The sequence below is a fragment of the Macadamia integrifolia genome, chromosome 8 (genome assembly GCF_013358625.1).
Source record: "Macadamia integrifolia cultivar HAES 741 chromosome 8, SCU_Mint_v3, whole genome shotgun sequence".
Taxonomy (NCBI): Eukaryota; Viridiplantae; Streptophyta; class Magnoliopsida; order Proteales; family Proteaceae; genus Macadamia; species Macadamia integrifolia.
Window position 1 is genome coordinate 29,991,567 of NC_056564.1, and position 144,179 is coordinate 30,135,745.

General features: G+C 40.5%; 1 protein-coding gene, 1 long non-coding RNA gene and 3 pseudogenes across 2 annotated transcripts; 2 read left to right on the plus strand and 3 right to left on the minus strand.

Annotated features, from left to right (window-relative positions):
- The first annotated feature begins 34,891 nt into the window (after positions 1–34,891).
- Positions 34,892–35,766, plus strand: LOC122086871 (annotated as a pseudogene).
- A 2,252-nt stretch (positions 35,767–38,018) lies between these two features.
- LOC122086439 lies at positions 38,019–38,682 on the plus strand. Its single transcript, XR_006142417.1, has 3 exons — positions 38,019–38,240; positions 38,415–38,515; positions 38,606–38,682. It is a non-coding gene; the product is annotated as an uncharacterized LOC122086439 (long non-coding RNA).
- A 21,682-nt stretch (positions 38,683–60,364) lies between these two features.
- On the minus strand, positions 60,365–111,618 carry LOC122087247 (chaperone protein dnaJ C76, chloroplastic). The gene is made up of 9 exons (XM_042656308.1): positions 111,306–111,618; positions 102,996–103,124; positions 102,777–102,906; positions 102,409–102,529; positions 101,325–101,406; positions 75,695–75,748; positions 66,793–66,831; positions 64,535–64,634; positions 60,365–60,775 (listed from the first exon to the last, which is right to left on the minus strand). Exons 1-9 carry the CDS (start codon positions 111,528–111,530, stop codon positions 60,648–60,650), a joined length of 1,008 nt encoding a protein of 335 aa, XP_042512242.1. The 5' UTR covers positions 111,531–111,618; the 3' UTR covers positions 60,365–60,647.
- Positions 111,619–139,881: 28,263 nt separating this feature from the next.
- On the minus strand, positions 139,882–141,981 carry LOC122087618 (annotated as a pseudogene).
- Positions 141,982–143,296: 1,315 nt separating this feature from the next.
- The window catches only part of LOC122086874, a 1,698-nt pseudogene continuing 815 nt past the window's right edge, over positions 143,297–144,179 (minus strand).

The window sequence follows — 144,179 nt, forward strand, 5'->3', positions numbered from 1 at the left end:
TGCGGTTGACTTCCTCGAGTTAAGGGAGGTCGGTACGTCGAGGGCTGACTGGAGGGCAAGGCTGGTCTGACCCGATAGTCTTTTGCATAGTGCCCATATGAATGGCAGTTAAAACAACGAATCTGAGATGTCAGAACTGGGGCAGGGCCCCTCTGCACTTGACCCGTTGCAGATGGAGGTCGGGGTGGCCTTCGAACTATAGGTGCCGCACTAGTGTTCGGGCGAAAAGAGGTGGGGCCCGAACCACCAGCTGGTCTAGGAGGGTAGCCAGATGGCCTATAGGGTTGCCTATGCATAGGCCCAGAACTATACGATCCACGGTATGCTTTGGAGGAGCTTCCCATATCCAGAAATGGGTTTGTTCTCTTCCACAATCCAGGGGTGAGGGACTGTTCTCCCTTTTGCTTATCCTCCATGGTCTTGGCCTTCTGCACAATCTGGCCATAGTCAGTCAAATCCAAGACCTCAAGTACAGACCTAATAGATGCTTTTAGGCCTTTTAGAAATCTCGCAGCCTTCTCCTCAGCTGTCCGCATATACCTTGGGGCAAAATGGAACAAGCTCTCAAATTGCTGTTGGTACTCAAGGATAGTCTTACCTCCTTGAGTTAAAGCCATAAACTCCGTCTCCTTGCGGTTTCTGAAGCTGCATGGGTAATGATTGTCCAAGAACAACTCCTTGAACTATTCCCAGGTGGGTTCTGGATGGGCAGCCAATAATATGGGCTTAGAAGCTTGCCACCAGGAGTTGGCCTCCTTCTTGAGTTGCAACCCCGCAAAAATGAGTTTCTGTGCATCTGTGCACTCAATCACCTCTCCAGTTCTTGGATCCACTGGTCTGGTTCCAGAGGATCACTCCCCACCTTATAGAATACAGGTGGTAAGTTCCTCTTGAATGACTCTACTACCTTTGACGTATTATTCGCCACCAGGTAATTGGGAGCATAAACCGGGTAGTAATGGTATGGAGGGGGTACCCCATACGGAGGAATGCCAAATGGTGGTTTTGGAGGTGTACCTCCCACTTGTGGCCCTATACCAGACCCTACAGGCGTGTCCTATGGAGTAAGTATTCGGGGAGGTTGACCCGATTGAGAAAAGTCCAATTGTTGCTGAATAGCAGTCATAAATGCTTGCTATTGCTGAAGCATTTGTTGCTGGAAAGCCTGTTGTGACTGTTGAATTATGGTAGCAACATCTCCTGGAGTAATAACCGGTGGAGGGTCCTGGAGTGTAGTCATAGGTGGGTCCCCATGTGCCCCACCCTGACCAAGGGTCTCTGGAGGTGGTGGAGGTGAGGTTTTCCCCACAGAGTGGGACCTCTTGGGATTCGGTGGTCGACCGACCGGATGAGGACCACGTGAGGTACCTCGGGCATTGCTACCGGATCTAGTACGTACCATCGTATCCCTGTACCTGGAACATATCATACATCACATTGGTTAAACACCGTAGCATTGATTTCGGCACACAAGTATATGCCATCACATAGGGTATTGTAGTGTATGATAGTCTGCAACTAACCGTAACTTAATTCCAAGATACAAGACTGGTGCTCCGACAAGTATGTCAATGGTCACACTTGACCATTACATGCAATTAAAAGAATAATAACAACAATCATAAAAATTATGTTAATAATATTAAATAAATTAAAAATTTTCCATTTTTTTCCAAGTTTTCCTCAATCGGTGGGTTGCACCAGCTGGCAGGTTGGCCCGCCGGTCCAAATCCTCAACCGGCGGGTGACACCGACGGGCGGGGTGGCCCACCGGTCCTACCCAAGTGATAAATCGTGAACAAGGCACTTAAGCCCTATTCCTCCTTTCTCCTTCCATTCTCCTCTCTCTCTCTCTCTCTTCCTCGGGCGATCTTGGAGGTCTTTGTGACGCTTCCACTCGCGATTCCACTCAACAACCCGGCACTTTTTGAGAAGATTAATCTCCTCCACTCCCAAGTAAGTTCCTTCCTCATTTTCTTCTCAAAACTTGAAATTTGGGGTAGAACTCATGAGTTGTCTTAAATCTCACTTCCTTTCCATGTTTCTTTCCATAGAATAGGGATTTCATATGAATGCGATGCTCTCTAAGTGATTTATTTTTTAGTTTCTAGGATTTACTTCTCCATTTTGAGAAAAACCCCCCACCGTGCCCTAGTTTTCTCAAAATTGTGGATTTCTTCATTTCTTGCTCTTTTTTCCCAATTAATGATTCAATTGCGATGCATTATGCTTGGTTTGTACTTAACATGCTGTAGAAATCATGGAAAGTCCCTTATGCTTGAAATCCCCATGTCTTCCCATGAAAATCCATCTTTTGTGTTGGGTTTTCTTTGCTTTTCTTTACATCCTTGGTATTTGTGGACCTCAATAGCATATTAGCGTATGTTTTTGCATGTTCATGATCTCACTACAACGGCATTTCCGTCTTAGACCTGTAGCTTCAAGCTTTACTCCATTGTGAATGAACTTGCGCATTGAAAATTTGAATCCTCTTTATCATTCTTTACTTGCCATGTTACATATGCCCCTTTCTGTCACATTGCTGTTTTTCCATGATTCTGTTTTGTCACTTACCGTGCATCTGGTCCATAGACTCCCTATCATTCCTCGCTTGTCGCATTTTCTATTTTGCGAGAAATTGAGTTTTGGGGCTTCCTCTTATTGCTCACCCATCTTTCTATTCGTTTTGTTATTCCCCTTTTTTTTTTCCTTACTCACCTTGCTTTTCTCTTTTCTTTCCAGGATGTCATCTCGCAAAGGCAAGGAGCCCGCATCCTCTAGCACTCGACGTAAGACCACCGCTTCTAAGCGGAAGAGTGCGGGAACTAGCTCTCTAACCCCCTACACAAGGAGACCCAGGCCTATCCGGTTTGATCCTTCTGACTACGATGAGGAGCTCTTCCACAGTTCAAAGGCGGCAGCCAACTGGCCGGCCTTCCTGAAGAGGTCGGTGATGATGGAGAAGACCGTGGTAGTCGACGACTTCCACAAGGTTCGGCTTCAGGAGAGGTTTACAGCACTGGGCTGGCAGTCCATCCTCTAGGTAGACCGTCCGTGCTACGAGCAGCTGGTTCGTAGGTTCTACTATAACCTGGAGGTTTCCTATCAGTACGGGGAGTACACTATAGTCAGCTTGGTGAAGGGGGTGGACATCTAGCTGACCGTGGACACCTTGGCCAGCATTCTGGGCATCTCTGCAGCCGGGCACCATTACTACAGTCCTCCCAGAAGTAAGCCCCTGGGACCATTCATGAGTTTGGAGACGCCGGACTACATTTACGAGACCATCTGTGGTAGTAGTGCCCGTCCGGAGTCCGAGACATCCATTTTCCCGGAGGTTCGAGTATTTGCCCGACTGGTCCAGTTCAACTTGCTCCCCAGAGGAAGTCATCGAAACTAGGTGGGCTTCATGGTGGCTTTCATAGCTTACTGCATATATACGGCCTTAGAGGGAGGTGTCGAGCACTTGTGCTTGCCATACATCATCCTCAAGACGATGGAGCACCACACTTCTCACCCCGAGGATGGAGGATTCCCATATGGCAGGATCCCCACTAGGATCTTCGAGTTCTTCGGGGTGGACCTGAGTGGCGAGGAGGGGAAGACTCTGGCTAACAAGTTCGACAGAGGTAACCACTTGAGGATGGGTCTCCACACCCTTATGGACACACCTCAGAGAGCAGGAGCTCAGAGAGGTAGGGATAGGAGAGCTGCACCTATGAAGGATGTTCCCATGGAGGAGGAGTCTAGTGAGGAGGATGAGGACTATGTTCCTCAGGAAGAGGAGGATGACTTGGTGGATGAGGACATCCCTGAGGAGGTGCCTCAGGAGTCGAGAGGTACCAATCCTAGCTTCACCAAAGTTGCAGTCTCCCGACATAGAGCCCCACCACCTGAGCATGGTGCATATGATTTTATGGGCATGATGTCCTCCATGAGGGCTTTGAAGGTGGCCAAGATCAGCTGCTAAGAAGGCTGGATGAGAGTGCTTCCAGGGAGGAACGCATCCTGGAGAGGCAGGCTACTTTGGAGGATTCCTTCCTCAGACTGGGCCAGGACTTGGACACCATGGCCAACGCCATCTCAGCAGATTTTGGCCGACTTCAGAGGGAGGTACGGCTGGTGAACTCGAGGTTTGACTACTACGACCATCTCCTCGACGTCAACTCTAGACCTCCGGCGAACGTAGTAATCATAAACGACGACGACGATGATCAGTGAGGACTTAGCTTGTAATATCCCGCTTCTTAATCCCAGTCTGATTTCGCGATTGAACCGGTTTAACCATGCAGGAACTGAGCCAGAGGATATTAGAGCGGGCTCCTTATGGGCTATGATGGCACGGGTGACCTTAAACACCGGCTGGCCTGACAAATCCGAGCCAGTGCCAGAAGAGACGGGAGTGCCCAAACCGTGTACGTGCACCTACCATAAGGCTATTTACGGATAAAACAGGTATTATATCCGTATTTTAAGGTATATACGTATGCTACATCGTATGCCTGGGGTGGGGTTCGAGCCGAGGTCCGAACCCGGTCAAAATCCCAAGTTTTGGCTCTCAGGCGGGTATAACAGGTGGGTACACCCACCCACCTGAGTGACCCATCCATCACTATTCACTTAATTAGGAATAGTATATAAGGCTTTATGATTTCTTTTCTTTCCATTTATTACCCTCGTACGTTTGGTGAGAAAAGTAAAGAGGAGAGAGAAAAAGAAAGGGAAGAAGAAAGGAAGAGGAAGAAAGGAAGGATTTCAGTGGCGCCGAAGCTAGATCTTGCCATTCCGGTGCCGGGAGAGTAATCTTCGACTCTAGATCTACAGTTGGAGGTAAGAAAAGTTGGGTTTTATGAACATTCACCATACCCAAGCTTTAAACCCTTGATTCGAGTATGGTTTCTTGAGATCTTGTAAATACCCTTTGAAATGATGAATCTAAGGTTTAATAGATGATTTATGTGTTGATCTTGAAGGATTTGAAGAGATATTGACAAGGTAGAAGAAGCATTGTGAGTTGGAAGTGATTTGAAGGGTTTGAAGTCATTTTTGGGCAAAGAAGGTAAAGATGGTTTCCCTCACTTGAATCTAACCTAGATCTAGGTTAGAACCATCCTATAGGACTTCAAAGGTGTGAAGAATGGGTGGGGGAAAGTCCCATTTGATTCCCCAAAGAATGGAGAAAATGGGGAAGAAACAAGGTTTTTCAGCCAAAACCGGTGGGTACAACCGGCGGGTACCTACCCGCCTGAGAGGTACCCACCTGTCTTACCCACCTGTTTGGCCCCGAAGGTGATCCGTAGGTCCGATCGAGCCCAAATCGGACGTGTGACCTTCTTTCGACGTTCTAAACACGATTTTGACATCGGATTTCATTAATTTCGATTCTAAAATGGTGAAGTACTAACCCCTCTCAATTTTGTTAGGTTCACCAAACCCTACCCGATTCGCTTCGGATCTCACCCGTACCGAACGGGAGTCCTTGTACGCAACAAGTAAGTGGAGAGAGGACGTTTGGCCTTGTTTCAAGGCATTTGTTTGGCATTCATATAACTATATCTAATCTAGTCATGTCATCATGAATATGCTATATAGCTTAGTCATCCCACTCCTTGATGTGCATATATGCTATGTTTATTTTCAATTGCAAATTAAATGAGATGTTATATGTTGAATGCGGGCATCATGGAGCATAATGCATTGATAGACTAGATGCCGTGGTCGGCTTGGAAACGAATGCATTGGTGGCCCGTGGTATGGGACACGGAGGCACTATGCAGTCGTACTGTCATATAGGAGCATGCGGTATTAGGATTTTCACCATCCCGTGCTACGACCCTTCCCAACAGGGGTTAAGGTGTTGGGTTGCCATTTGGGTGGAAGCAGGGGTCGCGGTTGTCGGACACTGTGGCGGTTAGGCATTACGCCCGGCGAGTCATGTAGGACAGTCGGCAACCCCGGTGGTATATTCAAGAGGGCCAATCGTACTGCTTTTAAATTGCTGGAGTCAGCACCTTTATTTCAGTTATTTACATTTCTGTTGAGAGCCGATGGACGGCATTGTCTTTATTTTTCCGAGTACTCACGGTGGGCCTTCTCCAACAGCCCTATGGGCGTATCGCGGGAGGGAGTTCGCGGCTCGTACCCGGAGTATACGCGCACTGTGGTTGTAGTAGCACTAAAACCAAAGACTTAGTAATGTTGATTAGGTGTATGTGATTTAAAATGAGTTGCATGGCATGTAGTGCATATGATGTGTTGTGATGTGTGGACTGTTGTGTGTGGTCCACCTCTCTACTTACTGGGCTAGTGAGCTCATTCCACGTGTACACCCCTTTTTAGATGATTTTGCAGGTCATGCATCTGAGGAGCATGGGGTGGGTCTCACAGTCGAGTTTCCTGAAGAGGACTCGTGGACCCCTGAGGAGTTTGAGCACGACGTGGACTGCTCTTGCGAGAGCTGTGCTGCGGGACAGCAGTTCTGAGGCTGAGCTGAGCTCCACCTTGGAGGCCGTGCTGAGCTCCACTTCCGAGGCCGAGCTGAGCTCTTCTATATGATGCCGAGCTGGGCACAACCCTTGATGCCGAGCTGAGCTCCAGCCTTGATACCGAGCCGAGCTGTGTACTCTGATGATTTGATGTTTTCCTGTATATACTTGATATTTGGAACTTATTCTTTTTGTGTATATATCATGCCTTCGGGCCCAAATGTATATAATTATTGTATCACCATTTGGGTATCAAGTATATGGGAATTATTTACAGGTAAAACTTAATCTTCCGCTGATCTGATGAATTGATGTTAGTGTGTGTATGCTGTGGTGGAATACAGTATCTGATGATCCTGGCAGGTTTGGGTTAACCGGTGTTAACTCGGTCACCGCTCCGGTTCAGGGTGAACGGGGTGTGACAAACGGTGGTATCAGAGCGTGATGCTCTGCTCCACTCACAGCATACCATTAGAATCCCGTAGACTCTATAATAGGAAAATGGGGTTGGGTAAAGATAAAAGCTTAAAGATTAAAAGTCAAAGAAAGGAAGTATAAAAATGGAGTTATATTATAAGTTGCATTCATGGCATGCGTGAGTGTAGATAAAAGGTAATTAGATTGGAACTATAACCTATAGAGTACTATTTCGACGAAATTTCGGCAGCACAACGGCGTAAAATGGGATTTCCAAAAATTTTACACAAAACCTGATAAACAACAGATAATAATATAACAAAGAGCACAGATAGAAGAAAAATCACATAACCACAAAACCACACAGGTACTCCACATATGAAAACACCACAAAATAATCCACTATCCAAAGGTATTTTATTCCATAAATGAACCAGTTACAATACATATACAAGGAATGAGAAGAAATAAGTATACAATGTTTACAAAAAAGGAGAAAACGGGTAAATAGCTAGTGTGGGTAAGCCAAGCCCTCACTGGTCGTCGTCATCGTCGTCGATGATCACCACGTTCGCCGGAGGCCTGGAGTTGACGTCGAAGCGGTGATCGTAATAATCGAACCTCGCGTTCACTAGTCGTACCTCCCTCCGAAGCCGGCCATAGTCTGCTGAGATAGCGGTGGCCCTGGTGTCCAAGTCCTGACCCAGCCTAAGGAAGGACTCCTCCAAGGTGGCCTGCCTGGAGACAATCTCGTCCAGCCGCCTCAGTATCTGAACCTGACCATCCTGCAAGGCCCGCATGGAGGCTGTCTGGCCCTCGTAGTCGTAGGCACCACTCCCAGGTGGTGGGGCTGTAGCTCTGGAAGAACTAGGGCCAGGACCTCTGGACTCCTGAGGCACCTCCTCAGGGATGCCACCTCCCATCAGATCCTCCTCCTCGTCTTGAGGAACGTAGTCCTCATCCTCCTCACTGGATTCCTCCTCCATGAGGACATCCTCCATAGGGGCAGCCCTCCTACCCCTACCTCTCTGAGTTCCTGATCTAGGAGGTGAATCCATGAGGGTCTGAAGACCCATCTTCAAGAGATTTCTCCGGTCGAACCTATCAGCCGGAGTCTTCCCCTCCTCTCCGCTCAGATCCACCCCGAAGAACTCGAAAATCCTAGTGAGGATCCTGCCGTAAGGGAGTCCTCCATCCTCTGGGTGGGAAGTGTGGTGCTCCATCATTCTGAGAATGATGTAGGGGAGGCACAAGTGCTCGCCGCCTCCCTCTGCGGCCGTGAAGATGCAAAAGGCAATGAAAGCCGCCATGAAACCCACCTGGTTCCGATGACCTCCTCTGGGAAGCAGGTTGAACTGAATCAACCGGGCGAAGAGACGAACCTCGGATAGAAGGATGTCTCGGACTCCGGTCGACTGCTGCTGCCGCAGATGGTCTCGTAGATGAAGTCCGGTGTCTCCATGCTCATGAACGGTCCCTGAGGCCTACCCCTGGGGGGACTGTAGTAACGGTGTCCCACCGCCGAAATACCCAATATGCTGGCCAAGGTGCCTACCGTCAGCTGGATATCCACTCCCTTCACCAAGCTGCTGATGGTGAACTCCCCGTACGGATATGACACCTCCAAGTTACAGTAGAACCGACGAACGAGCTGCTCGTAGCATGGTCGGTCCACCTGAAGAATAGAGTCCCAGCCCAATGCTGAGAACCTCTCCTGAAGCCTGGCCTTGTGGAAGTCCTCTACTACCACGGTCTTCTCCATCAACACTGACCCCTTCAGGAAGTTGGGCCAGTTGGCTGCGGCCTCGGCACTGAGGAAGTGCTCCTCATCATAGTCTGTAGGGTCAGACTGAGCAGGTGCAGGTCTCCCCGTGCGAGGAGCTGAAGAGCTGGTCTCCGCACTCTTCCGCTTAGAAGCGGTGGTCTTGCGTCGAACGCCAGAGGAAGATGGTCCTTTGCCGGTGCGTGACGACATCCTGGCAATAAGAAAAGGAAGTAGGGATTAGTACAGCAAGAAAAAGACAGCAGCATTAAAAAGGGGAACCCAAAACCCAGTTGATGCAAAACGGAACGGCGACAATCTAGGAACGACAGGAAACTTATGACATGACGCACGGTAGTTGACGACGCATAGAAACACGCCAAAACAGCAGGATGACAGCAAAAGCAATAAGCATAAATAGAAGGAGGGAATTCAAGTCCATTGTGCAAATTTGAACATAATGGAGAATAGCTTGAAACCCTAGGTCTAGAGCAAAATGCCGTAGTAACGGGATCATGAAAGTGCAGGAGCATACCCAAATAGACTATGGAGTTCTATGAATACAAGTATGAATGAAAATCAAGGAAATCAATGCCAAAAATAGGGATTTTCATGGGGAAAACATAGGGATTCCAAGCATAATGGATAATCTATGCAAATTAAAGCATGTTAAGCACAAAGCAAGTGAAATGCATCACAATGGAATCATCAATTGGAGAAAAGGATCAAAAATTTAAGAAACCCCAAAATTTGGAAACCTAGGGCACAAATTGGGGTTTTTCCCCAAATGAAGAAACAAATTCCTATAAACTACGAATGACTACAGTAGAATCATCATAAACACATGGTAATACTATTCTATGGAGAAAAATGTGGAAAGAAAGCCTAGAAAGTAAACCCTATTCATGCATTTCACCCAAATGGAAATTCTGGAAAAAGAGAAGAAGAAGAAACTTACTCGAAGGAGAATGAGTTGACTCTTCTCTAAAGCGCCGAGTGGGTGAGTGAACTCGCGAGTAGAAGCGCCAAGGAGACCTCCAAGATCGGCCAAAAGAGAAAGGAAGAGAGAGAAAGGAGATGGGGAAAGAGACAAGACTGAACAGGGCCCTACTGGCCCTGTTCGTGTTTTAACTCGGGCAAGACCGGCGGGTATAACCGGCGGGCTCCTACCCGCCGGTTCATCCCACCGGTTATGACAGTTGGGAAAATTTTGAAAATTTTGAAAATTTTCCTTCTTTTCTTTTTCCCTTCTCACCTCCTAGCATGATTACATTGATTTTCACTATTGGATGTATTCCTATGATTAGTATGCTATGGTCAAGTGGGACCATTGGCATGTATGCTGTGGACCTTGCCTGTATCATGGAATTGAACTAAGATTATTTACAGGCTATCATACACTACAACACCTCATGTAATGGCATATGATTGTGTGCCTAAATCAATTCTATGGTGTTTAATCAATATGGTGTGTGATGTGTTCCAGGTACAGGGATACGATGGTACGTACTAGATCCGGTAGTAATGCCCGAGGTACCTCGCGGGGTCCTCGTCGGGTCGGTCGACCACAAAATCCTAGGGGGTCCCGTTCTGTGGGGCATACCTCACCTCCACTACCTCCAGAGACCCTTGGTCAGGGTGGGGCACATGGGAACCCACCTATGACTACACTTCCGGACCCTCCTCCGGTCATTACACCGGGAGATGTTGCTACAATAATTCAGCAGTCCCAACAAGCTTTCCAGCAGCAAATGCTTCAGCAACAGCAAGCATTTATGGCTGCCATCCAGCAACAGTTGGATTACTCTCAACCGGGTCAACCGCCCCGAGTACTCACTCCGCAGGACCCACCTGTAGGGTCGGGAACGGGACCACAAGCGGTGGGTACACCTCCAATCCCACCATTCGGTATTCCTCAGCATGGGATGCCTCCTCCATACTCCTACTATCCTGTCTATGCTCCTAACTTCCCGGCGACGAGTAATACGTCAAGGGTAGTGGAGTCTTTCAAGAGGAACTTACCACCGGTATTCTCTAAGGTGGGGAGTGACCCTCTGGAACCGGATCAATGGATCCAAGAATTAGAGAAGATATTTGAGGTGCTTGAGTGCACGGATGCCCAGAAACTTATTTGTGCTGGGTTGCAACTCAAGAAAGAGGCAAATTCTTGGTGGCAAGCCTCCAAGCCTATATTGATGGCTGCTCATCCAGAACCTACTTGGGAGCAGTTCAAGGAGTTGTTCTTGGACAACCACTATCCGCGCAGTTTCAGAGACCGAAAGGAGACTGAGTTCATGGCCTTAACTCAAGGAGGTAAGACTGTCCTTGAGTATCAGCAACAATTCGAAAGTTTGTTCCATTTTGCCCCAAGGCATATGCGAACAGCTGAAGAGAAGGCAGCAAGGTTCCTAAAAGGCCTAAAAGCATCTATTGGGTCTGTGCTTGAAGTCTTGGATTTGACCGAATATGGCCAGATTGTACAGAAGGCCAAAACAATGGAAGATAAGCAGAAGGGTGAACAGTCCCTCACTCCTGGACTGTGGAAGAGAACAAATCCATTCCCAGATGCGGGAAATTCCTCCAAGGCTTACCGCGGATCATACAGTTCTGGGCCTATGTATAGGCAGCCCTATAGGCCACCTGGCTACCCTCCTAGGCCAGTTGGTGGTTCGGGTTCTACCTCTTTTCGCCCGAACACTAGTGTGGCACCTACAGCTCCAAGGCCACCTCGACCTCCATCTGCAACGGGTCAAGTGCAGAGGGGCCCCGCTCCAGTTCCGACGTCTCAGATTCGTTGCTTCAACTGCCATTCCTATGGGCATTATGCGAAAGACTGTCGGGCCCGACCAGCCTTGCCCTCCAGTCAGCCCTCTGCGTACCGACCTCCCTTACCTCGAGGCAATCAACCGCAGGGAAGGATGTATGCCCTATCAGCCGAGGAAGCTGAGGCTAGTACAGAAGTTGTAGCAGGTACATTTTAAATTAAGAAGTTCATTATGATTAATATTGATGACCTGCTGAAATTATATACATTGTTATACTAGGTATCCTACCCATATCGGGCATACCAGCCTATGTTTTATTTGATTCAGGAGCTACTCATTCATTCGCATCTAAGAGATTTGTAGGGAAACTTGGGATGTCACCCAGGATCCTAGACCATGGAATGATTGTTAGTATGCCTACTGGTAAAATTGCACAGTTGAAGGAAGTGTATGGGCCGTGCCCAGTGGAGATTAGTGGGAAGAACTTTGATGCACAACTTATTAAATTCAATATGCAGAATTTTGATGTTATATTGGGTATGGATTGGTTGTCGGCTCATCGAGCTAATGTGATCTGTGCGGAAAGGCTGATTAAGGTAACAGATGACGAAGAGAAAGAGTGGGTATACCGAGCAGATACAATGAAAAGAGTGAGGAAGGTCCTTGTCTCCGCCCTTCAAGCGGTAAAGTTGCTAGAAAGTGGATGTCAGGGTTTCTTAGCCTCGGTACTCGATGTTGATGCAAGAGTTACACCTCTAGAAGAAGTAAAGGTGGTTAAAGAGTTTCCTGATGTTTTCCCAGATGATCTGATGCATTTACCACCTGATAGGGAGTTGGAGTTTGCCATAGACTTGACTCCTGGAGCAGCTCCAGTATCTAAGGCTCCATACAGGATGGCACCAGCTGAATTGAAGGAGTTGCAGATGCAGTTGCAGGAACTATTGGAAAAGGGGTTTATTCGCCCAAGTGTTTCACCTTGGGGTGCCCCGGTGTTGTTTGTCAAGAAGAAGGATGGTAGTTTGCGTATGTGCATAGATTACCGGGAGTTGAATAAGCTAACCATTAAGAACCGGTATCCATTGCCACGCATTGATGATTTATTTGATCAGTTGCAAGGAGCCAGAGTATTTTCGAAGATAGACCTTCGGTCCGGCTATTATCAGCTCAAGATAAAGAGTAGTGATATACCCAAAACAGCATTTAGGACTCGATATGGTCATTATGAGTTCCTAGTGTTGTCCTTCGGGTTAACCAATGCGCCGGCAGCATTCATGGATCTAATGAATCGAGTATTTCAGGATGTGCTCGACAAATGGGTAATTGTTTTTATTGACGATATCTTGATCTACTCCAAGACCGAGGAGGAGCACACTCAACACTTGAGAATGGTGTTACAGAGGTTGAGAGATCAACAGTTGTTTGCCAAGTACAGCAAGTGTGAATTCTGGCTTGAACAAGTTGGATTCCTGGGGCACGTAGTGTCTAAAGCCGGAATCGAAGTAGATCCTGCTAAGGTGAAAGCAGTAGTGGAATGGGAAAGCCCCAAGAATGTTACTGAAATTAGAAGCTTCTTGGGTTTGGCTGGATATTACCGGCGTTTCATCGAGAATTTTGCTCGGATCTCAGCACCAATGACCAAGTTGACTAAAAAGGGTGTGAAATTCGACTGGGCAGAGGAATGTGAGAAGAGCTTCCAGGAATTGAAAGAAAAGTTGGTGACTGCCCCTGTGCTGACTATTCCTGAAGGCACAGGTGGAATGACAGTCTATACCGATGCTTCCAAAGTTGGTTTGGGTTGTGTTCTCATGCAACGGGGGAAGGTAATAGCGTATGCATCCCGACAACTAAAGGAATATGAGAAGAATTACCCCACTCATGACTTGGAACTAGCCGCAGTCATTTTTGCCCTTAAGATCTGGCGACATTATTTGTATGGGGAGAAGTGTGAGATATACAGTGACCACAAAAGCCTGAAATACTTCTTCACCCAGAAGGATTTGAACATGAGACAGAGAAGATGGCTTGAACTCATGAAGGATTATGACTGCGATATTCAGTATCATCCCGGCAAGGCTAATGTAGTGGCAGATGCATTGAGTCGGAAGACACGGACTGTGTCGCTCTCATACTTAGCAGTCAGCTCACCACTCGTGCAAGAGGCGATGCTAATGGATGAAACCCTCTTGTATGAAGGGGCAACCTTAGAGCTTGAACCTCAACCGAAAAACCTTAAATGGTTGACGGTATCCTTGTCGGCTCTACAGGTGCATCCGGCAATTAGGCAAGAGGTGATAATGAAGCAACCTTTGGATCCTGAATTGCAGCGGATTAGAGTTAAGGTTCAAGACCAAACAATGAACGACCCAGATTTTACCTTAGCCAGTGATGGGGCATTGATGTTTCGAGACAGATTGTGTGTACCCGATGATTTGGATATACAAGATAAGATAGTGAGAGAAGCACATAGCTCCGAGTACTCACTTCACCCAGGAAGTACCAAAATGTACAAAGACCTCAAACAAAGTTACTGGTGGCCAAACATGAAAGTCACCATAGCTTTGTATGTGGCGACTTGTCTTACCTGCCAGAAAGTGAAAGCTGAGAGGCATCGACCTTATGGTACCCTTCAGCCACTCCCAGTACCAGAATGGAAGTGGGAAAGGATTACAATGGACTTCGTCACCGGACTACCAAGTACACCTAAGGGAATGGATGCGATATGGGTGATTGTGGATCGGCTTACCAAGACTGCTCATTTCATTCCTATCAAGACCAAGTTCTCCATGACCAAACTAGCACAACTTTACATGGACAACATAGTGCGCTTACATGGAGTGCCAGTGAGCATTGTTTCAGATAGGGACCCAAGGTTCACTTCCAGGTTTTGGAAGAGCTTACAGCGTGCCTTGGGATCACAGCTGAATTTGAGTACAGCTTTTCACCCACAGACGGATGGTCAGTCGGAGCGAACCATACAGATATTAGAAGACATGCTCAGGGCATGTGCAATGGAGATGAGTGGCAGTTGGGAAGAATATATACCTCTCATGGAGTTTGCATATAATAACAGTTACCAAGCTACAATCGGAATGGCTCCGTATGAGGCATTATATGGCAGGAAGTGCAGAACTCCTTTGTATTGGGATGAGGTAGGTGAACGTCGAATGTTAGGACCTGAGATGATACAGATGACTTGTGACAAAGTCGACGTCATTAGAGAACGGATTAAAGCAGCTCAATCCCGTCAAAAGAGCTATGCGGACACCCGCAGGAAGGAGATTGAATTTCAGCCAGGAGAAAAGGTATTTCTCAAGATCTCTCCTACTAAAGGTTTGCAAAGGTTCCACAGAAAAGGGAAGTTGAGCCCAAGATACATGGGACCATTTGAGATCTTATCCCGGGTTGGCTCAGTAGCCTACATGCTTGCTCTGCCACCTTCGCTTGGGGATGTTCACAATGTATTCCACGTATCCATGCTGAAGAAGTACGTGCATGATCCATCTCATGTACTACCCGTGGAACCAGAGTACCTAGAAGCTGATATGACCTACACAGAACAGCCAGCTGAAATCTTGGACCGGAAGGTGAAAACCCTTCGCAACCGCTCCATTTCTTATGTAAAGGTGCGATGGGCTGATCATTCACTTGAAGAAGCATCTTGGGAGGTAGAAGAAGAAATGCGAGCCAAGTACCCTCATCTTTTTGATCAACCAGGTACGCAATTTCGAGGACGAAATTTTTCAGAAGGGGGGGTAATGTAATATCCCGCTTCTTAAACCCGGTCTGATTTCGCGATTGAACCGGTTTAACCATGCAGGAACCGAGCCAGAGGATATTAGAGCGGGCTCCTTATGGGCTATGATGGCACGGGTGACCTTAAACACCGGCTGGCCCGACAAGTCCGAGCCAGTGCCAGAAGAGACGGGAGTGCCCAAACCGTGTACGTGCACCTACCATAAGGCTATGTACGGATAAAACAGGTATTATATCCGTATTTTAAGGTATATACGTATGCTACATCGTATGCCTGGGGTGGGGTTCGTGCCGAGGTCCGAACCCGGTCAAAATCCCAAGTTTTGGCTCTCAGGCGGGTATAACAGGTGGGTACACCCACCCACCTGAGTGACCCATCCAACACTATTCACTTAAGTAGGAATAGTATATAAAGCTTTATGATTTCTTTTCTTTCCATTTATTACCCTCGTACGTTTGGTGAGAAAAGTAAAGAGGAGAGAGAAAAGAAAGGGAAGAAGAAAGGAAGAGGAAGAAAGGAAGGTTTTCAGTGGCGCCGAAGCTCGATCTTGCCATTCCGGTGCCGGGAGAGTAATCTTCAACTCTAGATCTACAGTTGGAGGTAAGAAAAGTTGGGTTTTATGAACGTTCACCATACCCAAGCTTTAAACCCTTGATTCGAGTATGGTTTCTTGAGATCTTGTAAATACCCTTTGAAATGATGAATCTAAGGTTTAATAGATGATTTATGTGTTGATCTTGAAGGATTTGAAGGGATATTGACAAGGTAGAAGAAGCATTGTGAGTTGGAAGTGATTTGAAGGGTTTGAAGTCATTTTTGGGCAAAGAAGGTAAGATGGTTTCCCTCACTTGAATCTAACCTAGATCTAGGTTAGAACCATCCTATAGGACCTTCAAAGGTGTGAAGAATGGGTGGGGAAAAGCCCCATTTGATTCCCCAAAGAATGGAGAAAATGGGGAAGAAACAAGGTTTTTTCCGCCAAAACCGGTGGGTACAACCGGCGGGTACCTACCCGCCTGAGAGGTACCCACCTGAGAAGGCAGAGGTCCCTGGCCAAACCGGCGGGTACAACCGGCGGGTATAACCGGCGGGTACCTACCCGCCGGTCATAACCGGTGGGTATAACCGGCGGGTAGACAGCCCACCTGTCTTACCCACCTGTTTGGCCCCGAAGGTGATCCGTAGGTCCGATCGAGCCCAAATCGGACGTGTGACCTTCTTTCGACGTTCTAAACACGATTTTGACATCGGATTTCATTAATTTCGATTCTAAAATGGTGAAGTACTAACCCCTCTCAATTTTGTTAGGTTCACCAAACCCTACCCGATTCGCTTCGGATCTCACTCGTACCGAACAGGAATCCTTGTACGCTACAAGTAAGTGGAGAGAGGACGTTTGGCCTTGTTTCAAGGCATTTGTTTGGCATTCATATAACTATATCTAATCTAGTCATGTCATCATGAATATGCTATATAGATTAGTCATTCTACTCATTGATGTGCATATATGCTATGTTTACTTTTCAAATGCCAATTGAATGAGATGTTTATATGTTGAATGTGGACATCATGGAGCATAATGCATTGATAGACTAGATGCCGTGGTCGGCTTGGAAACGAATGCATTGGTGGCCCGTGGTATGGGACACGGAGGCACTATGCAGTCGTACTATTGTCATATAGGAGCATGCGGTATTAGGATTCTCACCATCCCGTGCTACGACCCTTCCCAACAGGGGTTAAGGTGTTGGGTTGCCATTTGGGGGGAAGCAGGGGTCGCGGTTGTCGGACACTGTGGCGGTTAGGCATTACGCCCGGCTAGTCATGTAGGACAGTCGGCAAACCCAGTGGTACATTCAAGAGGGCCAATCGTACTGCTTTTAAATTGTTGGAGTTAGCACCTTTATTTCAGTTATTTACATTTCTGTTGAGAGCCGATGGACGGCATTGTCTTTATTTTTCCGAGTACTCACGGTGGGCCTTCTCCAACAGCCCTATGGGCGTATCGCGGGAGGGAGTTCGTGGCTCGTACCCGGAGTATACGCGCACTGTGGTTGTAGTAGCATTAAAAAAAAACCAAAGACTTAGTAATGTTGATTAGGTGTATGTGATTTAAAATGAATTGCATGGCATGTAGTGCATATGATGTGTTGTGATGTGTGGACTGTTGTGTGTGGTCCACCTCTCTACTTACTGGGCTAGTGAGCTCATTCCACGTGTACACCCCTTTTTAGATGATTTTGCAGGTCATGCATCTGAGGAGCATGGGGTGGGTCCCACAGTCGAGTTTCCTGAAGAGGACTGGTGGACCCCTGAGGAGTTTGAGCACTACGTGGACTGCTCTTGCGAGAGCTGTGCTGCGGGACAGTAGTTCTGAGGCCGAACTGAGCTCCACCTTGGAGGCCGTGCTGAGCTCCACTACCGAGGCCGAGCTGAGCTCTTCCATATGATGCCGAGCTGGGCACGACCCTTGATGCCGAGCTGAGCTCCAGCCTTGATACCGAGCCGAGCTGTGTACTCTGATGATTTGATGTTTTCCTGTATATACTTGATATTTGGAACTTATTCTTTTTGTGTATATATCATGCCTTCGGGCCCAAATGTATATAATTATTGTATCACCATTTGGGTATCAAGTATTTGGGAATTATTTACAGGTAAAACTTAGTCTTCCGCTGATCTGATGAATTGATGTTAGTGTGTGTATGCTGTGGTGGAATACAGTATCTGATGATCCTGGCAGGTTTGGGTTAACCGGTGTTAACTCGGTCACCGCTCCGGTTCAGGGTGAACAGGGTGTGACATAGCTCGTCCACACCAGCTTCTCATCTGTTCCATGTTATCTATCCTATTGTATTTTTTCCTTTCTCTTTTTTTTTCATTCTTGTACTTGCACTATAACTAGAATTATTTGTGGGATAATGTACTTTGATAGTGATTTTTGTGGTGAATTCGTATGTGAGATCACTTGTGTAGTTTAATTGTGTCTTTGTAAATTTTTTGATCCTTGTTATATTATATATATATATGTTGTTTATCAGGGGTTTGTGTGAAAATTTTTTGGAAATCTCATTTTACGCTGTTATGCTGTCGAAATTTCGTCAAACTAGTACTCGATGGGCTATGACACCAATTTATTTACCTTTTTTCTACTCTCACGCATGCCATGAATGCAATATCTAAATGCAACCATCTTCATTCCTTTCTTTCTTTGGCTTTTAACTCTTTAAAGCTTTTACATTAACCCAAACCCATTTTCCTATTATAGATTCTACGGGATTCTAATGGTATGTTGTGAGTGGAGCAGAGCATCACACCTCTGATACCACCGTTGTCACACCCCGTTCACAGAGAACCGGGCCAGTGACCGGGTTAACACTGGTTAACCCAAACCTGCCAGGATCAACTGATACAGTATTCCACCACAGCATACACACAACTAATAAAAGCTTATCAGATCAGCGGAAGACTTGGTTTACCTGTGAATATTCCCATAATACTTGATACCCGAATTGTGATACAATAGTTATATACATGTGGGCCCGAAGGCATGATATTTACACAATAAAAGTACAATTCACATATCAAGTACATAAAAGAAATCATCAAAATCAGAGTATACAGCTCGGCTCAGTATCAGAACCTAGAGCTCAGCTCGGTATCAAAGGTTGAGCCCAGCTCGGCTTCACAAGGTAGAGCTCGGCTCGGCATCAAAATTGGAGCTCAGCTCGGCATAAGAATTACGGTCCCGCAGCACAACTCTCGCACGAGCAATCAGTGCCGTGCCCTAACTCCTCAGGGGCCCACTAGTCCTCTTCAGGGAACTAGACTGTGGGACCCACCTCGTGCTCTTCAAATGGGTGACCTGCAAAATCATATAAAAGGGGTGCACACGTGGGATGAGCTCACTAGCTCAGTAAGTGAAAAGATGGACCACACAGCAGTCCACACAACAAAAACACAATCATATGCACTACATGCTATGCAATACATTTTAAATCACATTCACCTAAGCAACATTACTAAGTCTTTGGTTTAGTACTACTACAACCACAGTGCGCATATGTTCTGGGTACGAGCCGCGAACTCCATCCCGCGATACGCCTATAGGGCTGTCAGAGAAGGCCCACTGTGAGTACTCGGAAAAGTAAAAACATGTCGACCATCAGCTCTTAACAGAAAAGTAAATGACTGAAATTAAAAGTGCTGACTCCAGCAATTTAAAAGCAGTACGATTGACCCTCTTGAATATACCACCGGGGTTGTCGACCGTCCTAATGACCCGTCGGGCGTTATGTCTAACCGCCACAGTGACCCAACAACCCCGACCACTGCTTCCCCCCAAATGGTAACCCAACACCTTAACCCTTGTTGGAAAGGGTCGTAGCACGGGAAGGTGAAAATCCTAAACCGCATACTCTTATATGACAATAGTACGATTGCATAGTACCACCGTGTCCCATACCACGGGCCACCAATACACTCGTTTCCAAGCCAACTATGGCATCTAGTCTATTTATGCATCATGCACAATGATGTCCACATTCATCACAGAAGCATATTGTCACTTGGCAATTAGAAAATAAACACAACACTCATGCATAATAATGTGAGGATGACTAATCTACATAGCATTTTCATGATGACATGACTAGATTCGATATGATTAAATGAATGCCAAACAATGCCTTGAAACAAGGCCAAACGTCCTCTCCCCACTTACTTGTAGTGTACAAGGATTCCCGCTCGGTACGGGTGGGATCCGGTGTGAGAAGCGTAGGATTTGGTGAACCTAACATGAGTGAGCGGGGTTAGTAATTCATCATTTTGGAATCAAGATTAACACGATCCAATGACACGATCATGTTTAGAATCCTAAAAGAAGGTCACACGTCCGATTTGGGTCCAATCGGACGTAAAAGTCACATTCGGAGCCTCTCGGGTGGGTCGGACAGCCCACCTGTCTGACCCACCAGTCAGACCCATTAGTCTGGACCGGCGGGTAGGTCAGCCCACCGGTTGGCCCACCGGTTTGGCCCGCCAATTGGGCCAGAGGGTCTGCTAAGACCGACGGGCAGGGTGGCCTACCGATTGGCCAGCCGGTCTGGCCCGTCAGTTGTGCCCACAGGTGGGCCAGATGGCCCACCGGTTTGGCCCACCGGTCTTGGCGGGAAACCTGCTATTTCTTCCCAACTTCCCCCAATCTTTGGAGATTCAAATGGGGCTTCTCCAAACCCATTCTTCACACATTCAAGGTCTTATATGATGGTTCTAACCTAGATCTAGGTTAGATTTAAGGGATGGGAAGCCATCTTACCTTCTTTGCTCAAGAACACCTTCAAAACCTCAATATCACTTCAAATCCACAATGCTTCTCCAACCTTGTAAATACTTCTTCAAATCCTTCAAGATCAACACATAAATCATCTATTAAACCTTAGATTCATCATTTCAAAGGGATTTACAAGATCTCGAGAATCCCTACCCAAATTAAGGGTTTTACTTGGGTATGGTGAAAATTTAAGGAACCCAAACTTTGCTCACCTCTAAATGTAGATCTAGTGTTGAAGATCACACTTCTGGCGTCGGAATGGGAAGATCAAGCCTCGGCGCCGCTGAAATCCATCTCTTCTTCCTCTTCCTTCTCTTCTCTTCTTCTTTCCTTTCTTTTCTCTCTCCTCTTTACTCTTCTCACCAACGTACGAGTGTCATAAATGAGAAAAGAAAAGAAAAGTATAAATGCTATATATACTTCTTTAAAATACTAAGTAGTTCACATAGGTGGGTCACTCAGGTGGGTGGATGCGCCCACCTGTCCGCCCACCGGAGGGCCAAAACTTGGGATTTCGACAGAATTAGGCCCTTGGCACGAATCTCAATCTTGGCATACGATGTAATATACGTATGCACCTTAATATACGGCTACATACTTGCTTTATCCGTACATGGCCTTATGATAGGTGTATGTACACGGCTTGGGTACTCCCGTCTCTTCTGGCACTGGCTCGGACTTGTTGGGCCAGTCGGTGTTTAAGGTCACCCTTGCCATCATAGTCCATAAGGAACCTGCTCTAATTCTCTCGGGTTCGGGTCCTGCATGGTTAAACCGGGTCAACCGTGTAATCAGGCCGGGTTTAAGAAGTAGGGTATTACAATATGTATGACAGTTGGAGTTACTATTTAGGGGTTGGCTGGGGGACCAAGGTTCTTTCCAGGAGTGACTGGCTCCATTTTGCAACTAGCTTGTTTATCTAGAGACCGATGTACTAGGGAAGGAATACCATCTACGTTTCTTATAGCACTTAAAACTCAAATACATACTTAGTTACTAGGGTTACTAGTATAATGAAAATGGATCATGTGGTTGAGCACTATTGCATCATATATTGTGTATGGTTGCGTGCTTGCATAGCATCGAGCACCATGAGATGGATGTGTGTGCTTGCTTGGTCACCCCTCATTAGGATAGTGTAGCTCACCCTATATGGATTTTTTATTTTAGATAGTGTAACCGGAGGTGAAGCGGGACAGGATTTCGGCAAAGGTTGTGAGGTTGTATCTATGAGACATTGGGTTGTTGATGGACATCACTTCTTATTTCAATTATGTTTGTATATGTAATGGATTGGTATAATGTACATATTATTTATCTGTAGGTTGATATCATTGGGCCTATATAAATGTATCTAACATTATAGTGAATCACCAGTGGTATGTATTATTTACGATTCTATACATATACTCTAATTTTGTATTAGTGATCTTATAGCATTGTGAGTTAAGTGACTGCTTCTGTAATCCTGATGGAGGTAGGATGACTTGGTTTAGGAATCCAATGCTGCATACCTTGACCTATCAAAGGCGGGCTGTGAAAACTTAAGCAATATAAACATTCATAGAAAACATTAACTTTTTAAGTGCCAACAACCACATAGAGTATTCATAAGTTTTAACAAAGAGATAAAAGAGAGAAAAACATCCTAAAGTATAATCTTCATCGCTACCACTCTCGCTGCCTTCATAGTCCTGAATGTCATTTAGAATCTTCTCCTAGATCTTTTTAATAGAGTCCAAATGACCCATGATGTGAGACTCAAGCTGCTCCATGTGTGTCTAAAGCATCTTTTCGGTAATGAGGCTCTTGGAGGCACTGCTTCTTTCTTCATCAGGTATGTGGGGGGTCTTAATTCCCATCAGATGAATAACTTTCTTGTCCATAGCAAATCGAGTAGTCTTGGACTACTCATGTGTAGTAGGTACTCCAAATGAACAAATATTTGTCCAAGAATCCTACCATAAGGAAAGTGACTGTTGTGATGTTTACCACTAGTGTACACCATATGGGGGATGATAAGGTACTAAAGGTTAATCCATATCCCAGCGCAAATGCAGTATATGATGTAGGCATTGCAAAGTGCTAGTAACTACCAGTTCATGCCGGTAGTTACCGGTAGACCAAAAAATAATATATATATATATATATTTTTTTTTATTTCAATATTAAAATAAGGGGTCTACAGGTGTGAGGTTAGCCAAATGGAATATTACAACAACAACAACAACAACAAAACCTTATCCCAACTTAATTGGGTCAGCTACATGGATCCAAGCAATGACTGGAAAAGGAAAGATAAGTGACAGAATGTAAATCACAAAAATAGTAACAAACTAGATATAGCTAGATGGGGTCTACTACCCAGATCCTAGACCTCCAATCTATTCTATTCAATGCCATACTTGGAGCAAGGCCTAATATGTGCATGTCTTTCCTCACCATTTCTCCCATGGTCATTTTTATCTGCCCCTTGCTCTTTTACATCCTTCTATTTGGATCATATCACTCCTCCTAACTAGTGCATCCAATGGCCTCCGCTAAACATGGCAATACCATCTAAAATGACTTTCCCAAAGTTTATCATTGATTGGGGTAACTCCTAAGTCTTCTCTAATGCTTTTATTCCTTACCTATTCTTTCCTAGTTTTCCTACACATCCATCTTAATATTCTCATCTCTGATACAGACAATTTATCAATATGACGCTTCTTCACTGCCCAACATTTTGTACTATATATCGTAACCAGGCGTATGACTTTCCTATAGAATTTTTCCTTAATTTTTTTAGAGTCACATTGGTCACATATCTCCACTTCATCTGTCCCACTTTAATTCTATGTGACACATCATCCTTTATATCGCCTTTTATTTATTTATGATAGATCCGAAATATTTAAAGAACTTTGCAGCATCTCTCTCTTATCAGTAGTCCTCATATCATTATTCATCGTAGTATGGCTAAATTTTTACATCATATGCTTCTTTTTATTCTAATTATCTTAAAGCCTCTTGATTCCAAAGTTGATTTTCATCGCTCTGGTTTAGCATTGAGCCATGTTTTTGTGTCATCCAATGTATAATATCATCGGCTAATAACATACACAATGGAACCTCTCCTTGAATGCTTTTGGTTAGCTCATCCATTACAAACCCAAATAGGTAAGGGCTTAAAGTTTATCCTTGATGAAGCATAATAGTAACTGGAACTCACACCCTTGACTACGTTTGGTTCTCACAGTAATCACCACTTCATCATATATATATCTTTAATTATATATGTATATCTCCTTGACACCCTTCTCTTCTCTAAAACATACCAAATTCTCTCTAGGGACTCTGTCATAGGCCTTTTCTAAGTCAATAAAGGCCATGTTTAGGTCTTTCTTACTTGGTATTTCTATAGGTTTCCATGAGTCTTTTAAGAAGGTAGATGGCTTCAGTAGTAGATCTACCTAGCATGAAACAAATTGGTTAGCCAAATGGATTACAAATCCCTAATTCCTTTCTTTGGGTACAAAATCATTTTTCACTTCGTGTTTTGTAAAAATATTTGTGAATTGCTTCTCAGTTTCAATGTATTCGAGAGTGACATCACCATTTTGAATGGTATCTTGTAGGAAATGATGTCTGATATCTATGTGATTTGCTTTTTGGGAGAAAAATTGGATTTTGTTCTTAAATTGATGGCATTAGTGTTATCACACATAATGGAATAAGAATCAAACTTTATTCCAAGGTCTTGGAGAGTTTGTTTGATCCACATAATTTGGTCACAACATCTACTAGTCGCAATATACTCGGCTTTAGTAGATAAAGCCACAACATTTTCTTTCTTGCTAAACCAAGAAACAAGGCCAGATCCATGGAAATGACAAGTACCACTGTTACTTTTTCTATCAATATGGTAGCCAACAAAGTCAGCATATGAGAAGTTGATTAAGTCCAAAGTTTGATTCTTATGATATAATAACCCAACATCAAATGTGCTCTTAAGGTATTTGAATGTTTTTTTAACAGCCGTGAGATGTGATTTCTTTAGATTGGATTAAAATCAGGCACATGCACATACACTGAACATGATGTCTGGTATACTTGTTGTAAGATATAGTAGGCTTCCAATTATGTCCCTATACTTAGTTACATCCTTAGAAATCACATCCTCATCTTTAGTGAGTTTAAGAGATGTACTCATGGGTGTACCAGAAGATTTTTTTTTCTTATGTAACAAGCTGAAATTGAAAGCAGTTGAATCCTAGTGTTTGTGGCTAGCTGACACTAAAGCAATAGGTTGTCTTATTGTGGGCCAACATGTATTACAGTAGGGGGGAAATTGGTGAATTCACTAGCCAAGTAGGGGATGAAATGCCCAAAAAGATGTGGAACCTGCCCACACTTGGTGGACTATGAGGTGCAATGACTAAGGCTACTGGTGGACCAAAGATAGCATCGGCAGGTTACCCAGTTGACAACTAGCCAACTGGTTGTACCTATCGGAGGGCTTGTCTACAAAAAATTTGTATTCTTTTATTGTGGGGCCCGTATGCCTTCGTGTATGCTCAGACTAGTTACATGGTATGGAAGGGCATTTCTTACTAGTCATATAGCACCTAACATGCAAAGGAATGTGTAAACCCATGAGTCAGTATACAAGAATAACCCAATCCCTTTAAAACTAAAGTCACAACCAAACGGGCCCTAAGGGGTTGTGACTATAAATAGTAACCCCCACCTCCCCTTTCTCATTTTCTGCCCTATAGAGATCGTGGGTAGAGGAAGGAATTTGGCGGATTACTGTTATAAAGACTAAATTAATATGTAATTCTTGTTGTACATGAATTTAAAGTAATGTATAAACTTCAAATTGTCACTATAACCACCCATAAATTGGGTTTGAGCTCAACAAGTTAGGGAATAGACTCCCAAAGCTGAATTTGCCATCCCAAGGAAGAAATTAGGGAATGTAAGGGCAGAAATTGTAATTACTGTAATTGGAGGTTTTAGGGACTGTATAATGGCCTTGAAGGCATTAGGAAACCCTCCCCATGCTGTCATGAACAATAGCCCTCGGCCCATGCAGCCCAAGTGAAGGAAGTTAGCCAAGCAACCTGCACGGTTACGGAAAATGCTGCTTAAACCAACCAGCCAGTTGGACAAGTAGCTAATCGGTTAAACCTATCGATTGAGTATTTTTAGGCCATATTAGCCCCTGTTTTGGATGATTTACACCCTACCCCTTGTGGGTTATGTCCCTTACCTTTTACCTAAATTTAACTCTAAGGGTAGGGGTAGTTTAGGCTTTTCTGAGACTTTAAATTGAGTTAGTAAATGGGCAGTTGGAAGTCATTTTGGGTTCAACGATGAATCTGTATTTATTCATATTAGGTGCTATAAATGTTTATCATAAATTGGTTAGGAACCTAAAAATTATCAGGTGAGGACACACAATTGATTATGAGAGGATACTATAGTACACTGTGATTTGGGTTTTGAGGTGAGTGGGTGTTTGACTTATTTTGTGGAGTGTTTTATATATATTTGGATTTTGCATGCTCATGTATAGTGTGATGGAAATCCTTGCTTTGAATGTATTTTATATAAAATTATATATATTGCACATGTGGCATGGTTTTAGCGAGATTGATGTGATCGAGGTTTTGTAGATGCGTAGTGATATAATTGAGTGTTAATGATTGTAACATTGTCGGGCTGAGGCATAGTGTGATCGATGGAGGATTCCAGTAATGTGGGCTCAGAGGTCGGTATTACAATTATGGTCACAGATGTATGATTGGACGTTATGAATTGTTATTGATGTATGTAGAATGCATATGTTTAGGAATCACAGACCCTGGTGCTACATGCCTACACCCCTTGCCAGTAGGGGGTTAGGTACTTGCTAATCTCATGGGGTGGTATGATCTTGATAATACCATATCCATAGTATGACGTGCTGTACTCAGAGGCGGATGTAGCACGAGTGACCGAGGGGTTTTTTGGGACCATAGATGTCGTACAACATGGTGACTGATGGGTTTTTTGGGACAGTGGCTATTAGGGGTTACTCATTAGGGGTTTGCAGAGTGACTAATAGATTCTTTGGGACCTGTAGGTTCCTAACTCGCAACTAGCTTGTATTATTGGGCGACCAATGGGTTTTTCGGGACCAGGGATACCACCTATATTGCAGTAGCACTAAGACCTTTTCTTGGTTTTAGTAATTGTTGCTTGGTAATATGTGCTAAAACTAGATCATGAGCAGCTTGAACTTGCATTGCGTCATTTGTTGTGCATGATTGCATGCACACCCCTCACTATGCTTGTGAAGCTCACCCCTCGTTGATTACTCTTTTTAGATGGTGGAACCGGTGTTGTGGCATGTTTAGATTTCAGCAGCAGTTGTGAGGCTTGTGTTTGTGAGACACCAGGATGCTGATGGACTTCACTTTTGTTATTTCAGTTATTTCTTTTGATGTAAATATTTATGAAATGTGAAGTAAGTAATATTATAACCTGTGATTGTTTTCAAACGTGGAATTTGTATACTGGTAAATTATCACTCTAGTACATCACCAGTAGTAATGGTATGATTTTATTAGTGTACTATGATTTTAGTTGTGATCTTGGTGGCATTTGTGAAATTAAGGTACTGCATCTGTGATCTTGGAGGATTAGGCTGACTGGATATGGGTGTTCAGTGCCACATACTTTGGCCTATTGGTGGCAGGGTGTGACACTTGATTGGGGAAATTTGTAGAAACAATGTCCTTGTAACGTGTCTTGACAAATTATGATAATGTTTATGCGAAAATAACGTTCTTGTAATGCATTTTGGTACTTCTGAAGAAACTTATGTGGTAATGACATTCTTATAACATCATCTAGGAAATTCTGATGAGATCTGTGCGAAAACAACATTCTTATAATAGCTCTAAGCACTTTTTGGTGCAATTGCGAAAACAATGTTCTTGTAACACATCTTGGCACTTCTGAATGAGATCGGCACTTTTTAGCGCTACTGTTGAAATGACGCTCTTATCACACATCTCGGAAACTCTAAGAAAATCAGTACTTTATTGTGCTACGGTGAAAACAACATTCTTATCACCCATCTCGACAACTCTAAGGAAATCAGCACTTTATGGCACTATTGCATAAACAAACGCTCTTTCTTATCACGCATCTCAAAAACTCTTGAGGACATCAGTACTTTATGGCACTAGTGTGGAAGTGACACTCTTATCAAGCATCTCAGAACCTATGAGGAAATTGACACTTATGGTGCTAGTGTAGAAGTGAAGCTCTTATCAAGCATCTTGGCAACTCTGAGGACATCGACACTTTATGGTGCTACTATGGAAATGACGCTCTTATCTCATCTAGACAACTTTGAGGAAATTGGCACTTTATGGTGCTACTATGGAAATGATGCTCTTATCATGTATCTTGGCAACCATGAGAAAATTGACAATTTATAGCATCACTGCGGAAATGATGTTCTTATCACGCATCTGGACAACTCTAAGGAAACCGGCACTTTATGGCACTACTATGGAAATGATGCTCTTATCATGTATCTCATCCACTCTGAATTGACACCTCATCATGTCGGAAGAGGGTGAGTGCTTGAGGACGGTAAATATTGGAATATATTATAACTTAAATGAGAGTTGATTTCTTTCAATGGGAAAATTTAAAATATTTTAAACTCATTAGTTAAGTCATAGTAATTTTAAACTTGTTTTTAAACCCCAAACATCATTTCTTGGACATGTGATCCTTACTTTCTTATCTACCCTTATTATTTCAATTTAATGGTTTCTAGCTTGTCATAGATTAGACTTGCAAGTTGTTGTGTATTAGAAACGTTTCTCACCTCCAAGAACATGTACATAAACCCGCATTCACATCATGCTAGACAGACAAGCACATACATGTATGGATGCAGAAATCATTACATGTTGTAGGAATTTAGTTCTCTATGCATCTTATTCCTAAAAAATAAAAATAAATAAAAAATAAAAAATAAAAAATAAAAAATAAAAATAAAAATACAAACAAACAAACAAAGACCACCTGTGGAAAGATAATAAGAAGAAAAAGGATGATAGATGAGAGATTATGCCCTAGGATCTACCATCCTTGGTGTTTGGTTTTTCCCCCTTTTCTCTTTTCTATTTTGTCTTTCCCTTTTGTTGCTTCTTTCTTCGTGGGTATCTTAGTGATCACTTTTTTTTTGGTAATAACTGATCACTTTCATCCCTAATTACCTTGCATTCTTACTCATGTTAATTTGAAGGCAAAAAAGTTTATAGAGGGAAGTGCCTTTTAGGCCAGGGAAATGAAACATATCCAGATATACTGGACCACAGTACTGTGAAACTCAAATCAAGGGAAGAGGGAAGGGGGAGGGACTACTCGTGAAAGCTTTCTGGCTATAAAATGATAGAAAGAAGCTAGGGATGGTTCAAAACAAAGTTCAGGACGGCAAATTATAGAACATATAACAGCGGGAAGCATAGGACTAGCAAATAGGAATGGCCTTGGCACATATTTCATTAGGGCGTATGCTGAGGTGGGTGCCACATCACATTCGCATATGTTGAATTACAATTAATCAGTTGGGTTAGTTTTTTGGGGTAACTAGCCCTCCCTCATTTGGTGAAGTCGATCATTAGTTTTAATCATCTAAGTACTGCTTCATTTGATGCTTTACTCTAAGGGATGCCTTCATGGCAAAAAAAGATAAAAAATGGAGACAGCACAAAGACCATTTTGGTAAGATATTCTCTCTCTCTCTCTCTCTCTCTCTCTCTACCCACACTTTTTTTTTTTGCTAAAGATCAGCAAAAGATTATATTACTATAATGCCCAGTTTGTTTGATGGAAAAAAAGGAGTGGGAGAATGAGGAATTTTTCCTCAAAATACCAAAAACTATAGGTTTTTGTATGCTGGGGTGGGAAACTTATCAAATAAAGTTATTTAATGTAATAATTGTTGTCTGTTGATGTCGTTGTTAACTTTTTCCACCCAATTTACTTCCACCAAAGACTTTATGGAAAAGTTGTTTTGTGTTTATCTCTCTCCTCTTCCTATTTCATCTCTTTCCTATATAATTCTAATCCATTTCCTTTTTCTCTCTTTCCCATAGAGATGGAACCCATTAAATATTACATATTCCTTTATTTTCTTTCCTTTCCTTTCTTTGTCAACCCAACCCACATGTGGGACCTGCTTCTCAAGTTTCACCCTTTTTATCCGTCAAATAAACCAGGCCTAAGAATTTATGAAAAGAATAACATGTAAGCATTATATAGAAGAAGGAAAAATATGAAAATGACTTGAAGCCTCACCTTTGGCACGGCTAGGGGTGTCAATCGGTCGGGCATTCCCGGGCTTGACCACATGCAAACCCTACGCCATGAATGCCCGTTTAGGTAAACAGGCCTAGCTTTGCTAGGTATGGTATGGTTTAAATCGGGTCGATCGGTGTCGGGCTATAATCAGGCTTCCATTAACAGGCCTTAATCAGACTTTGGACTTGTTTAAGTTTAAACGGGCTCTAAATGGGACTACCCACGATAACGTATAAATCGATGTCATTAGGAGTGGATGGCACTCATAGATTTCCATCTTCTATTTCCTTGGTCATGTAGTGTTTTTGGTCCGTCATTTCAACGGGAATACAGAAAATGATTATGGATCTCGGGAATTCAAGGGCAACAAGACGAAGATCAATGACGTTTTGAATGTTGTGGTTTGCATAATTACTGACACAGTCACCATTGTGGTGGTCTCAATTCCAGAAGGATTGCCACTGGCTGTCAGACTAACTCTTGCTTATGCCATAAAAGATTATGCTTCCCAACAATCTGTTATTCTTGACTTGCTTCACCAGGGAGCTGGTTTGATCTCTAACTGGAGCAGTTTACAAACCCCATTTCAGGAGCAGTGCCTGAGTTCTTTGGTAGCCCAACTGAGAAAACCATCCCATCTTGGGCTGCACTAGAATTGAAAATGAACATCGAGGCGCTGAAGAAGATTTGCACTATTCTCCTGGTAGAATCTTTAAATTTAGAAAGTTGTTAGAGTCGTAGCTGCAGTAAGGCCAAAGGGAAAGTGGGAAATGAAAATAAAAGGGTTAAGGACTTAGGGTTTCCAATTTTACTCTTCAATCTAATTGGTGGCAAAATAGGAATTTCAAGTAGTATAAAAGGGGTCCGGCTAGGTCGGGCTTAAGGGAGTCGGTTCATATCAGGCTTCTAAATATATCAGGCAGATCGGGCCCCCATCGGGCTAGGTGGCTGCATCGTGTACTCCCTATTTATAAAAGTGTCGGATTGAACCCGACACGTTTATTAATCGGGCCAGACCAAGTTGGACTATAAATACGTCAGGCTCAATCGGGCCTAACGATGCAGACCTGAAATTGACACCCTAGGCACGGCCATCAGCAAAGTTGAAGACAAACTTATTCGGATAAGGAACCACCATCCGCATTGCCACACACATGTAAGTTCTTAAAAAGCCACATTACCCATAAATCTTGTTGCTCAAAGATATTCTACAACTATGTGAAATGGACTAGTAACTCTATGAAGGATACGCCTATACCAGGAAGGAGCTAAAATAGTAGGGCTTGACACAATGGGGATCACCTTTCCAGTACCAGTAAGATGATAAGAGAATGTGCTCAGTATATGCTCTCTCTCTTTCTCTCTCTCTCTCTCTCTCTCTCTCTCTCTCTCTCTCTCTCTCTATATATATATATATATATGTAGAGCATGCTAGAATTTTCTTATCACCTATAAAGAGACCCATCACCAAAACTTCATTAACTCATTTCTCATAGGCAGTGTGGAGATGAATTACCGGGCAGTTCTTCTTTGGCAAGTGGCTACTCTACCACTATCAACGTGAACGCGAATAGGAGTGGTTAGTTACCCTATTGCCAAAGGAGATTGGCCCTGCAATTCACCTTTCCAATCACCTTTTATGTGCACTATGCTTCACTTCCATCGCCACTTGCTTTATAAAATGTAAGATTTCTTCTGCTGGTAAATGCCCGTAAAAGGGCCTTTTTTTTTAATTTTGGGATGACTGTTTAGCAGGAATTTTTTATCTGTTACTCATGCATGTAACCTTATATGCAGTTGTATGCATGCAATAATCGTATAAGCTAGAGAGATCAAAGCTGACACATATGCATGCAAATATGCAAATGGCTTCTCTCTCTCTCTCTCTCTCTCTCTCTCTCTCTAAATAAAGAAACGCTGCATCTACCACTCCCATCAAGAGATCAACTGTTTTTGCTCAAATCCCCGAAAGGAAAAAAGCTGCCCTAGTCCCTGGATGATATTAAGCTGAGTTTACAACCAGCCTGCGATCAAGCTCGTCTACGACCACCATTGCTCTAGTAAACCTTTTGAGCTTCTGGTTGCTGCTGAGACCCTAGTATTGGAGTGGCACATTAACTGGATAGAAATAGCGACGGTTCTGGGTGTTGCTTGCTTGCTTTCTGCTCTTAACCAGATGAAAGCAAAAGAAAATAGATTCAAATCCACATGGCCGGTCGCACTCGCTTGCTGGAGAGAAGGAAAACAGACCAAGTGAAATCAGCTCGCCTTGCTTTCTTGCTCTCTAGAGTGCAGGCTACGCTATACTCATTTCGTTCCTGCGCTCGGTATCATGGAATGTCCCTATAGGTTCACTAAAATATTTTATTTTGGTAGAAATTCAATAAAATATTTAGGCTACAATATAATTTTTTTTTTTTTTCGCAGGTTGGTATCCTCAAACGTCTACTGTGTGTGAAACCTTTAGGTCCAAGGTTCAAGGTTTGGTTGAGATGGTAGAGGAAAGGTGCTTTTCAAAATTTAACATATTTCTTTCAATTTTTGTAGCAAAACCTTTTTGCATTTTGAAAAGGTAAAGTTAATTTTTGGAGCAAAACCTTTTTGCATTTTGAAAAGGTAAAGTAAGAAGCATTTTTCCCTCACAGTAGTTCGTGTTTGGTGGAATCTGATCTGTGGAAGACTGCCGACTGATGAGGCATCAGTGGTCAGCTCTAAATGTATTTGCTTACCCTCTAGGTGGGATCTCTGATACTACTCCTTGGAGTCTCTGTTCCACTACTGCTTTGTTTAATGTTGATTTGGTACCTCAAACTTCGATTGATGGCTTAGCAAGGTGGTGGAAATCAAAAGGTAAGCATGTCCCCTTAAAGTAGGCACCGCTGGCTGGTTTCTGATTAATTAAACAAAGGAATTCAAGAAGATATGAGGGGAAGGTAACAAGGTCAGAATTTCTTCAACAAATTCTGAACTTTATTAGAGAGCCATGGTCTTTGCTACATTGCAGAGCCATTTCTATGGCGGACTTGATCGTTTCCAAAGCTTTGGGTGTGGGCTTATGCCCTCTCAAAGCTCCTATAGCTCTAGAGGTTATATGGTGTTCTCCTTCGGATCCATGGTTGAAGCTTAACATTGATGGTGTTCATTTGGAAAACCCAAGGTGTGCTGGTGCAGGTGGAGTGATTCGTGATTCAACCTCAAGAATTGTCTTCTCCTTTAGAACTTTTATTGGTGTTGGAACTAACTATGAAGCGGAATTTAAAGGGTTAGTCCAAGGTATTAAGTTTGTGAAACAATTGAGTATACAAAGGCTGTGGCTGGAATCTAACTCCATGGCTGTCACATTGGCAATCTATGGAGGCTCTATTATGTGATCTTCTTCCTAAGTTTCATGACACCTACATCCCTACCTTGAAAGAAATCAGTAGACGCTCACTCGTTGCTTCAGAGAAGTGAACCCAATAGCAGATTATCTTACAAAAGTTATAGTTAAAAGTGGTGTTTCTTCTATTCTCCCTTCCCTCCCCAGGACTTTCCAGGCTGAACTTAGGGTGGATGCAGAAAAAAAGGCCTAGGTTTCATTTTTGTTAGCTTGTTTTTGGTGGAGTAATGGATCTCCTCCCTAGCTGACGGCAATGCCGAAGGTGGGGCATTGATCCCAGATTGTCATCCCTCCATGTCTTTGTAAAGTCTCTGGTGTCATCCTGGCCCTAGCTTTTATATTATTTTTCTCTTTTTTTTCTTAATATAAATGACCTTTTAGTTGAAAATAAAAAATAAAAAAAACTAAGCATACTCCATAGTACATTTAGCACAACAGATAGATAACTTGATCAGCCAAATCTAAATCTCAACCTCATTTAAGCATCCCAAATGATGTCTCCTATTACGAAGCTGGAAGGCACATTCCGAAATGATGACACCCTTGAAGTTGCATCATGTTTGCCAATCTCTCTTTAATTACATTGGCCTCCCAAAAGCAATGAGAGATTCCAAGTAACTCCTTCTAAATACCTCTTAAAGTGCAGTCATTTTTGCCTACAACTTCATGGAATAACTTCCTTATTAATACAAGATACTATTGCCTTTGAATCGCACTCCACCCATATGCAAGTCAAACCCATAGTTTTGTAACATTAATTGCTTCCAAAAAAGCAATAAACTTTTCCAAAAAATTAGAGGTAAACCCTTGATATGACATAAAACGCCAAAGAGGATTACAATTGCTTCCTATGGACATGCTAACACGACTCCTTTGACAGTGTCTCATAGTTTAGGAATATGTATATAGATGACCATTTCCACATTTCAGAATGACAAAAATGGTTAGAGGTTCTAGCCTTCCTAACCTATTTATGATTTAGTTCCCCAGCTTTGCAGATCTCTAGTATCAGCAGCTGAAGACTTTACACCAGGCTAATAAACCCAGCTGTCCATTAGCAACATACAGCTAGAGAATGTATTACTAGGACAAATGTTGGCATACGACCAAGTATCCCCAAGGCCACGATGGATGGGAATCCATTCACCCAGTTGACCTTAGATGCACGTGGGGTATGGGGGTACTTGGGAAGGTTCCAAAACGCTATTGGGGTTTGTGAACCCTAGGATGGAGAGGTGAACCTCATCGTACAGTGAAGGAAAACTTCTCCCTATATATATGTATATAAAGAGAGAGAGAGAGAGAGAGAGAGAGAGAGAGAAAATTCCAACGCCATCCCCTGAATTTTGGTCTTTAATCAATGCCACCCCCTGTACTTTTTGAAATAACAAAGGCACCGCCTATTAATTTAAAAAATACCAAATCCATCCCTGTTAAGCGATGGAATAACTGTTAGTTATTTTATTAAATGCCCAAAACACCCCCACTCAAGGTGATTTGACCACCTTACCCTTGCCCCTTCTTCTAAACTAAAACCTGCAACTATCGGTTCTCCAGTCTCCGGCATAGGTATGTGGGCACCCCTCCCCTCCAGCGAAGGTTTGTGGCTACCCATTCCCTCCAGCAAAGGTTAGTCTTCAATGGTTGTAAGTTTAGGGTTTCCTAACCGTAAACACGAACCAAACAAGTGTCTCTTTTATGCCTATGGTAATGCCGCCTCTCTATTCGTCCAAATGGGTGCCTACCGCAGCTACCCCAGAACATTTCTCGTCGTCAGCCTCGCCTCTAAGTCCCTTCACCTCTATAGCTATCCCTGGTTCAAATGCAAGTGGATCTCCAACAATCGCTCCTCCCCCTCCATTAAGACCAAGGCCTATAAAATACTATCCGTTTGGGGTCATTGTTGTCAATTGTACCTTCTCTTTAAATCCTAACTAGGACAACTCCGGTGGGAAACTCCAGGTCTACGCTTACTACACTGAGTCCCAAAAGATGTGAGAAGATGGTGGTTTTGGAAGAAGAACCAAGGTCTTACAATGAATCCATGTACCACCCACCAGTATAAGTACGGTATCTCTATTGTGGGTCATCCTTATATGGGAACCTGAGCGTTGCGAGGAATAGGTAATGGATGGCCTACCATACTTGGTTCTTCGGGCCAAGCTCGCATTTCGTGTTTCACAATGCTGGAGGAGTTTCACCGGAAATGAGGAAGGCGTTAGAGCCATGGGTGCGAGCTAGCAGGGCAATGGTTCAGGACATTAGGGTGCAATCAGAGTTTGATGGATACTATTATAACCAATTTCTTGTGGTAAACGACTGTTTGCATCGGTACCGACACGCTGAGAATTGGACATTTTACTTCGATGTTGATGAGTATATGTATCTACCCGATGGAAACACATTGGAATCAGTTCTCCAAGAGTTTTCTGATTATACCTAGTTCACAATTGAGTAGAATCCCATGTCCAGCAAGCTTTGCTTGAATGATTCCACACAGGATTACTCAAAGTAAGTAAAAATTGAAAGATGCCTCTCACTTAAATTTATGATTGGGTTTCTTGTAGCTTTCCTTTCTTCAAAAAGCAGATGCTACGATTAGTATAAAGAGGAAAAATTCTTTGAGGACTTACTAAGAATAGAGGGTCAATGTAATTCTAGTGGATTTCCCTTCTCTGTTTCTTCACCAGTGAGAAACAAAGGGATTTCAATTGGAAGTTGAAGACTATCCTTCGCCGGAGGAAATGGGTAGCCACGAACCTTCACCGAAGGGGAGCGGTGCCTACGAACCTACATCGGAGGCTGCAAAACCAATAGTTGCAGGTTTTGGTTTAGAAGAAGAGGCAAGGGTAAGGTGGTCAAATCACCTTGAGTGGGGGTGTTTGGGGCATTTAATAAAATAACTAACAGTTATTCCATCACTTAACAGGGATGGCTAATGGCAGGGAGGGATTTGGCATTTTTAAATTAATAGAGGGTGTTTGTTATTTCAAAAAGTACAAGGGGTGGCATTGATTCAAGACCAAAGTTCAGGGGGTGGCATTGCAATTTTCTCATATATATATATATATATATATCATACTACTATATAAAAGTACGTACTCCTTGTCTTTGGTATACTTTTTCAAAATGACAAAAAAACCACTTACATCAAAATCCCCAAATGACCAAAAACCCGTTAAAATGGAATATGAAACAAATATCATAATAAATTCTCTATAATTCTTTCTCTCTCCCTCTCTCTCTCTCTCTCTCTCTCTCTAAACGTAGAGGAGAAAGGGGGAGAGTGGAGTATTAAAAAGGCATATAATTATAATTATTAAGTATTAAAAAGGCATATAATTATAAACCCTAAACCCACTCATCCTCTCACCCATAAAAATGAAAGATAAATCAAATAATAATAATAAACTCTATAATTCTCACTCTCTCCCACTCTAAACGTGGAGGAGAAAGGGGAAGAGTGGAGTATTAAAAAGGCATATAATTATAATTATTATTAAGTATTAAAAAGGCATAGAATTATAAACTCTAAACCCACTCATCCTCTCACCCCTCAAAATGGAAGATAAAACAAATAATAATAATAAACTATATAATTCTTATTCTCTCTCTCTCTCTCTCTCTAAACGTGGAGGAGAAAGGGGGAGAGTGGAGAGAGAAATAGAGAGAATTATGGAGAATGGGGATGGAATGAACAATTATGGAGAGAGATATACCAAAAAAAAAAATTAATAATAATAAACTGTCCATAATTCTCTATTTCTCTCTCTCTCTCTCTCTCTCTCTCTCTCTCTCTCTCTCTCTCTCTCTCTCTCTCTCTCTCTCTCTCTCTCTCTCTCTCTTTCATTCTCTTTGAAAAAAAAAACGTGGAGCAAAATGGAGGGAGTTTCTCCATAGAGAGAATTATAAATAATTATGGAAATATTAAAAAGGTAAATATAGAGAGAGATATACCATAAAAAAAAACCGCTCCTAAAATCTCTCATTCCATCCATTACAAAATCTAAACGTGGTAGAAAGGGGTATTTTCTCTCTATAATTTTCTTACTCTCACTCACTCTCTCTAAACATGGAGGAGAAATGGGTGTCATTAATTATAATTATTATATATTAAAGGGATAAAAAAAAAATAGACACAAAATTATGGAGAGCTTTATTGTATAAAAACGGTATCTTTCAATGATCTTTCATCAACTTTAAAGGTTTTTATTGCATGGAATTCTTCCTTATATATACCACAGAGAAGATAAAAAAATCAACTACAATATCTCAGGATTTTTCAATTTTTTGTCTCTTACAACAATAGCTCAGAATATTTGCACTCAATCTTTCTCTTATCCTATTTATTAGTAAAGAAACGCTTCCCTCTCCTTCATTAGGAAATAGAATCTCTCTCCCCCCATGTATTTATTAATTTTTTGAAACGTTTCTTATTTTATTTATTAGTAAATAAAATATTCCCTCTTCTCTCCCCTTTATTAGAAAGCAAAATCAGAAATCTTTTTTTCTCTCTCTCACACATGTTCCTATCTCTACCCATCAGAAAGCAAAACCAGAAATATTTTTTTCTCTCTCTCACACATGTTCCTATCTCTACCCAACATCTGTTTTCTCTCTCTCTCTCTCTCTCTCTCTCTCTCATATACGTTCTCAATCTTTCTCTTATCCTATTTATTAGTAAAGAAACTCTTCCCTCTTGTCTCTCCTTCGTTAGGAAATAAAATCTCTCCCCCCCAAGTATTTATTACTTCTCTTAGCTTATTTATTAGTAAATAAAATCTTCCCTCTTCTCTCCCTTTTATTAGGTAACAAAATCAGAGAGTTGTGTCACCTCTTTGGTCTTCTCTCCCAAAGCCCACAATCTGCTCTAAGAGGGCTCCAAGAGCTCCCTTTCTCTGTTATTTCTTTGGGTCCAAGTAAGCTATTGCAAGATTTCTTATACAGTTCTTTAGCTTTTTCTTTTCCTATCCAATGATTTAATTTAAGGTATTCATCTTCGCTCCTTGATCCTATAATGCACTTCTTATCTTCTAAATTTTTTTTTTCTTTTTTAAATCTCAATTTTTTTTTTTAATCCATGCTTTTTAAATGTTTGATTTTCTTCGTTTATTTATGGGTTTATCGTATCTAATGTTGGGTTAGCCCTCTAACTTGTCTCAGGTATGAAAGGACCTCAGGGCTTCATAATCCTCGATCGGTTGAAGAAGTCTTTGAGGATTTCAGATGAAGGCATGTTGGGACAATCAAGGCTCTTACCACTGGTTGGGTTTTGTTTCGTTGTTTCTCTCATTCTTATTTTGAGTATTTTTTGCTTCGTTGGTTTTGATGTTTATGTTATTTTTCTTTTGCAGATGTTGAGAAATTCTTTCAATAATGTGATCCTCATGAGTTCTGTTTCTTATATAGGATTGGTAGTGTTTTGGTTTTAAAAAAGTAATAGTGACTACAGTATTAATTTGGTTTATGGATACTGTTAAATTATATATTTTGAGTATTTGAGGGTTGTAATTACTAAGGTTTCACTTTAGGGTTGGTTGGATCTCAGATTCAGAGATATCTCCAATTCTATCCCTTATTTTATTTTCATGTAATCCGACCAACTCTTACTTCTCTTTGAGTCCTAAGTTCCCAACAACCACCGCTTAATTGGAGATTCAATTGAGCACGTAGGACTTACATTAGATGCTCTAATAATTTCTAATGGACAAACTTTTTATATTGGATGCATGTGATTGCCTTTAGATCTGTCTGAAAAAAGAAATGGCTAAAAAGGGATTCTTTCAACATTGGATATCTGTAACAAAGTGACTCCAAATTGCCAAGTAAAAGAATCTATGAAAGAAAGAGTTGAGACTATCAAACAAACCATTAATACCAAGAATTAATATGTTCTACAAGTTTTTCAATCATGTTCAATTGATTTTCTATTTTTGTGATATGCTCTCTTACATGAAAGTATTACATTGTTGTTTTTATGAATCTTATAAGAAAATCATTTTTGATTACACAATGATGAAATTGGTTATTGTGATTGCATTATCGTTAACAAGCTTCTGAACTCCAGATTTCTCTAGTTGTAACCAAGGCTATAGAAAGAGCTTAAAAAGAAAGTGTGTCAATGTCGTTCCCTCTTCAAAGACTCCAAGATTGTCTTCATCCACATTCAAGGTTCCTAAACTAAAGAACCCATCCTTGATAGCTTGTAACTAAATCTCTTAGAGAGAGACAGAGACAGAGAGACATTTTACTAAAGAGAGGCCTCTTTCTTACCATTGATTGTCTAAAAATATGTTGTAATTGTCTATCATTATTTGAAGTTTAATAGTCATCTTAAATTATTAATTGCTTCAATGGATATCATATATGATAGAAATATATCTTTCTCTCTCTCAGCCACGTGCATTTGCACGTGTCATTTTACTAGTATATATATATATGTGTGTGTGTGTGTGTGTGTGTGTGTATTTATGTTCCATCTATCTTTCCTTCACATGTTTAAATTCAAATGTTTAGTGAAGTTCATTTACCCCCAAAAAGAAAAAAAAAGAAACGAAGGTTTGCAAAAGAATATCTATTAAAAAGATTTACAGGATTCACGTTGAGGCATTCCTAGATGGAAATAAAATACAATTTTAACTTGAAACCACATTCAACATGGCCATCAATGAATCCTCAAATTAAAACAAGGCTCAATAGCATGACTTTGGATTCAAATCTAAATCAAGACCGCTTCTAATAATCCCAAACAGCTTCATGGTTGACAAAGTTTTGGGAAGCTGGCTATAAAAGAACCTTGAAGGTAGGCACTTTTCTTAGCTAATAAATCATCTACTGGGTTCGATTCCATCATAACAATATTTGATCTTCAAAGTAATAGACGCTAAGTACTAATTGAAATGTAACCACTGCTGGTAGAAAATCCATGGAATAGTTTCATCCATTATACAGAGAACCACTTTCAATCCATAAGTGTTGAATAGATTTTTCTCTTGCAAGCTTTAGATAAATAAACAGCTGATAATTCAGCATAAAATTTTGTAATAGGATCCGATACTGACAGAGTACACCTGTGTAGGGGCGTATGCTTGCACCCAGGTGATTAGTGAGGCCCCCAGATAAGATGCAAAGCTTCCTTCAGTCATGCCATTATATTTTCTTAAAATTCCTCCTACACTGGCAAGACCAGGATCCCCAATAGAACACCTATCAATATCAAGATTAGTCCACTTCCTAGTATGTTTAGTCCACTTAACTGCAATGATATTCCTAAATGATGCAGGAGTAGAAGAAATGCTAAAATGCATTGAATAAGTAGAAAATTTTAGTTCATTCTTGTTAAGGGAAGGTGGAAACATGGTCTATCAACTTCTAGGCCTTTAGAGATATTTGAGGTCAGTTAGGTAGCATTCAAAGGTATAATGAAGTTGGTAATGATGCCATCATTTGGAAAGAATCCTTTTCAAAAATACTCTCTACTAGATCGGCATGGGATATTGTGAGGAGCTCTTCCCCTAAAGTGGCATGGGCGTTTGTTGTGGGGTTCAAAAACTATATTCCTAGACACTCGGTGGAAACTTGGAGGTGCTCGGTAGATAGTCTTCCTATTAAGTAGCAACTTAGGAAGAGAAATTTATTGCTTCCCCTTTTGTTGCTTTTGTTGGGCAGGGTTTAAAAATAAAGACCACTTATTCTTTGTAAGTGTAAGAATATTTTATCGGATCGATATGATGGATCAATGAACGAAAACAATAATATAATCATGAATCTAACACACACATGCCTAGATCCATATAGAATTGAGAAGATTCCACAGGCTTTGGCTTTTCCCTCGTGTACAACCATCTTCCCTGAGCTTTCTCTCCTTGTTAATCTTTTCTGCTTCCCTCTCCATGTAAATTATCAATTAGTTGCAACTAATGAGTGTTGCTTCCTTTATATAGATGAGGAGCAGGGACTAATCCTAAAATAGAATACAAGTTGGACCCTCCCATAATAGGACCCAATTGTAAAAAGACCCACTAGTCTTTACAGTTTAAGGCGGTTAACCGAAGACCTAAATTCCCATTAGGGGATCACTCCTGAATCGGTCTTCATCCAACTCAGCCTTCCGATCAACACCCAATCACTAATCCAGCTCCACACAATGACTGGTACTAGCTCATACATAGAAAAATGTTACATTCTCCCACTTGGGTAGTAACATGTCATTGCTTCAACTTTGGATTAGACAATTTGTGATCACAAAATAGGAAGTGTTGAAAGTAGTTCACCTTAAAACATTACACCCTTGGACCAAGCAAGAACACAAACACCCAATCGTATGCGTCATCACATCTTAAGTCGACATGGGACACTACACATCAAAGTGCATGTACTCTCACCCACTTTTGGACTACACAAGTGTAAAGTAGTGGTATGGAAATTTCATGTCACAGTGATCAAACATGTCAAATCCAAATTAGTCCTGACTTCCAACTGAAGTCACTAGTTACTCCAACACTGGGAGCTCACTGGAATCATTCTTCACATGGCAAACTACCACTAGAACTACCAAAATTAGTTACTCCATATAGAAGCTCACTATACTTCTTATTAAGAAGCTAATGGGAATTGGATCCATAAGTCCCTATAAACTAGCTCAATACCGCAAACCGAGTAATTCTACTAGATTAGTGTATAATAGCCAAAGTCATCAAACTGAGTAACTCAAATAGCTCACATAATAGTGTATCCATTTAAACAACCTCTGGCACATGAGGGGGATAACACTACACACTGCCGCTACTATCATTCAAGGCTAATAATTATTACATGTATAAATCACAGAAAAAATATGGCCATAAAGCATTAAGCAACAATAATATTCAAGCATAAAAGCAAGATATTGTTGAATAAAAAAAAATTAACAAACATTGTTTTATCAAGTACTCCCACTAATAAGATACATCAAAGGATCCAACTAATCCCATAGGGGTCAAATTCTCTTTAATAAAAAATAAAAAATAAAAACCTTTAGAATCAATCATTTGGTAATGAATTTATCATCACACAAAGAATGAAAAAATTACATTACTCCCACTGATCTTGAGTATATAATCTGATCAATAATATTTTCCTTACTAAAAAGGCAATATGATAAATTGGAATTAAAATATTCATCTGACCTTTTAGAATTATCAATAGAATATCCACTAATGGTCCTGGGTCCTGTGGGTTATAAGTCAACCATGCTTCTGTTGTGGACCCCTAAACATGTAAGTGTCTTTTGAGTTTAATCTCAACCTTAATAAAAATTATTTACACTAGGCAAACGTAGCTATGTTTGGATGTTTAGTAATATGAAAATGAATTTGTAAAGGTCATCCAAAAGAAATTGAATTTATTAAACGAGATTCAAAACTTGTATACCATAAGACTATCAACAAAGTCAAAAGAAAAGAGTTTCCATCTGAGTGACGGTATATAAGCAAAATTATTCAACTTCAATTAAAAAAAAAAACAAATCAATAGATGAAATAAATAATTACTTCTACGTAATCTACTTGAATTCTCTCGTCATTCCCTACATATGCAGCCATTCCATCACTTAGTCTCTTTCTATTTCAGAAGCTTTAGTCTCTTTCTATTTCAGAAGCACTTTCAATATTTCTTGAAGTTGAGTACACAATGTTGCGGTCTCCTTTTCCTTCATGTTGATGAAACTGTAACAGTCAGCTTTCTTATAGTAGACCTTCTCGCAGTAATGCATTGTACTTTAAAATTGTTGGACCCTCACCCCTTTCCTTTTAAATTCTCATGTCTAGGTTTATAAAGTTGGCCATTGTTTCTGAATTTTTCAAACTTTTAGGACTCTTGCATTTTTTATCATCGTTTTGAGTATCCTTGTTTGCTTCATCGATAACTAAGTACACATTATTCTTATTATTTCTCTTTGATTCCTCCTCTTGCACAAGGATGGAAGTCATCTGCTCAATATTCCATTCTAGGCTATTTGCATTGTAAGATGTCATGAGGGAATCAAATTGAGCAGGGAAAGATCCCATAATCGACCATACTAGGAATGCATCAGATATTTTCACTTCCATAGCAGACAACTTGTTCGCATACTTGGTCATTTTCAAAATGTGATTGCGAACACCACCGACACCATCATACCTTGTGTTTGAGAACATCTTTAGATATGTTCCCCTTTCTACCTTCTCAAATTTCTGAAATTTCTTGGCAACTGCTGCCAGAAAATCCTTGGCCTTCTTTGGTTCAATTATACTCTCTCTAATAGACTTATCAATGGTGTGCCTTATAACCAAGGTACACAAACGGTTTGATTCCTCCCACTCTTTAGAGAGAGCCTTGTGGCTTCAACATTACTTTCAGCCATGGGTTTGGGAGGCTCATCAATCAATGAAGCAATGTCCAAACACATGATTGCTAGCATCATAGTTAAGGATTCAAGCCGCTCCTCATAATTAGTGCCATTGAGTGCCTTGATTGTCGTAAGGTGGGATGCCATAGCTGGTAAACACAAAAATTAGTTTACCTGAAAAATATGCATAACAAAGCATATTTCATAACAATGCGACTAATAATAACAATAAATCAAGTGGGCAAATGATCAAATTTTTATCAGTCTCGTTTTCTATAACAAAATAATAGGAAAACCCAAAAGAACTGGGAGAAAGGTCCTACATCATTAGGGTCACACTTGTGGTGGAAAAATCGCCCAATACACGGTGGACTATTTCTGAGCAAAATGAGATGCTTAAAACAACCATTCATTGGAAATCCTATCACCTGTGGTGGCAAGACAAGGACTCCCAATTCCATAAAGCTCAATAACATCACCTTTACTCGATCAAGCGGGACTGACTCACTTGTGGTGGCAAGACCATGACGTTCGTCAAATGGTCTCCTCGAGGGCAATCTATAAACACTGCCAGCGCGCGGTCCCATGCACCAAGAAACTAGCCCGTTGAACGGAAGCATCGTCATTCAAGTCATGGAATCCCGTCAACAAGATTACAGACAAGGCCCATGGGTTCAGTCTTGGGTGCAATATAATATTATGGACTATTTTAGCCTATTAAATGGAAACATTCCAAGCCTCAGTCCATGTAAGCAACCCACTACGATAATCCCATAACTAAAATATCACATGGCACATCCCAAAATTACAATCTTGGTGGGTAAACATATTTATAAACATTGAGAAATCTAGTGTAAATGCATTATCACAGTTGTTTATTAATGTTTAATTATATTTATGGAGCAATTTATACACTTTCTAATGCATCAATAGGCTATCTGCATTTGGCTTTACATCATAAACTAAACTAAACTAAACTAAATTCTTCCACCAAAAAAAAAAAACTAAACTAAATTCTGTTTTTTATTTATATAAATAGAAGGCATAAAAAGGAGGTAGAAATAGGCTTTTTTCATATTCTATTTATATAAATTGTTGTCAGAAATAAATAGAAATATAAACAAACATATTTATGCAATTATGTTCACATAAATCAATTCCAAAAGTAAACAGAATACAAAACAAACCTATTTATGATTTTTTTTTTTATAAAAAAAATACACTTTAAGAAATAGAAATAGAATCAAAAGTGAAACAAATAAAAGAATTTCACAAAAAAATGTTTTTACAAACTGTTTCCAAACAATAATTTTTTTTTTTAATTTATACAATCAATTGTTGACCAATCAACGGGTAACCTTTGATCGGTCAATGGGTCGACCCTACGGGCCAACAAAATGGGTTTTCGGGTCTAGTATATGGGTCGACCCAACCCTAATGGTTCAGTCCAGTCCGGCCCAGTTCATCAACCCACCTTGAACCCCTTTGGTTCAATCAAAACCAGAAAATAAAAAAATAAAATAAAAAATGATGGAAACACTAAAAAAAAAAAAAAAAATAAGAAGAAGAAGAAGAATGGAAACTACTTTACGTTGAAAATCTGTCATTATCTTAAAGTAGAAAGTGAGAAAAAAATTTCTAAAAATAAAATAAAATAAACCTCTTTATATGTTTACATCAAAGAGGAAACAAATCCTGCCATTCTTTTAAAGTAGAAAGACTGACATTACTTTCCAAAATAAAATAAAATCAACCTCTTTATACGTTTTACATTGAAGAGGAAATAAATCTTTTTTTTTCTTTTTTTTTTTAATCATGAGTTGCAGGTGCTTGAAGAAGAAATTGCAACACTCTAAACTTTTGAAAGCTAATCACCATGGCTGTGCACCTTCTGGCTCATATGCAAGATGCAACCTTAGAGCATACATTCACGATATTATCGCTAATGATCAATCGATCAAAAAAATTTTTTTTTAATTTATTTATTTATTTGAATCAAAGTAAACAATGGAAAGAAACGATACTTGTAAACTCAAGATCAAAACTTTCATGGATCGAAAAATAAATCGATCAAAAACAAAATTGATTCAAGGAGGCAAACAAGAAGAACAATATATTGTTCAATGATTCAATCATATCCCCGCTCTAATACCAAGTGTAAGAATATTTTATCGAATCGATATGATGGATCAATGAACATAAATAATAATATAATCATGAATCTAACTAACACCTACTCGGATCCATATCGTATTGAAAAGATTCCACAAGCTTTGACTTTTCCCTCTTGTACAATCTTCTTCCCTGAGCTTTCTCTCCTTGTTAGTCTTGTTTGCTCCCCTCTCTATGTAAATCAATTAGTTGCAACTAATGGGTGTTGCTTCCTTTGTATAGATGAGGAACATGGACTAACCCTGAAATAGAATACAAGTGGGACCCTCCCATAATAGGACCCAACTATAAAGAAGCCCACTAGTCTTTACACTTTAAGGTGGTTAACTGAAGACCTGAATTCCCATTAGAGGATCACTCATGAACCAATCTTCATCCAACCCAGCCTATGGATCAACACCCAACCACTAATCCAACCCCACATAATGACTGGTACTAGCCCATACATAGAAAAACATTATAGTATGCTCATTTACAAAGCAAATTTGGGGGAGTATAAAGTGGCTTTCTTCTCCCTCTAGAAGACTTAGTGATCACATCATTATGGAAACTCAATGGATTGGGAAGAATTTTGATGGAGATACTACTGGGTGCATTGCCAAGTTGGCGTATTGTTCTATTATTACTCACATTTGGAAGGAGATGAACTTTTGTATATTTCGGAATAAAAATAAGATGATGTCATCCATCATTTCTGATATTCGTGCTAATGTAGAAAACCATTGTAAAACTTTCATTTTGAAGGGGGGAAATATCAGAAGTGGGGAGTCCATCACTAACAAGTGGCAAGGTTATTATATTCGTGTTCTAGTGACTTTGCTTCAATTTTTTGTAATTTTCAGTGTTGAAGATTGGCCTAATGGTGATGTCCCAATTGCTTGTTTCTTAGGTTTGGGGTCTTTCAAATTCTCATAGGTTATACTGATGAGTCCTTAGGCTGCCTTGGTTTGTTGTAAATTCTTCATTTTTTTAGAATAAATTGATATTTCCTATTGAAAATTAAGTAGATCATCCTTGACTCAATTTTTCATTTCAACAAAGAACTAGAGCATCATGGATATCACTCACAATAAGAGTCCATAACAACCTTTGAGTGTTTAAATTTACTAGCACACCTTGAATTCTGTTCGGACCATATATGCATTAGATTCAAAACAAATCCCGCTAACTAGAAGCACTTCAAAGGAACCACCATAAAGTTTCTCCTCCACCATGTATACGGCTCTACTAAAATGATATGTTTGGCAAAGGGATCTTGAAGACAACCAAAAATGCTTCCTGCAAAGAGAAAGAACACTCCACAAGAACAGATAATGTGATGTGTTCATTGAGATCGCCGTTCCTAAAATTTAGGTGTGAGATTCCGAATTGACTTCCGCGCCACCAACAAGTATAATCAATGCCATATTGTTGATGGAAACCTTTAACACCAAGATGGGCATTGTAACATTCGAGAGAACCATTTGACGTTCTTTTGATTCAGTAAACCCATTTGCATCCAACCAATGCATATGGGTCTACCATGGAATAATAGTCCGAGTGTCAATTCTGATTAAGGCATCGAACTCGTCTATCATGGCCAATTTCCACTCTTAGATTTTGGAGCCTTAGAAATAGCATATGGGTTCAAAGGGAGAGCCAACTGGAGGTTGGGATGTGGAGGTGAGGGCTTAGTGAGATTTGGACATATATCGAAGTGTCATTGGATGGACACAGTGTTATACCCAAGTCCTAACCGACCTATTAATTACTACAGATGAACCACAGGAGGGATACCAATAGCAGTGATTATTGGGTAGTAGCAATTTTCTGCCAAGGAGGAAGAATGATCCCACATGTCAGTGCTACTCGTGTTTTAAGAATTGAAAGAGTGTAATTGACCCACACCGATAGGAATATTGTGACAAAATAGGTCATTTGGTCGTGGGGCCTGAGCCCACACTCCTGTGCACCTCAAACCACCTCCATTAGATGGTACAACTTACAAATGGGTGGATTAATAGGTTAGATCACCTAAGGTGGGCCCATTAGTTCCAATTGGGAAATTAACCCAATAATGGGAGAAAACCCATTTATTTACTAAACAGGCCTCAGTGAACTTAAGCTACTTATAAAGATTTATAAACAAAACCCATTTATTTCCCTAACAATCCTCAATAAGCTTATGTTACCATATTAAAAGTTATTAGAAAAATCCATTATTACTCCAAACAAGCCTTAGTGAACATAAGTTTCTATATAAAGAATTATTAGCTCATTTGTTTCACAAACATCATTTGTTTCACAAACATCACATCCAATCACCTACACATTAAGGTGAGTTGAACTCTCTCCTTCTACCTCTATTGTATACATGCTTTCTTCTCTCTCTCTCTCTCTCTCTCTCTCTCTCTCTCTCTCTCTCTCTCTCTCTCTCTCTCTTTCTCTCTATATATATATATATATATATCTTACCCCATTATCCACCCAAGCTAGTTGGGAACCCTAATCGAAATCCCCATCTCCTACCTAATTGATTTACAAATTATAGAGGATTTGGTGTAGAAGACCTAATTTAGCTAATTGAACTACCCATATATGAGTATGGAGACCTCTCACATGAAAAGCCAACTTGAATCTGCAAATTAGACAATCCAAATTCTAGATTTGAGAATTTGACCAAATCCTCTATGATCTACCACCGTAACCTAACTATGAGTTGGAAAAATGATATAATCACCTAGAATAGGGGATTGGGATGCTCATAGGTGAAAATGGACACCACTACATGGAAGCCTAACCAAAATTCCTGAAAAGTTAGGTAATCTAAACCCTAAATTGGGAAAAATAGCCAAAATTGAGTAACCCAAAATTTTAAATTGGGAAAAATGACCAAACCTTAAAATTCTATCTAACCTATGTGACTAATTATATCATTTCTAAGATTATTAGTATGTGCATGTATTGCATGCATGAAATGTAACCCTACGATACTAACCTTAACAGGTACAACCTTCCTAAAATAGGCAAACCATGTGATGGGGGTGTAATTAACACCATAAAAGGGAATTAAAAGCACACATAGCTTTAACCTAAATTTCCTTTTGCTTCAAATTAATAAAACCCTCAAATAGTAAGGCTACACGATGCAAAGTCATTGATAGTATATGTCTCGCAAAGACAAGAGTTGAGTGGGTGTTGTGTTTTATTTTACGATGTGTTTACTTTTTATTTATTTATGCATGATCATGTTGTTGCTTAAATATATATTACAAGTAAATTATTTAAGTTGAAGTATATATTGTGCACATGTGTGTTAATGCTTCGACATTGTTATCTTATTGAGAGTGGAATATTAATGTTGGTGAATTGTGAAAAGTTGGTAATGGTGTTGGTGTTGGTGAATTGTGAGAGATTGTGGTTGTTGTTGTTGGATGGGATGCAATGTGGCAGAGGTAGTTACTAGTATTGCATTCCCATTGAGTGAGAGAGTGGTTATCGTTGCGGGTGCAGTGTGGCCGAGGTAGTTTTCAGTACTATTCCCAATCATGATCACCTTGTTATTGTGATGTGATATGATTCATGTTAATTTGCATCGGGCTAGGAGAACAACTCGAGTGCTACAACCCCTTGCCAATAGGGAGAAAGGTACTAGTTATCCTGTTGTTCGACTTAGCCGAAGTTGTTTTCGATGTATTGACAAACTCTTCATGGCCAAAGTAGTTTCCAATGTTGTAGTTTATAGGGATTAAATATTAATAAGGCTTACTGGGTACCTAAGTGTGCATGTAGGGTCATGTATGCTCCTGACTCGCAACTAGTTTAAATCAATAGATAATCAATGATGCATTTCGAGACTATGGATACCACCTATGTTGCAGTAACACTAAGACCCCATCTGGACTTAGCTTTGATGTTTGGTGTGTGTGATAATAATCTTACATTTTAACCATTACCACCTTACTATTTTGATGTGATGTACTTTTACACTAGATTGCATTGGGTTAGGCTAATGGATCTGGGTACTACAACTCCTTACCAGTAGGGGAAAGGTATTGGCTAATCCTTTTTATCGTAGGTCTAATGATCCAATTCTAGAATACTATGTCCATGGTACGAGGTGATTGTTGTCGGAGGCGAACATGCCCCATATAGCCGATGGTGATTCCAGAGCCGTGGTAACTAGGGGTTATTAATAGGAGCTTACAAGGCAACCTAAGTACGCATGTAGTGATTGATATGCTCTTGACTCATAACTAGCTTGTATCGTTGGGTGATCATTGGGATTTCTAGGACCGGGACACCACCTTCGTTGTAGTACCACTAAGAGCCTATATGGACTTAGTTTTGATAATTAGTATTGTGTGGTAATAACTGGATCATATTTTGCATTTATTTAATCTTGTTGATACATATTGTTGTATCATACTTGATTGTGCTCACTCCCATGTCTCACCCCTCACTGGGCTTCTTGGAAGCTCACCTTATTTGTTGTATTTTTTTTAAATGTTGATTCAGGTATTCCCTACGATGTCATTATGGAGACTCCAACACTGTTTGGAGATGAGTTATGGGCAAAGGAGCTGACAGAGGACAAGCAAGGCTATGTTTGTGATGATTGTGCCTACGGGGCATGCTAAGGATGATAGGTGTCCTTACGATTTTGATTCTTTTGTGTAGATATCTAATGTAATACTGTGGTTAGTACATGTAATTATGTCTTGATAGAAATTCACATCCTTTTTGTGTAAATAAAATATATATCACTAGAAGTTCACCAATTGTATTATTTTACTATTTATCAAATACTTATGAATTTTAGTTTATTTCATATATTTGTGATCTTAAAGTATTACATCGGGGATCTTGGTTGGATTATTGGATATGAGAGCATGTCCAAGTCACTATCCTTCAGATAAGTAAAGGTGGGGCGTGACACACACAGTAGGTGAATGGTATGTGGGGATGAAGAGGAATGGGATAAGTTAGGAATGAGTTAGATGCCAGAGGGTAGAGGTGTGAAAAGGTGGGGATGGTAGGAGAAAAAGGTGTAGGGAGGTTGTAAAGGTCGGTAATAAGTTGGGTTCAGCGAGTATGGAGCATGGAGTAAACAACATGGGAGCAGGGGTTAATGTAGGGATGATAGTCAATGATGTGGAAGGTAGGGAGAGAGAGGGGGTGGTGGAGGTGGGACTACCTAAGGTGGGGATGGGGGAGGGTAAGGGTCCCTATGATGGTAGAGGTAATAGGGAGAAGATTAGATAGAGATGGAGCAACCACCCAAAGAGTGGGACAGAGGATGGCAGATGGGAGGAGGACCTAGAAGAAAGGGTTTAGAAAATAGAAAAGAGGACTCATCAAAGCGGATATGTCTAACAATATCTATATGATCAGTGACCACATTCATATAGTGGTAATTCATTTAAAAGAGGTTGTAACCAAGGAATATGCATAGGGTGGAATGAAAATCCATTTTGTGATGGTGGTAATGTCATATGAATGAAAAGCATAGACAACCAAAGATGCAGAAGAAGTGTAGTAAAGGGGCTTTGCAGGATGGAGATTAATAGCAATATTAGTCGTATTGTAGGGAGGGTTTATTGATTATGATTGAAGGTGATATGACACTGGTTGCAGTGCTTCTAAAGAGAACATGTAAGATGATTGATCACAATGAAGGATCAATCGCTTGGTTGAAGATAGTGTCAGATGACGATGATTTACAGGCAGGTTGCAATGATAAAAGTAATTTCTTGATGGATCTCAGTATTAGATTATTATAAATATTTAAGAAAAAAATTTGAATGGATCAAACTTAGTGGAGCTTGATGATGCTCTGATACCATATCATTTAAAAAATATAATTTTATATTATGACTCTCTTTAAACTGCGTAGGAGCTTCTACCTATATATATTATACATTAATGCTTTAATGTTCAAGAACATTAAATAAAGAAATTAAAAGTAAAGTAAGAAATCTAAACTAAGTAGAGTACATATAGAAAACCTAAGTATATATAAGATTATCATTCAATAATATGCAATCAAGAATCCATTCAATAAATCTATTAGCCAATCCCATGCATTTTAAGATATTTTCAATAAAAGCCCAGTTCAAGAAGTCATATATGCCTTGTGCAAATCAACTTTGAGAACAGTCGCTAGACATTAAGTGGAAATATCAAAATCCCCTCATAGTCTCATGACATAATAGACATTTTGAAGAAAAAATTCAAGTTAAAATTATTTTTTTGACATATTTTTTACATTAAATTCATAAGGTTAGGGTTCACATTTGATATTGTTGTAGATGAAAATCATCCTAGGCTTCCTTCAAATCCTGAAAAGAGGAACAAACACAAGAGAGAGAGTGTCAAGCTGATCTGGCGGGGAACTCTCTGACGCCTAAGTTTGACTTTTGTGCAAACAGATAATTCCAATTAGAATGGAAAAAGATTGATCATTTGAAAAGGGCTTACTTCGGTTTTTATATTTGGAGATGGCAGTTACCTGTGGAGCGTCCCAGTTTGGTAGTCATCCATTATAGGTAGGAGTCTAAATCTAGTTAGAGTTGTAATAGGAATGTGATCATGGATATCATTTTTGTTATGCGTGTATTGACCATATCTCAGAGAATGCAGTGAGATTCCCATATCTGCCATTTTGACGACTATGAAATTAACTAGCAGTATTGCCAAGCAGGGGCCTTCCCTGATAGTGACCGACAACTCCATACATCTTTCAATATATGTTGTCGTTCTTGCAAAGACATATAAGGGCCCCGTAGTAGCCTTCAACTTGTCTTCCCCTAAGTTGAGCTTTTTATATGCATTGATGGCATTTGTCAGAATGGAGGATCTCAAATTGATCAAAATCTGTCAGAACGGGCAATTTGCCACCACTAGTTGGACTACGATGGCATCATTGTGGGGCCAATTCAAGCCTTGTAAGTCATGTCTAAGAATGTAACAACTGGGTTCCTCCAAGAGACTTTCAATGGCTCTTCCGCCACACAAACAAAGCGAGTATGAGCCTTTGCTTTTCTCACAGATTTGCTTCTTGGGTTACCTATGATGGCATATATGGTATGTCTTGTTGGCTTATTAGTATATTTTGACCTTCGATCACTCGACTATACTTTTTTCTATTGTATCCCTTGTTTGAGTCACCTCATTATTGCCCTTCTGTTGGTTCTTTATTCTTCAGCCAATCGGTTCGGGGTTTCGATGGTATTCCTTGAGGTATCTGACTTCGATCAATTCCTCCATCTCTTTCTTTAGCATTTGGCAATCATCTATATAATTTTTGGTTTCTTTGTGGAAGCAAGTACTTTTTTGGATCTCTTTCCTCTAGTTTGGAAATCATCGGATGGGGCTAGCAGAGGCACTTCTAGTCCTTAATCGTGAGCAACACCTTGGAGGGCATCCTATTGAGCAGGTCGAGCAACAAGTTTTTAGGACTGACGGCCCTTGTCATTTTAGCATCTCGTTTTTCCTCTTTGGGCCATGTGGTTGGCCTCCTCTTTTCTTGTGGCGGCTGAATCATTACTTTATGTGCCATTAAATTTTTGTTTATTGTCACGTACTTCTAGCACCTAGCTAGAAGGTCTGCTAAGTTTGTTGGGTAGTTCTTAGATAGGGGATCTATTAATTTCTCGTGATTCACACCCTGATAAAGTGCAGTGAAGGTCATACCATCCTTGAACTCTTCAATCCTGATGGTTGCTTTAGTAAAACAGGAAACATGGCCACAAAGTGATTTGTCCTGACGATGCTTAATAGAAAATAGGCTATTTGTAGTCTTCTACTACCGAATGCTGATTTGGAACCTAGAAATGAAAGCAGTTCGAAGCAGGGAATGCTCGACAAAGGGCTACGTCCACATAAATTTGGATACACATAATCGTGTTATAGTGCCGAAGGTGGTCCATTGGATTAGTAGTCTCATCATATAAGATAAAAGTAGGGGTCTTGAACTTTTGAGGGAGCTCAGCATCCGTGAGTTCAACCGACAAATAATTGTGAGTAGGGACGGCTAGATCTCTCGTTGCCACCTTTTTCATATTTTAACCTTATAGTCCAGCTCGTGAATGCGACACTCCAAACTCGTTTTGCTATGAGGATAGGAAGTCTCTATTCGCAAAGGGTCCATCCGCACGGATCTGGATTTCCAACACTCTTTGAGAGATTGGTGCACCCCGTGGCTGTTCCTCGACCTTCCGCATCGTTTGCGAATCGATAACCCTTCTCACAGGGACCTAGAGGCACATAATCTTTCTGGCGTGTGATGTAGGCTTGGTCGGGGCTGATGTAGCTCAACTCCACATCACCTAGTGGAGCCCTCTGGTGACTTGTGTCCCGAATGGCATGTTCTGCTAGGGCTCACCCAGGAAGGAGGCTTGTTTCTTCAGTTGTTATTGTATTTTAAGGTTTGGTCCTACATATGGGCTTCTGACTTATGATTCAGACCTATGGGCGGATCCTTGGGGGTCCTTACCTTTGCTGATTAGCCCCTTTAGACTTCTCCTTGTGATCATCTATTGTTGGCTCCTTCAAGCACAGAGGGTTGATGCCCTTGGCGTTGACGCCCTTTTTGATGGCTTGTACCCTCGTCTCTCCCCCTGTTAGCTCGTTCTGGGTGTGGCTGTCATCTGTCGATGGACCCATTCGTCTGTTACGCCAATCAACAACCAACTTTAGGTGTGAGGCATTTTCTTGTGGTGCAACAGGTAAGCCCTCTGGGGAAGAGCTAGTCTGAATTGGTGAATAAACCTTCGTACCATGTCGTTAGTTTCCAGCAATTGTATTTATAGTTTGTTTACCTACACATTTTTTGTCAGTCCACCAGGGTTTAGCTAAGTGACCAAGGGAGGAGAGGCAAGCCATCTCCTCAATGTGGTTGGCCATTGATTGGTGGGTGGTTCCCCCTTGGTTGCAAGCGAGACAAACCAATGCGATTTGCTAACGGGGAAAAGGACCCAAAGTTCAACTGTCCCACCAAAGGGTTTTCGACGTTAGTTTGTCCTGCCAACAGTTTTCAATGCATGCTTCAACTGTGGGTGGGTCCCCTTGATTGTCTTGTCCTTCTTGTGTTGAATGGGGAGGAAATAGGCAACGTTTGCTGCACAGATTCATGACTTTGAGCAAATGACTTAATTTGTTGCATTTTCCCATGGATGGCATCAATCTATTGCTACTGGAAATCGTCCTAAGAGTGCGAGTGTCAGACTGATCTGGTGGGAGACTCTCCAATGCCGAAGTCAAACTTTTGTGCAAATAGATAATTCCAATTAGATGAAAAAAGATCGATCCTTTGGAAAGGGGTTTACATGGGTTTTTATATTTCGAGATAGCGGTTGCCCCTAGAGATTCCCAATTTGGTAGTCATCCATTGTAGGTAGGAGTCTAAATCTAGTAAGAGTTGTAGTATGTATGTAACCATGAAGATCATTTCCGTTATGGGAGTTTTCCTGTATTGCCCACATCTTGGAGAATACGGCGAGATTCCCTTCCTTGGAGGAAAGATTCGATATTTCAATGAGAGTCCTGCTTGGATTCACTCCATGTCTTACTGTATGCAAGCTAGGCGCAATTAACTCCCTTTTGGGGATACTTCTTGATGGTGTTGTTAAGGTCTCTAATAGATCAATAGAGGGTTGGTGTTGTGGCTACATGGTTGCTCATTCCTAGCGGCAAATAGTTTGTTACTCAAAGGATTGAACTTCCAAGAATGTTGTATAGTTGTATGAACCCCTTACATGTGGAGCTTCCCTTGGCACTGATTTAACTGTTCTACTTCTAGAGCTTTCATAATGATGTTGATCAGTTGGCTTTTGTTTTGGGTGCCTACCTCAGGCTAGGTGCATTATGGTTGGTCTTGCCGAACCGTTCGGCTACCCCCTGTATATCAAGGCCGCTTGACAGACATTGGGTCGTACTTTTTAGCTATAACAAATATTTTACCGCTAATTCGATCAAGCCACACTTTTAATTTTATTTTTTAGGTTAAATAACCAAACCACACTGCATAAGTAGGACCTAGTCCTTCCAAGGGGCAGTTTTCTCACTTTCAATCATCAAATCGACATTCTAATAATTTAGGTGCTCACTTAGATAGAAATCTACCACTATCAATATGTTACTATGTAGTTGGATTTTTTTTTTTTTTTTTTTTTTGGCCAATGACGGGTATCTAGGCCTTCAGCCTAACTAATCCTGTGGGTCCATACTAACCCCACAACCACATGGACTGGATTATATCGGGATTGAATGAGAACCATTCAAATTTCACTAAAAGTAGTGAAGAGCACTAAACACTCCCGTGTAGTTGGATATAATGTAATGTTTTAAAAAAATAAAAAGAATAAAAATTTAAAACTTTTACAAATAATGTAACTAATTCAAAAATTACTCACATAATAATTAAATTTTACTTTATTTTCCTGCCAAATTACTTAAATCTTAGTGGAACATATACTACAACATCAACTCAGCCTTATCCCAACTAAATTGGGTCATCTATATGGATCTTCTCTCTAATCAACTTTATTTGACGTTATACTTGATACAAGGCCTAAGCTATGCATGTTTTTCCTCACCACTTCTCCTAAAGTAATTTTAAGTCTACCACTAGCTCTTTTAGTTCCTTTAATCTTAATCAAAACACTTTTCCATGCCATAGAGTCCAGAGGCCTCTATTGAACGTAGCCATGCCACCTCAAATGACTTTCTCGTAGCTTATTTTGTATCAGAATTACTCCCAAATCAGCTCTAATTTTATCATTCTTTACTTTATCCTACCTAGTTTTACCACTTATCCATCTCAACATCCTCATCTCTACTACACCAAGTTTAACAATGTGATGCTTCTTAACTATCCAACATTCTGCACCATACATCATAGTCAATCGTATGATTGTCCTATAATTTAAACAAAAAAAAATTAAATGAAAACGTTGATCATACAACATCCTGGACGTACCTCTCCACTTCATCTATCATAATTTAATTCTTTGTGAAACATCATCCTCTATATCACATTTTTTATTTTTATTTTTACTTTTTTACCTAGATACCCAAAATAATCATTTTGCGGAACCTCCATCTCACCAATTTTCACCATCTCATTATCCGCCCTCATATAACTAAAGTTATACACCTTGTACTATATCTTTGTTTCACTTCTTTTAAAACACTTTGATTCCAATTAGGCTGATCTCCATAATTCCAATTTGGCACTAATCTTTATTTTTATCTCATTTATCAAAACATTATCATCAGCAAAAAGTATACACCAATTAACCTCATCTTGAATGTCTCTACTTAATTCATCTATGAAAAGCATAAAAAAATATGGGATTAAAATTGATCCTTGATGTATTTCAACTGTAATTGAGAATTTACCACCTTGACATCCCCCAACAGTTCTTACTGTAGTCACCACGCCATCATATATAGCTTTGATTATTTCCACATATTTACTTAAAACATTTTTCTTCTCTAGTACATACTAGATTAACTCTCTATGGAATCTATCATAAGCTTTTTCTAGGTCAATAAAGATCATACATAGATCCTTTTTGCAATCTATAAATCTTTCTGTGAGTTTACAAAGTAAAAAGCTTATATCGTGGATCTTCCTGGTATGAAACCAAATTGGTTTTCTATAATAGTAGTTTCTTTTCTTGGGTGGGTTTCACTAACTCACTGCATAATTTCATAGTATAACTCATTAGAATTATGCCTCTATAGTTATAAGAGCACTGAATATCATCGTTATTTTGGCAAATGGAATCACAATGCTTCTTCTCCATTCATCTACCATTTTTCTTTTTTTTCTTATAATCTTATTAAATCGCTTGGTTAATTAGAATGGAGGCAAATGTTCCCTCTAATGTTCAGCGGCTTCTTAGAGGAGCAACTAGCCCTATTGTGAATCAGAAAATGTTTGTTGGTGTGATAGGTCAGAAGACATCCTTTGCAATAGTTATTGGTAGGAACGTGCTTCCGGACATGGAAACTTCGGATTGAGTGTGACTCTAAGAAAGTTATTCAATGAGTGCCACGCCATGCAATCCCTTTGGCCTTTATGGAGGATCAGTGTACTTTGAAACAATATCACTTTATTTGTTGAAGAATTTCTCATTGCTATCGAGAAATTAATTGTGTTGCTGATTCTTTGGCCAAGAAAGCAGCTTTATTGAGATGGTCTTATGTTTGGGATGATTATCCCTAATTTGTCCACAGTAAATTGTGTGGGACATTTAGGACATTTAGGAAAGACCAAGATTTTCTTTTATGAAATGATTGGTTTCTACCTTGTTGATGGCATTGCCAAAGGTAAGGTTTAAGTCAGTCTTCGAGTTATGGTTCCTGTTGATGGCTATGCCATAGGGATCCAAGCTTAAGGTTTTCCTTGTTATCAATATACCAAGATGATTCTTTGTATCTCATTTTTTTCTTTTTAATATATTCTTTGTTGATATCTTTTATGACCACTCTCTATGCTTTACCCATTGATTAAATGGTTCAATTGGGCTCTTGCACCCTATGGAAATTCAGGATTTAGCACCTTATTAAGAATTGATGAACCTCAACACCACCCTATAATGGCCTCTTTTTTTCCTTGAGGTTGTGTTTGGTAGCCAAGGGAAGATTCAGTTTTTGAATTTCAAAATTTTCTTTGGAAATTGTGAAGTTTTCTTTTGCTCTAAAAAAAAAAAATCTTGCCGAAAACATAAGAAAATACAAAAACTTTTCTTTTCTTCTCTTCTAATGGTAACTAAACATACATACTGTTTTTTATTTTCTCACCATTTCATTTCTTTTATTCTCTTTTCTTTTCCTTTCTTTTCTAGATTTTTTTTCTTTTCTTTTCTTCTCTTGGCTACCAAACATAAGGATTGTAGATACACCGGAGAAAATAAAACGGACCAAGTTTTCCTTCCCATGAGTAGTGAAAGAAAAACTTCTACCAAACAAAATCTTCCAGATTAGGGCTAAGATTAAAAAAGGTCAAAGAAACATTTGTGGACAGTAGTAAACCGTGAAAGTTGAAACCTCCCATGATTTTAAAAATGAAAATTTGTTAAGAGAAAATTTTCTTCAAGGGGTCACTTTTGTCCTTGTTTTTTTGAAAGTACATTTTTCTATTGTTTTACCCCTGAAACAATACGAGTAACTGATCCAAATAAAAAACCGATATCAATGCAACATGGCCAATATGGCTGCTAACATACATATACTTAAAACCATGATACAAGGTCAAAAATGAACCCCACTTCTTGTTCTCCATGCCTATCCCAAGACACCTAATCCAGCGATGAAATTTCGTGGGTGAAAAGAAATTGCCTCCTATAATTTTTTATATACTAACCAAGTTATCTCATTTTTGTGACCATGGTGAAATCTCTTTTCTCTCCCAACAGATTTTACAGAATTGCCACTGAATTTCTAACCTAGGAGCAGCAGGTAAACCGAAACGGCCTTCACAAGCCAAGCTCCCACTCTTCACCCTGTGCTCTACTGCCTGTAAAAGCTTTCACTTTTACTTTACTAACGATGATTTCCTTGGGCCTGCCAAGCCCAAGGATAAACCCTGATTACACGTAACCACACCTACTCCATGTAACAGATCAATCAAGGGAAACTCAAACTGGAGACTGGAGACTGTCTGTTGACACAACACCGTTGAACCAACGGAGCTATAACCTAGGTGTCCTGTACTTGCTCTCATTCTCTACTTATTTCTGCAAAGCTTGGATACCCTTTGGTTCTTCTCCAGTATCTTTACTTCATCACCACTATTGTCACCACTTCCTTCATCTCCCCGTGGAAATGGAAATACTACCCAAACCCACCACAAAGAGCCTGCCTCCAAGCAGAGCAACCCAACCCCAGAAGTCCAAGCCAATTGGGTCTCCAAATACAAGGATTCTGGTTGAGACAAGCTCAAATTCCAATGACCAGCAACAAAACGGGAATGCATATCATGAGACCCCTTCTAGTGGGAGCTTTTCGCAGTTGCCATGGAAGGGAAGGGAAGGGAAGTGAAGGGAAGGGAGGCTAGAAAAGAGAATAATTGTTGCGATCCTGGTATGAAAAGAAGGAAGAATCAGAGATGGAAGGAAGTCAGTGAATTGGGCTTCCGCTACAAAGAGGTCAGGTTGGTGGAGAGTGTACAAGTCTTTGTCCTTCCTGGGCATCAGAGGATAGAGAAAACATGCGGGATTTCAGATTTTTGAGAGCCTCATAACATGAAGACACCTCCATAGAGTGATGGAACGGCCATGAATGAGCATCTCAAGTCATGGGCTTATGCAGTTGTCCCTGCACTATGCGGTAAACTAAACATACACTTTTAACTGAGAGTGATAGTACTATGCATCATAAGCCTATGGCTGATTTGTAGTGGTGTGTAAGATTGACAACCAGCACTTATTATGATTAGCCATAACCCTTAATCTTTTTGCATGGATCCTCACGCTCGTCCTTGCTTGAAATCTCCATGTAACCGACCACATTAAGTTGGGATAAGTTTTGAATGTTGTTTGTTATTGTTATAGTACTGTCATGTCCATCAAATGCAATAACAATGTAACATACTAACAGAATATAGAGCTGATTAAAGGCTATAATACGACAACATAAGAAACTATGTACTTCCCAGTCTTGGGTATTGCCGCCACAATTCTCCATCCTTCAGTTCTTGTATGTTTTTTTCTCAACTTTTCTTTTTCATTGCATTTAAGCTGATTTGTAAGCTTCGCAATTACTAGAATGGACATCTATTTTACATAAATTACAGGAGAGTGGATTTAGAAGAATTCCAGAAATAATTAGCTTTACATGATTAATTACATGAGCCTGGAAACTCTGGGTCATTCCTTGTTGGAAATTGCCTCTGGAAGTTCGAAGGTGGGAGGCCTATCAGCACCCTTCCTTGAGTACTCCCTCCATCTTCGAGCTGCAGCAGCGGCGCTGCTTGCTCTTTCTTTCACTGATTCCTCTGTCAGAGACCAAACCACTCCCAGTTAAGATTCTACCATAGAGAGGCACTTACCGTGTGTGGCAAGCACTGTGTGTGTGTGTGTGTGAGAGAGAGAGAGAGAGAGAGAGAGCACAAGGAGGGTATTCCTCCAAAAAAAAAAAAAGGAAGATTTATTTTCTGAATCAGCCTATTGTGTAACAATGTGGAATTGGAAATCAACAACCTAGATAATTACTATTATTTCTAGGAAGGAAGGTATGCCAGAAAGTTCCTATCAACCATACTTAAAATGCACCATTGCATAAGATGATTATACCTTGAATTTTTTTTTTTGGGCAAGCAAATGCCCATCAACTATACTATATACACCATTTGATCAGATGATTATACTATGTGAATATCAGCAACAAGTCAAATTTTTTCCCGCAATGATTAAAGGCTAAAGGGTCCAGAACTTGAATGTGATTTTTGATAATTACCAACTTCTGATATTTACTAGCATACAATTTGATACCTAGATCAGCAAATGATGTCAGTTGTGATCATTGTCCTTTGGAAAGGCTTTCCTAGAATGAGGCTTGAGTTATTAGTTTTACATAATGAAAAAATCACTTCTCGTCAACCAATATTAACCAAACTAATGGAAAACTATGGAATCAAGCTAGGAACACTTGACATTGGAAGAAATTTGGGGGCTCCTACAAGTCAAACTAAACTACAAACTCAAAGACTATGTACATGACATCCTCTGAAGCATTATGGTAAAATGCAACAGAAGTCCCCAAACAATACTAAGATGTGCATGAAATTTCATGCTTCCATCCACCAATGGTTGGGAATGTCTTGGGACCACAAAACCAAGGTCATTGAAGCTACGAAATTATGCATATGGCTTAAAGTGGTGTTTCCAGCACCGGATAGACCTTGACAGATGGTTTCTTCAAGAGCACATCATCATCATGATCTACATGAGTCCATAGTAGTCACCGCGACCCAAGGCGGTGGAGGGGTGGCTAATCAATCGATTTGGCGATGAATCGCCCGCTATGGAGTTGTCATGGCGATCAAATCGCCCATGTGTTATTTTTTATTTCTACTATTTTTTTAAAGTTATTTTGTATGTCATAATATACTCTGACATACAAAATCAACATTAACAAACATCCAATCATAAAAAATCAACATAGTCACACTCACATCATCAAGTCATAAAAAATCAACATGAATTACTGATATTTATAAAAACATTATTGTTCTATAATAATTTTGATTGGTCAAATGATTTTATTTTTACATGAGACTTTTGTATTAAGTATGACACAAAACTAGCTTCCCAACAAAGCTAAGATTACTTAAATTTGAGTTGTTATGACAAAGTTCTGTTACGGTCAAATTTAATTTGAAGTGCATGAATGCTGTTAAATCTCCTAAATGGAAATAATTTAATGGACATCAAAAGAAAATATTATTTTACCGGAGTTTTGGTTGTTAAATATTAATATTTAACCATGATAAAATTTATACAATTTTCAGAATTTTGAAAAACCCTAGCATTTGAAAGTTGAAAATCGCCCTACAACAAAAAATCTGGTTTTTAATTTAGCTTTGCTTGCTAGAAAATGCTGGAGAATTATTCATAACCCGGATGCCCATTGGGTGAAAGTTTTAAAAGAGAAATATTTATGCAATTCTTCTTTTTTGGATGCCACTCAACAACCATCTGGAACCTGGGCTTCGAAAAGCCTTTCAAAGGGTAAGGAGCTTTTACTCAAAGGAATTAGAAGGTGTATTGGTGATGGCTTTGAAACTCGAGTCTATAAAGATCCTTGGATTCCTTCAGTAGTCTTAAAGCTAATTTTTCTCTTACAGTAGCTGATTTTATTTTATGGCCTTCTTGTTCGTGGAATATACTTCTTATTAAACTACTAGTTTCTGATTCAGAGGTTTCTGCTCAAATCCCGCTGTTTTTTCTCCAAGGAAGGACAGTTGGCTTCGGTTGCCTGCTAAAATCTGGTAAGTTTTCTGCAAAATCTGCTTAATATACTGCTCTTGACTCTAAATGCCATGCTTCCTCTTCTAATGATCCTTTTTGTGGTCTTTGAAAATTTTTCCCAAGATCAAATTGTTTCTATGGCGTTGTGGTGCTAATTGTTTAGTAGTAAAACAGCTACTGTTTCATAGGAACCTTGCCTCTAATGCTACTTGCTCGTTGTGTAAATCCAACGAGGATTCCATTGTTCATGCTTTGTTTCATTACCCATTTGCGGCTATGCGCTGGTTAGTTCCTCCTCTTCCTTTGGATACTTGGGAGTTTAGTGGTGCTTAATTCAAAGATTGCATTAATTTTCTGTTTGTTAAGTTCAAAGATGTGCCTGACAAGGCTAATTTTGACATTATTTGGACTTCTCTTCTCTGGGAGATTTGGAAGACCAGGAATAGAGCATTGTTCAATTTTATCGAGCCTGATCCAAGGAGTATTATATCTGTGTTTTATATTTCTTTGGAGGAGGGTTGACTTTGGCTTACTCAACAACCGGGTTCAGATTCTGGTGGTTCTTCTGACAGGACTGTTAATCTAGGCTCTCCACCTCCTGGTCACTTCATTCTCCACTCCGATGGGGCTTGGAATGAGATACTAAATCTAGTAGCAGAGCTGCAGTAATCTGAAATTCCATGGGACTTCTTGCAACTTCAGCAATGGGATCTTTGCAGCAGTTTTAGAAGCAGAGGCTGTGCGTGATGGGCTACTGATGGCTCAGTTTTTAGGGCTAAGGGCCCTCTTGTGTTTTTCATATTTTTTAGCTGTAGTTAAAGCCATAAATGGTGGTAGTAGTGGGATTGATTGGGCAACAAGAGGAGTTGTTGATGATATCAGTTCCTTAGTTCCTTTCCCTTCTTTCTGTAGGTTTACTTTTGTCCCTAGATCTTCTAATAGAGAAGCACATGTCTTAGCCTAAGGGGCTTTCCTGTATGGTCTGTCTAGGTCTTGGTGGGGATCTCCCCCTCTTGCTCTTGTAAATTTGAACTGTGGTCAGAGGTTTTCCTCCTCTTGACTTTTATTAATAAATTTCTGTGTTTTGACCAAAAATCCAGTTTTTGTTCTTGGACCGGGGGATTGACTTTTTATCCTTTTGGAAATTGATTTTTAAACTATTTTTATTGGATTCAAATAGGGGTATTTGTTTATTTATGAATAATATCTTAACTAAATGATTAAATGATATTTGGCATGAATGAGTGCCAAAACATAAGGCATCAATAAGGCAACAGTCGCCTAAGCCCCAGACAAACCGCTTGGATGACAACTATGCAGGCGCCACCTTGACAACTATGCATGAGTCCCATGATAATGAGCAGGCCCATTGGATGTCAGGCCAGATATGCAAATCCAAGTGACTTCAGCCCAAACAACCCCTCAGGCCTACCAGCTGCATCAGTCAACAGATATGGTTGGGCTTCTTCAGCAATTCAGCCAAGGCAGGTCCCCTTCCCAATTTCCTACATCAAGAAATCTATATCCCAGTATACACCCAATTGACTAATTGAAAAACAATGGGGACCTTTATATGTTCATCAAGAACAATAAACATAACAGGAGCAGCTAATGGTTCTCAGAATTAAAAGTGAAAACTCAACAGTTAAAATATAATTAAATCATTGAAGAAAATTGTGGAAAGGAAGGTTGAACTAAACAATAATAATAATAGAGAGGGGCTTCAAGTTCTTAGGAAGAGCCAAGGCAGCTATTGTTAATATTTCTTGTTTTTTTCTTAATACCTGTATTTTGGTAGTCTTTGGGCTTTCCCCAAAGGTCACCCCAGTTTGATCCACGTTTACCAGAATCTTTCTGGTTCATCATCCTCTGTTTAGCTTTTTCCTGCACCCAAAGTTAGAAAGCATAGCTGAATCAAACACATGGACCATATAATTAGTTGACATGTTGAAATTGAATAAAGCAGAAATGGACCATTATCCAATGCATATGTATCTAATTCTTAACATGTTAGCACGATTTATAAATTGGTTCATTCATATTCTTTCAGAACAAACAAACAATGAAACAAAATTAAATTGCCAAAGAGAGCCAAATAAATAGTAGTTTTAAAGTTTACCACTCAAGTAGGAGCATTGACAAATCCACTGATACTACTTATAAGGCTCGAAACACAACTAAGCATCTTTTCTGGAAAAACACAAACTAATTCTAAATTGACACTATGATACATGTGAAAGCCCTTGGAATATTTAGGAAGAAAGACCCCAATGTTTAATATGAGAGTTTCGATAACCAACATGTACATTGTCTTACAATATGGACAGAACTACAAAGGGAAAAAGAAGAATGCATGCAATTCTCTACCACGTAAAGCATTACACCTTATTAACTTCCCACCAATGCATTCAATTCTCTACCACGTAAAGCATTTGTATAAAAACATTTGTATCATGTATACACCTTATTAACTTCCTACCTTTTAAAATCCATAACTTGTACCATGAATATATACCACATTAACTGCACCTTTTAAATCCGTAAAGCGCATGTACCATGAAAACACCACAGTAATATCTACCTTGTAAATCACCCACGTACAACCATTTTACACACTACAAAGGACCTCGTGAAATCAAGCCTCAGTGAAAAGGCTCGTTTGAGGGTTCCAGAGCCACTTCTTGAAGTAGGCAATCACTTGGCACTGTCCTTCATTGATCACCTCAGTTTTCAACCTTTAACATGATGCAAAGCCCAGTCCCAAGATGAGCTATATCCTGTTAGCAGTTACGCATTTCTAATCTGGTACTTCTGGAATTCAGATATCATTTTATCTTTTATTCCAGATCATCAAAATCCAGAGGCCAAGGCCCAAGGCGAGATTATATCCTAGGCCATAATATCCAGTCATTTGCAATCTTACAGATGTAAATATTTACATAATGTAGGCTTATAAAGGTCAAAATATAGAACATAAGAGGCATGAAAGTGAGATTACAAAAACAAATGAGTGTAGAAATGAGAAATGATTCAAATCTATAGCATGTGGAGGGCAGGTAATCAGGATTTTTTTTTTTTGGTTAAAAGCAGGTAACCAGTATTTGGGTGTGGGAATACGTGAGGCAAATGGCCACCTTGGACCTCTGACCTCAAGGGGAACCTTGTCGCCTAGGCAACACATTAACAAATACAATGTTTGTGGTCTCCTAATCTTTTCCACCCTACGGGCTTCAAAAATCAATTCGACATGAATATATGAAAAGTAACTTAAAGATAGACCCATCCAAAAAAATTAAAACTTGAAGAATAGAGCAAGCTGAAAAGTTCTAACCAAGCAGGAGGAGGTTATGGCTGCAAAGACCAAAAATCAAATCTGGTTGACCCTTCAAAGAAGCTGAAGTACTTGGAGAGGAAGTCCTAATAGGTGCAAGTTTTGCGATCCCATATTTGTGGACCCATGGAGGAAGGATTTTTTTTGTTTTTTTTCAAGTTACAGACTTTGACATACAGGTTTTCTATTAGCCATGTATAGTTTAGAAGGGCCCTTCCTTTTTTGCATATAGCTAATTAAATTTCCTTGGCTTATTGCCGATCCGGAGGGGATGAAAAGAAAATGGCAAATTGGAGAATCCAAAAAATCAAAATCATCAAGGGAACTCTACTACTTAACTAGACGAAAGTTTTATAACAGGGCAACAAAAGTATCAAAGACGATGGAAGCATATCAGTCATAAATTGACAAGAAAACCAGATGGAACCAGTAGCCTCCTGAAGCTCTGTGACGAGGCATGGCTTTTGACCATACAGTGGCAGAAAACTAACATAACGACTCTGCATCATCAATAAGACTCATCAATGAACAAAAATTTTGAGAGGATTTTATAACAGAACAACTTGAACAGATGAATAATGTTGGGGAGAGAAGTATAAAATAAAAAAGAAACAATTTTTCTGCATGTTCCATAGCACCCCAAAAAAAAAAAAAAAATGAAAACATTAGCTTGGTGTAGGTATAGCTGAAGCCTAAAACAAGAATCCTTACCAAGACTTTAGATTGTCGCTTCTCCCACCTAGTGCTTGCCTGCAACATTACGAATGGTATTAGAAATAATAAGTCAATGCTAAAAGCAGAAACTGTTTCATCCACACAATAAAGTGTAAAACAATGTGTGATATGTTACTTATTTCATTTTCCTGTTTTGTTTAGTCATAAAATAAAGGGAAAAAGGACTCTGTCTGGGAGTGTGGCGCCTGCGCCCAGACACAAGATGGGGGGAAATGACAGCCCCGCCCCCAATGAAAGGTGGAAATCCTGTCCCGGTTGATGCTTTTGTGTACACTCCCATTGGCCCTAATGCTGGCTCAGGGGCCATGCTCCTGGACAGAAAACTCTCCCACTAAAATAAATAAGGTAACATAAACATTACCATGTGGAGCAAGCCCTATCTTTTAATCAATGAAGCTGTAAATTTTTCAAACAAAGTTTGGGTGTAAGCAGTTTCCTGCTCAAATTTTTTGCTCAAATCACAAAAAGTGTCAAAATTATCCCACCCCCTACTCTGAAGTGATGGCGATATCTAGACAACTGAAAATGAGCATGAATGCTAAACAAATCTTTCAGGTAATTGCTTCTTCTGGCCAGCCTTTTGTATTGTGTGTGAATGTGTATATGTTTTAGACGAGGATCAATCATAGATATTGTGATGATCTTTCTATCAGTGGCAGAGGCAACCTGAAATGTATTCTGGTGGCTTTGTTTACATCTTTCCAGTCCACAGTAATTCTCAGCCAGGATCACTGTTTTCCGTTGAAAGGATTTTCCCTTCCACCCTTTTTCTCAAACTCCGTGGAACTGTGCAAGTGGTTCCAGATTGGATATTTTACCAATAGGGTTCATATAGATTACAAAATGGAAAATTGAATATTTATGCAAAATAGCCTCTTCTGCGAAGCAGGAGGTAATGCTGCATACATTTGCCACTCCCAGACCTTGTAGTAGCGGGAGCCACGTGCACTGGGATGCTCTTTTTTATGCAAAATAGTAGATGCAGTTTAAAGGTACAACTTGTGTTAAACAAACAACTGAACTCAGCAGTCCTTGCAGGTTCAAAACAAACAATTCAAATGTTTTGTAATTTGTGAATAAATCTTTTACCTCCATACTCCAATTAACATAAAACAAATCACTAGGTAAAATTTAAATTATCAAATTTTCTCATCCCATCCCTCCTCTTCCTCTCCCTCTCCGATGCCGTAATCCTTCTCCTATACCCTCCCCCTCTCCGGTGACCCCAGCCGCCTGCAACCTTCCCTTCCCCCCCCTCCCCCCCCCGCGAAAATTCCCCTCCTCCTGACCATTTGCTCCCTAATCAGAGAACCTGGACCTCTGTAGTAACTTCCCCCTCTTCCCCTGCTGTCCCCCCTCCTTCGCTTCCCTCCTCAGCTGGCCATTCTCTTTATTTTCAACCCCAGGCTACCCTCAACTCTGCCCCTGTCGGTCTCTGTCCGCCTGGGCTTCTGGAACCAGAGATCCAGAAATGGAAGTACTGTATTGTTGGTAACTTCTTGGGCAGCCGTTCGCTACTGTGAAGTCTTCTCTCGCAACTCAATGGAAACCAATCTGCTCTCTTTCAACGTTCATGTTCGATAATGGTACATTTATCTTCAACTTTGACTCCGAAGCTGATAAGGTTATAGCTTTAGATGGTGGCCCCTGGTATGTGGGAAAGAAACTGATCTTTCTCAGACAACTGGGATGAATTTAAATCTTTCAACAGAACTGAACCTTCATCGATTCCATTGTGGGTTACTTTCCCAAATCTACCTCTTCACTTTTGGTGCGTCAAAGGATTAAGTATCGTAAGCTCTCTTATTGGAAAGCCACTATACTCTGATAAAAGAACCAAAGCTATGGATCGGTTGTCGTTTGCAAGGGTTTGTATTGAAGTCCAAGCTGGTGATGACCTCCCTTCGTCGATTACCATCATTGACAGTGAAGGCCACTCATTCAGACAAACAGTTCACTACGACTAGATCCCCCTGCTTGTTCCCTCTGCAAGTGCTTCGGTCATCGGACATCTCATTGTACCAAATCCATTGCAGCAGTGAGTCAGTCTCCTCAAAATGACCAACGAATCTCAACCCTGTCTGATCCTAGCTGTGAGCCTCCTCCAGACGATGGTTTTCAAGATCATCTCTCCAAGATAAGCCGGAAATACAAAAAAAAATAATAACAATTCTCAGATTTCCGGTCTCTCTACAGGTCAGAATCCGGCTAAAATTCAAAACCTTCAGACCTCTGGTCCACTGGAGAAGACTCTGCCCGATGGTCAAAACCAATTCTCGATCCTCGAGTCGATTGATGAGCATGCCATGGTTCCTGATGTTTCACGAAATAGATCGCTGCCTTTACCGTCTACTGAGATTACTCAGCCAGTTCTTCCCTTTTCTGGCTCTCTACAAAGCCTGCCTGGTCTGACGCATCCTCTGAATCCATCAATCCTCTCAAACCTTAACTCACTTCCTCCCCTGCTTCCTCTTCCAACCCTCTCTTCTGTACCTTCGATAACTTCCTCTTGTAGCCCTAACTCTCTTTCTCCCCTTTTAAATCATCAGATATCTGACCAATTAAACCTGTCTCCTTCTAGACCAATCCAACTATGAACCGCCTTTCATCCCTTTGAACCAATTCCTCTCTATAGACCTTCTAAACAAATTCTCAAAATTCCCTTCTGATCACCCGCTTTTCCCTGGCAACCTATACAACCCAACCCATCTGATCAAACAACCCATTCCTTCTATCCACCAACCAGACCCATCTAGCCCTTCTCCTTCTAACACGACTGACCCGGCTATCCCTTTGCCCCTGCCCAATGCTGCGACTTCTGCTCCTGGGAGACTTCCACTCCCAGAGCTGCTTCCTTCGGCTCCCTTGCTTCTGGTTTGCACTCTCCGGACATCAGTTTGCCGGCGACCTCGTTTTCAGTGGCCTCTTCAACAACAGCGACCTCCCCTGGCCTCCCTGTCGACTCGTCCCTTCATTCCAGCGGTCCTCTTCAAGCTTTGGCAGATTACTATACTTCATCGACAACTCTTTCAGCTCCTCAGCCGACCTTGGAAGGTCCTTCAGTTCCCTCCTCCAGCAATGAAGACCCCGGTGCACCACTGCTACCCTCTGCAAATGATTTTTCTTCCGGTGACATTCTGGATGCCATCCCTGCCTCTGCATCCACACCGGAAGAGGCTCCTGCTCTCTGCAACACAGAAACTCTCAAGGATATGCTCGCTTGTCAGGACATTGACAACATCTCTGACCAACATAAGAACTCAGGCTCATGCTCCGAAAGGCCTCTGAAGACTTCCCCTTCTGCTGAAGCCGATCTATGCTATACTGGAACCACAATTGAAAGCACCTCAAGACGCATCCTTGACAGGTACGCTGATTGAGATCCCTGATGATTCCATTTTGTCTACTACCCTGATAACCAACCCCAGTCCTACCCCTGCCATATCCACCACCAAAAAACATAAGAAAAAACCCCCCTCCTCTAAATCCTCTACCATATCCCACTCCTCCACTGCCTCCCCTGTTATAGGTTACAGCCGTAGACACCCCCCCAACCCCATCCCTCCCATTCCTAAAACTCCTCGTGGCTCCTCAAAGCGTCCGTTGCCCCCCCTAGATCCCAATGATTCCATGGACAATCTGGAATGTCCGTGGGCTCAATTCCCTGGCAAAACAAGCTGAAATCAGATTACTTATTCGCTCCTCCAAATCCAATCTTTGTTGTCTTCTTGAAACTTGGGTTCAAGAGAACAATGCCCGTCGAGGTGCCTTGTCTATTGCCCCCCATTGGTCTTTTGAGTCTAATATTTTCATAGCCCACGTGGTAGAATTTCGATCCTCTGGGACCCCTCTTTCTTATCCATCAACTGTCTCTTTGCCTTTGCGCAAATCATGCACATCTCCATCTCCCACCACTCCGCTCCCTTCATTTGTGTGATCTCTGTGGTCTATGCCCAAAATAGGCCTCCCCTCCGACTCCCTCTATCGGATGACCTCTCCCTTGCTCCCTTCTCTAACTCCATCCCTTGGGGTATAGCTGGAGATTTTAATGTCACCCGCTTTAGCCATGAAAAATCTGGAGGTAATCCTATTGATACTCAAGCTGTTGATTCTTTTAATGATTGCATTGATAACCTCAACTTGACTAACCTTAGAAAGTCTGGACTCAAGCTAACTTAGCATAATAGGAGATCTGGGGTTCATCGGGTGGCTTGCAAACTTGATAGGGTCCTTATTAATGAAAGCTGGCTTGATTCCTTCCCTTCATCCCATGCCTGTTTTGGCCAACCTGGTGTTTCTGATCATAGCCCCATCTCTATTCATGTTCTCCCCTCCAGATCTTTCGGTCCCAAACCTTTAAAATTCTTTGACATGTGGACTTCCCATTCTAGTTTCCAAGCCTTAATCCTCAATGCTTGGAATACCCCCACCCCCTGTTCCCTTTCTCCTCTCCTGCATTTTGGTAGAAAGCTTAAGAATGCTAAAGCCTCCCTCAAGCTTTGAAACTCCTCCATCTTTGGGAACATTTCCTCCAGGATCTTGGAAAGCAGAGAAAAACTCCACTCCATCCAAGCCAGACTCCAATTGGACCTTCTTAACCCTGTCCTGGCTGAGAATGAAAAATCTGTTGCCTCGGAGTTGTCCTTGCTTCTAGATCAAGAAGAATCCTTTCTCCGTGAAAAAGCCCGCATCAAATAGCTTGACCTAGGAGACTCCAACTCGGCCTACTTCCATCGGTCTCTCAAAGCTAGGAACAATGCTAATACCATTCTTATGCAGGGTTTAAAGTATCTCTGATACCGATACGATACCCTCCGATGCGTATCTTAAATTTAGCCAACCGATACGATACATGAAATTTTTAAAATCCTTTCATATCGATATATATCCTATGATACATACCGATATGAACCGATACGATACGATACGTGCCGATACTCTATGAAAAATATAAAATCGAGGTGAAATGTAAGTTTCGGTATGTATCGGTGAGTATCGGTATGTATCAATCAGTACGTATCGGTGAGTATCCGTATATATCAATCGATACGATCAGTGAGTATCAGTATGTATCGATCTGTACGTATCGATGAGTATTGGTATGCATCGATACAGTGCACTACGGTTATATAATGGCCAAGATAGGTAATTTTAAAAAAAAAACATGATTTTTTGAGGGGTTTTTGTTCCAAAATTGCTCTCAGCCATATTTCTCTTTAACTAAAGTGAAAATCAAGGTTAGGAACAAGGATTTTACATTTATGGTACAACTACAAACCTTGAATTCTTAGTGCAATACTCTCAATTTAATGTTTATGCAAAGGTGTTTTAAAAAGTGTTCCCTATCCATTTATGTGCGTATCTTTAGCGTATCTCTGATATGATACGATACCCTCCGATACGTATCTTAATTTTGGCCGACCGATATAGTGACCAATACCAATACTTTAACCCTTGTTCCTATGCTTATCTCTTCTTCTGGGATTGATCTCTATTCTCCTAATCTCATCAAGGTTGAAGTTGTCTCTCACTTTCAGAGACTCTTTAACCCCACTTCCATTCCTCCTCCCACCATCCCCCCCAATCTCCTTAATAAATCTGTTCCGGTTGATCTTATCCCCTTCCTTTAATCTATCCCCAGTGAGGAAGAAATTCTCTTGTTGGCCCGGATGGTTTAAGCATGGGATTCTTCTTTTTGCTTGTTGGAACACCATCTGCAATGACCTCATCCCGGCGATTTGTAGCTTTTTCTTCAATCCTATTCAAATTGCTGGGATTAACCACACCTTCCTCTGCCTCATCCCCAAAAAGGAAGGTGTTGTTGCAATGAATGACTTTAGGCCTATCTCCCTCTGTAACCTCCTCTATAAATTCATTGCAAAAATCCTAACAAATAGGATCCAAAAAGTTATTGACTCTCTTGTTAGTCCTGACCAATCAACCTTTATTGCTGGTAGAAGTATTGTGGACAACATTATCCTTTGCCATGAGATTGTTCGCGGCTTTGACCGTAAGTCCCACTCCCCGGCTCCGCTTCTCAAGATTGACATTCACAAAGCTTTTGATACTATTAGTTGGGACTTCATTACCAATGTGTTGCTCGAGATGGCGACCCCCTGTTTTATCCACTGGATTCGTGTTTGCATATCCTCCCCTAAGTTCTCCATCCTAGTGAATGGTAGTCCGGCTGGCCATTTCCCTTCTGGGAGAGGGATTCGTCAAGGTTGCCCTCTCTCCCCTCTTCCTTGCCTTAGAAGTCTTTTCCCGTTCAATTCAATCTTCTACTGACATCCATCTCATTTCCCCTATTCCCAAATGTAATTATCTCCACTCCCACCTGGCTTTCGCGGATGATATTATGATCTTTTCCAAGGTGGATTCCCTCTCCATCTCAACCATTATGTCCACCCTTCACTCCTTTGAGACTCTCTCGGGCCTCAAAATTAATCTTCTCAAATCCAACATCTTCCTCTTTGGAGTCTCCCCTGAGACTATAGATTCTCTCTGTGATGTCTCGGGTATCCCTTTGGGCACGTTGCCTGTCAAATACCTGGGTCTTCCTCTTATTACTTCTAGGCTCACTGCTCACCACTGCACTCCCCTTCTTTATCTCGTTAGGAAGAAGCTCCAGCTCTGGAAAGGCAAACTCCTTTCTTACGCTGGCTGCCTCACTCTGATTCGTTCGGTCCTCCAATCCATGTATTTGTATTGGTCTGGTACATTTGTTTTTCCAGCATCGGTGATCAAGTCATATGAAGGTCTTTTGTGCTCCTTCCTCTGGAAATGCTCGGGCACCTCCAAATTTCTTAGACCCTTCAGTTGGAAGAAGGTTTGCCTTCCTAAATCTGAAGGTGGGTTAGGGTTTAGGAGAATCTAATATGCCAATTCAGTTGGAATCCTATAGCGTATCTGGAAAATTATGACCAAGCACAAAAGTATCTGGGTCGATTGGATCCTTATTGGTCTACTTAAGCACCACTCTCTTTGGACTGCCTCTCCTACCTCGGACCCATCCTAGATCTAGTGAAATATTCTGGAGCACAGACCCATGGCTTTGACTGCCATTTCTTACTCCGTTGGAAATGGTCATTCCAATTCCCTTTGAAAGGACCCTTGGCACCCTTCAAGCATTTTATCTCAAATCCTTACTCTTAGAGTAATCTACTCTTCGGGTCTTCCAACTAATGCCAAAGTCTCCCTTATCCTTTCTCCCATGGAATGGTCTCCCCCCCTCTTCCCCCCATCTCTCTGATCTTTGGTCCTCCCTTCCCCCTACTCCCCCTGGACACCGAGGAAGGGAAGACAAATGCATGTAGCTCCCCTCCTCCGATGGGATCTTCTCCTTTGCCTCTGCTTGGACCCATGTTCGTACTCCCTCCCCTCCGGTTCCCTGGCACAACATGGTTTGGTTCAAAGGGCATATTCCCAGACATAGCTTCACCTTATGGAGATGTATGTCCAATTGCCTCCCCACCCAATCCTTCCTCATTCATCATCTCATCCCTGTCAACCCCTCTTGTTGCCTTTGCCCTTTGGGTACTGAAGATATCCCTCATCTTTTCTTCTCTTGCCCTTTCTCCTCCCTTGTTTGGAAGAAGGTCTTATCCAACTGTTAGCCTTCCCACAGGACTATTTCTCCCTTGATCGAGAATCGATGTGGGTCCCGAATACGACTTTCTTGGGTTCCTCCATTTGTGATATGATTGGAAAATTGGCTTTTTGTGCTACTATCAATCATCTTTGGATGGAGCGCAACATCCATAGATGGACCCCCAAATCTCGTTCTCAGGACCAGATTTGGAAAGCTATCTGCTTTGATATCACTTCTAAAGCTCAAGCCCTTCTTAACCGTCACCCCAAGCCGGTCCCTATCTCCCAAAAAAACTCCCTCATCATTAACTCCTAGAATCTTCAGGTTGATCTCTTTCAGACCCCTTGATAGTGTTAGTCTTTCCCCCACCCCCCATTTCCCCTCTATATAGTTGGTGCCTCCCCCCCGCCGGGTCGGGCTTGTCTTTACATTAGATTGTTTTGTATTTCTTGTTCCCCCTGGGTTGGCTTCTCCTTGTTGGCTTAAGCCTTTCCCTCCCCCATTTTCCCTTGGATATTCTTTATCTCCTTGGTAATGAATTATTTATTCATCCAAAAAAAAAAAAAAAAACATAAAACAAATGGGACCTTAATGAAGCTACAGTACATCAACAACTTTGGTTAATACACATCAATTTCAAAATGGTCCAATACATGTATAACATATTTTTTCCCTCCTAATTTTTGCAAAATTTTTGCAAGAGAAGGGTCAAAAACAACCAATTCATTACACCTTGATATGATCAAAACTGTCACATGGGAAAAATTCAGATCAGAGAGGCTTTTTTCCTTTTCTGGGGACATTCACTTGAAAGGCATGTTTGAATAGTTTACACTGGGTTTCTTTGTTTTGACATCTTAGAAGAACAGGATATTTTCAGTTACAAGTGAGTAATAGCACTAGATCACGGATGAAAGATGCATTTAATTTAAGAATGAAGCATTGATAAGATTGATTGAAAAGGAGGGAAAAAGAAAACCATTCAATTCTTTTTCCATATTCCCTAAAATTAATATGTTTATACCCTAACCAATCATATCATACGCAGGAAAGGTATTTTTGCATATCGCAGTAATTACACTTACCCTCCCCATGTATTTACATAAATACCCCTGGATATTTTTTTCCCACCATGTGCTTTGATCAGGTGAGCTATGATATGTAGTCACTGCTCTTTAAGAATCTTTAGTGAACTGACTTGTTATTTAAACAAAATATTCTTTATATTACATGAAGAAATTAAAATAACATTCTAGGTAAGGAAATGAAGAAATATAATTGCTTCACCATTCTGAAAACATCAAGTGAAGCAGATCCCATTCCCGAAAGCATTAGAGCAACCTGTCATATTAAACCAACATTGTAAGTCCCATTTTTGAAAGAATATAATAGGATAGATAGCTGCTCCTACTCAAACAGAATAAAAACAAAATGTTCCTGGGAAGCTTAGACCTGTTTAAAGCCCTATTTCAAGGTTGTGGACTCAAATGGTGTGTACACAGGTAATAATACAAGAAAATAACCAGAGGTAGTTGAGAAAAACTCAACCACTCACCATTCACTAAGTGAAAGTGTGAGGGACTGATCCTCCAAGAAAGGATTGGGTTGAAGTAGTGAACCCGTGAAAACAACTTTGTTAATGGTTTGACTGTGAGCCTTATGAAAACACCTGGGTGAGTTGTAAAACCGTGAAAACGTGTAAGGTTTTATTGGAACCACTGGAAGACCACCACCTGCATCGGGAATGACTTCGAATGATTCCGTATACTCCCCCACACCCTCTACGTGACTTGTGTTTCGTATAAGTCCACAGAGACGGGCTCGTATGTCTCAAACCGCGAAATAATCCATCTTGACAAAAGAGGATCCAACCAAACAGGCCCTAGTGATGGACTACTATATAAGTGCAAATGAGGATTCATTTTCCTCATTTCTCACTTGTACAATCGTGGGAGAGGGAAAAAGGAGGAGAGAAAGGAAGGGAAGGGAGGAGAAGAGGAAAGGGAAGGAGTTTGGAGCTCACCTTGGTGCCGGCTGCCCGCTTAGTTGCCGGAATCCTTACTGGAAGAAAGCGCCACCTCTCCTTCCACTCTCTCTTCGAGCTAGGGTAAAGTGAGTATGGATTTGAATCTTAACCTCCACACCTCCCCAAGCTCGGGGAGTGCGTATTTCACCTCCCCGGTGTAATTGTCGAGCTTAAATCAAGTCCGGTTAGCTCCGACAACAAAATGGATTAATTGACCATCTAGGTTTTCGGTTCTTTTAGCTTACGATGATGCTAGGAACACCCCCTACAAATTCCACAAAACAAATCCCTGCAATCGGACCCGTGTCGGAAAGCCCTAAATCCGCGGGCACACTTCTGTGTGTCCACTGGAAACACTTGGGTCTGAATCCGGTGGGCTGTTTCCAGTGGGGATACAGCTCTTATGAGCTCTCTGTTTGCACCACCGGATTCACATTTGATGAATCTGGTGACTTGTACTCTCCAGGTTGGACAGTGTCTGACTTCTTTTGGGGTAACCCCTGTGGGCCCCTTTCAATGTTCCCGACACGTATTGAAGTTTGGTTACCTTTGTGCCTAGGACAGAGATGCGCACGTACCCCGAGGCTGGTAGTGAGTTGAACAACCGGCTTACACACTTGGAACCAAATTGACATAACACAACTAAGGTGATGGATGGTTGATTTTTGTTTTCAGATTGTTTAATTATTGTAGAACTGCTCGCATGTGTAGGATTTTCATATGATTATTTAAATTTCTTAAATGATTATGATGTTCTATAACATATTATATTATTGCATAATATGTTGTGATGGAATTGATATGAAATGTATGTTATGTGATGAAATCCGGTGTAGCTGAGGAGGTTCCGGTACCGTGATTGCTGTATGATTATTGCATTATTATATTGTGAGACAGAATCCGGTGTGGCCGAGGTGGTTCCGGTACCGTGATTGCCACATGTCTGCTGCATTCATGCATTGATTATGTGCATTAGATTAGATGTAGTCGCGGATTACACTTTGTGGCCGATGGTATCCCGGTATCGTGTACTCCAGGACTGCATTTGGAAATGGATACGCTTCGTGGCCGATGGTAATCCCGGCGTTGCGTAGTCCATACTCAATTGCTTTGTATGCTAGAATAGGTATATAGTCGTGGGTTACACCTTATGGCCGATGGTATCCCGATATCGTGTACCCTGGGACTATACTTGGAAATGGACCCACTTTGTGGCCGATGGTAATCCCGGTGTTGCATGGTCCATACTAACTGTATCATTATAAAAGGCATGTAGGATATTGTGGTTAAGTGACATTCCTCAAGCTACGTCCCCTCGCCAACAGGGGATAAGGTGTTGGATAACCCAATGGTGGTATGTTCGATGAACCTTTTCGGAATGTCACCCTCGATACAATGTGATTGTTGTCGAAGGCGGGAACTAGTTCAGCGTGGCCGATGGTGATCCCGGAGCCGTGACTTCCAGGAGGGGGTTATTAAAGATTTGCTGAGTGACTGACGGACGTATCTCGGGACCGACAGGCTCCTAAGCACCGCTAGGACTTGTATCGTTGTGTAGTCGATGTGCGAGTTCCGAGACCAGGGATACAGCCTAATGTGCCATAGTAGCATTTACCAAACTTAGTTGTATTATTAGGTGGTGTAATAATCAAATGAATTGCATCATTCGCATCATAGACTATGTGTTTAATTCCTATATTCATGTCATTATGGAATATTATATATGTGAATGCTTGTGCTTGGTTGTGCATAAACCCCACCCCTCACTGAGCAAGTTGGAAGCTCACCCCACATATATGCCCCTTTTTAGATGATGAGGCAGGTACAATAGCGCCGTTGGGTGGTGATTGGACCTCGGCGGGACCTGACTATAGCATAGGTGACTAGTAGATGCCAAAAGTCGAAGAGCATGATTAGGATTGTGCCTGTGACAATTGTGCATACGTGGCACCATGAGATGCACGGAATATTTTTAACATTCTAATACTGACGTGGTGATTTTATATTTTTGGACTTATTATGTATGTCTTGAATTGTTGTAATGGAATAACTTGGTTATATTTATATAATATCACTAAATGTTCCCCATTTTAAATTATGATTCCGCTATTATACTCTGATTCCGCTGCTATTGGTTAGGTTCATGTTGTGAGATTATGTATGTTAAGGTATTGCTATCAGAGATCCTGGTAGGTTTGTAAGATGGGTACGCGTTTTACACCACTGGTATTCCTAATGATAAGTTGGATTTACTGGAATTGGGGTGTGACAGCTTGGTATCAGAGTGCGATGCTCTGCCTTAACTCACAATCTTACTCGAACCTTGATTGGGGTTTAGGATTTAAATAAAAATCTCAAAGACAAAAAATAATAGAAATACACAAATAGGAGATAATTATAAGTGTTAAATCCTATTCATTATATATAAAGAGAACTAGGTACATAACCTTACACCAATTTTTCTCAAAATAAATAACAGAAAGAGGGAAATCCTAACTAGCCTAACTCCTAGGAATTCAAATAACAAAAGCAAATGATAGGAAATAAAATGCAAATAAAAGCTAGGACATCAAAACTACAACAAAGCTAGTTGTGCCGAAAAGCATAAAATGGGAAATCCTAAGATTACAGTGGCAATATAAGCCACTGTTGCTGCTGGTCTTGCTGTTGATTCTGCCCTCGGCCTTGAGCTTGGTTCTTACCCTGTGCTCCCGGCCTTGGCACTGGAATGGTAAGGTGGAAGACCATTGCCTGCATTTGTGCCTCAAGGGAGGCCACCCAGTTGTCCAGAAGGCAATAGCTCATGTCCATACTCTCTATCCGATTATCGTCCTCCTCAGTAGATCAGTGGTGGTATCTAGGAGGGCCATCACATCGTTGAGTCCATAGGGCCTCGAACCTCTAGAGCCCCTAGAGTAGGCAACAAAAGTCCCCATAGTCTAAGGTAAGTGGTGGAGCACCACCAGCAGGAAACACGTGGAGGGGCAATAGGATCAGCACCTCTATGACCCTCCTGATCACCATCGTGACCACCCCAATCACCACCTCCCGGTTGGTTCTCTACCTCCATTGGCTATTCCCCCTCAACCTCATCCTTAATGACCTCATCCATGTTTAGCTTTATCTTCTTCAGAGAGTCTTGGTTGAAGTCCAAGATATCAGTCCCCAAGCTTTCCTCACCCTCCAAGACCTCAGTCAGGATCCATCCGTAGCTCCCTCAGCCTTTGTCACCATGGTCCACATCAATAGATAAGGGAGGCGAACCTGCAGCCCTATATAAAACACAGTAAGTGACATAAGCATATCGAATGGACACCTCGTCAAAATGGCCGTTGGTGGGGAGGACATTTAGCTGAATGACTCTGCACACAACCTTCGGCGTAGCCCGATAAATAGTAGTCAAGTGCCATCTAGAAGCCTCCCTGGTGAGCATGTTGTCCATCTTTACCTGGACATCAAAGTTCTAGAACTCATAGGACGGAGTCCTAAGAGGACAATAGGCCAGCTCTCCCTCATTGGAGATCATCAGTATGTGGGCCAACTTGGCCATACCAAAGGAGATATCAACCCCCTTTACCCTTGAAGTGATCCTCATCTCCTCAGTGTCACGGTTCTCACATCGCAGATTATAATAGAAGAGCCTCATGAGCCGTGGGCAGTACTTGGTGTTCGGCTTTAAGATATGGTACCACCCTAAGGCTTCGAAGCATTGACAGAGGAAAAATTGTCGGAAGTCCCTTGTCCTCACATACTTCCCCAGGATCGACATTCCTATACTCAAACTTCTCCCAACGATCTAGCTCCTCCACCGAGCGAAACAACCGATGATCATACTATTCCTCAGCGGGAATGGCTGGGTATTGTTGTGTGGCAGTACGACGAGGACGAACATGACGACCGGACATTGTTGCAACAAAAAGGATTCCTAAGTTTGGGAAGAACAAACCTAAGTTAGGAGAGAAAACCAAAAACCGCGGAGAAGATTCCAAAATCTAGGTCAAAGAAGAGGAATAACTCACCTTGGATGCCTGAATGGCGGCAATCGAGTGTAAAATCACGAGCAAAAGGTAGGGAATGGATGGGGAGACCATCCTTGGTCGTTTCCTCTCCTTCTCCAACAAGTAAAATAAGATTTTGTGAGAAGAGAATGAAGCCCGAGCCTATTTATAACGTTTTCAGGTCCATTGGAAACACCCCACTGGAAACATTGGACCAAGATCCGTGAGCGTTTCCAGCGAGAAATTTTTTCAAATCTGCTCTGTTACCTTCACCGGAACACACTGGATGAATCCGATGAAAAAGTCCCTGTTTCAGGTGAACTATTTTGGGAAGAAATTTTTTTTTTTATTTTATAATATTGCTTCCTTGTTTGGGAGATTGCCTCCCTAATATGCATGTGATCGAATTTCAATACCATGTAGACCCCACCTATGTATGCCCTAATCCTAAAATACTCCTTGTGCACGCATGCCGGACCCACTATGCATGTTAACCTTAACATGCTTGCTACCTATATATGTGTGACTAATTAAGATTCCTCAACAGGAATCATGTCGCGTAGGAATACCCAATCCCGATCTTATGTGTCACCTCCCGCTTCCCCTACGTGGAACCGGGGTAGACCGCGCAATGTGCCACGGCCCCACCTGTTCACATAGCACAAGATGTTGCAAACATAATGGGCAACATGATACGTGAGGAGGAAGAGAGGCAAACGCAATTCATGGCTAGGATTGATACCCGGATCCAAGCTGCTATTGATGCCCGAAATGCACCTCCCACACCCCTTACTCCACCAGCACCAGCCCCGGTGCCAGATGGCTCAGCCACCCTTCAGACATGCGATGGGATGCAAGGGCAAGTGCATGGACATATGCAAAGACTAGTACAGGGGCAGTTTCAAGGACAAGTACCCGAGCAACTACAAGGGCAAGCCCAAGTACACGTAAAGGGTTGGACTGACCTAACCAAAATAATGGAGAAGTTCCAAAGGTTGAGGCCCCCATACTTCTCCAATGTGAGCCATGATCAGTTGCTTCCCTCAAGATGGATTGGGGGTATAGAGAAAGTCTTTCCCAGTGCGACTTCATAAGAAGGGGTCAAGGATGAAATACTAGATAATGAGAGAGACGTAGTGCTTACTATGGCGCTTCCTTCGGAGCCCAGGAAAGGTCCGAAAGCACCTGCAGCGGAACTCCCGAGCAAGGGTAGCAGAAGTATTAGTAAATACATGAATCGAATCTGGGGACGGATTGGGGGCTACAATGTTGGCTGGCAAAGACCTTGCATGCATACAATTCTCTCAAAGTTAATAGGTTGTAATGATGAGCAGAAAATACTATGTGCCGGTTACCAATTGTAAAATAAAGCCGATGCTTGGTGGAGGGCTACTGAGCCCATTATGAGAGCAACTAACCCCACCCCCACTTGGGAAGACCTCAAGGAGACCTTTGGGAATTACTTCCCTGAGAGCTTTCAGGATAGGAGAGGGAGTGAGTTCTCCAATTTGGTGCAAGGATCCCGATCAGTGCTAGAGTACCAACAGAGGTACGAGGAGTTTACTACTTTGCTCTAGACCACATTCAAAATGATAAGTCAAAGGTCAGGAAATTTGAAAAGGGGTTAAGGCCAAGAATCAGTTCTACTATGGTTGGGTTGAAGCTATAGGCATATGCTGAGGTGGTCCAAGTGGCAAAGTCTATTGAGGACCGACACAGGGATAATTTCTTGGCTCAACAAGGAATGGGGAAGAGGATCATGGTGTCCTTTGATTCCAAGGGAACCAACAAGCAATCGAAAGACCCTTATATCAACCCAACTCCGGTCCAGTCAAGAAGGCCAGAAGCAAATCAAGCCTCCTAGTCTTCCCACTCCAGTGGTATGTCTCAATCAGTGGGTTCAAACCCTAGGTGCTTCCATTGTGACCAGCCAGGTCACCTAGCCCGGACATAACCCCACCGGAGGCCGGGTGATGCAATTTATACCCTGCCACCTAGGCCCCAATAGGCTTATGTAGCCAACCGACTGGCCTAACCATCACAAGGCCAAAGACCACAAGGATTTGCTCTGACAACAGAGGATGCAAAAGCTACACCAGGAGTGGTGACAGGTACATTATTGATATCATCTTTACCTGCACATGTGTTATTTGACTCAAGAGCATTCCATTCATTTGTGTCACCGACATTTGCGAAGAAGATGGGAATTCTACCCAAGAGTTTGACCCAGTGTTTGGCAATGAGTACACCCACAGGGAGTGTGATGGGTTTGAACTATGTTTATGAACCATGTCCGGTGACCATAAATGGACATGACTTGAATGCACACTTGATCAAGTTGGATATGACCGATTTTGATGTGATTCTAGAGATGGACTGGTTGTCCGCTTACAGAGCCAGTGTGCTATGTGCAAAGAAGGTGACAGTATTCAAACCCCATGATGAGGGAGAATTTACCTTTGTAGGGGATAAGCCAAAGAAACACAAGAAGATTATTGTGTCAGCGCTTCAGATGAAGAAACTACTAACCAAGGCTGTCAAGGCTACCTGGCATCTGTGACAGATACCGAGATAGAGGTCAGACCATTCACTGAACCGGATGTGGTAAGGGAATTTCCCGATGTATTTCGAATGATTTGACAGGATTGCCCCCGGACCGAGAGACAGAGTTTGTTATAGACCTACTCCCCGACTCGGCACCAGTGTCAAAAACTCCTTGCCGCATGGCCCCCACAGAACTGAAGGAATTACAGGTGCAACTTCAGGACCTTCTGAAAAAGGGATTCATTAGTCCTAGTGTATCCCCATAGGGAGCACCGGTATTGTTCCTCTAGAAGGACGAAAGCATGAGGTTGTGCATTGATTATCGGGAGCTTGACAAACTAACCATCAAGAACCGGCATCCTTTGCCAAGGATTGATGACCTGTTTGATCAACTACAAGGTGCTAAGGTATTCTCCAAGATTGACCTTAGATAGGGCTACCACCAACTCAGAATCAAGGATAGTGATGTTAATAAAACAGCTTTCAGATCTTGATACGGACATTACGAGTTCTTGGTGATGTCATTTGGACTGACCAATGCACCGGTTGCATTCATAGACTTGATGAACCGGGTATTTCAAGATGTCTTAGACAAGTTTGTGATTGTGTTTATTGATGACATCTTGGTTTACTCCAAGAGTGCAGAGGAACATGTTCACCTGAGGCTAGTACTGTAACGTCTGAGAGAAAAGAAACTCTACGCCAAATTCAACAAGTTTGAGTTTTGGCTTTCACAAGTGGCATTCCTAGGCCACATTGTCTCAGATAAGGGGATAGAGGTTGACCAAGCAATGTGAAGGCAGATCTAGAGTGGGACACCCCTAAGAGTGTGGTAGATATTCATAGCTTTTTGGGATTGGCCGGATACTACAGGAGGTTTATTGAGAACTTCTCACACATAAGGATGTGAAATTTGAATGGTCCGATGCTTGTGAGAAGAGCTTTAAGGAGCCAAGGCAAAGGTTGGTATCAGCTCCAGTTTTGACTATTCTGACCTGTACCGGTGGTATGGTTGTCTATAGTGATGCCCCCAAGCTGGGATTCGGTTGTGTGTTGATACAGCATGGGAAGGTCATTGCCTATGCCTCCCGCCAGTTGAAGGACTATGAGAAGAACTACCCCACCCATGACTTGAAATTGGCAGCGGTAATTTTTGCCTTGAAAATCTGGAGGAATTACTTATATGCTAAGAAGAGAGATATATAGCGACCACAAGAGCCTCAAGTATTTCTTCACCCAAAAGGAGCTCAACATGAGACAAAGGCGTTGGAATTGATAAAGGATTATGACTGTACTATCCACTACCACCCAGGGAAGGCCAATATGGTAGCTGATGCACTTAGTCGGAAATCTCAGTCACTGATTCTTGCAACCTTGACTACCAATTAGCATCTCCTATAAGAGGCCAGGAAACTGGATTTGGAGCTATTGGTGGAGGGTATCACCTTGTCACTATTGGCATTGGTGGTACAACCCAGTCTAGTGGACAGAATCACTGCACCTCAGAGTACTGATGCAGAGTTGCAGAAATTGATAGGTAACTGCAAGGAGGGAAACCAGGACTCGGAATTCTCTGTAACTGAAGTGGGGATTCTTAAGTTCAAAGGAAAGTTATGTGTGCCTAGTGATGGTGACTTGAGAGATACTGTTCTAAAGGAGGCACACAACTCTCCATACTACATTCACCCCGGTAACACTAAGATGTATAAGGACCTAAAGGGTTCCTACTAGTGGAAAGGAATGAAGAACGATGTGGCCACACACATGGCAAGGTGCCTCACATGCCAACAAGTCAAGGTTGAAAGACAAAGGCCCCATGGTCTACTACAGTCACCACCTATTCCGGAGTGGAAATGGGAAAATATTACCATAGACTTCGTAATAGGGTTACCCCGCACTAGTAAGGGTATGGATGACATTTTGGTAGTTGTGGACCGCTTGACCAAGGCAGCTCACTTCATCCCAATTAAGGTCACTTTCTCTATGGACAAGTTGGCCAAGCTATATATTGACAATATCATCCTATTGTATGGTGTACCCATTAGTTTCATCTCCAATCGAGATCTCAGATTCACTTCCAAGTTCTGGACATGTGTGCAGAAGGCTATGGGCACACAATTAAATTTTAGCACGGCATTTCACCCACAGACAGATGGGCAGTCGGAGAGGACCATCCAACCCTTGGAGGACCTACTTCGAGCATGTGCCTTAGATATGAGTTACAGTTGAGATGTGCACATCTCCTTTATTGAGTCCTCCTACAACAACAGTTACCAGGCCACCATCGATATGTCTCCGTTCGAAGCACAGTATGCTAGGAAATGTCGGACTCCTTTGTATTGGGACGAAGTTAGTGAACGACACATTCCAGGACTAGACTTGATACAGGCCACTAGTGAGAAAGTGAATATGATTACAGAAAGAATCAAGGCAGCTCAGTCCAGACAAAAAAGTTATGCAAATGTCAGGAGGAAGCATCTGGAGTTTGGGGTTGGAGACAAGGTATTCTCCGCAGCCGCACCATCTCCTTCGTCAAGGTGAAATGGATGAATCACCTAGAACAGGAAGCATCCTGGGAGCGAGAAGATGAAATAAAGAAGCAGTACCCTAGATTGTTCGACTTACCAGGTACATTCATTTTTTAGGACGAAATTCTTGTAAAGTGGGGGAAATGTTACACCTATGCCCTAAACCAGTCTAAATTGAACTGTTGTGATAGGTCTCAGACCACGAGTGGAAAGTGCCACCGAGTTTTAGCTCGCGACAGCTCATTTCCAAAGGGTGAAGGATGACCCCACTTGTCAATGCATCTCCTGCTTATCCAACTGGAGGGGATTCATATAATGCCCCAAATTTCGGAACCTTAGATTATATATCTTTTTATGTTATTTTCTAAACTTGCTTAAATATTTAAAGTTGGATTTCATTTAAAAACTTAATGTGCTAACCTAGTGGTTAGGTTGAGACATTAATCAAGTGAAGGTCCTAAGTTCAAATTAAATTAGTAGTAAGTATGGGGTTTTATTTATTTGATTTCTTTTCTTTTATTTTTAAAACATTCTTTTCTTTTAAATTGATGTGGACCCCACCCTTCTAGAGAATTGTGGGAACGTAGGAGAGAGAGAGAGGGAATAGAAAAGAACCATGGGAGTGTGGAGAGGGAGAGAACTGTGAGTGTGGGAGAAAGAGAGACGTGAGTGAGCGATAAGGAAGAGAGAAACGTGATGGGGAAAAGAGAGAGGAGAGAGACGTGAAAGAGGGAGAAAAGAGAGGAAAGAGAGACGTGAGAAAAGAGGGAGAGATGAGAGAGGAGAGATAAAGAAAAGAAGAAAGGACCGTGAGAAAGAAAGAAAGAAAGAAAGGAAAGAAGAAAGAAAAGAAGATAGGACTGTGAGAAAGAAAGAAAGAAAGCAGAATTGTGAGGAAGAAAGAAAGAGAGGGAGAGGAAGGGGAATTTAGTGCTGCTCACTCCAGGTAATGAAGGCTTCTCTTATCCTTAGTTTAACTTGTTGTTTAAGTTGTTGTTTCTGCTGGTTCTTCTTTTGGGAGCCAATGGGGGTCTTCTGTTGAGAACCCTAAATGATGGTTTCTTCATATGTGACCTAATATTTAGAGTTTTTAGGACCTTAATTGTTTTTAGGGTTTTGTTTTAGAGTTGGGGTTTTCGTGGAACCCATTAGGGTTTTCTTGGGACCCAATATGGGACCCAAACCGTGATCCAATATGAGACCCAAACCATAACCCAAATCTAATATTCTTTATTAAAGGTCGAGGATTCAATTCATAGGGACCAATAAAATTATTCTTTTTGGGACCCAAGATTTATCATAAGGTATCATTAATTTCAGATTGGGACCTCCTAGACTCTTGGGACTCAAAAGGGAGGTAACACTTTTGCAAGCGGAGGTAAGTGGATTATTGTGGGATTACACCACAGGTGTGTGGATTGATTGTATGATGTGATGTTTTGTATTCTTGTATCGTTGACATGTGCTTACTTATACCTTTTGAATGTTTTTATGTGCGAAATGAGTTTATCTGAGTGATTAATATGTGACTATTAGTGTGATGTATATTGATGTTGATTCTTACATAAAGATTTTACCTATGTTTGTGTTATAAAGAAAGTGATTTGATGAAAGGTGATCTTTGTGAAAGTGTGAAAAGAAAAAGTGTGTGAGGGCAAATAGACTGCTCCGTACTTTAGAGAGTAATTGCCACCTGAGAGGCAGTGTGTTCCGTTGAGCCACGGAAAATTATAGTCATGGGGGGTGACGACAATGTGATTGTGTGATTTGTAAGGGGGAACGTGTTTTCCCTCTCGGAGTATGGGCGGTGGCAGCCTATTTCCCTCATTGCCGGTTAAAGTGTGACAAAAAAAGGGATATTTCTAAATAAAAATGTTTTATTAGAAGTATGATTTGAAAAACTAAAATTTTTTGTTTTAACTGTTGTTTTTTATTGATGGTTTTCCTATGATGTGTTCCTACCATTTTCCCTTACTGAGCTATTGAGCGTAATCCATTATTTTAACATCATAGATATTTGAGGTGAAGATATGCTTGGAGTGAAGTTCGAGGGCGATCTAAAGCTTTCTATTTGTTCATTTTTCTTTAGTAGATGATTGTAATAGGCTACTATTTCATGTAAACTCTGACAGAGTGTTTTTATTTAAATTTTGGGATCACACCTTAGATTGCCACCAGTAGGTATAATTTTGGGATATTTTATCTTTTAAGTAGTTCTATTTGTTTGACACTTGAATTTTTATGAGTTCTCATATGCCTATTTTTTGTGAATACTTTGGATCATTTGATCATTGCCTGCGAGGGCTGTACCCTTACCTGTATCTGGGTTTGGGTCATGACAATTCAAACCTTCCGATCACAAATGGCAAGTTACCTGACACCCTACACGAATTCCGGCACGCACCAAAACTATTGGAAGGCTATGTGCACAGCCTAGGGCAACTACTCGTGTAAGATCAACTTGTGGACAGCATGCAGTCAAGACACATAGCTGTCTTGACCACTGGAAACAAACCACCGGAAGACCAGGATCCGATTGCTCCTTCTGTTGTCCAATGGGCTCCGATGTGTGGGTCCCACCACCCGGATCGGGAATGACTCCTGATGATTCTATATACTCCTCCACACCTTCTCCGTGACTTGTATTTTGTATGAGTCCAAGAAGACGGGCCCGCGTGTCCCAAACCATGATATAATCCATTTGGACAAAAGTGGACCCAACCAAATAGGCCCTAGTGATGGGCTACTATATTAGTAGAAATGAGGATTCATTTTCCTCATTTCTCACTTGTACAATCGTAGGAGAGGGAAAGAGGAGGAGAGAAAGGAAGGGAAGGAAGGAGAAGAGGAAAGGGAAGGAGTTTGGAGCTCACCTTGGTGCCAGCTGCCCGCTTAATTGCCGGATTCCTTGCCGGAGGTAAGTGCCATCTCTCCTATCACTCTCTTCATTTTGAGCTAAGGTAAAGTGAGTATGGATGTGAATCTTGACCTCCACACCTCCCCAAGCTCGAGGAGTGCATATTTCACCTCCCTGGTGTGATTACTGAGCTCAAACCAAGTCTGGTGAGCTCCGGCAACAAGATGGACCAATTGACCATCTAAGGTTTCGATCGTTCGATCGACATATCTCCCAAATGGCCCGATGGAATCGGGATTTCTTTAACTTAAAATGATGCTAGGAACACCCCCTACGAACTCTATAGAACAAATCCCAGCAATCGGACCAGTGCCGAAAAGCCCCAAATCCGTGGGCACATTTCTATGTCCACCGGAAACACCTGGGTCTAAATCCGGAGGGTTGTTTTCGGTGGGGATATAGCTCTTATGAGCTCTCTGTTTGCACCACCAGATTCACATCTAATGAATCTGGTGGATTTTCACCTATTTTCGGTAACTGAATCCAGTGACCTATTCTGTCTAGGTTAGATAGTGTCTAACTTCTTTGGGGGTAACCCCTGTGGGCCCCTTCCGATTTTCCCGACACGTGTTGACGTTCAGTTACCTTTGTGCCTAGGACAGAAATGCACACGTACCCCGAGGCCGGTAGTGAGTTGAACAACCGGCTTACACACTTGGAACCAAATTGACATAACACAACTAAGGTGAGGGATGGTTGACTTTTGTTTTCAGATTGTTTAATTATTGTAGAACTGCTCGCATGTGTAGGATTTTCATATGATTATTTAAATTGCTTAAATGATTATGATGTTCCATAACATGTTATATTATTGCATAATATATTGTGATGGAATTGATATGAAATGTATATTGTGTATCAGAATCCGGTGTGGCCGAGGAGGTTCCGGTACCGTGATTGCCGTATGATTGTTGTATTATTATATTGTGAGACGGAATCTGCTATGGCCGAGGTGGTTATGCTACCGTGATTGCCACATGTCTGCTGTATTTATACATTGATTATATGCATTAGATTAGACGTAGTCCTGGATTACACTTTGTGGTCGTTGGTATCCCGGTATCGTGTACTTCGGGACTGCCTTTGGAAATGGATACACTTCGTGGCAGATGGTAATCCTGATGTTGCATAGTCCACACTCAACTGCTTTGTATGCTAGAATAGATATATAGTCGTGGATTACACCTTGTGGCCGATGGTATCCCAGTATCGTGTACCCAAGGACTATACTTGGAAATGGACCCGCTTCGTGGCCGATGGTAATCCCGGTGTCGCATGGTCCATACTAACGGTATCATTATAAAAGGCATGCAGGATATAGTGGTTAGGTGATATTCCCCATGCTACGTCCCCTTGCCAATAGGGGTAAGGTGTTAGATAACCCAATGGTGGTATGTTTGATGAACCTTTTCAGAATGCCACACCTGCAGTATGATGTGATTGTTGTCGGAGGCGAAAACTAGTCCGCCGTGGCCAATGGTGATCCCAGTGCCGTGACTGCCAGGAGGGGGTTATCAGGGGTTTGATGGGTGACCGACAAAAACATCCCGGGACCGACAGGCTCCTTATCACGGCTAGGGCTCGTATCACTGTGTAGTCGATGTGTGAGTTCGGAGACTAGGGATACAGCCTAATGTGTCGTAATAGCATTTACCAAACTTAGTTGTATTGTTAGGTTGTGTAATAATCAAATGAATTGCATCATTCACATTATAGACTATATGTTTAATTCATGTATTCGTGTCATCATAGAATATTATGTATATGAATGCTTGAACTTGGTTGTGTATGAACCCCACCCCTCACTGAGCAAGTTGGAAGCTCACCCCACGTATACGCCCCTTTTTAGATGATGCAGGTACAGTAGTGCCGCTGGGTGGTGACTCGACCTCGGCGGGACCTAACTATGGCATGGGTGACTGGTGGATGCCAAAAGCCAAAGAGCATGATCAGGATTGTGCCTGTGACTATTGCATATACACAGCCTAGTGATTTTATATTTTTGAACTTATTATGTGTAAGTCTTGAATTATTGTAATGGAATAACTTTGTTATATTTATATGATATCACTAGATGTTCCCCATTTTAAATTATGATTCCGCTATTATGCTCTAATTCTGCTACTATTGGTTGGGTTCGTGTTGTGAGATTGTGTATGTTAAGGTACTACTATTAGAGATCCTAGTAGGTTTGTAAGACAGGTCGTGTCTTACTCACACCATCGGCATTCCTAATGTTAAGTTGGGTTTACTGGAATTGGGGTGTGACATATAAGGTCTCCTACATTTGCTGTTTTGCACCAACCAAATTTTGAGTCTATCTTTGAAGTTTGTAGTTAAATACCAGGATGTAGAAGTTCTATAAAGGTGTATATATTTGCCATTCTGCTGTGGAGACTTGGTGGTGGGTTGATGAAGTTCAAGCAGACATTAAGACAAAGAAAGCTAGTTTTAAGACATGCCAGAGGACTAAGGATGTAGAGAATCAACGAAGGTATAAATTTGCCAGATAAAGCTAAGAATATTATGGGAAAAGCAAGGGCAAAGAAATATGAAGATATTTATAAAAAATATGAGCTCAAAAGAAGGGGGAAAAGCTATCTTATAATGAGGGAAAGGAACAGTAGAGATCTCGAACATGTTAGATGTATTAAAGATGAAGAAGGTAAAATACTAATAAGGGATGAGGACATTAAGGAGAGATGGAAAGTTTATTTTTGCAACCTACCAAATGGAGACACTTAGAGTAATAGTGTCCAAAAAGACTGCATTACTCCTCAAGACACCACTTGCCATAGATACATATGAAAACTCAAGGTGTCTAAAGTAAAGAAGCATTAAGGAGGATGAAAGTAGGCAAGATACAAGGCCAAGATGAGGTCCCAATAAAAGTGTGGAAGAGCTTAAGAATATGTGTTTATCTTGGCTAACCAAGATATTTAATTAGTTTATGAGCACAAGTAAAATTCCAAATGAATAGAGGAGAAGCATTGTGGTTCTGATTTTTTTCCTAACCTCAATTTTTGTACAACTACCTAGCGTAGTTGCTGAGTTGTGTGCAAAATCCCTTGCTCATTAGGAGGTCTCAAGTTCGAACCTCTTGGTTGCCATTTTTTTACTTATAAAAAAAAAAGAAGCATTGTGGTTCTGATTTACAAAAATAAAGGTGATATTCAAAGCTGCAATAACTATAGAGGCATAAAACTAATATCAAATTATAGTAGAGGATTATTGAAACCCACTTGAGAAAAAAAAACTGCTATTACAGAGAACCAATTCGGTTTCATGCCAAGAAGATCCATAATAGAAGCTATTTTACTTACTTAGGAGACTCAGAGAAAGATTTAGAGATTGCAAAAAGATCTCCATATGGTAATTATTAATCTACAAAAAGCTTGTGACAGAGTTAATCTGGCAAGTCTTAGAGAAGAGAAGTGTTTCAAATACATATAAGGAAATATTTAAAGATATGGATGATGGTGTGGGGACTAGTGTAAGAATTGTAGGGGGTCAAGGTAGTGAATTCCCAATTACAATTGAGTTGCATCAAGGATCAGCTTTAATCACCTATTTGTTTGCTCTTATCATGGATGAATTATTTAGAGACCTTCAAGATGAAGTTCCTTGGTGTATGCTTTTTGTTAATGATATGGTTTTGGTGGATAAGATGAAAGCAGGAATTAATGAAAAGTTGGAATTACGAAGATCAACCCTGGAATCAGTAGGTTTCAAAATAAGTAGAACAAAGATATAGTACATGGTGTGTAACTTTAGTTACATGAGGAAGAATAATAAGGTGGTGAAAATTAAAGAGGGGGAAATTCCACAAAGTGATTATTTTAGGTATATGGGCTCAATCATTAACAAAGAAGGTGATATAGAGGATGATATTTCACAAAGAATTAAATTAGGATGGATGAAGTGGAGAGGTGCATTTGGAGTGTTGTGTGATCAACGTATTCCTTTACAATTTAAAGGAAAATTTATAGGACATTCATAGGACCGGCTATGATGTTAGGCAGTTAAAAAGCATCATGTAAAACTCAGTGTAGTAGACATGACAATGTTGAGATGGAAGAGTCATAAAATTAGGAAGGATAAAGTAAGAAATGATTATATTAGAATTGGTTTGGGAGTAGCTCCAATACATGCTAAGTTACTAAAAAGTCATTTGAGGTGGCACGGTCATGTTCAATAGAGGCCTTTGAATGCTCCAGTATAGAGGAGTGATTTGATTCAAATTCAAAGATCTAAAGGATCTAAGGGCAGACCTAAGGTCATTTTGGGAGTAGTGGTGAGGGCAGATAATGTAGAAGTAGATTACACAAGGCAACTACCCCCAATGTATTGCAGCCCAAACAAATCAATTAGGACTTTCTAATTAGCCTTGACAGAAACCAGCAATAAAAGTAGGAACTAATAATAAGAGTAAGGAACAAAGCAGTAGCAATAACCAACAAAAGACCCAAACCCTAGGAGAGAGAATGACCTGTGGCTAGGGCTATGGAGGGATACCTGCGGTTGGTAATGTGGGGCTCAGATGGGGCCCAAACTAGGGTTGATTGTAGGCCCTAGAGTGAGGAGAAAAACCTCCAAAGATCTGACTTCTGACGGCTGGTGAGGGAGAACTGTACTTAATTTCAGACCTTTAGAGAGAGAAATTGGGGAATCTTCAAGAACCGAAGCAGAGTACCTCAACAAGCCTCCAAGTGTGGATCGAGTGGTCCACTTGGAAGGTAGAACAAACCCCTAATAGGGCTGGCTGATCAGATCTCAGAATTGGGAGTTATCGGAGATCGATTGACTTCAAGAACTTGAACTTCTTGCTGGTCGATTCTGGCCTTTAAGAACCTTAACAGATCTGAACACTCTTCAATTGATTACCACAGAAAACAAAGACTAGTAACAGAAAATTAAATAAAGAAAGAAAGAAATAAACAAGAGAGTCGTGGGTGGGATTGGCTATCTTGGCCCGGGCCTTTAACCACAGCTATCTCGACTGTTTAGAAGCAATTGACTGCAATTATCTTTGTTTTTTCAATTCTGAATTTCTGTCTACAGTAGCTCCTATTTACATAGAGGGCTGAAGTTACAATAGTAGCAGTCATACTCAAACTAGGAGTTGTACTCCTATTAGGAATTAACAACAGAAACCTAGACAAACTAGGTAATTAACTAGCTACTAACTAATAGCCCTTAAGGCTGGCCAATGGGCCTTATTAACATAACTCAATGGCCCTTATTAACCAAGGACTAACTAAACCACTTAAGTGGTTTGATGGCTATTTGGGCTGGGTTTCCTCCTGTGATAGCTCAGCCCATAATGACGTTGAATAGAACTTATTGGAGGGCAAAGATCCATGTAGCCGATCCCATTTAATTGGGATAAAGCTGAGTTGTTGGTGTTGCAGTTGTAGTCAAATACCAAAGTAACCATAGGACAACCTAACACTATGTCTAGACAAATGAAAAATGTGAGATGGAGCAAGAGAATTAACCAAAGACTCAATACTAAGGGCCCGTTTGATAACGTTTCAAGAAACGCGTTTCTGCCGTTTCTGTTTCCAGAAACAGCAGAAACGGAGCAAAAAGCATTTGATAAAACTGTTTCGTTTCACTTATTTTTAGAAATAGAAATATAAATTTTTACTTATTTATGGTTCAAGAAACGACCCAGGCGAAACAAGTTCGCCGTTTCTGGAAACGACTTGTGGCAATTCTTTCACTGGTTACCATCGACTTCTAAAAACATGGCTTATCAAACACCTTCAATTCCGTTTCTATTTCTAGAAACGGAAATTTATGTTTCTGCCGTTTCTTGAAACAGAAACGGCAGAAACGTTATCAAACGGGCCCTAAGCCTTGTCGAGCAGCTCTAGTTCACCTATACTTTGTGACTTACTGACCAATCAAGGCATAATTGCATAGAGTGAGAAAACAAAACAGGATGGAACCAATGGAGTGCCAAAATTGGGGAAGCTCCAAAGTTTGGGGTATTGTAAATTTGTAATAGCTGAAGCATAAATATTCTATATATATATATATATATAGATATTATAATAGCACTCAGAACATTGCAATCATCATTATATAAAAAAAAAAAGAAGAAAGAATTTACAAGACCCTAAAGAGGGGGGAGAAGAGAACAAAGTGATCTCAAAAAGAATCCAAGGACCTGGGCACATAGCTGGAAAGCTCCCAGGAGGTTACAATGTGATCATTTCTAGGGGAGAGGGGACAAAAGGAGGAAACTTTTGAGATCTTGACTTTAACATAAAAAAAGATGGAGCTCCAAATCTTTTCAAGAGGCCGAGAGTTGGAAGTCCATTTTCTATGATTTCTTTCCATCCATAATTGGTTGACCGATGCACAAAAAGCCAGCTTGCCCACTAAGTCACATATGGTCTTCCCATGAAATGTCATATCCATCCATATCCATTCCCTATGGAAAGGGAGAATTCGTCTTGAGGAAGGCCAGCATTTAGAGAGGAGAGAGGACTAAGCTCCAAATGGAGCAAGAGACAGGGCAAGCAAAGAAAAGATGCTCAGTGTCTTCCGGCTCCGAACCACAGAGATAACAAAGCGGGGAGATAGGGATCCTTCGATGAATAAGGAAGGACTGGGTTGGCAGGCACTCTGTAAAGACTCTCCAGGCCGTGAAGCTTTGCCTATGGATGTGGTGGCTGAACCAATTAATCTGTGCCAAGGAGTAGGGGAGCTTCGAGATCAGACACAGTCCCAAGCAGCCTTTCATTTGAAAGTCCCAAAGGAGTGAAACCAAAGAAGAGTATCACCCCTTAGAGTGCCAGAAGAGGGGAGCCCAAGCAAAGAATTCCAGATTTCTTCCATCTGCTAAGAGGAGCTAGGAGGGGGGGACCAAGTTCCATAAGAGATTATGTCAGCAACCTTAGCAAGCCTTGTAAGGCCAGCATTATAAATGCTCCTAGCACTAAGAACATGAGATAAGATCCCCATAGGGTGCCAAGGGTCAAGCCAGAGATAAGTGGAGGAAATGTCACATATCCGAGAGGAAATGGTAGTAGAGGCCAAGGATCTGAGAGAGTTCATTTTTTGCCAAACCCAAGAAACGTCTGATGGAGAGCGAACAGACCAAAAGGAATCATTCTTGAGCATATTCGAGTAAATCCATTCCACCCAATTACTTTTCTTCTTAGAGACCACTTTCCAGATCAATTTGAGAATTCCCGCACAGTTAACATCTTTGATGCGTCTCAATCCCAATTCCCTTTCATTTTTAGGAAGACAGACTGCTGCCTAGCTTAAAGGAAGGAGAAATCTAGACGAATCACATCCTTTCCAGAGCAAGGCAGCAAATATAGACTCCAATTTTGAAGAAATGGATATGGGCAACCCATAGATACCAGACCAGTGATGTACGAGGCTTGGAGGACAGATCTAATAAGCTCAAGGTGCCCAACAAATGAAAGAAGCTTGCCTTTCCAAAGTTGAAGCCGTTTCCTGATGAGGTCCAACATGAGGGAGCAATGATGAGCCATGAGCCTTGCTGGAATTAGAGGCAGCCCCAAATATCTGACTGGAAGAGACCACAAATCAAAACCAGTTTTTTCCAGAAAGGAGGCTTTTGCTGCTTTTGGAATCCCATAGAGGAAGATGAGAGATTTCCTTGGATTAATGCGAAGACCTGATATCTTTGCAAAGAGATCCAGACAAAGCATAATAGAATCAATGGATGAGACATCAGCTTTTGAAAAAATCATCAAGTCATCAGCAAAAGCAAGGTGGGCAAGTCTCAAAGCTTTACACTTATGGAAGGGGACAATCAGATTTTGATCTAAGGCAACTTGCAAACTTCTAGAGAGAACTTTCATAGCAAAGCAAAATAAGTAAGGCGAGAGGGGGCATACCTGTCTAATTTCTACTGAAGGAGAGAAGTACCCAGCCATGCTACCATTGATCAAAACTAAGAACTTTGGGGAGGCAATGCAATAAAAGATCCAGTTTGAGAAGGTGGGGGGAGGGGGGGAATCCCATCTTGTTGAGGACAAAAATGATAAAGTCCCATCAAGGAGTCGAAGGCCTTATGGATGTCAATCTTCATGAAAGCAGCTGGAGGGTGGCCCTTTCTTTCAAACCCTCTAACAATCTCATAACAAAGTAAAATGTTATCTCCTATGCTTCTTCCCGGGATGAAAGCTGATTGGTTGATGCTGACAAGGAGATCAATCACTTTCTTAAGTCTGTTGGCTAGGATCTTAGCAATAAACTTATAGATGAGATTGCAGAGGGAAATTGGCCTGAAGTCATTCATGGTGACTGCCCCCTCATGCTTAGGGATGAGGCAAAGGAAGGTATGGCTGATGGCCTTGATTTGGTTAGGGCTATATAAGAAGCTTTTGACTGCTTTAATCAAATCCTCTTTGATGATATCCTAGGCTGATTTGAAAAATCCCATACTAAAGCCATCACGGCCCGGGGCTTTGTTTGCTTTGTGGGAATGGATAGCTAAAGTGATCTCTTCATCTGAGGGGATAGACCAAAGCATTTGGGCCATGTTGGGGGGGACAAATTTGTTGAGGATGTCATCTTGGATGGAGGGAGCCGGAGGAAGAGGAGGATTGAACAAATGCTTGAAGTGATTCACAACTAATTCTTTTATCTCTTCCACTGAGGTGACCAGGGAGCCGTCAAGAGAGTTGAGCTTAGAGATGGAGTTGTAGTTGTTTCTGGCCTTCAAGGATCTGTGGAAATATGATGAGTTGGAGTCCCCAAGCTCCAACCAAGTAATTCTTGACTTTTGTCTTAGCAAGCTCTCCTCTTGGGATAGAAGGTTTAGGAGCTTTGCAGATTCTAACTTTTCTTCCACAATCAGAGAGGAGTTCATGTGGTCAACCTGGAGTTGGACCTGAATGATAGAGAGCCTGTTCCTGCAATCGGCAATAAGAGAGGAAATGTTCCCAAAGGTGTTAGTATTCCAAAGCTTAAGTTCAGCTTTGACATTTCTTAACTTTCTGGCCAAAGCAATAAGGGGGGTGGAGTGGGCTTGGACAGGCTTAAGCCAAGCAGACTGGACAACTGATAGGAAGTCAGGGTGGGATGTCCACATGTCAAAAAATTTGAAGGGCTTGGGGCCAATGAGGTGTAAGGCTGGATTAGGATGGAAATGGGGCTGTGGTCAAAAGAGGAAGGAATCTCAAAGGTGGCATGGGAGGAGGGGAAAGAGGTGAGCCAGGCTTCGTTGATGAGCATCCTATCCAGCTTACAAGCAATTCTGGAGGAACCAGCTCTTTTATTGTTCCAGGTAAACTTCAAACCAGACCAGCGAAGGTCATCAACACCAATGTCCCCAATACGGGTGTTGAAAGCATCAATATTAGAAGGATTCAAATGGCCACCTCCTTGCTTTTCATGGGAAAAACATACCATATTAAAGTCACCACAAATGCCCCAGGGATGGGGGGCCAACCTGGGAAGCTAAATTGCAAAGATTGTTCCATAGAAGGTCTCTGTCCAGAAGGCGGTTGGAGGCATAAATGGCAGAGAATAAGAGGTAAAAGCTATTAGAGGAGTAGGATAAGGAGAAGTGAAGAAGTTGAGATGTTGCAGAGATAAGGGAAATTAAGACTTTTGCAGGGTCCCAAAGGATGCAAATATGGCCATTTGGATGGTGGGAATGATTAGTGATATGGGACCAACTAGGGGCGATGGACGAAACAATATGAGGGATGGAGGCTCTTTTAAATGTGTTTCCAGCAAGCAGCAAAAGATAGGCTTAGTATCTTTGATGAGAAGACGGACTGCAGCTTGTTTCGCAGGGAAGTTAAGACCCCCAATATTTCACACCAGACCTTGGGACATCAAAAATTCAGAGAGGGTGCGACTCAAACTCCAAAGAGGAGGAGCTGGCAGGGACTGTGGGGGGCGGGAGCTTTTTCATCTGTGATAGGCCCTGGCAGGGGAGGAAGAAGCTGTCGAAATGGCCATGGGGGGAGGCTGCTTGGCCTTCTTAGAGCTCTTGGAAGGAACAGAGGATTTCTTTCGACTGGAAATAGCGGGCGGAGAAGATGGGTTGCAAATGGGTTGATGGGTCGGAGCTAAAGAGGCGGGCATGGATTGAGAAGAAAGGTTCTTAGTGGTGGTGATGTTGGGTCTCCAAATGGGATCGGGAAAAGAGGAGTGGGATGATACTAAAAGGGTGTCAGGGCTGATGGGCCCAGGAGTGGGTTCTGAGCTGGGCTCTGGAGAGTCAGAGGAGGCTGGGTTCAAATGGGGGAGGTGATGTGGGCCTGGGCCATCAGCCAAAGAAGGGCCGGTAGCAGGTTGGCCCAAGAGGGTTTTATAGACAGGTCGATAAGAAGAATCGAACACGCGTCCCATCCCTAAGGAGCACCTGGCGGCAGTGGTCTCGACAAAAGGAGGGTTTTTTTCATTCGAAGTATCTTCAACCGAGGATTGGACTATGGTAGCAGGAGGAACAAGAGGCAAAGGCTCTTCCCCAGAATCATTAGATTCCTCAGAGGATGAATAGAGTCATCAGCGGACAAATCCGAAAAGGAATCATCTTCGTCAAAGGAGGTAGCAGCAGAGGAGCTATCAGCAGTAGAGGGAACCGCTGGGAACTTGATCGAGGGGCCAGATTCAGTTGCAGTTGCAGTTGTCGAGGAGATAGGGACCTCACCTTCTTCCATCTCGCCCTCAAGAATTGTGAAGGGGTTTAGACCAACGAGTAAGAGGACGACAATGATCGCTAGGTGCTGGGGAGTATCAGGTTTGGAGGATTGAGGCCGGTTTCGACGCTTGGAACGTCTTCTGCCTCTCGCCGGAGGGGACTAAAAGAGATGGCAATCAGCTTTAGACAAGACTGATCTATCACGAAGGGAGGAAAGTCCGTGAGGATGACCCAGGATTTCTTCATCAGGAGCCGAGCTCAAAGGCTTAGGGCGGCAGACCGAGGAATCATGTCCAAAGACACCACAGCAGAGGCATTGGGGACGCCTCTAGTCGTAACTAATGGGTTGCTGGAAGAGAAGATCGTCTCCGTCTTGAACATCAATAGAGGAAGGCAAAGATACAGCGGCTAGGACCTCCACGTAGATCCCGGCGAACGCAAGTTTGTCCTTGCGATTGGTTCTGGCATCGGAGCATATGGGAGTTCCAAGGATAGGACCAATTCGGCTCAGGCCTTCGAAGCACCAGATTTGGAGTGGAAGACCAGGCAAAGTGATCCAAAGAGGAATGGTTGAATAGTCTACTCAATTGAGCAAAAGTCTTCGATTCCAGGACCGGAGGAAGATTGGTTTTCTCCCAACTAACTAAGGGCCCCCTTCCAGGCATGAGTACGGTCGTGCTCATCAGAGAATTTGAAGAGGAAGAACCCATGGTCCAACAAAAACGTCTCCACATTACCAGCGGGCCTCTATTATTTCATCAAGGACAACTTCACCAGGTGGAATGGGGGTCTCTTCCCCAGGAAATGCCCAATAAGAGACAATGACCAGTGGGCAGCTTCAGAGTCGAGGGTACCGGAGGGGCAACTAGTAATCAACGAATCTCCCACAGAGGAAGGGCGGATGAACTGGAGCGGCATTCCGTCAGCAGAAAGGGTAACAAAGTGTTTAAAGGGGGAGTTCCAGGCATTCTCAGGCTAGGGGGAGGAGGACGAGGGAAGGAAGTTAGGCGGCAAGGGAGGCAGAGGGGGAGGAGCAGGGAGGAGCCCCCCCCCCCCAGCGAGGGGAGAAGCCATGGGGGCTAGCTTAGGCGGAGCACAGGGAGGCGGAGAGTCAAGAGTCGATTCAGGTGGTTCAAAACAAAAAGAAAATAATTTTTGGAGGGCAATACTTTTTATGAGTATGAATAAGCCGAGCATGCATATACACTTGTAGTCATGTCAAAGAGAGCATGAGAGAAGGAAGGTGAATGTAGAAGAAAGGTTTCTCTTTGTCTTACACATTTAAAGATAAACCACATTTTCTGTGCTGGATCATTTCCGCTTTCATCAGTTTTTGGCACAAGCTTTATGCATATTTCCTCCTTTTTGTGGGGTTGGTGAGCACAAACCTGGTTTCTAAACCCTTCCCTCAAGGAAAAGAAAATTTCCTTTTCGCCCTTTTTTTATCTCTCTTTATGTACTGCTCCAACAAATTTTAGAATTTGCACTTTTTTACCCAGATGAACACAATCTTTATAAAGGTAACAAGGACTTCTCATTTTTTCAAAACTATACCATCTTGGAAACCTGTTGTTAATGTCATATCCCACAATCATCTCTTACAGTTAGATGTTTAAAGACAACATAATTTTTTCAGCAGGTGCTACTTTGAACACCCTTTGCCCTCATCCATTTTACCATGTTACTTGTTTCATTATGGATTGAACTTGAAAACACAAGTAAGCAACTCTTTTTTTTTTCCTGAAGGAAAGCAAAGAATAGATTAACTAAGAAAAGGATGTACAACATTAACGTCCAGGCATACGTTAATCTATACACTGCCATCAGCAGAGGGATCAAAATCAACTAAAAGAAATTAATCTATACAAGCAAGTTCTACTTTCTATTTCTACAAATGTATTTCTATGAATGGAACTCAAACAATCCGCTTTAGCTACACAAAATTACCTAAGGACTTCTAATATCTGATCAACTAAGTTGACGAAATTAAATCAACAGAATTTTAATCATTAACCCTTAACTGATTCATTCTTGGGACTAGAGAACCAATACAGACGATCTCAAATGCTAAACCCTAATAAAGTGCAAAATGAATGGTTATATAACCTTATCCTGGAAGTTTGTTAGCATGGCAAGTAATAAAACCATCACACTGTCAGATAAGCAGATCATCATCAACATTATCATGAAGGAAAAGTAATAATTAATCGAAATATTGAAAGAAAAGAATCTGCAAACCAAGTTAGTGCATCTTACATTTACTCTTTCTACCCTTCGCATTTCATCTTCGAGTAGAGATAGCTGTGCAGCAGAAGTCCAATGAATACAATCAACTGGGCTGAGATAGATCAGAAAATAAGTTATCCAACTGCCTACAAGCTCTTATTGTCCAGTTCAGAAATTTTTGACTAATTAGTACACATAAAAATTGGAGAAAATATATCACCTCTACTGCTTGATGAGAACTTTCGAGAGTTTTCACATAACAAAGAGAACCATTACGATATTTGAGATTTCTAACAATGATGACTACAAGTGTGTTACAGCACAGATGTTCCTATAGAATGATTCAACATTTACACAATTACTTCATGCTACAATCAACTGAAGCTGAGATATGTATAAGGACTTTATAAAAGCTTCTCATGACCTGACTTACCTCTTCAGGCACTTGTGGCTCTGAATTCCCATACTCATGACCTGATACTAGAAACACTTAAAACAACCTAACAAATAAATGTCAAGATCAGAATTTCCTTTTCTAAGCATCTTCAGTCAAGACACTACTTTAATGATTATTATCTTCTTCGTCATTAATTCTCTTGGGGCTTTTCTTTGAATTTCTGCATAAATATAAGCAAATAGGAATAGCATCAAAAGGTACCCAAGGAACATCTTTTTCCAAAATTTTCCCATATTGGACACCCATGTGAACACCATCACTAACACTTTTATTATCTCTAAAAACATCCACACTTTTCAAATCAGGCGCCAAAAATGTCATGTTGGATACCTGTATCCATGTTAGAACACCTACACCACATTCATGCCCCCCCCCCCCTGTCACCAAACCTAGAGATCAATTTCCACTTATGAGAAAGAGCAGGCATGCATCTATTATGACACCACTCTATCACGCAATGAAACACCAGAATATAAAACAATTTATAGACTAACATTGAAGCTAATTTTCACAATTGAGATGCACCAGAAGGGTCAATGGAACTCCATATGAGCATAAAACTGAAGCTTTCTGAAATTTTTACACATAATGTTGAAGGAAAACTTGGGTCAAGTATCTACAGCATGCAATAGCCATGTCCATAAAGCAGGCACTTACCAACTGTCAATAGCCTGTTGAACTAATTCAGAATTTCTAGATTGGCAATAGACTCTAGCTCTTCCAAAGTCTTCCTCAATTTGGAATACATCAGGAGACACATTGGCACAGTTTTTGCAACCTGTGATGGCAAATGAAATAATAACCATTAGTCAAAGTTAAGATACTCTTTTGGTTGAACTTGATTAAAAGTGTTCTTCAATTTTACATGTATTATCTCTTCAAGCTGCATTTAGCTTCCATGTAATATAATGTAGCATAACAAGGAACAATAAGCCTCAGATAAGATAGAGAGACAAGAAAGGTCCAAAAACCCCATCTCTCATGAAAATGACATGCAATAACTGAGGCATAAGAACAGATCATACCTATGCAACTAAACTCATCAACAAACGCATGGTCCTTTGGAGCTTCCTCATCAAAGAAAGGGTTGCTTGCAGTCAATGCATACCCATGAATTTCATCATACACCATACGCTGCACAGGGTCGCTGAGCACCTGCACCATTATGAGCTTCATAAAATAGAAGTAAAAGTTCAAAGCTAAAATTTACAGCGCTGTTAGACTTTTTCAGGTTCGAAACCCACCGCATAAACCTCATTGATGAACATGCAAAAGTTTGTTGTCTCAGGATCATTGCCACTCAAGTCAGGATGGCAAGCTTTCATGCAATTATAGTAAGCCTTCTTAATCTGCTCTGCTGTTGCGTCAGGAAGCTGATAACATAGGCCATGTAGTGATTAGAACCAAAAATACCCCCAATAGAAAGAGGGGAAAAAAAAATTCACACAAGATCAGGAAAGAGTACCAATCAATCAGAACCTACAGTTATGAAATTTCTCTTAGTGAAGAATAATCATTTTTCTGCCACCCAGATACTACTTAACATGGCAATCAATCATACAGATTGCTAGGATGAAACATTTAATGAAGCATCCCAGTGATCATGACTGTTGAAGAATCTTGTTCATCCAAGGGAAAGAAATAACAGGGGAACTACGAGAATGAGATGTGGTCACTTTGTCCACCTGTGAGAAAACTCCAACCAACTATTATGTCCCTTGAAGCCACAACTCCAACTATTTTATTCTCATCAGTTCTCTTGATTGATTAAGAAGTTAAGTGATCAAAATACTTGAAACGGTAGAAAGTAGGTACAGCCATAGAGATATTTATCAACTGTTTCAAAAGTGAAATGTTTTGATTGATTGAGAGATAGAGAAAGATCCATCACAGCTGACTTTCGTTAGTCAAGAGTGAGATTCTCTGTGTGCAGCTTCTTGGGTCTGCCTTGAAAGAAAATAAATGCGAAAACGACTCATGGAGATCGATAAGCATGCACGATAAATACTACAAAGACACGTTTTAGGCATACCTGAATCCATGGCTGAAGAATAAGAACTCCTCAAAGTCTTCTTGTATGCTCCTCGTACAACACGATCAATGTTAGTCTGGTCTACCCTCTTTCCCTTTTGCTTTTAGGTCATTAGCCTCACTTAATGGGTCAGTGATAACTATATATAGGGGTGAGGGTAAGGACCAACCCTGCAATAAAATTAGGGTTTCCTCCCCATTAAGGAAACAATACCTTAGGTCCACACATAGTAATAAATATTTCATACCATTAAGGTGTGCTAATAGAATCCAATATCTCCATAGAGATCACTTACCAATAATATTGGATTCTTTCTACTTACTCCATCTTTAGTCAACACCACTAAACCGGTTTTGGAAACATATCTTTAACTATGCTAGCCCACCTAATTGGAAATTTTACAATCTCCCACTTGGACAGCATATGTCACAAGTTTTAGATTATAAAATTTATTTAAAATGACTCTCCGGTTTAGATAAACTGAATGTGGCCACAAACAAAATAGTGTTGAATGGAGTGCACCTTAAACCAAATGCCTTGGTCCAAATGAGAATTTCAAGCACCCAACCGTATTGATCATCACATCTAAAGCGATATGAGACCAAACACGTTAAAGTGCTCATAACATCACCGACTTGGGCAGAACAGTATGATAATGTGGTATGGAAATAACATGTAATAGTGATCATCATGTCTATTTCCAAATTGGTCCTAGCTCAAAAACCAAATAAGCCCTATGAGACAGATACCAAAGGTCTCATTAACTACAAGCGTCTCCAAAACGCTCAAGCTTCAATCAAAGAAGCTCATTGGGACTAGGTCCGGATGTCCACAACACTAGCACTAGACCTCAATCAAACGAGGCTTTGCTAATGGCTGAATGTGTGTGTATTGACTGGAACCTCAGATACCGAATGAGGTAAATACACCACATATAACCTCAATTTTCTGTAGGAGGTAAATAAATAAGTGTATACACATAAACAAATGGCCATAATAAAAATGCATATATATTCCTGAGAACAATAATAATGCATCATATGTATAAACTAAAATTGAAAGTCAAATGCAAACATATTGAGCAAAACTCCCACTAATAAAATACATCAAAAGAACTAACAAGTCTCATATTAGTGACATGCTCTTAAAAGACTTTTGGAGTCAAGCCCTTAGTAAGAGGGTCTGCAATCATGTTTTCTGTAGCAATCTGCTCCATTGTAATCTGTGACTCTTGAACTTTCTCTCTGACCAAAAAATACTTAATGTCAATGTGTTTAGAGCCTGAAGTACTTTTATTGTTATGAGAGAAACGAACCGCAACGGAGTTGTCACAGAACATCCTCAATGGTTTAGATATAGAGTCAACAATCTGTAGCCCTGAGATAAAATTCCTTAACCATAAAGCTTGAACAGTGACTTCATAACACGCCACATACTCTGCCTGCATAATAGAAGATGCAATGAGTGTCTGCTTGACACTCTTCCAAGATATAGCCCCACCTGCCATCACAAAAACATATCCAGAAGTAGACTTGAGGTCATCTAGACATCCAGCAAAATCTGCGTCAGTGTAACCGACTACATCAATTAAATCGGTTCTTCTCTAAGTAAGCATAAAATCCTTAGTGCCCTGCAAATATCTCATGACTTTCTTAGCAGCTACCCAATGCGCTTCACCAGGGTTGCTCAAATATCTCCTAAGTACACTAATAACATAGGCAATGTCAGGCCGTGTGCAAACTTGAGCATACATCAAACTACCAACAGTAGATGCATAAGGTATGTTCTTCATCTGATTGTGCTCCAATTCTGTCTATGGACATTGAGACTTGCCAAATTTGTCCCCTTTCACAACTGGAGCCTTACTAGGGGAACATGCTAACATATTAAACCTTTTTAATACCCTTTTAATGTAACCTTTCTAAGACAAACTAAGAACGCCGCAAGACCTATCACGATGAATCTCAATGCCCAAAACATAAGAGGCCTCACCAAGATCCTTCATATCAAAGTGACTTGATAATAATCGTTTTATCTCTTGCAAAAGATCAACATTATTGCTGGAAAGAAGAATATCATCAACATATAGCATAAGGAAAATGAACTTACTCTCACTGATCTTCAGATAAATGCACTGGTCCACAAGATTTTCTTTGAAACCACAAGAAGTGACAACTTCATCAAACTTAAGATACCATTGTCTAGATGTCTATTTCAAACCATAAATAGATTTCTTGAGTTTGCACACAAGGTGCTCTGTATCAGCTTTCCTGAAGCCAAGGGGTTGTTGCATGTAAACATCCTCTTCAAGATCTCCATTTAGGAAAGTTGTTTTGACATCCATCTGATGAAGTTCCAAATTAAGATGTGCTACTAAAGCCATGATGATTCTAAAAGAATCTGTTGTCGGGACTGGTGAGAATGTTTTCTTGTAATCTATGCCCTCTCTTTGGCTGAACCCTTTTGCTACAAGTCTGGCCTTGTAACGCTCAATTTCACCTTTAGAGCTCCGTTTGGTCTTGAAAATCCATTTACAACCAATCGGTCTACATCCTTTTGGTAATTCAACCAAATCCTAAACATTATTAACAGACATAAAATTCAATTCAACTTGCGTGGCAACCATCCACATTGATGAATTGGGATCATTGGCAGCCTAGTCAAAACTAATTGGCTCTGAATCCAAAGCAATATCAAATTCATGTTTTTGTAAATAAACAACATAATCATCAGATATGGCAAGCCTACGAGTTCTCTCTGATTTCCTCAAGGGAACATCAACTACAATATGGTCTTGAATCTCACCAACAACAGGGGGTGCAGGCTCAGCCACTATAGGTTACATAAGTTCTTGAGTGGGGACATTCTCTCGTTCAATGTGAGGCTGTAATACAGTAGACGGCAGCGTCACAGGCATAGATACAAGAACACGTTCCTCCTCAAAAACAAAGTTAAGTGGTTAAGCAGACTGAAAATCTAGATCATCCTCAAAGAAAACTGCCTGATTTGATTCCACTACTCTGGTAGAATGTGTATGACAATAGAATCTATATCCTCTTGATCTTTCAGAATAACCGATAAAATGACCACTAACGGTCTTTGGATCAAGCTTCCTCATCTGAGGATTGTAAGGTCTCACCTCTGCAGCACATCCCCATATATGAAAATGAGATAAATTTGCCTTTTTACCAGTCCACAATTCATAGGGAGTTCTAGGAACAGACTTGCTAGGCACTTTATTCAAAATATATACTGCTATTTTCAAAGCATCACCCCATAAGAAATCAGGTAGAGTTGAATTACTTATCATGCTTCTCACCATATCCATAAGGGTACGGTTTCTCTTTTCAGCCACCCCATTCTGCTCAAGTGAACCATGCATAGTGTATTGAGCGTCAATACCACATTCTTGTAAGAATCTGGCAAAATGGTCCAGGGTTACGCCCAGTTTCATCATATCTACCATAAAACTCTCCACCTCGATCAGATCTCACACTTTTTTATCTTCTTTTCCCTTTTAAGTTCTACCTCTGCTTTAAAAACTTTCAAAGCATCTAAGGATTCAGATTTTTCTTGAATAAGGTAAATAAAACCAAAACAAAAAAACTCATCTATGAAAGTAATAAAATATCTGTATCCACCCATGGTAGTAGGAGTGAATGGACCACAAATATCAGTATAAATCAGCTCCAATGCTTCATCCTTCCTGGTTGCACCATTCTTTTTAACTATAGTGTGTTTTCCCTTAATGCAATCAATACAAATTCCAAAATCTGAAAAATCCAATTGAGGAAGTGTACCATCCTTAATCAATCATTCTATCCTCTGTTTAGAAATATGTCCTAAACGTTTATGCCACAACATAGAGGAATTTTCATCCAATCTAGCACGTTTAGGATTTGTAACCATATAATTTACAACACAAGAATTGTTGGCATATTTGGAAGAACTAATATCTAAATCAAATTTATAAAGACCATCACATAACAAGGCAGATCCAACCATAAGAGAACCATAATAGACAGTAATTTTTCCATTGCCAATATTAAAAGTGTAACCACAACTATCAAGTTTAGATACCGAAACAAGTTTTCGTCTAAACGACGGTACATAAACCACATCATTCAAATCCAAAACAAAATCAGTGGATAAAAGTAATCTAACTACTCCTATGAATTCAACTTTGGTCTTCTCTCCATTCCCCATGTAGATCATCATCTCTCCCTCACTTGGTTTCCTCCTACTTCTTAATTCCTGCAAACAATTAGTGATGTGAATAGTTGCTCCAGTATCAATCCACCACGAATCAGGGGAAACATCTACAAGATTTGATTTAAGACACACTAGAGCTAAAGATGTACCTTTATTTTCAAGCCATTTCTTATAGCCATAGCAATCTATCTTCCTATGTCCATCCCTTTTGCAGAAGAAGCACTTTTCCTTAAAAGCCTTAGTCTTTGGTTTCAGATTTTGATCGGTTTTCAGTTCTATTTTTCCTGATTTTTCTTGTTTGTTGCCTCTCCAATTTTTCTTGAATTTCTTTTTACCCCCATTATTGGAAACAAAATAAGCAGAATTAAATTTTTCCTTCTTCTTTCTTTCCTCTTCCTGTACCAATATAGAAGTCATGTCCTCAAGATTCCACTCCAATTTTTGTGCATTATAGGAGGTCTTAAGAGTATCAAACGATGATGGAAGTGATTGCATAGTTTGCCACACAAGGAAAGAATCAGATATCTTCACTTCCATCTCGCCCAACGTGGCAGCATAATTGATCATTTTCATAATGTGATCACGTACTCCACTTGTGCCATCATATCGAGTGGATGAGAACCACTCCAAATATGTCCCTTCTCAGCCTTATCAAATTTGGTAAACTTTGTATTAACAGCTGCAAGAAAATCCTTAGCATTTTCTTTCGAAGGCACACTCTTCTTAATGGTCTTGTCCATAGTATGCTTTATAACAATCAGGCACAATCTATTGGACTCCTCCCACTTTTCATAAAGTGTTTTTGCAGTAGCATCACTCTCAGTTGTGGGCTTGGGGGACTTATCGGTTCTCAGGGCATAATCGAGTCTCATGATTGCAAGAGACACAGTAAGAGAGTCTATCCACTCCTCAAAATTAGAACCATTCAAGACTCTGATGGAAGATAATTGGGAAGTCATAGCTGGCAATAATAATTACCAAAATTTTACCAAAACATACAATATGTAATAACCAAAAGCATATCACATCCCAATAATATAATGAAAACTGACTAATTAGGGCTTATTAATCAAATTTATCCCAGTACCAATTTTTACAACTGTATGAAAAACACAAACTAGGAAAAGATCCAGCATCATTGGGGTCACACTTGTGGTGGCAAGATTGCCCAACATGCAGTGAAATCTTTCACATGTAAGGTGAGACCCCAAAAACAACACCATTTTGTAGATTCCGTCACCTGTGGTGGTAAGACAAGAACCTCCAAAATAGTGAAGCTCAAAACGTCACCCTCACACCATCAAGCAAAACCGACCAAACGAAGACTCACCTGTGTTAGCAAGAGCACATCGTTCTCCATATGACTTTCTTGACTGCAATCCATCCGGATGGTTTATAGTGATTCCGCATCTTTAGGAATTAGCCCACTAAGTGGAAGTCTAATCTCTAAAATTACGAAAACTCTATAGACCTGGATTGCTACTGTATGCCCATTATATTTTAATATATATATATATATATTATATTTTTAAATCAAAGAATTGTATAATAATATGGAACACAAAAGCACATAAAACTTTGTGTTGACATCCATAGGTGTTCCTATCGTGATAAAACAAAATATCACAAGGCAAAATAATCTGATAAAAAAAAGAAAAATGTTCCACAATGAAAAGTTGAATCATATATGCCAAAACCAATAATCATAAAAAAAAAAAAAAAAAAAAAAAAAAAAATTGTACGGTTTTTCTAATAGAGAAACAAACCCAATAAAACTCTTTTTTCTTTTAAGTAACTTGTGTAACTTTTGACCCTTCTTATATAATATAATATATTATATATAATAAATAATAATAAACCAAAAGGTACGGTTTCTCTAACAGAGAAACAAACCCAATAAAAGTAACTCTTTTTTTTTTTTAATAACTTGTGTAACTTTTGACCCTTCTGATATAATATAATATATTATATATAATATGAATAATAATAAACCAAAAGGTACGGTTTCTCTAACAGAGAAACAAACCCAATAAAAATAACTCTTTTTTTTTTTAATAACTTGTGTAACTTTTGACCAATCTAAGTGGTCACGGTTTCCAATAGAGCCCTAAAACAGATTTGAAAAATAGAACAACAAACATGATCAACATAAAGTCACCATTGTAAATCATGTATAAGATCATAATAAAATTAACAGCCTATTGATTTCTATGAACGAGGCTCTGATACCATTGAAAGAAAATAAATGCGAAAACGACTCATGGAGATCGATAAGCATGCATGATAAACACTACAAAGACACGTTTTAGGCATACCTGAATCCATAGCTGAAGAATAAGAACTCCTCAAAGTCTTCTTGTATGCTCCTCGTACAACACGATCAATGTTGGTCTGGTCTACCCTCTTTTCCTTTTGCTTTTAGGTCATTAGCCTCACTTAATGGGTCAGTGATAACTATATATAGGGGTGAGGGTAATGACCAACCCTACAATAAAATTAGGGTTTTCTCTCCATTAAGGAAACAATACCTTAGGTCCATACATAGTAATAAATATTTCCTACCATTAAGGTGTGCTAATAGAATCCAATATCTCCATAAAGATCACTTACCAATAATATTGGATTCTTTCTGCTTACTCCATCTTTAGTCAATACCATTAAACTGGTTTTGGAAACAAATCTTTGACTATGCTAGCCCACCTAATTGGAAATCTTACATGCGTCTCCAAGTTGTGTGTCTTGTGTCTCAGGGAGTGAGGATAAGCAGAAGCATTCTTTGGTGGTCATTGGCATATCAGATCCAAGAGTTGCCGACATCAGGAACAAGTTCAGAAGCATTCCAAATCAGTCCAAATCCACATAGATAACAGACATATCATATAACTCAATCCAGCATGCTAGGGGCCGTGCCCTCCCTAGCATTACTTAGGACTAAGCTTGAAGTTTAACCTCGATCTCTAGCACCCAAAACATTCATGCCCTGTGCTAAAGTTAAAAACCAAAACCAACCCCCAAAAGAATTCCACAAAGCAATTCCTTGCTTCGTCATTGAATGCAGAAATACGGATACTGAAATATATGATTAGTCCATAACTATTTCTTCCGGATAAATTTTTACTCTTAACCAGTAGAAATTCTACATAGTACACTCATTCTCAAATCGGCATAAATCCTGTAATTAAGTTGCAGTATCTGAAATATTCCATGAATAACACAAATTTTATGATTAAATATAAGGGAGATAAACTTAGCTAAAAGATACTCAGAAAACAGATAAGAAAAGGAAAGCTCGTATTAAAAGAACACTAACCAGACCCAAGACGGCGTAATAATCATCCGCAATATCGTCCTGAGAACTGGATTCTTTGGCTGTAGCCTTGAGTTTACAGCATCTTCTCCGGCCAACACCGATCGTCGTCGACCATTGGGCGTTGTTCTTCGACAACGTGCGCCATCGGTAACTGGAGTAAAAGAACTGTGATGGATTTTGAAATTTGATTGAATCTGTGCAGACGGGAGACAGTAACTGAGCCATTGAAGCGAATATGTTTTGCTCTGTTCTTCCCTGTGTAGTAACAAAGAGACGGAAAATAGCGGGAGAAGTAACCAGGATTTTTTTCCTTTTATTTTCTTTTCATTTCTTTTCTTTCTTTTTTTTTTTTTTTTTTTTTTTTTTAATTATAATTGAGGAGGAAACTTATTTGAATTCTCCTATTGCTGATGTGGCATTTTCACATCCTTGTTTCCTAGATTTTTTTGTTTTTTTTTCTTTTTCTTTTTCTTTTGTTTATTAGAGGAGGACCTATACGGTGAACCGTGAACGTCTCCTCCAAGAGTCTGAGGAACCCTTGATGAATCTATGCCAACACGTGTCATCCATGTGTTTGCACATGCTGATATGTGTCGATGTATGGTTTCGCACATAACTCACACGACAAATAACCCGCATAGAACATTAGAACTGGACTAAAGATTCTGGTTGGAATTTTCTGTTTACAAACCTGATCTAGTCAGAGAAAAAGATGCCTTCTAGCTCTCCAATTATTTGGCCGCCTAATTAATCATTTGATGTATCAGTGGATTTGAGAATGCGTATTCTTATGTTGGGATGTATATTGGAGTCTTCAATTGGGCGGCCAATTAATTAAAGAGGAGTCAGATCCAGGTCTGTAAGTCGTTGCTTGGATTGTAGCAACCCCTACTTCAAGCCTCTAGGAATTCGGCTCCTCTCTAACCTTCGTATTCCTCAATTCTCATCTAGTACCACCTAAGATGCTTGACATATCAAGAGGAGAGACCAATGGCTCTGAATTAATACCTCAATTTTCTTTCCCCTCCCTATTAACCCATATCTACCCTATTAGATATGTTTCTCCCTCAAACCTAGCTTATTCAAACTTCACCTCCCCTCTTTCATTCGCTCATCTCAGCTGCCTTCCCCCTAAATTCAAGGAACAATCAAAGCCGCAATAACTTGCATGGTTTCGATTACAATTTCTTGCTTCTGCTTTATCAAATTTGCTTGTGAAGGCAATATGTTATACTTGAGCCCTAATCTTACCTTGTGTGATTGACTGCAAATGAACCACAAGAGAGGGATAATATCAATGACTATTGACTAGTAATAGTTTTTTGCCATGGGGAAAGAAATGACCCTAACTACAAATATTACTCATGCTGGAATAACTAGAAAGGTTACAAACCCCCGAGGAAGTCAGTGTAAGTCTTCTGCCATTGAGGAGATTCACTTGAAACCAAGTAGTGAAACACACTGAGGTTTAGGCTACAGAAATGTACAATCCTGGTAGATTGTACAAGCTAATGAAGGTGGTCTGAGGTGCATAGGTGTGAAATCCTAGACCCCATGGCTAATTAACCTTTGTTGTCAAAACATTCTCACCGGCGGGTGCTCACAAGTTGGTGGTGATTCACGGATGGGCATCAATCGGTGTGGGTCAAAATGTGCCCAATTTAGTTGGGACATCTCTACCTTGCTGCACTGATGGTCTCTAGGGCAGAAGACTTACACTGTGGGCCAAGCCACAGTGTGTACAAGTCAGGCATGTACAAATGTGTAGCCCAAACCTTCGGTGAGCCTATTTAATGCCCAACCCTCCTCATTTGCTCATTTCACAATCTAAGGAGGAAAGAGAAGAAGGAAGATGAGGAGGTGAAATGGGAGTCCACACTTGAGAACCTACCCACCCACATACATAAGGTAGGTCACTGTCTCCCTCTACTCCATTTTCTCTCTCTCTCCATTTTACAATTTGGGTAACCCAGACTATGTACGGGGTCTCCCCACTATATTGCTCACAAATTGGAGCTTGTAGGTGATGGATCCATGCATGCATGCCCTAAGCTAAGCATACCTAATATGTATGCATGAGATCCATTGAGCTAAACTCACCTAATTTCGGTAATCACCCATTTGAGACTAAAGTAAGTAATGGTCAAATCTCCCACCTCAAGACTTAATTACATAGCACCTCAAGAGGGTAAAAGGACCCCATGAAGTGAAATCAAAATCTGGACAAGAAGCCTCAATTCTGGGGTCAACCGGTGGATACAACTGGCGCATCAAACCATCAACCGGTTGGATTTTTATAGGAAATTGGCCCTTTGGATCCATCCATTGCTCATACCATCCAATGCGGAGGCATTAGCCGGTTCCATCAATCGATAACAGTATATTCACCTAAACTTCAAGATGATTTGGGGCTTCAACAGGGGACCCACTAGGGGTATTTTTTGGAATAGAAATGTGACCTATGTACATGTGTTGGTTAGGTTAAAATCAAACTATGCGGTGAGGATACATGGCTAACGGGAGTTGGTTATTCCATTGATTTGAGAAGAAGAGGTGAGTGAGTTTTGTGTTTAATTTGTGGAGTGTTTATGCCTTTAATTATATTTGAGTATGACCATATTCTGATGAATTGTTGATGTGCATATGCAACTTTAATTGTTTATATAAAGAGAGAGTTGAGGTTGTGTATGTTGTTGAGATTGTGGATACCGATACTATGGTTGAGATGGTGGTGGTGGATAGTGAGGGACACAGTGTAATAGAGGGTGTTCTGGTATCATGTGCCATGGGTGTGTATGTATGGTTGAGTGACGTGTGTGCATACATGTAGAATGAATACAGTTAGGATCACAACTTGGTGCTATAACCCCTTGCCAGTAGGGTAAAGGTATTGGCCAATCCTAGTAGGTAGGCCCGAGGTTTGTTCCGGATACCAAGTCCATTGTACACAGGCGCTGCATGACATGGTTGTAGATGCGTCTATGGTGACTAGTGTAGTTTGGGGGCTTAATAATAAGGGGCTTGCTAGGGTACCGAGGTTTGTTCCCTGGTAGGCTCCTGACTTGCAACTAGCTCGTTTTGGATACCAAGTCCATCGTACACAGGCGCTGCACGACATGGTTGTAGATGTGTCTATAGTGACTAGTGCAGTTTTGGGGCTTAATAATAAGGGGCTTGCTGGGGGACTGATGTCACACCCCATTCCTTACAGAACCGGACTGATGACCGAGTTAATACCTATTAACCCAAAACCTGTCAGGATCATCTGATACAGTAACCGTATCACAGCATACACACACTCTAAATCAAGAAGATTCTATATTTCAGCGGAAGTCTTGCATGTATTTACCTGTAAATACCCCAATACTCTTGATGCCCAAATTGTATTACATAATACATTTACATGTGGGCCCGTAGCGTGATATATACACAAGAAATATAATTTAAACATCTAGAGCACAAAAGGGGTAACATTTCAAAAATCAAAAAGAATTCCAATATAGTATCAATGTTGCTGACCCACAACACAGTTGTCGCATAGGCACTCGATCTCATGCCTGAGATCTTCAGGGACCCACTAGTCCTTAACTGGAAACTCCACATTGGGTCCTAGCTCTAGCTCCTCAGTCAGATAACCTGCAAGATCATCTAAAAATGGTGTGCACGTGGGATGAACTCACTAGCCCAGTAAGTGAAAAGAAAGAAAGACCAAACAAACATTCACAATACAGATGAACCTATATGCATACAGTTCATTTTATTATCTTAGTCCACTTAGACAATAATTCTAAGTCATAAGTCATGTGTTACTTGCAACAATAGTGAGCGTATACTCTTAGTATAAGCCGAGATACGCCTATAGGGTTGCTGGAGAAGGTCAACTGTAGATACTGGAAAAGTAAATTACTGTTCCTCAATGACATTAAAGTAAATTGTTATTTCTCAGCGACATTAAAGTAAATTATTGTTTCTCAACGACATTAAAGTAAAATGGGCCATGCCCTACATTAAATTAAAAGAAGTATGATTGGCCCTCTTGTTATATCACTAAAGTTACCTACAATCCTAATGACCAACCGGGTGTACTTCTAACCGCTACCTTTGGTACAAAACCTCGGGCTTCCCCCCAGTGAGATACCCAACACCGGAACCCCTACTGAGAAGGGTCATAGCACAGAAATATGTCTTTCCTAACCGTATGCTCCTATGTGAGATAGTACGACTGCATAGTACCACCGTGTTCCATTCCACGGGCCACCAATGCATTCGTGTCCAAGTCGACTATGGCATCTAGTCTAGCAAAGTATCACATTCAATAGTTTTAAATCATCCATCTCATATCACAAATAAGAATAATCATTTAGCAATTAAAGATATCAACATGTCAAATCATAAATGAATTTCATAATACACATGTCAATGCATGCAATGACACTCGTGGATGACTAGTCTACACAATAATGATAGGATGACATGGCTAGTCTACAACCAGAATTAAATGATGTAATGTCCTCTTCTCACTTACCTAGTTGTGTACGAAGATCACCCTTGGTACGAGGAAGATCTGGCGTGCGATGACACGAGTTTCTAGTACAACTTATCATAAAAAGAGTTGGGTTTAGAATATCTCTACTTTATGCTCATAACCAACGAGATATGATGATCCCAATGTGTTTAGAATCACTAGAGAATGTTACCCAACAAATTTGGGCCCAAGTGGGACTCGAGAAGTCAGATTGGTGGGTTAACTGACGGGCAAGGCACCTACTAGTCCTAGCTTGCCTCTCGACCCAGGAACCCTGCCTAAACCGATGGGCCAGGTCACCCATCGATCTTGCTCGCATATCGAGCCAGCAGCTCAGCTTGGACCGACAGGCTAGGAGTGGCGAACTAGGTCGCCCACCAATCTTGCTCACTAGTCAAGCCAGTAGCCCACCTAGGACAGGCGGGCACTAGATTCGTGGGTTCGACCATACCCAGGCACCCACCAATCAGAACCGGGATTTTGTTGTTCTCTCTTATTCTTTATCCCACCTTAGGGAAATCACCACGGGTCAATTTGATCGCATTTTTCACAAATCTAAGGCTCCAAATCATGATTCCAACCTATATCTAAGGCCGATCCAAAGTCTAGAGCGTGGATCTTACCTCTTTGCTCAATAACACCTCAAAACCCCAAATCTTCTCTTTAGCTCAAGAGATCAACAAATGCTTCACAAATCTTGCAAGTCTTCCTCTAAATCCTTCATAAACAACATGTAGGACCTTTATTAAACCTTATATTCACATTCTCAAGAAATAATAACAAAATCCAAAGGATTACTATCCAAATCGAAGGGTTTCACTTAGGGTTTTATAAGGGTTTAAGGAATATGGACTTTACTCACCTTAAATCATAGATCTCAAGATGAGGATCTTTAATCCAATGTCGAAACTGAAAGATTCAACCTCAACGACGCACAACGAGCATTTTCTCCCCCATTTCTTCCTTCATCTTCCCTTCTCTCTCCTTTTCTCTCTTCTTTACTTTTCTCACCCACCATGTAAAACAATAAATGTAGGGGAAAGAAAGGTAATAAATGCTATTTATAGTGGGATCAAAATATATAAAGATCAGAGTGGTAGGTCACACTAGTGGGTTCGACCCATCTATGACCACCCACCAGTCAGCCAAAACTTAGCCGAATCATTGGGATTTTCGATGGGGCTAGGCCCCAACATGCATTCCAGTATTGAAAATCGTTTAACACGCATTCTTAATATAAAATACAACCATATACCTTTATTGTGTGTACATGGCCCGATGATACGTGCAAGTGCACGGCTTGGGCGCATGGACTTCACTAGGCACGAACTCCAACTCATCTAGCCGACCTGAGTTTAGAGTCACTCTTGCCATCATTGGGAAATTAGATCGGGTTTAGAAAGTAGGGTATCACAACTGAGGTTTGTTCTGGGACGACAGACTCCTGACTTGCAACTAGCTTGTATCGTTGGGGGACCGAGGTTCTTTCTGGGACCCAGTATACCCCTTATATTACATAGCACTAATACCCATCTATTGGATTAGTATGATTGCCTAGGTGTTGTTAGAAATTGACACATGCTGAATAATTATATATGGTTGAGCATATCATTGCATCATTATGATCATGTATGCTTGCATGATCCCACCCCTTACTAGGCTTTGTGAAGTTGATCCCACATTTGTGTCCCCTTTTTAGATGGCGGTACAAGTGTACAGGCATCAGAGATTGGTGAGGCACCAGCTGGCGTGGTCGAGGAATCATAGGCTTAGGAGTACGTGGAGCATGACCCTAATTGCTTCTGTGAGAATTGTGCTTACGGAGCATTGTGAAGAATACTGATCTCATCTTCAGTTCTTTTTTATTATTTTTATTGTAATTATGAATTATATTTTTTAATACTCTATTTATTGGGTGATGATCTTGAAAACAAAGTTTGTAAGTCTTTATGATAACATCTAGTGGTTCATCAGCTTGAAAGTACAATATGATTTTATAAATTAAAATGATTATGTTAGATATCTTGTGGGTTTGTGTTGTTAAAGTACCACATCATGATCCTGGAGGATTGGTTGCCCACTGAATGATGTCCAGGTCACACAGCCTAGGCCTTATAGAAGGTGGGGTGTGACGATATATACTAGTTTTGGCAACTCAATTTTGGCTTTAGTAAGAGGGTTGAGTAAGAACGGAGAATAGGCCTTACTTCCTTCAATTAAATTTGTTCATGTTGTTGTTTGTCCCATTATATTTTTCACTCCAATTGTCCTAAGTACAAGCAGCCATCCTTATTTTAAGTAAGAGAGACTCGAGTTCCATACTGAATCTAAGAAACTCATAGAAACAATACTAACAGTTAGCATTAAAGTAAGAGAAAACGATCAAACTACGACCATGGAAAGTCTTTGGGCGCAAATCAAATCCTAAAAAGATTTCAGAAAGAGGAAAAAGAAAAAGGGGGGAGGGGGGAGGGGGAGGGGGGAGGGGGGAGGTGGGGGGGGAGAGAACAAATACCCAGAACCCAAAAACTGAAATATATGATTCAAGAATCAATGAAGTAGATAAACTAGTGGAATTATAAGAGAGGAAAAAAAATCCAAAAATAAAAGATACACAGAACCCAAAAACTGAATTACATGATTCATGAACCAAAGAAGCATATACAATGGAATTGAGAGAAAGAGAGAGGGAATCTTCCAATGCTTCTTCGAACAAAAGCTCCATCGCTATCACTTTGAGTATTGGAAATGGCCCTCTTTATAACCAATCTAGGTTTGCTAAGAACATAGGATTGATCACTAACCGAAGACATGTACTTGATCTTGGGGACGAAAGAATCTTCCATTATAGGTATAGCCCACCAAACAAAGCAGAAATGATTACGTTGGCTTATGACTGGGAAGATCCTTTACAGATTCCTTGTTAAAAAGTACAGGTTGAGGGAGTACGAGAGTGAAGTGAAGTGAACTAAGGAGACCAAGGGAGAAAAAGAATAGGCTATGATTGGGCGAGGAAGAAGAGAGGGATGGAAGAGTGAAGGGAGAATAGGGTTACAATAGAATTCTTTCATTTCTTTTGAGTTTGAAATGAGACGGAATTAGGGAAGCAATTTGGGAGGGAGAATATAAAAAGATATAGATTTTTTCCTTAATATAAGTATAGAATGATATGGATTGTGGCAAGATAGAAGGAGAGATAAGGAAAGGAATTATAAAAGAAAGTATGAAATAAAAGATACTGAAAAAAAAGAAGAGGAAAACGTGAGAGAGGAGGTAAAGGCTTCAAAAGGAAAAGTTGAGAGAGAAGAGAGAGATAAGGAAGAAGCGTGAAAGATTTTTAAGGGCGTGAGAGTTTTAGAGAGGGTGGAGGGATTGTGAGTTAAAAACTTAATCTTTTAAACAAATAAATTAATTAATATTAAGTTATAAAAAAGAAACTAATATTTAATTATAAGATATTTTTTTTTATAGAAGGGGACGTGACATTTGAGACGAATAAAGTAACTAATATTTAATTATAAAAATAAAAACAACCAAATGAAATTATGAAAACAATTGGGGAAGAGAATAAAGAAAGATATAGATTTTATTCTTTAGCGCAAATGTAGAATGATATAGATAGTGGAAAGGTGAGAGTTTGAGAGAGAGTGGAGGGAGGGCATGAGCGTTTGAGATGAATAAAGAAACAATAAAGTGTAAAAAATAAAAAAAAATAAAAAGATGAAGAAAACTGATAATAAAAAAATTACAGTATTTAAATAAACAAAAAGGGTAAAGTAGTCAAAGAAAAAATTAACCACGAAACATGAGTATATGTGTTTATATAATAGTATGATAGTATGATAATATATATTAATAACAACTAGGGGTATTTCTGTCTTATCCAAATCGATACAACCAATCATATCAAAATTGACCCTGTTCGATTTCAAGACTAATTCTTTTTTTTTTAATACCCGGGTGTCCAGATCTTTGACCCGACTAGTCCCAGGTGTGACACCCTACTTTCTAAACCCGGTCTAATTTCCTGGTTGGCTCGATTTGGTCTTGCAGCAGGACTTGAACCCGAGCGAGCCGAGGTGAGTACCTTACGGAACATGATGGCAAGAATGACTTTGAACTTAGGTTGGCCAGATGAGTTGGACTCGGTGCCTAGTGAAGTCCGTGTGCCCAAGCTATGCACTTGCATGTGTCATCGGCCATGTATGCATAATAAAGGTATGTGGCCGTATTTTATGTTAAGTGCTCACGTTAATCAATTACCGAGAGTGAAACACGTGTTGGGACCGAGCCCCATCAAAATCCCAATGATTCGACTAAGTTTTGGCCGATTGGTGGGTGGTCATGGGTGGGTCAGACCCACTTGTGTGACCTACCACTCTGGTCCTTAGATATTTTGACCCAAGTATAAATGGCATTTATTACCTTTTCTTTTCCTCATTTATTGTTTTACATGGTGGGTGAGAAAAGTAAAGAAGAGAGAGAAAGAGAAGAAAGAGAAGAAAGAGAAGGGAAGAAGGAGAAAGAAAAGGGGAAGAAATTGCTCGTTATGCGATGCTGGGGTTGAATCTCTCGATTTCAATGCCGGATTAGTGATCCTCATCTCTAGATCTACGATTTGAGGTGAGTAAAGTCTATATTTCTTAAACCCCCAAGAAACCCTAAGTGAAACTCTTCGAATTGGGTAGAAATCCTTTAGCTCTTGTTAATATCTCTTGAGAATGTGAATCTAAGGTTTAATAAAGGACCAGCATGTTGTTTATGAAGGATTTAGAGGAAGAAATTGCAAGATTTGAAAAACATTTTTTGATCTCTTGAGCTAAAGAGAAGATTTGAGGTTTTTAAAGTGTTTTTGAGCAAAGAGGTAAAACCCAAGCTTAAAACTTTGAATCGATTATAGATTTGTGTTGGAATCATGATATATGACCTCAGACTTGTGGGAAATACATTCGAATCGACCCGTGGTGATTTCCCCAAGGTGGGATGAAGAATGGGAGTGAACAACAAGGTTTCAATTTTGAGTCGTGAGTGCTTAGAAATGGTCAGACCCACCAATCCGGAGCCCATCTATCCTAAATGGACTGCTGGCTCAACTGGAGAGAAAGATCGGTGGGCACCTGGCCCGTTACTCCAGGCCCGTCGGTCCTTACTGGGCCCTTGTGTCGAGTGACGGGCAAGTGCTGGCCGGTTGACCTACCACTCCGACTCATCGGGTTCCGATTGGACCCAAATTTATCGAGCAACCTTCTCTAATGATTTTAAACATGTTGGGATCATCATAGCTCATTGGTTATGAGCCTGAAGTGGAAATGAACTAAGCTTGACCTCTTTTATGATAGGTTTCACTAGAAACTTGTGTCATTTCACGCTGGATCTTCCTCGTACCAAGGGTGATCATTGTACACAATTGGGTAAGTGGGAAGAGGACATTGACTTTATTTTTAGAGTGTTTTTGCATTATTCCATTATTGTGGTAGACTAGCCATGACATCATTTCACTATTGTGTGTAGCTTAGTCATCCTCGAATGCTATTTGCATGCATTGATGTGTGCATTATGAAATTCATTTATGACTTGATATGCTGATATCTTTATTTGCTAAATGCTTATTCTTGCTTTGAGATATGAGATGGATGACTTTAATTTATTGAATATGATGCATTGCTAGACTAGATACCATAGTTGGCTTGGACACGAATGCATTGGTGGCCCGTAGAATGGGATGCGGTGGTACTATGCAGTCGTACTATCTCATATAAGAGCATGCGGTTAGGAATGACATATCCTTGTGCCATGACCCTTCCCAGTAGGGGTTAGGTGTTAGGTATATCACTGGGAAAAAGCCCGAGGTTGTGTACCAATGGTCGTGATTAGAAGTATGTCTGGTCGATCACTAGGACAGTCGAAAACTTTGGTGATATAATAAGAGGGCCAATCGTACTGCTTTTAAATTAATACAGGGTAAGACCCATTTTACTTTAATGCAGGGCAATACCCATTTTACTTTAATGCAGAGTAAGACCCATTTTACTTTAATGCAAGGCAAGACCTATTTACTTTTTTGGTACCCACGGCTGGCCTTCTTCGGTAACCCTGTGGGTGTATCGCGGGAGGGGGTTCATGGTTTGCACTTGGGACATACATGCACTGTGGTTGCTAGTTTCACATGAACTATGACTTATATGTGATGTTTAGGTGGTTTAAGATAATAAAATTGGGCTTATATACATATAGGTGCATTTGTATTGCGATTGATTGCTTGATATTGCGATTGATTGCTTGATCTTTCTTTTCACTTATTGGGCTAGCGAACTCATCCCACGTATACACCACTTTTAGATGATCTTGTAGGTTATCTGGCTAAGGTTAGAACCAAGACCCACTGTGGAGTTTTCAGTCGAAGACTGGTGGGTCCCAAAAGATCTAGGGCATGGGGCCGAGTGCCATGCGGGAGTTGTGTTACGGGATAGCAACACTGATACCAACATGGGATACTTTTTTATTATTTTAAGATGTTACCCCTTTTGTGCTCTGGATGTTTAAATTGTTATTCCTGTGTATATATCACGCCTATGGGCCCACATGTTATATACTATATAATATAATTTGGATATCAAGAGTATTGGGGTATTTATTGGTATGTACATGTAGGACTTCTGCTGAAATACATAATTTGCTTCGTTTAGTGTGTGTGTATGATGTGCAGTGTTTACTATATCAAATGATCCTGGTAGGTTTTGGGTTAACGGGAGTTAACTCGGTCACCAGTCCGGTTCTATGTGAACGGGGTGTGACAACGGTAGTATCAGAGCGTGATGCTCTATCCACTCACAACATACATGATAGACCCTCTATAATCTTATAATAGGACCCTGGGGTTGGGTAAACATAAAAGCTTTAAAGGATTAAAACTTGTAGTAAGATATAAAAGTCTAAATTCTTGCATTTCATTTCATGCATGAGTGTAGAAATTAAACAGATCGGCAAAAGATCAACTGACCAATTCCATAAAATATGATTACAATTTTTAAAAAATTTGGGCAGCATAACGGCGCTATATTGAATTTCTAATTTTTTTACAAAAAGTCACCTAATAACCATACATAAAGATAATTACAAAAGAGAGGTGACAAACACTGTCACCACCAAACCATAATGGGATAACTAAAAAAGTAAAAGTTATCCAAAAGTTTCCAAACACTCTCATAAATACTACCAAGTTCCAAACTATAAAAAATGTACCAAAATATACAACCATTAAAGTATCATAATAATCATCTATCAAATAGAGTGAGGAGAATGAAAGATAAGGCTAGAAAAGAGAAAGGTGGAGGATGACTCCAAGGAGGAAAGTAGAAGGAGGAACTACCACTTCGTTAATCGTCAGTGGATGCGGTGGACGTTTTTCCCCACTTGGCCCATGTTGTACAATGAAAGTGGTAGTCATAAAGTCTAGCCGGCCATTTATCAGTACTACCTCTTGTCGCACTCGACAGAAATCGACGGTGATTTCCTTGGAGACTTTATCCAAGTCCTCTGCTAGAGTCTGGAAATCCGCCTCCATCCTTCCCAACTTATGCTGTATCACTAATTCCTGGGTGAAACTCTCCTCCATGTGCTCCGAAATCCTGTATTGCCTGTCTTTCAAAGCCCTAATACTATCCACCAATCCCTAAAAAACAAAGGCCCCACTTGAAGGGGATGTAGCTCAAACGGTAGAGCGCTCACTTTGCATGCAAGAGGCATGGGATCCCAACCTAGAGCAGTGAACTTATCCAACATTTGATAAGCACTGAAGTCATAGGTCACCATTGTCTTCTCCATCATGATGGATTTCTTGGAGAGGGTCGACCATGCAACAGGAACAAGCTCTCATCAAAGTCTCATAGGTCCATGAAGGCCTCCCTCGAGGGTCGGGCCTGTGTGGAAGAGAAACCAGTGGTTGAATTCCTCCCTCAGGATGTAGTGGTCTTCCTCCTTTTGGAGGAGAAGGCTGCCTCCTTGCCCTTCCTAGACGACATCTTGAAAACACCAAGGAGATATGTAAGTGTAACCCAACAAAGGAGTATGAAAAAAATGTGATAAGTAATGTTATAAAAAGGGGGGGAGATGAAATGCACCCTATGAGAAGTGACACGAATGATAGAACTTTAAAATACAATAATTAATGTCAAAATGCAATGATGCTATGAAGGTGAAATTTAAATGAAGCAAAGAGGTATATATATATACATGTATTGATAATGAGTCAATGATGCTCATCGAATAAATGGAGATGAAAGAAAGTGAGGGTAAGGATATTTTCTCAAGGCCTAAATGAAATATATAGGCGACAAAGAGCAAAATGGTGGCAAATAATTTCATTAATATTGAAGGAAAAATGGATAGAAGCCCTAATACAGTAACTTGAAGAAAATTGAGGTTTTACATTGGGCGGTTATGAGCCAATCATAGCGAAAAATGGGCATAGCCTTCAAAAGAATTAATCAAATTATTTTATAGGTAATTGATGGAGGATGAACATAGTGGCATTGTCATTCATAAGAAAAAAAAAATGAAGAAATGAAGAAAAACCCCAAATTCCAAAGATTTTAACCATAAAGGGGGTAAATGTGTATCAAAAGGAAGAAAAACCCATGCACACATGAATGAAAATGATTTCCCTACTAATGTGTGTGTGCATTGAGGGTGAGGAACATTGTATGAACCATCAATTTGAAAGAAAGAAGTGAAATGAGAAGAAAACCCTAAAACAGAGAAATTAGGTGTCTATCTATAAATCGGTCAATCAAGGCCAACACATCATGGAAGCAAAATGAATCACCACATTGTCAAGAAAACAAATATTCCATGGAGGAAATGAGGTATATGATGAGATTATGAGTTTCTATAATGAAAGAATGCTGAAAAGCATCATTTTCAAGGAGAAAATGGAGAAAAGAGAACTTACTTGAGTACTTGAGATGATGAAGAAGAGATGAACATTGATTTATGAGCGAGAATGCGAGTTGAAGCATTGGAACGAACCCTCAAATTGCTCTAACCTGGGAGTTAGAAAGAAAAAATGAAGAAAGTGGGAAAAAGGGATTCAAAAACCCCTTTTTAAGTCACTCGGTCGCGATAGGCGGGTCACTGACGCCGGGCTCTAGCTTGATCTTGCGTGCCGGTTTGGGTGTCAAAGCCTAAGATGGCATAAGTCTGAAATTTTTCCTATTCCATGCCTAGTGGGCCCCAATTGGACACCAATAGGGGTGTTTTGACGCATAGTTAAGCATCATTGTGAGACCGAACTATGTATTGAACAAATAATTACGGGTGCGTTTGATCATGTGGTGTGGTGCATTAATGTAACCTGTGATATAAAATGCATTTGATTGTGAATATATATACAAATGTTGTGGCACTCAATCAATGCTTATATTTTGGAATAATTGTTTGAGATTTAAAAGTAACTGCAAGCATACAGATCAGTGTAGCTAATGGGTCGAACACAAGAAGAACAACCACTTTATTTTAGGCTTCTTCAAGTAATGCGAAAGTGCACAAATTAATGATTGTGATCTAATTCTAACTACCACCCTAAAACACATGCATCTAAAAATGTCTTAACCAACACATCTAGGGAAATTGGAATTGAAATTGCAATAAAATTTGAATGACCTAGCCATTCACTTCTAACCTTAACCATTCGTCATATAGGAATTTAAATACTCAAACCACGCAATTAAAAAGCAAATAACATAAAATAAAAGTGCTGAAAAGTAAATAAATAAGATAAAAAGGGGAAAAAACTAGAGAGAAGCACATAAGTAGGTATCTCTGCTTAGCTCGTGAGATGCACCATAAATAATATGAGTTTCCTTACTTGACCAGAGAGTACTCTTACAAGGGTTTTTCTACTTAGCTTTAGGGGAAGAGATGCAATATAAATAATTAAAATAAAAGGATGGTTCCATGACTAGAGAGGGGCAAAACCAATGCATAATTTATCTATGAACTTTGGGGGAAAGGGAGAGAAAAAAATGAAAAAGCTGAAATTTAAATCCTAAATTAAGATTGATGGGTAGCAAGAAGAGGGAATGAGAGGGAGGGGGTGAGAAGACTACTGTAGAAGCCTACTTACTTAAACTTCAATACTTGAACTTGAAAACTTGATTGAGATTTGAAATACTACTAGTATTAAAGGCCATATCTGGAATAAACCAAATCTAAAATTGCTAGTACTAGAGAAGACAAGTCTAAAGAGAAAAAACTGAATTTGAAAGACATGATCCACAGCTTGTTCTTGTCACCTAGAACTAAGCTTAGAACTAGAAATTAAAATTATTACACCTTTGAATAACTTGAATAACATGAACCATAAAAAAAAATATTGCATTCATGAAATAAAAACCAATTACAAAAGTGTTTAAAGTAAAGAAAACTAAGAAGAACTAGAACTGAAACTAGAAGGAGAGCATGACTAAAAATTAGAGAAAAAGAGAGCAAAAAAGGGACAACCCTTTAGGGTTTGGTGGACTCCATTTTATAGGGAATAGGAGAGAGAAAGAGGAAGACATCTAAGGGTGGATTCCCTTGGACGATTTTGATGAGGTGGAGGGGAAGAGAGAGGAGAGAAAATAGGAAGTAGAGTATTTTTCTTATTTCTTGCCTTTTTTTCCCTATATTTTTTTCTTCTCTTTTATGGGCGGTCTCTTGGCTGAATTTGTGTGCAGAGGTGGAGGAGAGAGAAGAGAGAGAATCATAGGCGAGGAGATCTCCCACGATTTGATTTCTTTTTTTCTATTTTTTTCTTTTTTTCTTTCCCTTGGACGACCTCTATTCCTTGCTTGAATCAATAGTGATGAGTAGGAAAGAGAAAATCTTTCAAAAAAAACTCTAAAAAAATGGCAGCCAAGAGGTTCGAACTTGAGACCTTATAATAAGCAAGGGATTTTGCACATCACAACTCACCAATTATGCTAGGTAGTTGTTGTTACCAAAAATGAATCTTCAATCACTTACAGGTGTGGTCCATCGATCCTTGTTGGTATTTGAAATATTCCTTGTACCCTTCAGAATACTGCAGTCGGGATGGTTCTGCATCTCGGTTCAATTTTGATCTATTATTCTTTTTTTGGCCTGAAAAGAATAATCACTTTTATGAGTGACCAAATGGATTTGTACTTTTAATTGAACATGTCCATCTTGCTCAGAATTTCGTCCTCTTAGCAACCATAAAAAGAAACAGGACTTTTTTACATGTAAAATTAGAGATATAGCACCTGATAATCCTTAAGGCTTTGAAAATATAAAACCTGCAAAAAGAGAGTAAACCCAAGGTAAATTCATTCTAAATATGTAAAATACATGTTTTACTATCCCAGATTTCACACATAAATGTGCTCATCAAATTCCCCCACACTTAGACTTTGCTAGTGTGATACCCTACTTTCTAAACCCGATCTAATTACCCGTATTGTCTTGGTTTGATTATATAGGGGCTGAACTGGAGTGAACTGACGCAAGTACTATATGGAATATGGTAGCAAGAGTGACCTTGAATTGTGGTTGGCCCGACAAGACCGAGTAGGTACCAAGTGTAATATATGCACCCAAGCCTTGCACTTGCACGCACCATGAGGCCTTATACAAGAAGTAAAGGTGCGTGCTAGTAATTTTGGGTGCCTATGCAATTTAATATAAATATGAGTTTGTCCCTATTGAAGTCCAAGTGGAACACTAGCAATGGGATGACTAGAATGGTATACTCACCTGAGATATATCCACCTGAGATATACTCACTTGAGATATACTCACCTAAGATATACTCACCTGAGATATGCCCACCTAAGAATACCCACCTGAGATATACTCACCTGAGAATACCCACTTGAGATATACCCACTTGAGAATGCCCACTTGAGATATACCCACCTATGACTAGAAGATATTTTAGGGGCCTAGGTATAAAAGAGGAGACATTTATTGTCTTTTCCCTCATTAATGTTAGTTGGTCGGTGGAAGAGTAAAGAAGAGAGAGAAAGAAAAAGAAAGGAAAAGGAAGAAGAAGGAGAAAGAAGAAAGGAAATCAATCATAGAGCTTCACCAGAGCTAGGTCTTGGTATTTTGAGCCCAGATTAATGATCAGCTTGTCGGGATCTTCGATTTTAGGTAGGTATTATACATATTCCAAGGATTCTTAGGAAAACCCATTTCTTAAACCCTCTTAGATTTTTGGGAAAGAACCCACTTGAATTTTGCTAATCCTACTTGGATAATCAAATCTAAGGTCTAATGGAAGGTGTTTACAATGATTTTTAAGGATTTGGAAGGAATGTTGGTGAAGATCTAGAGTATTTGAAAGTTCTTGAGCTAAAGAAGTGAAATTTGGGGTTTTATTGGTGTTCGTGAGAAAGAGGTAAGAATCTCCCTTTTTCTTTTGATTTGATCTTAGATCTCGGTTGAGGATACATGATTGGACCTTAAATGAGTGATTTGAGTCACCGGATTGACCCCAAACAAGTTCCCTAAGCCGGAGAGAAGATAGGGAAGATGATAGAAGAATTTCATTTCAAGACTGGGGGGTGTTCCAGACCCACCTGTCTTTGGGTCTCTGGCTCACCTGAGTTCCTTGAACTCAAATTCTGAGCCTTTGGTGTAACCGGCGGGTATAACACTGGTGGGCTCCAAGGCCCACCTATCTTTTTATAATACCCAGAATGGGTCCAAATTTGATGAGTAACCCCCATTTATGATTTTAAACCCGATTTTAGTGTTCAAACATGATGATTTTGACCTCAAAATAGTGAAATGATAAATCATTATGTTTATGATAGATTGCACTCATTATATGCGTATCCACACATCGGATCTCTTACGTACTGGATACAAGCACTGTGTACATATAACAGTAAGTGGGGAGTGGACTTTGATTTAATTTCAAAATGTTTATGCATCACTTTACATGTGTTAGTCTAGTCATGTCATCATGTCACTTGTGTGTACACTAGTCATTACGTATGCCATATCACGCATTGTATGTGCATTTACATAACATGCTACGCTTTGCTTTATGATGAATATTCTTTATTGCTTGATGCACGTGATGGAGAAATTTCATTTGGACATGATATGCATGCTAGATTAGATGCCGTAGACGGCTTGGAAATGAGTGCATAATGGCTCGTGGAATGAGACGCAGTGCCATTGTGTAATCGTACTATGCTCATACAGAGGCATGCGGCTAGGATTTGATTTACTCCTTTGTGCTACGACCCTTCCCAACAGGGGTTTATGTATTAGGGGACCATTGGGGGGGGGAGCATTGGGTTGCGATTGTTGAACTCCTGTAGCAGTTAGAAGTATGCACGATTGATCACTAGGACAGTTGGTAATCCTGGTGGTACATTCAGAGGGCCGATCGTACTGCTTTTATTTTAGGTGGATTCACCCATTTACTTTCTGTCATTTAAATTTAACAGGAGTCGGCTTGCATTTTAAATTTTGGTACCAATGGTGGATCTTCTCCGACAACCCTAGGGAACTATCGCGGGATGGGGTTCGTGGCTCGTACCCGGGGCATACGCGTACTGTGTTTATGAGTAACACATAGCCTATGACCTAGTAATGTTGTTAGGCTAATATGATTAAAATGAATTGCATACATATAGGCGCATTTGTGTTGTGAGTGTTTGTGTGGTTTTCCTTGTGTGGTATTCCTTTCCACTTACTGGGCTAGTGAGCTCATCCCATGTGCATAACTCTTTTTAGGTGATTTTACAGGTTATCCGCTTGGGGATCAGGACACGGGCCTCACTGTGGAATTTTCCTCTGAGGACTTGTGGGTCTTTGATGAGTTCGAGCACGGTGCCGATTGCTCGTGCAAGGATTGTGCTGCATGGTAGCAGTGACTCCAGAGTGATTTATTTTATTCTTTTGATGTACTCCCTTTTGATGACTTGATACTTAAATTGTTATATTTTTGTGTATATATCATGCTTTTGGCCCAAATGTATATAACTTTTATAACTCAATTTGGGTATCAAGTATTTCGGAAATAATTACAAGTATTAATATGAACAGGTCTTCTATTGAAAATATAGGTTTTATCTTAGTTTAGTAGATGTATGCTGTATTGCAGTTACTGCATTGTTGATCCTGATAGGTTATGAGTTAACCAGAGTTAACTCGGTCACCGGCTGTGACAGCTAGTCCTTCAGCAAAACAAAAAGAAAAAGAATAAAAACAAAAAAAAAACCTAACTCACTTTCATAGGAATCACAGTTGCACTTAGCATGTGCAACAAGCTTTTAAACCACGAGGTCACCTCTAGTGGACGAGTTGTGTCTTGTGGGTGTTTGCAGTGAATATACACCCAAAATTCAGAAGAAAACGAAATCCCAACCTTGGCTAAAGGTAAGGGCCATACCGATCCAAAGTAAAGATAATTCCTCTTACACTTGATCTAGGGACCCCCACACTTGAATTTTTATTACTCTATATCGATTTTAGGCACAAGCATATTTCTTTAATTTAGAACTCACATTGTTTCTTCCAAAACATCCATATCTTAAGGCAAGACCACTTGTGAAGTAATAGGGAACCAAAGACTAAGGCATTGGAGTGTTTTTGACCAAACATATTACCAAGGCATTGATGACATTTACACATACTTTCCTACTGTGCGGTTTTCTATCTCTTTTTTTTTTCTTTCATAATAACTCTATCCTACTCCACTAATGTTGGCCTGAATGACATGGTGGAGCAAACACCAGACACCTGAGTTACTATAGATGCCCACATAGATAGTGACGCTAGAGTTCTTTCAGAAATTTCTCCAAGAGTTTCGATTAGGACACCACGCTTCTTGAGGCGCAATAACCTATCTATTTCTAAGGAAATCAACTCTTACTTTTCATTTATATCACTTTCCACACTTCATTTAAAATTATGCATTTCTCAACATATGTCAAATTAAAAAGTAGGTATCAACTCCAAATCACGAGTATAAGGAAACCACAGACTTACATATGGTCAAACACCGTAAAACAATGGTTTTTTATTTTTCAAAAGAGAGTCCCATCACAAGACACATGCTTGTTTCTTTTTTCTCAATAGGGTTTTTATGTCTTCAAGATGGGTATCTTTATAAAAAATTCTTACATTCATATATCAAGCAACTGAATGGTATGATAATTAACCAAAAGCTAAAGTAGGATTTCATCCTTAGCCAACTCAAAAAACAAAAGAAAAAAAAGCAAAGGAAAAGAAATCAAAAACAAAAAATAAAAAGAAACTGATTTCCCTCCCCCACACTTAAGTCATGAAATTTCCTCAATGCATGGAAAGAATTAAAAGCAAAGACAATGCAAGGGGGGTCATACCTAGGTAAAAGTCAGTCATTTGTGTAAAGAGGTTCATGGAGATCCATGACCTCTTCACTAGTAGCAGTAGGAAACTTAAGGAATGGTTTTGAATGTTGACCATTAACCTTCGAAATTATCCCTGTTCCTGGATTCAGAATCTCCACAACCCCATAGGGATATACATTATGGACAATGAATGGGCCATCCCATCGGGATCTAAGCTTACCAGGGAAAAGGTGCAATCGAGAGTTATATAATAAGACCTTATCACCAATTGCAAAAGATTTACGTATAATATGTTTATCATGGAAGGCTTTGGTCTTTTCCTTAAAAATCCTAGAATTTTTATATGCATCATTCTTAAGTTCCTCCAACTTAGATAGTTGGAGCCTACGATGAATACTAGCATCAGACAAATCAAAGTTGAGCTTCTTGATGGCCCAAAAGGCATTATGCTCCAAATCAATTGGTAAGTAACAGGCTTTCCCATACACCAAAAGGTAGGGAGACTAACCAAGGTCGGTCTTGAATGCAGTCTGTGGGCCCACAAGGCATCAATGAGCCTAAGGGACCAATCCTTATGGTTGAGATTAACAGTTTTCTCTAAGATTTGTCTGATTTGCCTATTAAACACCTCCACTTGGCTACTAGTTTGGGGGTGATAAGGGGTAGATAACTTATGGGTGTTCCCATACTTTTTCATCAAGGCCTCAAAAGGCTGATTACAAAAATTAGTACCCTTATTACTAATTATAGCACGTAGTGTGCCAAAGTAGGAAAAGATGTTTTCTTTGATAAATTGGACCACCACTTTGTGGTCATTAGATTTATAAGGTAGGCCTCTATCCATTTAGGAACATAATCAATGGCCAAAAGTATGAATAAATTCTTAAAGAAATTAGGGAGTGGTCCCATGAAATCGATGCCCCACACATCAGAAATCTCAACTACCAAAATAGGGTTGAGGGGCATCATGTTCCTCTTATTGATACGCCCAAAAGACTGGCAGGCGAGACAAGCCTTACAAAAATCAAAAGCATCTCTAAAATGAGTGGGCCAATAAAATCCCAATTATTGAACCTTTGTGGTAGTGTTTTTAGGTCCAAAGTATCCACCGTATGCATGATCATGAAAAAATATAAGAGTGAGTGTTGCTCATGATCAGGCACATAACATTTGATAATTTGGTCAGGATAAACTTTTAAAAAATAAGGATCATCCCAAAAGAATTGCTTAACTTGGGAATAGAAACGATACCTATCTTGGGTGGACCAATGATCCGGAGCCACACCTGAAACTAAGAAGTTGACAATGTCAGCAAACCATGGTTCATTGGACACTATAAGTTCATCTGGAAAGTTCTCATGGACTGGAGAATCGATAGTCAAGGAATTGGGAAGCTGGGATAAATGGTCTGCAACTAGGTTTTCAACATCTTTTATATCCCTAATTTCCAAATCAAACTCTTACAAAATTAAAACACACCTAATGAGATGGGATTTTGTATCATTCTTCTAAACTAGGTATCTAAGAGAGGAATGATTAGTGTACACTACATGTGACCCAACTAAGTAAGACTGAAAGTTTTCTAGTGCAATCACAACATCTAAGAATTTATTTTCAGTGGTTGTATAGTTGAGTTGTGCATCATTTAGGGTCCTACTAGCATAGTAAATAACAATGGGCATCTTATTAATCCTTTGACCCAAAACCGCTCCTATGGTAAAATCTGAAGCATCACATATCAGTTCAAAAGGTTCAGTCCAAACAGGTGGTCGAACAATGGGTACATTAGTCAACCCCTTCTTAAGGTACTTGAAGGATTCTAGGCACTCTTTAGAACACTCAAAAGTTTGATCTTTGGAAATTAGTGTGGTGAGAGGACAGGCTAACTTACTAAAGTCCTTGATGAACCTTCTGTAGAAGCCAACATGGCCTAGAAAAGACCGAACATTCTTAACAGATTGGGGAGGTGGTAAATTATCAAATAAATCACTTTTGTTACACTCGTGCCCTAATCCGGTCTAATTTGAAACTGTTGTGACAGGCCTCGGATCAGAGATCGAAAGTACGACTAGGTTTTCGCTTGTGGCTACGCATTGCCAAAGGGGTAAGGATGACCCCACATGTTCATGCATTGCATGCCTATCTAACTGGAGGGGATTCATACCTTTCATGCACTTGATTTTTGGCACGCATCATAATTGTCAAAAGGCCATGTGCATCATAATTGCCAGACGGTAAGTGACCCAACTCCCCACACTTGATTTTTAGCATGCATCATAATTGTCGAAAGGCCTTGTTTATGTCTGAGGGCAGCCACCAGTGCGAGGCCAACCATAGGATAGTAAGCTGTCTTGGCCACCAAAAACAAGCCACCAGAAGCAGCCTGGGTATGAATCCAGTGCCTATTTTCGGTGGGTCCATAGGCTGCTATTGAGGTTTCGATGCCTGTGGTCCCACCACTCGCATCGTAAATGGTTCTATATGATCCCAAATCATCCTCCACACCTTCCTCTTGATGTGAACACCTTATGGACCTAAATGTGAGGATTCTTGTGCCCCGAAACTCATTTTAACCCGATTGGTTCAAAAGAGGTCCAAACCAAACAGACCCTTAAGGCCCAATTAAGTTATAAGTTGGGAAATGAGGATTCATTTCCTCATTTCCCTTGTTCCCAATGTAGGAGAGGAGGGAAAGAGGAGAGGAAGGAAGAATAAGAGGAAGAAGGAGAAGGTTGGAGGCCTACCTTAGTGCCGGCTGCCGCCTTATTGTCGGAATCACTGCCGGAGGTAAGTACAACCTCCTATACCTCTCTCTCTCTCTTCATTTTGACCTAGAAAAAGCTATGTATGGATAGAATCTTGGTGTACACACCATGTTAAGGTTGTGGGATGTGTGTTCTACCCTCCTGGTGTTGTTGTCGAGCTCAAACCAAGCCCGATGAGCTTTGGCAACATGTAATGCCAAAAGACCAACTAGAATTTTGATCATTCGATCAACGTATCTCCCAATAGATCGGTGGAATTGGAATTTTCTTGACTTAGAATGATGTTAGGAACATCCCCATACAAACTCCACAAAACAAATCCCGGTAATTGGGCCCGAGTAGGAAAGCCCCAAATTTTTAGACTACCCTGTACCTCCATCGAAAATAGCCTACCGGATCCATTGGGTTTGTTTTCGGTGGCATATTTTTGATGGACATGGAGCCTTATGTGCTCTCTATCACCTCCATCAGAAATAGGTCTGATATTTTCAGTGGAAATGCCTTATTTTCGATGGTTTTTTCTGGTGACATTACTGTCATTGGGAGACAGTGTCTATACACTTTTGGGGTGACCTATGTGGGTCCCTCCTGATGTTTTCAATGCGTACTGATGTACGATTCCATTTGTGTCTAGGATAATGACGCACATGTGCCCCGAAATTAGAATTGATTTGATTGATCGGTGGCCTTACTTGAACCCTAAACCAAACAAAGATCAACAAGGTGAGGGATGGACTGTGTTTATTTTTAAAATGTTTATTAATTATTTAAATGGTCACATGCTTAGAATTATATGTTTAATTGAAATTTTTATTTTACGATCATGATATAAATTGTATGAAAATGTATGATGGGATCCGGTGTGGCCGAGGTGGTATCAGTACCGTGATCACCGTGTGTTTGGTTGTGTGTGTGTGTATGAGATGGAATCCAGCATGGCCAAGGTGGTATCAGTGCCATGATTGCCATATGCATGTTGCATTCATGCATTGATTATGTGCATTAGAGTTATTTGTAGTCGCGGCTTACACTTTATGTCCAAGGTCTCGCTGGTATCGTGTACCTTAGGACTACATTTGGAAATGGATATGCTTCGTGGTTGAGGTCTTGCTGGTGAAACGTAGTCCATAGTCAACTGCTATTTGCATACTAGATTAGGTAAATGGCCTCGGGTTATACTTTGTGGCCAAGGTCTCTCTGGTATCGTGTACCCGAGACTGTAATTGGAGATGGATTACACTTTGTGTTCGAGGTTTCTCCGGTATCGTGTAGTCTATACTAACTATATCATTATGAAGGCATGTAGTATATATGTGGTTAGGTATCACTCCCTATGCTATGCACCTTTGCCAATAGGGGTTGAGGTGTTGGATAACCCATTATGGTATGTTTGATGAGCCTTTCCAAAGTGCCACTCCCTCGATATGATGTAATTGTTGCTGGAGGCGGGAACCTATCTGGCATGGCCGATGTGTTACCGGTGCCATGACTGCTAGGATGGGGTTATCAAGGGTTTGCTGGGTGACCTATGGATACATACGGGGATCGACAGTCTTCTAATCACAGATAGGGTTTGTATCGATACGTAGTCGATGTCGTTTCTGAGATGAGAGATACAGCCTAATGCGCCATAGTAGCATTTATAAAACTTAGTTTGTATTGTTAAGTGGATAATAAATAAATGAACTGCATCACGAGCATCATGGACTATGTGTTTAATTTTTCCAATCATGCATCATAAATTATTACTGCTATTGTCTTACTTGGATGTGTTTGACCCCACCCCTCATTGAGTGAGTTGGAAAGCTCACCCCACGTGTACACCCCTTTTTAGATGATGATGCATATACTGTGGTGCCCATGACGGGTGACCCAGTATCTTTTGGGTTTGAGTATGGTATGAGCAACTGGTGGATGCCAGGAGTGGAGGAGCACGATCAGGACTATGCTTGCGATCACTATGCTTATGCCGCACCGTGAGATTGTACATCACCTTTTGATACTTTTGGATATAGTTATGGATTGAATATTTTCTTGAGATTATATTATCTGTCATGGGTGAATGCAACAGAATAACACGGTTATTGCTATTATATTAGCGTTAAATGTTTACTCATTTTAATTGGAATTCCGTTACTATACTCTGATTCCGCTGCTTATGTTGGTTTGTGTTGTGAGATTGTGAAAATGTTATGGTACTACTATCAGAGATCTTAGTAGGTTTATAAGACAGGTACATGTCTTACTCACACTGTCGGCATTCCTAGTGGTAAGTTGGGTCTGTCGGGAGTGGGGTGTGACAACTTTGGCTCTATCTACCTTAATTGCCTCCTTGGATACTACATGTCCTAAAACAATACTAGATTTAACCATAAAATGGTATTTTTCCCAATTTAAAACCAAATTCTTAGATATGCACTTTTTCAAAACTAGGAAAAGATGGTGAAGACACTTAGAATTAGAATTCTCAGGAATTGAAAAGTCATCCATAAATACTTCTAAGAATTTTTTAACCTTATCAGAAAAGATGCTCATCATGCATCATTGGAACATAGCAGAGGCATTGCAAAGCCCAAAGGGCATACGGCTGTAAGCAAATGTTCTATATGGGTATGTAAAAGTGGTCTTATGTTGGTCCTCTAAAGCAATTGGGATCTGGTTATAGTCAGAATATCCATCAAGAAAACAATAGTATTCATGTCCAGCTAACTTCTCTAACATCCAGTCAATGAATGGCAATGGGAAGTGGTCCTTCTAGATTGCCGCATTAAGTTTCCTATAGTCTATGCACACTCTCCACCTTGATTAAACATAGGTTGGAATTAGTTCGTTATTGGCATTGGGAACTACAGTAACACCAGACTTCTTGGGCACTATAGGACCTAGGCTTACCCATTGGCTATCAGAAATAGGATAAATTATTCTATGATCCAAGCACTTTATTTCTTAATGGCTTCCATCATCACTGGGTTAGTTCTTCTTTGAGGTTCTGTGGATGGTTTGGAATCCTCCATAAGATGTATATGATGTTGCACAATAGAAGGACTTATACCCTTGATATTAGCTATGGTCCAACCTAGGGCTTCCTTATTATCTTCCTCATCTTAGATAGAAGTCAAATTTGAAGAAATTATTATTGGAAGAGTCTGATTAGGCCCTAGGAAAGCATACCTCAAATTAGATGGCAACTCCTTAAGATCTGCTTTGGGGGCTCAACTATGGAAGGTTTGGGAATGGAATTGGAGAGGGGTCTTAAGGGCTCCACAGGTGTGTAAAGACTCAAGACTTCCAAAAAGAAAGTTTCACTAGCATCATCCAACACATCCATACACTTTTAGAATTCTGAATCAAAATCAATATCAAAGTTGGTAATTAAATCATTAGAAAAATTCAAAAAATCCTCAAGCACATTGATCTCTTCTTCCATATGTGGTTACTTGCCTATCCTAAACATGTTAAACTCAACATCTTGGTTGCTAAAAGATAATCTTAGGAAACCATTTTGGCAATTGATTAATGCATTACTAGTAGCCAGGAATGGTCTTCCTCGAATTATTAGGATCTTATCCTTGGTTGAGAAGAGCTTGGTGTCTAATACAATGAAATCAACAGGGAAAATAAATTCTCCCACCTTAAGTAAAACATCCTCAACCATCCCTTTAGGAATCTTAATAGACCTATCTGCCAACTGAAGAGTAGTTCCAGTGGCTTTCAATTCTCCCAATCCTAGTTGCTTATACACATGGTAAGGTAAAATATTCACACTTGCGCCAAGGTCAAGTAAAGCTTGCTGATGAGCACATTTATGTGTGAAATCTAGGGTAGTAAAACATGCATTTTACATATTTAGAATGGAGCTACCTTGGGTTTTACTCTCTTTTTGCAGGTTTTATATTTTCAAGGCCTTAAGGATTATCGGGAGCTATATCTTCAATTTTACACGTAAAGAGGTCCTATTTCTTTCCATGGTTGCGAAGAGGACGAAATTCTGAGCAAGATGGACGTGTTAAATTAAAAGTACACATTCGTTTGGTCACCCGTACAAATGATTATTCTCTTTTCAGGTCAGAAAAAGAATAATGGATCAGAACTGAACCGAGATGCAGAACCAGCCCGTTTGCAATTGTCCCAGAGGTACAAGGAATACTCCAAATGCCAACAAGGATCGATGGACCACATATTTAAGTGATTAAAGATTTGTTTTTGGTAACAACAACTACCTAGCTTAGTTGGTGAGCTATGGTGTACAAAATTCCTTGCTCACCAAGAGGTCTCAAGTTCGAATCTTATGGTTGTTTTTTTTAGAAGATTTTGTTGAAGATTTCCTGCTTTTCACTCACTTAAAGCACTAAGGGCATGGAGGGGATTTCCACATCAAGTTAGAAGCAAACAAAATCGTGGAAGGGTTCTTGCACAAGAAGAAAAAAATAAAAAAGGAAAGGAAAATCGTGGAAGCAAGAAGAGAAGAAAAAAAAAAGGAAAGAGAAAAAAAAGGGGAGAACCAAAGATTGTCCAAATCTTCTCTCTCCTCCACATCATCACCAAATATTGTCCAAATCACACAAAGAAGAAGAAAATCCTCCCTAGGAGAGAGAAAAAGAAGAAAAAAAAATTAGGAAAAAAAAGGAAAGAAAATAAGCAAAAAAAATTATAGGAAATTTATTTCTCTCTTCTCTCTCCTCCACCTTAGCACTTTTGGTCTCAAAAGATCTCACAATCAATTGTGGGTTTCTCTCTTTTAGGAAAGAGAAAATTGTTACCCTACCTCCCCATTCCCTATAAATACAACTCATGTAAGAGGAGGGGAGACAATTCATTCTTCTTCTAGTTTTTTTTAGTTGCTCTCTCTCTCTCTCCCTCTCACTCTTTAGTTCTAGTTCTTCTCTATTTTTTCTTTAATCACTTTTGTAATAGTTTTTTTTTATGTCAATTAATGCAAGCACTCTTTTATTTTTATTCAGTTCTTTTTATGTTTATGATTTATGCAATTGAGTTGTAATTTTTTTAGTTATAGTTCTAGGCTTAGATCTAGGTGACAAGATCACGAGCCGTGGAGCAATTTTTTTTTTCAAGTTCAAGCATTGATTCAAGTAAGTAGGCTCCTTCAGTAGTCTTCTCTCCCCCCTCTCATTCCCTCTTCTGACTACCCTTTCTTTCTTAATTTAGGATTTTTATTTTCAGTCGTTACATTATTACTATCCCTTTCCCCCAAGGTTCATGGCTAGTGTATGTGTTGGTTTTGCCCCTCCTAGCCATAGAACCATCAATTTATTGCTTTTATTTCAATTGTCTCCCTTTTCCCTAAAGCCAAGTAGAGTAACCCTTGTAAGAGTGACTCTCTGGTCAAGTAGGGAAGCTCATATTATGATGCATCCCTCGGGCTAAGTAGAGAAACCTACTTGTGAGTCTCTCTCTAGCTTTATCCCATTTCTTTTACTTTATTTTTATTTCAGCATTTTTTCCCTTTATTATTATTTAATTTTAATTGCGTGGCTTGCGTCTTTAAATTCTTAGATGACGAATGGTTAGGACGTTATTTTAGATACATATGTTTAGGACGGTAATTAGAATTAGATCACAATCATTAATCGGTTCACTTTCGCATTATTAAAATAAATAAAAAATAAAGTGGCTGCTCTCCCTGTGTTCGACCCGTAGCTACACTGATCCGTACGCTTGCGGTTACATTTTAAATCTCAAACACATACCATATAACCAAGAAAAAAAAAGAGAGGGAACCCACTAAAGAACTCTCCCTAAGAATGTGCTCAAGTATAAATTTAGATCTTTGAGCAAGGAATTTCCTTTTGAATCTTAACCAACCAATTAAATCAATTGATTGACCCTGAGAATAACTCCTTTGACAACTATGAATGAAGCAACTTATCATGATAAGAATCCATACCAAAAGCACCAATCATAATAACAATCCATACCAAAAGTAGTACCCATCAATTATTAAGGGACAATCTTTGTCCCTTGTCCTAATTCTCAAAATTTATTTAATGAAATACATAATACAGGGATAAGAAAGGTTTTAAAATTGAAAATAGGATTCCTCTTTAAGCCCATCAATTACTAATTGAGGCTTTCTCTTCTGATTCCCAAGTATGCTTAATAGGCACAAGGTAAAGAGGAACTTTCTTATGGATCACAAGACCTGTTTCTTCTTCCATATCTATATCTTCTTTCTTCATCCCATCAGGAAAGCCCCAATCAAAGGCATACAAAAGATTTGCAAGTACTAGCTTAACCATTGAAACACCCATGTGTATTCCAGGACAACTTCTTCGGCCTGCTCCAAAAGGCAATAACTCAAAATGTGTTCCTTTGTAATCAATTGAGTCATCCATGAACCTCTCTGGTATGAACTCTTCTGGGTTCGTCCAATATTTGGGATCTCTTGCAATTGCCCAAGTATTCACTTGGACCCTTGTTTTGGGGTAATGTCATAACCGTTAATAGTAAAATGATGTATGGTTTCCCGTGGGAATAATAGTGGAACTGGAGTATGCAATCTTAGAGTCTCTATTACCACCATTTTAAGGAATTTTAGCTGATCGATGACAACTGCTTCAACAACATTTCCTTTCTTTCCAACAGAGCTTCTAACCTCATCTTGTACTTTCTTCATCACTTCTGGTTTCTTAACAAGCTCTGTCATTGCCCACACTGCTGTAACAGCACTAGTGTCTACTCCACCTAAAAATATATTCTGAAAAAAAAAAAACAGTTATTAAGAATAATTAAAAAAGATAAAAAAAATCATTTTTTTGGAAATCAAGAAAAGAATGATTTGTTGGGGTTTCACACGGATGGTGATAATAATCTCACACCCTCTTCTTGATGGCTAGCTTTTTAGGAAGAATTCTACCTAAGTCTAAGTCCGTAACATGATTGAGATTTAAAAGATTAAAATTTTGGCTAGATCTAGGTTAAAATTTTGGCTAGTATCATCAGATCTAACCTACCAACAAAGAAATAGGTCTTTCAGCCAATGTAAAGGCAACATGGCTGATCCACATTGTCCATAGTATCGAACTCCTCTAGTTTTAGAATTACGAAAGAAACCAGCAAAGAAATAGGAACCAAGTTAAAGGGAGCAAAGAGTAGGAGATAGATTGCTTACCATAAGGATTCCTTTTATATGTTCTTTGGTGAGAGGAGCTGCACCTGTGTGATCCCTTCCAACTTTGAGCAAAACATCAATGATGTCTTCCTGCTCTGATTCTGCTCTCTCATTTTTGAGATGTTCATCAATCACTTTTTGGTAGAAATCATCAAACTGTTGGAAGCACTTTTCAAGCCTTCCATGGAGTCCAGTGAACCTGTCTAAGATCCATCCTACATAAGGGAAAAAATCTGTGCAGGAGAAACTACCCATCAAGGCCATGGCTTCATTAACGGCTTCTTCAAACCTACCATTATCAAATTCTCTCCCCTTGTAACTCTTACCAAAAGCAACTCTACAAGTTACATCATCAGTAAGGTTAAAAAGCATATCACTCAGATTAACAGGAGTTGACGATGAAGAAGATTTCGAAATTGAGCTAATCATTGAAGAAACTCGCTCTTCTCTAATAGAATTAAAAGAGTGCACCCTCTTCAAACTAAAGAGCTCTTGAACACAAACCTTCCTCATCTCCCTCCAGTACTCATTGTAAGGTCCAAAAGCAATGTCTAAGTAGTTGTATGAGAACCTCCTAGGGCCCATCAAATCAGGCCTTTTGCAGCATTCAAGATCATGAGACTTCAAGATCTCACTTGCCATTTCAGCAGATGAGACTACTAGTGTAGGCATGCTCCCAAGTTGCAAAAGCATAATTGGACCATACTCCTTACAGAGTTTCCACAGAGAGCGGTGAGGCAGGTCACCAAGTTGGTGCAAGTTACCTATGATGGGAAGCTTAGGAGGGCCAGGAGGAAGGTTGGTTTTCTTCACTTGTTTGCTCTTTAGAATGAGAAACAATGGAAGAAGAGCTAGAAGGGGGAGAAGTAGCCATAGTGGCAGCATTATGCAAAGGCCAATCAGAATTTGGTTTAACCTCAATATTGAGTGGCTTGATCTCAAGACCAGCATGTCCCCCTTAAATAGAAAGCTTTTGCCATATTAACAAGTAGTGAGAGTAAGTGAAACAAATCACAGAGAAGCATTGGATAAGTAGAAGGCTATGTGCTTTTCAATCATTCCCACCTAACTAGATGCAGATGTATTTTGATTGGCTATTTGGAAGTATTGAGCATAAGAATTATGTGATTCACGTTTATCACATATTCATTTTTCACATATTTCACATGGGTTGGACTGCAGGAGTCATACCTTCCAGTTATATGTGACATCGAATATTCTCCTACTCATATGTAAAAATACAATTGTATTTAGGGTAGTTTACCTTGTATTGAGTATCCATGTATGGGAAGTCCAACTAGTATCATAGTATAAGTACCTCTTCATGTCATCAATGAAAGACATTCAAGTTTCATAATCTAACAGGTAGAAAGCATTTAAGCCAAGATGCTTGAAATAAAATCACGACTCTAGAACTAGGGGTGGCTTACCAGGTGCCCCTGCTATCGCTAGCGCCAGCACCGGCTGAAGTTCCCGAAGGCCCACGCCCACCCATCAATAAAATTTGAATGAATGGACTCAAATAGTATTCCTCCCAAGAGTCTATAAAATACTAATTGAGGTAATATTCACTTCTGAATGGTGAATTATGGTTAATAGTCACAAGAGGAGCTTTCTCATGAACAGGAAGACCTCCTTTCTCATCCATGTCGATATCTTCCTTCTTCTGTTTTAACCCCTAATCAAAAGTATATAGAAGATTTCTAGTGTCAGGTCAACCAGTAAAAAAGCCACGTGACTGCAAGAACGACCTCAACCTTGTTGACTCACAATAAGGTAAAAAAAGATGTATTTAGTGCACAAGGCTCTGGCCACTATGGAGATATTGCTTTTGTGCTTTCTTACTTGATCCCGTGACACATTTAATCACAATGGACACTCCTTACCGTTGCATCAAGGTCCCCGATCTGACATTCTATAAATAAAGTCAAAATAGGCATTTGAAATCTTAAGTAAAGGCAACAACACTGAGTCATATTCCCATATCAAGGTAACTTCTAAGGAAAATTACTTGAACAAAATAACCAATAGTAAATAATAATTCCCACACCCCTCAAAAAAAAAAAAAATAATAATAATAATGTATTTAATTATTTATTTATTACTTAAGGATATGCACCATTAATGAGAGAACAGCACGAACCATTGAATAAGGAATGGAAATTTAATGAGGAAAGGTGTAGGATTCACAGGTGGGATGTGAGAGGCATGTGCAAGAATTTGTATAGTGGCATCATGTGCTTCATTTTCTTATTTAATTATCTGTAAGCTGAGCAACATTACTGCTTATTATCAAATAATGCAAATAGGATTTCTCTCAAGGTTCCATCTAATTAATACTGAATTGGCAAAAGGTGAAGAGGAGCTTTCTTATGAACAGCAAGACCTGCTTGCTCATTCATGTCTATATCTTCCTTCTTCATCCCATCAGGAAGATCCCAATTAAAGATATATAAAAGATTTACAAGTGTTAGCTCCATCACTGAAATACCCATGTGGATCCCAGGACAACTTCTTCGACCTGCTACGAAAGGCAATAACTCAAAATTTGTTCCCTTAAAATCAATTGAGATGTCCATGAACCTCTCAGGCATGAACTCTTCTGGGTTCTTCCAATATTTTGGATCTGTTCCAATTACCCAAACATTCACTTGGATCCTCGTTTTGGGGTAAACATCATATCCATTAATGGTAAAATGGTGAATGACTTCTCGTGGGAGTAATAGAGGAAGTGGAGGATGCAATCTTAAAGTCTCCTTTATCACCATTTTAAAGAATTTAAGCTTGTCCAAATCTGCTTCAGCAACCTTTCCTTTCTTTCCAACCGTGCTTCTAATCTCATGTTGTACTTTCTTCATCACTTCTCGGTTCTTAACAAGCTCTGTCATTGCCCACTCTACTGTAACAGCACCAGTGTCTACTCCACCTAAGAATATATCCTGAAAAAAATAATAATAATAAATTAAGAACAATTGATTCATTTTAAAAAAACCCAAGTTTACAAAAAAAAAATTTGCAAAATAGGTAGCTTACTGCTAGGATTGCTTTAATATGATCATGGGTGAGAGAATCTGCACCTGTATGATCTCTTCCTATTTTGAG

What these genes read in the sequence shown, in the direction of transcription:
- LOC122087247 (XM_042656308.1), bottom strand. Translation starts at nt 111,530, where the DNA reads ATGGCTCAGTTACTGTCTCCCGTCTGCACAGATTCAATCAAATTTCAA. An exon ending in ATTACGCCGTCTTGGGTCTG is followed by an intron (nt 103,125 to 111,305) that starts GTTAGTGTTCTT and finishes CTATGTTATCAG; the next exon opens with CTTCCTGACGCAACAGCAGA. An exon ending in TCATCAATGAGGTTTATGCG is followed by an intron (nt 102,907 to 102,995) that starts GTGGGTTTCGAA and finishes ATAATGGTGCAG; the next exon opens with GTGCTCAGCGACCCTGTGCA.